This window comes from Equus caballus, chromosome 16 (assembly GCF_041296265.1).
Source record: "Equus caballus isolate H_3958 breed thoroughbred chromosome 16, TB-T2T, whole genome shotgun sequence".
In the NCBI taxonomy this organism is placed as follows: domain Eukaryota; kingdom Metazoa; phylum Chordata; class Mammalia; order Perissodactyla; family Equidae; genus Equus; species Equus caballus.
In genome coordinates, this window is record NC_091699.1 from 73,594,342 (window position 1) to 73,738,520 (window position 144,179).

The window sequence follows — 144,179 nt, forward strand, 5'->3', positions numbered from 1 at the left end:
CATTGTTATTATCCAGTAATGCGTCTATGTGTTCTCTTCCCCATGACCCTGAGCTCCTCAAGCATGGAGAACTGCCATTGGCCTTTATGTCTGATGACTACTCCTGTAGGTGCTCCATATATGAACTGAACAGTTGACACAGCCGTCTTACAGTAAAGAAATTCTTCTCTTGCATTGTCAGCCTTCCCAAGATGGTCAATCTCCTAATTTCCTACAATCTTTACTGTTTCTTTGCATCTGCTTTAGACATGAATTAGGAAAACAAAATTATTCATTTCACTTCCCAAAAGGTATCTTCCTAGAATGCTTCTATTTACATATATGTATTTCTTAATTAATAAACTTAATTTTTTTAGCAGTTTTAGGATTACAGAAAAATTGAGCAAAGAGTACAGAGATTTCCCATATGCCCCCTCACTCCCTTCCCTCCATGTTATTACCATCTTGCATTAGTCTGGCACATTTGTTACAACTGATGAACCAATACGGATACATTATTATTAACTAAATCCAGAGTTTACATTCAAGTTTAGTCTTTGTGTTATAGATTCTGTAAGTTTTGACGTATGTATAATGACATGTATCCACCATTACAATATCATACAGAATATTTTACTGCTCTAAAAATCCCCTGTGCTCCACCCATTCACCCCTCGCTGCTCCCAACCTCTTGCAAACACTGACACTTTATTGTCTCCATGGTTTGGACTTTTCCAGAGTGTCATGGAGCTGGAATCATACAATATGCAGCCTTTTAGACTGGCATCTTTCACCTAGTAATATGCATTTAAGATTCATTCATATCTTTTCCTGGCTTGATAGCTCATTTCTTTTTATCACTGAACAATAGTCTGTTGTCTAGATGTACCGAGTTTACTTATCCATTCACTTACTCAAGGATGTCTTTGTGCTTCCAAGTTTTGGCAATTATGAATAAAGCTGCTGTAAACTTTCATGTGCAGTTTTTTCTGTGGGTGTCAGTTTTTGACTCATTTGGGTAAATAACAAGGGGCATAACTGCTGGATCATATAGCAAACATGCTTTCAACTTGGTAAGAAACTGCCGAACTGTCTTTCAAAGTGGCCGAACCATTTAAATTCTCACCAGTAAGGAATGAGAGTTCCTGCTGCTCTTCATCTCCAGCATTTGCTGTTGTCAGCGTTTTGCACTTTAGCTGTTCTAATAGTTTCGTAGTGGTATCTCGTTGTCTTAATTTGCAATTCTCTAATGATGTATGATATTGAGCATTGTTTCATATACTTATTTTTCATCTGTGTGTTTTCTTTGGTGAGTGTCTGTTCAGGTCTTAGGCCCATTTTTAAATTGGGTTGTTTGGGGTTTTTTTATTGTTGAGTTTTAAGAGTTCTTTGTATATTTTGAATACCAGTCGTTTGTCAGATATATGTTTTGCAAATATTTTCTCCAAAATTTGGCTTGTCTTTTCATTCTGTTAGTATCTTTTGCAGAGCAGAAATGTTTAGTTTTAATGAAGTTCAACTTATCAATCTTTCTTCCACGGATCATGCTTTTATAGATCAAAAGTCATTGCCAAACCCAAGGTCACCAGATTTTCTCCTATATTGGCTTTTAGGAGTTTTATAGTTTTGCATTTACATTTAGGTACTTGAACCATTTTGAGTTCATTTTTGTGAAAAGCGTAAGATCTATGTCTAGATTGTTTTTTCTTTTCTTTTCTTTTCTTTTCTTTTTGCATGAAGACGTTCAGTTGTTCTAGCTTCATTTGTTGAGAAGATCATCCTTTCTCCATTGAATCGCCTTTGCTCCTTGTCAAAGGTCAGTTGACTATATCTGTGTAGGGTGGTTTCTAGGCTCCCTCTTCTGCTCCACTGATCTATTTGTCCGTTCTCTCACCAGTACCACACTGTCTTAATCCCTGTAGCTCTGCGGTCAGTCTTGATGTTAGGTAGTGTCAGTCCTCCAACTTTGTTCTTCTCCTTCAATATTGTGTTGGCTACTTATATATTTTAAAGCAGCCTTATTGTTTTCAGAAAAATTATGTGTGCTTATAATGAAAAAACTCAGAAAACTAAAACATACATTAAAAGTTTAACTTACTGTGGAAGACGGGTTCCTAATCAATGAGGAAAAGCACCAGCAACGCAATTGGAAAAAAAAAAAGAAAAGCTATCTGAATCATCAGTTTCAGAGAAAAAGAAAACCTAATGCCCTACAAATATTTGCAAAAATATCAACTTCTCTTTTAGTTTAAAATGCAAAAGAAATAGCAGCAAACTCCCATTTTTCTTTTATGCCCATTATTAATCAGGATAAAGGAAATATAAAACTCAAAAATGGAGTAAATTGGTATAAAAAATATAGATGACTATTTGGCCATCCTTGGAACTTGTGCTCCTTGCAGGAAGGTATTTATTTTCTTCACATGGAATCTCTAGTGCTAAAAACAGTGCCTGGCATGTTCATACGTCTTCAATAAAATATTGTTGAATAAATTTGAAAAATTCAAAGTGCACTTAGTCACTGACAGAGGAATTCTCCTACGAGAAAGTTACCTTACGGATACACACACGAGGATTTTATTGCTGCAGCATTGTTTGTAAAAATCAAACACTATTAATGGGCTAAATGTCCATCAACAGAGAAAACATTGAGTAACTTTTTGTACACTCATACAATGGGATATTATGTAGTTATTGAAAAATAATAAGGCAGATCTATGTGAAGTAATATGGAACAGTGTTAACAATATTATTGTTAAGTGAAAAAGCAAATTATACAACAGTATCTATAAAATGAGAATAGGTAAAATATAATCAACTCATTTTCTGACCTATATTGGAAGGATTCACGTCATCCACTGAGTCTATCTTTGGGTGACGGATTGAGGAAGGAGGAAAAGAAAACTTTCACCTCAGAGCCCACTTACTTGCTTACTTTTTCCACGTTAATAAGAGGCAGGTACAATTTTCATGAATTTTTCTTTTAAATTGATTTATTTTTTAATAAAAATGTGTGAAAGTTTTCATGTGACTATATAAAAAGGGCATAGATTCATTTATTTGACAATGCATTAATTTGGGGGAAATAATGCATTCTTATTTAAAAATTTATATACAAAAGCAAAAAGAAGACAGTAAAAATCTCTTACAAGGATAAAACTCATATTAGTAGTTTGGTAAACATCGTTCTAGCTATTTCTTTATGCATCTATAGAATTTTACGTAAAAGTCCTCATCCTATTTATACTGCTCTGTCGTCTGCTTTTTTCATCAAACAATATTCAGTGGACTTCTTTCTAAATAAATCAGATGGTTTGTATAAGTTTTATGCCTGTATGCCTTTGTATTTGCAACTCATTTAGTAAACAAATCACTTATTTTTGAGCACTATAAACAATGCTGCATTCATTTTTAAAATAATGAATAGGCACAAAGTAGCATTTTAAGTGTACATGTAAGATATGATAGCAACACTATGAAGAGAATGTCTCCATCCTCCAGTCAGCCTTGAAGACCTCAATTCCATTTCTTTTCCTGGCCTTTCCGAGATAAGTGCTATTTTAGATTTTGGTTTATCATTACTTTGCTTGTCTTTATCATTTTATCATATATGTTTGAATGCTAAAAAATGCATTGTTTAGTTTGCAAGTTTATGCACTTTCCATGAATGGAATCTTCCTCTATAAACCATTTGCAATTGGCAGTTCTTTCCGTCAATATATACTTCCTGACATTCTTCCACGTTGTGGGTAGTTGGAGTGGTTCTTTCCATTGAGGTGTGATATTCCATTGTATGAATACGCCACGATTTATTTGTCCATTCTCCTTATGGTAACCACCCAAAATTGACCTCCAAAGATCACCACCTTCTGGTAGTCACACCTTTGTGAATTTGCCTCCCCTTGAGTGTGGGTGGGACCTGTGACTTGCTTCTCACCATTAGAATATGTCAAAGATGATGTGATGCCATTTCCATGATTATATTCCATAAAACCCAGTCTTGTTTGCATACTCTTTTCTCTGGCCAGCTTTAAAGAAATAAAGCAGTGTTGGGAGGCCCACATGACAAGGAGATGAGGCCAGCCTCTAGGACCTGAGGGTGTCCTCCAGTAAACAGCCAGCAAGAAGCCAGGGTCCTCAGTCCTAGAACGGCAAAGAAATGAACTCTGCCACCAACCTGAATGAACTTGTAAGTGTATCCTCCTCCAGATGAGCCTCCAGATGTCAACCCAGCCCTGACCAATAATATCTTATTGCAGCCTTGCAGAGGACCCACCTAAGCTGTGCCCGCACTCCTGACCCACAGAAATTGTGAGATAATAAACATATGTTGTTTTAAGTTACTGAGTTTGTGGTAGTTTACTATGCAGCAATAGATAACTAATATACTCTTGTTGATAGCTACTTGGGATGTTCCCAGTTTTTCGCGATTATCAGCCATACTAATATAACTGCTCTGACGCACATCTCCTTGTGCCTACACACAATAGTTTCTATAGAATAAATAACTCTAAAGGGACTTGCTAAGGCAAAGTGTAGGACAGAGGTTAGCAAATTCTTTCTGTAATGAGTCAGATAGTAAATGTTTTAAGCTCTGTGGGCCCTGTAATCTCTGTTGCAGCTATTCAATTCTGCTCTTGTATTACAAAAGCAGACACAGACAACACACACATGAATGAGCATGGTTGTGTTCCAATACAACTTTAGTTATGAACACTGATATGTAAATTTTGAATAATTTTCACGTCACGAAATACTATACTTCTGGTTTATTTCAACCAATTAAAAATGTAAAAACAATACTTAGCTTGCAGGCTATACAAAAACAAGTGGCAGGACATACTGGCCCACAGGCCATAGTTTTCAGACCCTTGGAATAGGTGCATCTTCAACTTACACGACAGGGCAATGTTGTTTTCTGAAGTGATGGTACCGATTTTTCCTTCCACCAGTAGTGTAGTGTATAATAGTTCTTCTCATGGCTCCACAGCCTCACCAATATTTGGGATGGTCAGACTGTAGTGCATTGTGCCAATATGGTGGATATGAAATATTAACTCATTGTGATTTAAATCTGCATCTTCTTGGTTATTACTGAGGTGGAGTAATTTTCATGTTTATTAATTAATCACATTTCCTCTTGTGAAATTTCTCTGAAGTCTTCTGCCTTTTGGGGAGAAGGGAATGTTGGCTTTTCCATTATTGATTTGTTTGAGTTATTTATATTTTTACACATTCTGGATTTAAATACTTTGCCAATTATATGTGTTGTAAATATCTTCCCCCTGTGGATGGTTTGCCTTCTTCTCTTTTAGGGTGACATCCACGCAATATCGAGTTTTTCAATCCAAAACCAAAATGTGTCTTTGCCTTTTATTCATATTTTCTTTTATGTTCTTGGTGGAGTTTTATAGTTTTTTCATATGAATGTTTTTCCTTATACTTTTTTTTGTTTATTCCCAGTTAAATTATTTTCTTGTTGTAGTATCTAATGGGTTCTTTTTTCTTCTGTATTCTCAAATTAGTTGTTGTACTTTAATTTTGTAATCTTCCACGTTACTAAGTTACCTTTTTCTTTCTTTATATTTGGGCGCATCTAGTTCAAGTTGTCACTTTAGCGGACATGTGATATTCTCAAGAATATGAAAGGCTTCAGACTCTGAAATAGCCTACATCATGTTTTCTCCTACTCTCTCTTTCAAGTTGCTTTTTCAACATGTGTGTATGTAAGCATATGTGTGTGTGTGCATACATATTTATATATGTGTGTGTGTATGGCTAAGGGTGATACAGAGCTAGGATGGTGAGGATAGACGTAGACATAAGGAGGGCCAAAAGTGAGCAGAAAGAGAGAGACAGATGAAAGCAGATTGGGGAAGAGAATTTAGTAGAAATATATTGCAAAAATGGTTGTGGAAAGTGGGGAATACTAAATAACATTACTAAGTTAATATTAATAACAATTATGTAGGGAGCATCTATCCTGTACACTGCGCTCAGTGTTTGACAGATGTTTCTCATTTCACACCAACCCAGCAAGGTTACTATTATTTTCTTGATTTCACAGCTGACAAAACCATGGCCCAAACTGGTTAGATAATCTAAAAGTGCCAGCAAGTCAGCAGCAAGCTGAGATTTGAGTCCAGTCTGCCCGTCCCCAAGCCCTTGCTCCTTCCACTCAGTCATTTAGACTTTCTGTGGTTTGGGCATCCAGCAAGCACCAGCATCTGCATGAAGAGGCCTGTACATGTTCATGTTCATTGAAATGTTGAGGATTATAGCAAAAAAAAAAATTCCATTATAGGTAGATGGTTAGGTAATCAATGTATCTTTACATTTACTATGGACTATAATACAATGGTTCAAAAGAATGGGGTAGTTTGATAGCTACTGAACTGAAAAATCCCCACCCCATACTAGTAAGTGACAGAAATCATTTACAGAATAATATTATGATTATGTTGCCAAGTTATTTTTAAAAATACAGAAAACAAGATTTAATGGAGTCTACAAGTGAATTCCTATGTAAAAATTTATCCAGCTGTACATTTAGAATTTGTGCAATTAACTGTATGCAAACTAAACCTACATTTAAAAATAGACTGTGTCTATGTTTTCGTGTATATATAAACGTACATAGAATCCAGTCTGGAACAGTACATACCCGATTTATGTCAGTGGTTACCTTGGGGAAAGGGAGACGTCTGCTTTCCGTCTACATACTTCTGTGTTGTTTAAATATTTTAAAAAGGAGAATGCATTAATTGGATATCTAATGAATAAAAGTGCAATATGTTTTTATTTAACTCAATAAAATAACACATATAAAATAATGAATCAATTAATATATGAAATTAGCAGACAACAAATACACTTTGGAAGAAAACGAGCTACTGAGAACCCATGTAGAGATACACCCATCTTCTCCCTTGGGAAGCATTTCAGGAATATATTTTCTCTATTTTTGCCTCTCTGGAAAGAAGCTAACATTAAGTCACCAATTAACTTCTGTAAGGGGATTTTCTTAGTACCCTAATCACCAGCCGGCCTGAGGGCTGCATGTGGAGGTGAGATATGAGATGATGGCTGCTCTGCAAGACGCCTGAGCCCGCGGCAGGGAGCGAGGGCCTGCAGGAAACTCAGTACTCACTTGAAGGAGTCGTCTCATTAACCTTCCCCTACTTCCGGTGGCATGGGGATGATGCAGCTGCTGGAAAAGAATACGCAATACCTGCATGCCTGGTGTGAATTAAAGAGCAATTGAATAGTAAGAAATTCAGATTGAACCAATCAAATGCCATTTCCTACCAAACTGGCAAAGATTTATTTAATGACTCTACATAGTCGGCATTGATGAGAGGTGAGGCCAGACAGTTATGGGAAGCCATGGGAGGCAGACACATTAAGGAGTTTGTCCCAAGAACAAGGGCAAGCCAGTGACAAGCTTTAGGCAGCTGGACCACCTCTGGCTGCTCCACGGGGAATACACTGAGAGACAACTAGGCTGGAAGTGGGTAGAGCAGCTAGGAGGCCGGTGTAGTAATCCAGGCATAATATTTTGGTACCCTAGAACAGTGTGGTAGCAGTGGGGAAGGCAACAAATGAATGAGTACAGGGATATTAAAGAGAGAGATCTGACAGGTCTTGGGAATCGATTGCATATATCCTGGAAAAGAGGATAGGGTGGTGGTGGCGGTGGTGGTGGTGCCGGTGTCACCCAGGGTTCGATCAGGAAAGCCAAACCCAAGGAGTTATGAAAAGAAGAATTCTTTGTTGAAATTAGACCTTACACAGTTTGTAGGAGGAGCTGGGCAATTGAACATCTGGGATGGGGAGTTGGAGGACCAGAGAAGTCCCCAGCCAGTCAGGCTGAGAAGGCAAGGATGTCCAGCCACCAAAGTAGGACCACAAAGGAAGGGCCGATGGAGAAGTCTAGAGGAAGCATTTGCCTTTGTGGGTCTATAGGCAGAAGCCTGCTGAAGGATCTGGGGCTGCTGTTGGTCAGTGGGGCCTGCAGTCTGGAGGAAACAGTGGGAGCAGAGTAGAGGAAGCAAGGACAAGCTGGAAGCTTCCAGGTACCTCTGCACCTGTAGGTCATCTCTCTGAACCATAAAGGCATTCAGATGTAGTGCTCCCAAATTCCTTTCTTGACCAACTCTAACCTGGAACCACACAGGGAAAGGGATTCTGGGAAACATAGTTTTCAGCCTAACCAGGTTAATGGTAGAAGAAGATTCTGGAGGAAAGGTGATGAGTTCCATTTTGGACATGTTGACTTTGAGTTGACTATGATACATGCCCATTGAGATGTCCAGTAAGCAGTTGGTTTTGTCCTTCAACGTGCAAACAAGCTGCTTTAGGACTTCAATTCTAATCCAGCCCGGGGTGAGAGAGTGGAATGCAGCTGTGAATTAAGAACCTAAGATATTGGCCAGAAGTGAAGGCAGGCTCAAGAATCAAAAAGACAGTCCAAACAAGGTCTATAACTTTCAAGCAGTGACTTGGGGCAGCAAGATGGAGTGGGCAGGCTCCACAGGGCTGGCTGGAGGGGGTGTCCTGGAAAGATGGCCTGAGACACATTACCACTGAGTGGGAAGGTAACTCATCTGTACATTAAGGATGGCCTCCTGGAATCACTATTTTGAAAGTGCCAGAACTTATAAGAAAAAAAACTTACTTGATAGTCACTCCTCTTTATTTATTTTTTTACCCTATTATACAGGCATAAGACAGTATATTTAATGAGCGATCCTTCTTTCAGAAATTTCAAAGACCAGTTTGCTACTTAATACAATTTGTGACATTATTACTTCACAGTGCTTCAGAATCATAAAGTGAGTTCTGACTGAAGTTCCAGGTGATGCAGTGAACATTCCACACAAAGAGGTCTTCCATCAGGTCAGTGGGACCCCCACCACTGCCATCACCACCATCGCCACCATCACCACCACCTCCACTACTGCCATCTCCATCTCTACCCAAGTTGCAGGAAAAGAGGCTGGGGAAAAGTGGTAAAGAGAAGGCAAAAGAAGGTAACAATCCCAAGGAAACATGGAAATTAATAGTGCTTTAAGGTAAATTTTCTTCATTTTTATTGGATTACAAATGTAGTCAATGAACAATTGTAATTGCAGTATTCTTTCCCCCCACTTTCTTGGTAACCAAATGAAATCACGGCTTCCTGTTGGACTATGTCCACTGAGGAGTGATGCATTCCTCTGAACACTGTATACCCGAGAGCGCCTCCGTCCCTCTCTGTACTCTGCTATATTTTTTGTGATAGTACTTCTCTCTATCAGATATTATATGTTGACATCTTTCCTTTATTTATGGTCTATTTTTCATATCACAATATGAATATCAGACCATGCCTGTTTTGTTCACTGCTTATGCCCAGCAAATAAACAGTACCTGGCATATTGCAGATGCTCAAGTATGTGTTGAATGAATGAATGAATGAATGGACATATGAATGATGCATTACATTCTAAGGATGGTTCCATATGAGAGAAAGCTGTATTTTGGCTTTCCCTTATATACAGAAAAATAAAGTTCTGACATAAGGGGTTCTACTCTAGGTCAAATCATAGTATTAGGGTGCCTTTTATATTGTTCCAACAGTTCATCAAGCCTCAGAAAAACTATATCTTTTACGTGAATATTACCAAATAATAACAATTAAAAATATTTGATATACATTTTGGTCAGAAGAGCTTAAAAGCTTCGCCAGTACCCCTTTTCTTTTCCAACTTCTCTGCTTGCCCATCCATTTCCTTTGCTGGGTCCACTTCCTCCTTCCGCCTGCTAACTGGTCATTCCCCTGGATTTTCCTTGGACCTCTTGCTGATATCTCTCAACTGTGAGTTTTTCTGGGTCAGCTTCTAAGGTCTCAGGATACCATTCCTAGCTAGGTGAAGGGTCAGGTCCCCAGCTGGATAGTGTGATGGGGCTCTGTCCTGGGCTCCCTTCTGACCTGTTTAACGCTTTGTATGAGCATATAGGTGGCACTGCAAACTCCTCCCCTCATAGTTTCAAAGGCAGGAAACAAACTTTATCTGTCTCTGCATCTTCAGCACCATGTACAGTAGCTGGCTTATTGTAGGTACCGAAGAAGTGAATAGATACTGATCAAATCTGTTGATGAGACTGAAGCATTTATGAGTGTAATTGATATAATTTGGGGATTTGCCTTAAAATACTCCAGCAAAAAATAAATAAAATAAAGTGGCTAAGCACACAGATGAAATGAAAGTGAAAAATGTTGATAATGGCTGTGGTGTAGTGGTTAAGTTCAGCATGCTCTGCTTTGGCTGCCTGGTTTGTGGGTTTGGATCCTGGGTGCAGACCCGCACCAAACAGCCATGCTGCGGTGGTGACCCATGTACAAAAAATAAAGGAAGATTGGCACAGATGTTAGCTTAGGGCAAATCTTCCTCAGCAAAAAATTAATTAATTAAAAAAAATGTTGATAATAGTTGAAGTTGATGATGGCTATATGGAGGCTCATTATACTCTTCTCTCTATTTTTGTGTAATTTTTAAATTTTCCATTAAAAAAAGAGAGACAAAAATTTGTTGGTGAGGCAAAACCAGGAAAGCTTGCTAACGTGCTAGTAGTTCTAGAAGCATTTAAGAGGTGGAAATTTGTAAATAAAACTTTACTGTATGGACAAGGAGCTATATCCAATACAATGTGTGCTTCAAGGAACTGAATACAAATAAGGAGAATGACAGAACACTTCAAACTTCTCAGAGCTTTACTTTTTTAATTTTTAATTACATCGCCATGTGTAAACCATATGTGCAGATTGCTAAAGCCCTTTTGCCTGTCACATAATACATCATTTCATTTATCATTTATCAGTCTTTCCTTTCTAGAAATAAGATTTTTGCATAGTTTATAGGATGAAAATTTTACTGACAAGAATCTTAAAGATATTTACCTATTTTCTAAAGCTGTTATATTATTTTACTTATACATTAATTTTTTGTTACTGTTTTCTAACCATTCATTCATTCTTTTTTTTTTTTTTTTTGAGGAAGATTAGCCCTGAGCTAACATCCACTGCCACTCCTCCTCTTTTTGCCTAGGAAGACTGGCCCTGAGCTAACATCCGTGACCATCTTTCTCTACTTTATATGTGGGATGCTTACCACAGCATGACTTGCCAAGCAGTGCCATGTCCGCCCCCGGGATCTGAACCGGTGAACCCTGGGCAGCCGAAGGGAAATGTGTGCACTTGATCGCTGCACCACTGGGCCGGTCCCCCATTCATTTTTAATTTACATACATTTCTCAAAGTTTGTTCTATTTTATTTGTCCAGTTTATTATTATTTGTTAACTGAGTAAGATAACCGTAACCAAGTGATAATATATACAATCACCACATTATATTAATAAATGCACGTTACATAATTCTGAAATACTCAGATTCAGGTTCTGCTGTTAAAAAAAACCCTCTGCCATTGGTTTACTGATGTTTTCCTAATTTAGTTTTATATGGAACACATTTCTCGGTAAGTGTTACAATTTCATGCCCTAATGTAACATGTTTTCATGTGATACAGTTTTCAGTGGCCTTTTCACTTAGGGTAGAAGGAGCAGGCATTTTTTGAGCTTCCCTGATTGCCAGTTGCTTCACCGTTTATCTCATTTGATGCTAAGAACAACCCTATTTGCTTTACAGATGAGAAAGCAAATGCTCAGAGAAATACTTGACTAAGGTCATACAGTTAGTAAGTGAAGGCAGCGTTTTTTTTAATCCAAAGTCTACATTGTTCACAGTATATTGTTTCATCTCTCAGAATTCAAACTTTTGATACTTGGACTTTCAATACTAAGCGGTGACATAGTATTGAGTGAAAATGGCAGATTCTGAGATATATGCAAAATATGACTCCACTTACATTTCAGAAAAGATTACATATACAAATATATTTATGAAATTAATATATTGATATATATTAATAATATATTTTTATTTTAAACTAATAATATTGCTATATTATATTGATTAATATAATTTATATGTATGGAAAAATAAGTAACAAGCTATTAATTACTACTGGGATTTGGCAGTTGGGAGTAGGATGGGGAGACAAGGAGAACATTCTTTCATTTCTACTGTGTATCCTTCTGTATGGAACTGCAAAGGAAATGATTACATATGACTTTTATGCTAAAAGGTATTATTACCATTTTGTCATTGTTACTAAATGGGCTCATTTCTTGTTTCAAAAATCATCAACATTCGTGAACATCTATTATTATGCCTGGATGTTTTCAGTGCCTGTAGGCTCCAGGAATTCTTATAGTTGTAGGCCCCACGGCTTATCACATCTAACACATTAAATGTACCCATATTAAATACAATTTATATATGAGTTGAGTTGAAGTTAACTGGTTTTCAAAATGTTACATTTCATAAGCATTTAAAGCTATTAACTTTGATTTTTCCAGTTTTAAAATATTTTATAAGCAAACCATTTTTTTTCAGGTCTCTAACATTTCCAAAGGCCCTTGCAAAAACCTCATGCCCTAGGAATTGTGCATAAAATGAATAAAAATGGACCCATGTGCTGAGTACTAGTCTAGATCCTTGTGATAGGAAGGAGTATAAGAAAGGCTCCCTGCTCTCCAGATATTTATCATCCAGCTCCACATCTTTCTTTCCTCAGCCCACACCTCTTTCCCATTGTAGTCCTAAAAAATTGTGACCTTACTATCAATTCTTTTCATTATTCTGCTTGGTTTTGGCATCTCCCATTCATTTTCTTGTTAACTCTTTAATTAGGACAAAAGTTGATATCGAACCTGAAGTGAGTTTGCTCACCCATTGCGCAGTAAGCCAATCTCACAGGGGGCAGTGGAAAAAAGTAGGAATTTTATTATTGCACAGCGCTCAGCAAGGAGAGAGGGCAGCTAATGCTGAAATCCCAAACTCCCTGAAAAGCTAAAAGGAAGGGTTTTTATTGGCGGGTTTAGATAGGAGAGGGGCAGCATATGGCCCTGCTGGTCGGAGCTTTCCCACCAGCCTGTCTTTGGCCTTGAGACTACTTGCAGAGAGAAGGGAGCCCATGACCTTGCTGGTCAGCAGCTTTCCCACAAGCCTATATCTCTCTGCAGGGAGGAGATAGTGAATCCAGGTGCTTGTCATTGGCAGTGTCTGTCTGCACGGATGATAGTGGATTCTGGAGCCAGGAAGCCAGGGAGTAAGCAGGGAATGAGTGTTTTGGTTTTAACCCCATATATGCCGGGTTTATTGTAGGGAAAATGATAGGGTTTGTATCAAAGTGTTTTAAACAGGATAAAATGGATTACAAAAATAATTATGCTCATATTTGAAATAAAATTCCTAGGTCTCAAGTATATACTTTCACTTGCCTGAGATAAAATATTGTGCTTATTTCTCTGAGTATTTGTTCTTAGATGTCTAGCTGACTTTAAGGAGATTTTTGCCTAATTTCATTCAGGCATGCACAGATCAATCACCAATTCATTGAGTATTTACTATGTGTTTTCTGAGGAATCACAGAAAGATGCATCAGAATATTCAATTCTGGGCTATATAAAATTGTGAGGAGCCAAAGCAAATTGCAAAGTTCAGGGCCTGCTTGAAGTGATTTTCATTGTATCATGCCTGGCGTGTAAATATCTTTCATCCCATTTGCAGAGTGTTTTGGAAATCAAGGGAATGGAATATGAGAAAAACAGCCATTCATTCAGACATAGACGTTCCACTTTCATGGAAAAGAAAGTCTTTTAGAAAGAAGACGAGACTATCCGGAGATTCTGAAGACCAGGATGAGCAGGTCTGTTTTGAAGCAATCACATTTCCCTGTTCCATATGCAAGCATGAAATTGAGCCATCTGGAACTTTCTTCCATAAAAAGCAACACATAGCTCTGGCCACTTTGGGTTTTCACTGGATGGGTAGAAAGAAACCAGGGCCTTCAGTAATTGCTATTCAGAGACAGTTTGTAATTACTAAAGTATTGTCATTTTCCTTATTCAGTGAAAGAGTCCTACAGAGCATTAATAATGCTTTTGAGCTACTTTGGAACAAAGAAATACCACAATACTATAAGATTGTTGATAACATTCATATGAGTTCCACATATTCTCAAAAAGTCTGCCATCTGTTAATTAAAGGAGTAGCCATTTGTGAAGACAGGAATTCTACATGGAAAGCTAACATGAACGATAAATTCACTGTAGTGAATCGTTTTGGCAATAAACCCAATGTGTGTTTTTTTGGTTTGTTTGATGGGCATCATGGTGCTTCAGCGGCAGACTTGTCTTCAGTGGAACTCCCAGTTTTACTTCTCCATCAACTTTCCAGACTTGATCCTTCCTACCAAATGACCCCTAAAGAGCAAAAAGTAATCGATTCCTTTCACACAGTGTTTAGGGAAGAATACACAGCTATAGAAGACTTTTTCTCTGCCATAAAGAAAAGAGCAAAAGTGTTGACGTGTGAGCATGAGAACATACACAGAGCCTTTGCAAAAGCATTTTGGAGAATGGATAGGCTTTTACGTCTCGGAAGGAAAGAAGTATCCAGGGTTCGATGGAGTGGCTGTTCTGCAGTTACTTGTATATTGGAAGGCAACACTGAAAATCCCCTTGCCAAGAACTGGAGAAGAACCAATGACTACGGTGGTTTGGCAGAGAAGTTCTCTTCCCCAATAATGCCACAAATAATTTCTGGAGTACTACATATTGCAAACACTGGTATGTACATTGAGTAGTGCCAGGTTATACCTTAACATGTTTTATTCCTGGCAGCAAAGCCTCTCATGCTTCCAGAATTATTTAGTGACCTATTATTTAGCGACGACTTAATGCCTAGAATTTCATTGACCAATTTAAGAAATGATCAATAATTACAGTTTAAATGCAGATTGTAGGTACAAAAATAATTGTAATTATTTTTCAAGGAAGCACATATATGAAATAATGTGACCAAAACATTAAATTTCTTTTCTTTTTTTTTGAGGAAGATTAGCCCTGAGCTAACATCTGTGCCATCTTCCTCTATTTTATATGCGGGACACCTGCTACAGGATGGCGTGATAAGCGATGCGTAGGTCTGTGCCCAGGATCTGAACCACTGAACCCATGGCCGCCAAAGCGGAGCACATGAACTTAACCTCTATGCCACTGGGCTGGCCCCCAAACCATTAAATTTTCTAAATGGAATAGCAAAACAGCTGTTGATAAAGGCCAAACAAATACATTACATTTGTTCAGATCTCAATGAAACAAAAAACATTTCCCACACTTCCCTTTTTCAGGAGAATGGAAAGTTCTTTGAGCATTGTTAGTATAGGTGTTCAAACTGGTCAGTTATTCTGATAACTAATCCATTTGCAATAGATTATGCTTGTGCTCACTTGCCAAGTAGCATCAGTTTCACCTTAGAGAAAACAATAGTTCATGCCTCAGTTTTATGGGCATATATTCTCTTCTCCACAAATTTGGCTGTGTTCTTTTCATTTTATTTCAGGAAGCAATTCTTTTGACCTTCAGTGCTAAAGTTCTAGCTTAGGACCTTGCCAATATGGAAAGCACAGAGGTAAAACAGTTTTAGCAAAGTTAATATGAGTTCCATGCTAAGTTCCATAAGATGGTTAACTAGGGTCCCAGTACCTCTTTCGTGGATAGAATTATTATTAATGATAGTGGTCACTTATTGACTATTGAATACAAAGTAATTTCTCATTTAGTCCTAGAAGAACCCTGATATCTAATGATATCTAAGCATCATTTTTAAAGTATACTTGGCATATAACAATGCATAAGCTTAAGGTGTACATGTTAATTTGATACATTTCTATCTTGTAATATGATTGCCACTGTAGCAATAATTAGCATCTCTGTCAGGTTACATAATTATCATTTTATTTTTGAGGAGGATTAGCCCTGAGCTAAGTGCTGCCAATCCTCTTCTTTTCGCTGGGGAAGATTGTCCCTGAGCTCACATCCATGCCCATGTTTCTCTATATGTGGGATGCCTACCACAGCATGGCGTACCAAGTGGTGCCATGCCCCCACCCGAGATCCTAACCAGTGAAACCCAGGCCGCCGAAGTGTAACATGCGTGCTTAACCGATACACCACTGGGCCGGCCCCTCATTTCTTTATAGTGGTTGGAATAATTAAGGTCTAGTCTCTCAGCAATTTTGACAATTATAATACAGTATTGTTCTCTATGTTCCCTATGCTGTGCGTTAGAACTCTAGGACTTATTTACTGATTGTTGCAAGTTTGGACGCTTAAAAATCATCTCTTCTATCCCTCCACCTCCTTCTATCTGCATTGTTAAGCCAGTTTTCCAGATGAGAAAATGGAGGCTCAGAGAGGGGAGATAATTTGTTCAAGGTCTCAGCGATCATAGGAATTGGAGCTGGAAACCCAGCTGACTGGGTCGTGCTGCCTAGGAGGGAGATTGCTTCTAGAGCCCAAGGAGGCTGGGCCTCGGGGGGTAGGACTGTAGCAGAGATGGCTCCAAACCAGGGCCAGATAATCACAAAGACCGTTCCAATGTCAAGGGCCCAGGAAGTCAGCCTGTTTCTGATCTAGCTCTGATTTTGAGCCCCAAATGATGAGAACTTCAGATGAAGCGATACCAAGAAGCCAAGCGCAATGCCAATTTCCTCGGAGTCTTTGACGTCGTTCAGGCTCTATGGGGAGGTTACGGAGTGCTTCAGAACAGGCCTACTTCATGGACGGACAGTGTTCAGATTTCAGACCAATCTGGGAACTGCCCCATATTCTTGGACTTGGAACCTTTATTAGAAAATATCATTAGGTATCACGATTCTTGTAAACTTAAAGGAGAAATTACGAGATATTCAATAAGTAGACATTATCATTAAATGTCTAATTTACCTGATTCTCTACTTCATAGCTCACTGCTGTTTGGTTGGTTCTAATCTCCAGATCAAACATTTGTTGGATCTAATTTCTAGGCTTACATAATTGTGTCAAACTGTTTTCATTTAAGCATCCTTCATTTTAATAGAAACAAATATGTAGGGAAAAAAAATCCAACTTGTGAAAGGGAGGTCATGATTTATGGTACGAAATTGCTCTTGAAAGAAAGCAATTTAAATGGGTTACAAAAAATAAATTTTCACACAGATTTATCAAGAGCATATTTTGTATTTTGTAAAACTAGACCAATGATAGCAAGAGAATTCATTTTTCTTGTCTGAAATTTATAAAATACCAGAGTCATCACAACTCTGGAATTTAAAACAAAAAACAAAACCCGCGTTTTATAATGAAACATGAGTGCAATGATGAAGTCCTTGAATGTTGAATTTGTGCATATGGAAAAAAATACTTCCAAGCTGACGTTCTTGACTTTTTATTCTTAGAACTTCTCATTTATATTGCATTTTATAACTTCTTTTCTTTTTTTTTTTTTTAAAGATTTTATCTTTTTCTTTTTCTCCCCAAAGCCCCCCCGGTACATAGTTGTATATTCTTCGTTGTGGGTCCTTCTAGTTGTGGCATGTGGGACGCTGCCTCAGCGTGGTTTGATGAGCAGCACCATGTCCGCGCCCAGGATTCGAACTGACGAAACACTGGGCCGCCTGCCGCAGAGCACGGGAACTTAACCACTCGGCCACGGGGCCAGCCCCTACATTTTATAATTTCTTTTGGTGCTCTCGTACTTCAATTAATCCTCACAGGATAAAACATTAACAAATGTATTTCTGTAGAATACGTAATTACACTTTTTCTCTAGCATCAAATAAACCACAAATTTTCCATTTCTAATTAACCACACTAGCTCCTTATAAATGTAAGGGATTCTTATTTGATTCCGTTAAACATATTCCCCAGTACTTTTATTTTTAATAGTTTTATTGAGATATAATTCACAAAGCACATAACTCACCGACGTAAAGTGTACAGCGGTTTTTAGTATATTCACTGATAGATGTAACCATCATCACAGTCCATTTCAGAACATTTTGTCATCTCAAAAAGAAACCCAGAACCTTTTAGCCATCAGCTTCCTATCCTCCTTTTTCTCCAGGTTTAAGTAAATGCTAATCTACATCTTGTAACTATACACTTCCCTATGCTGGACATTTCATATAAATAGAATCATCACATTCTTTTGTGACCAGCTTCTTTCACTTAGTATAATGTTTTGAAGATTCATCTATGTTGTAATATGCATTAGGACTTCCCTTTTTAGTGCTAAATAATATTCCCTTGTACGGATATACCACATATTGTTTATCCATTTTCCAGTTGACAGACATTTGAGTTGTTTTTACTTTTTGGCTATTATGAGGAATGCTGGCGTGAACATTTTGCACAAGTTTTTCTGTGGACCTATGTTTTCACCTCTCTTGAGTATATATCTAGGAGTGGAATTGCTGGATCATAAGGTAACTCTGTTTAACCACTTGAAGAACTGCCAAACTCTTTTCCAGAGTAGCTGCACCGTTTCACTGTCTTGCGCATAATGTATAATGGTTCTATTTTTTCCACATTTTCCCAACACTGTCTTTTTTAATTCTAGCAATCTTAGTGGGTATAAAGCAGTATCTCACTGTGATTTTGATTTGCATTTTTCTGATGATGAATGACATCAAATACCTCTTCGCATGCTTTTTAGTCATTTGAATATTTTCCTTTGAGCAATGTCTATTCAAATCTTTCGTCCAGTTTTTAATTGGGCTACTTGTCTATTGTTGAGTTGTAAAGGTTCTTTTTATATTCTGGATACGAATCCCTTATCAGATATATGATAAGGAGATGTTATATTTTCTTTAATTCCATGGGTTGTTTTTTCTCTTTCTTGATGTCTTTTGAAACAAAAGGATTTTAATTTTGATGAAGTCTAATGTATCAACTTGTTGTTGCTTGTACTTTTGGTGTCAAATCCAAGAGACCATTGTCAAATCTAAGGTCACACAAATTGACACCAGTGTTTTCTTCTATGAGATTTTTGGTTTTATCTCTTACATTCAGATCCATGATCTGTTTTGAGTTAATTTTGTATGTGTCATGGGGTAGAGGTCCAACTTCATTCTTTTGTATGTGGATATACAGTTCTTCTTTTCCCATTGAATTATCCTGTCATTCTCATTGAAAATCAATGAGCAGTGTAAACGTTTACAGCTGAGATCGTGATTCTATTCCATTGATCTTTATGTCTATCCTCATGCCAGTACCATACTGTCTTGATTGCTGGAGCTTTGTAGTAGGTTTTGAAATTGTGAAGTGTGAGCCTCTAACTTTGCTTTCTTTTTCAATTGTGTTTTGCCTGTTTTGGGTCCCTTGCTTTTCCATATGAATTTTAAGATCAGCATGTCAATTTCTCAAAAAGTTCCAGCTGATATTTTGATAGAGATTGTGTGGACTCTGTAGATCAATTTGGGGGAATATAGTCATCCTAACAATATTAAGTTGTGTGATTAAAGGGACCTATTTCCATTAATGTTTTCATTAATTCTTTCAGTGATTTGTAGTTTTCAGTGTACAAGTCTTGAATTTATTTTGTTAAATTTATCCTTAAGCATTTTATTCATATGATGTTATTTTAAATGGAATTGTTTTCTTAACTTCATTTTTGGATTGTTTATTGCTAGTGTACAGAAATACAATTGATTTTTGTGTATTGATCTTGTATCCTGAAACCTTGCTGATCTTGTTTAGTAGTTCTAACAGATTTTTTGTTGTTGTTGTTGGGGGAGGGTTCTGTAGGATTTTCTATGTACAAGATCACATCATCTACAAATAGACATAGTTCTAATTCTTCCTTTCTAAGTTGGACGGCTTTAATTTCTTTTTATTGCCTAATTTCCTAGGGTAAAATTTTCAGTATAATCTTAAATGGAAGTGTTGTGAGCAGACATCCTTGTTTTGTTCCTGATCTTAAGGGAAAATCATCTCGTCTTTCATCATTACCTATGATGCTGGTTTTGATTTTTTTGTAGATTGAGGAAGTTCCTTTTTATTTTTAGTTTGTTTAATGTTTTCATGAAGGGGTGTTGGATTTTGTCAAATATGCTGTCTGCATCTGTTAAGATGATCACGTAGATTTTTTTCCGTTTTTATATTAACCTAGTGTATTACATTGACTGATATTCATATATTAAATCAACCTTGCCCTTCTGGGATAAATCCCACTTGATCACAGTGTACAGTCCTTTTATATATTGCTAGATTTGGTTTGCTAGCATTTTGTTGAGGATTTTTGCATCTATTCATAAGTGATATTAGTCTGTGCTTTTCTGGTGAAATATTTGGTTTTGATATCGAGGAGATACTGGACTCACAGAATGAGTTAAAAAGTGTTCCCTCGTCTTCTATTTTTTGGAAAAATTTGTGAATAATTGGTATTAATTCTTCCTTAAATGTTAGGCAAGATTCACCAACAAAGCCATCTGGGCCTGAGGGATTTTTTGGGGTATGTTTTTGATTACTAAATCAACCTTTTTATCTGTAAGATGTCTATTCAGATCTTCTGTTTCTATGAGTCAGTGTCAATAGTTTTTGTCTTTTTTGGACTTTTTCCATTTCATCTAGGTTATCTAATTTGTTGGCATGCACTCATTCAGAGTATTACCTTATACTTTTCTGTAAGGTTGGTATTAATATCCCTTATTTCATTCTTGATTTTAGTAATTCCAGGATTCTTTTTTGTTGTTGTTGATCTTTTCAAAGAACCAGCTTGTGTTTTTGCTGATTTTCTCTATTGTTTTCCTTTTGTCTGCTTCATCTATTTCCACTCTAATTTTTATTATTCCTTTCCTTCTACTTGCTTTAGGTTTTCTGCTTATTCATTTTCTAGTATCTTAAGGTGAAAACTCAGATTATCAATTTGCGATCTTTTCTCTTTTTTAATAAAAACATTTATAGCTGTACATTTCCCTGTGACCACTGCTTTAGCCGTGTCCCATAAGTTTTTTTTATGTTGCCTTAATTTTCATTTATTTCAAAGCATTTTGATTTCCTCTTTGACCCATTGGTTGTTTATGAGTATGCTTAATTTTAAAATATCTGTGAATTTCCCAAATAGTCTTCTGTTATTGATTTCTAATTTCATTTCTTTTTGGTCAAGGAACATGCTTTGTATAATTCCAGACCTTTAAAATATATTGAGACTTGTTTAATGGCCTAATATGTGGTCTACCTTGGAGAAGGTTTCATGTACACTTAAGAAGAAAGTATATTATACTGTTGTTTAGGTAGAAGATTCTTTAGATATCTGTTAGGTCTACTTGTTTTATAGTGTTCAAGTTTTCTATTTCCTTATTGATCTTCTGCCTGGCTGTTCTATCCATTATTTTTATTTTTATTTTTTTTACTTCTTCTCCCCAAAGCCCCCCAGTACATAGTTGTATATTTTAGTTGTGGGTCCTTCTAGCTGTGGCATGTGGGACGCCACCTCAGCATGGCTTGATGAGTGGTGCTAGCTCTGTGCCCAGGATCTGAACCGGTGAAACCCTGGGCAGCTGAAGCAGAGTGAGTGAACTTAACCTCAGCCACAGGGCCAACCCTGTTCTATCCATTACTGAAAATGAGGTTTTATATCTACAACTATGATTGTTGAATTGTCTCTTTCTATCTTCAAGTCTGTCAGTTTTTGCTTTGTGCATTTTGAGACTTTGTTCTTGGGTGTTTATAATTATTATCTTTTCCTGCTGGGTTGACTCTTATTGTTATAAAATGCTCTTGATCTGTAGTATCATTTTCTGTATTAAAGTCTAATATTAGTATAGCTGTTCCAGCTCTCTTTTGCTTACTATTTGCATGGTATAGGCTTTTTCCTCTTTCCTTTTACTTTCAACTTATTTGTCTTTGAATCAAGAACGTATCTTCTTAAACAGCATATAGTTGGATCTTGTTATATAGTTGGATCTTGTTGTAAGACCTTGACTGGTCTTACAAATTTACCATAAATTTAGTGGCTTAAATAACAGAAATTGATTCTCTCACAGTTCAGGAAGTTCTAAATCAGCATAACCGGGCTGAAAGCAAGGTGTCACCAAGGCAGCACTCCCTCCAGAGGATCTAGGAGGTAATCTGTTACTTGCTTCTTCCAGCTTCTGTTGGCTGCCAGCATTCCTTAGGTTGTAGCCATTCACTCTAATCTCGCCGATCTCCACATCACTCCAATCTCAAAAGTGCTTCTGTAGGCACATTTCCTTTTCTCCTTCTGTGTGTATAGCCAAAGCTTCCTCTTATGATTGCATCAGGTTCATTAATCACATTTGCAAAGACTTTGCCATATAAGGTAACATTTACAGGCTCTAGGCATTAGGTCCTGTTATCTTTGGGGCCTTTATTCAGCATGCTACCATGTTTGTTTGTTTATTTGTTTTTCCATTCTGCCAATCTTTGCCTTTTGATTCAAGTATTTATTTCATTTACGTTTAATGTGGTTACTTATAGGGTAGGATTTATGTCAGACATTTTGCTGTTTGCATTCCACATGTCTTATATTTTCTTTTGTTTCTCTATTCCTCCATTACTGCTTCCTTTCATGTTAAATAGATATTTTCTGGTATACCATTTTAATTCCTGTGTTTCTCTCACTGTATATTTTTAGAATTTATTTTCTTACTGGTTGTCCTGAGGATTATAATAACATCTTAACTTAAAAATAATTTGGTTTGGATTAATGTCAACTTAATTTCAAAAAATATATTCAAAATCTTTGCTCCAAATTTCCTCCACTCTCTTCTATATCCATATAATCATACCATTACACATTACAAGCTTATAAAGTTTCATAAGTTGTTTCATAATTATTGTTTCATGCAGCTTTTTTTTTTTACTTTTTATTAAGATTATAATAGTTTACAACCCTGTGAAATTTCAGTTGTACATTATTCTTTGTCAGTCATGTTGTAGGTGCACCACTTCGCCCTTTGTGCCCACCCCCCACCCCCTCTTTCCCCTGGTAACTACTAATCTGTCCTCTTTGTCTACATGTTTAACTTCCACCTATGAGTGGAGTCATACAGAGATTGTCTTTCTCTATCTGGCTTATTTCACTTAACATAATATCCTCAAGGTCTATCCATGTTGTTGTGAATGGGATGATTTTATCCTTTTTTATGGCCGAGTAGTATTCCATTGTATATATATACCATATCTTCTTTATCCAATCATCAGATGATGGCACTAAGGTTGCTTCCACATCTTGGCTATTGTAAATAATGCTGCAAGGAGCATAGGGGTGCATGGGACTTTTGGAAGTGCTTATTTCAAGTTCTTTGGATAGATACCCAGTAGTGGGATGGCTGGGTCATAAGGTGTTTCTATTTTTAATTTTTTGAGAAATCTCCATACTGTTTTCCATAGTGGCTGAACCAGTTTGCATTCCCACCAGAAGTGTATGAGGGTTCCTTTTTCTATACAACCTCTCCAACATGTTACTTTTTGTTTTGGTTATTTTTTCCATTCTAACAGGTGTAAGGTGATAATCTTAGTGTAGTTTTGATTTGCATTTTCCTGATGATTAGTGATGATGAGCATCTTTTCATGTGTCTATTGGCCATCCATATATCTTCTTTGGAGAAATGTCTGTTCATGTCCCCTGCCCATTTTTCGATTGGGTTGTTCGATTTTTTTTGTTGTTGAGTTGTGGGAGTTCTTTATATAGTATAGAGATTAACCCTTTATCAGATATATGACTTGCAAATATTTTTTCCCAATTGGTGGGTTGATTCTTTGTTTCAATCCTGTTTTCCCTTGCCTTGAAGAAGCTCTTTAGTCTGATGAAGTCCCATTTGTTTATTCTTTCTACTGTTCCCCTTGTCTGAGAAGACATGGTGTCCAAAAACATCCTTTTGATACTGATGTCAAAGAGTGTACTGCCTATATTTTCTTCTAGAAGCCTTATGGTTTCAAGTCTTACCTTAGGTCTTTGATCCATTTTGAGTTTATTTTTGTGAATGGTGAAAAAGAATGGTCAATTTTCATTCTTTTACATGTGACTGTCCAGTTTTCCCAGCACCATTTGCTGAAGAGACTTTCTTTTCTCCATTGTGTGCCCTCAGCTCCTTTGTCCAAGATTAGCTGTCCATAGGTGTGTGGTTTTATTTCTGGGCTTTCAATTCTGTTCCATTGATCTGTGTGCCTGTTTTTGTACCAGTACCATGCTGTTTTGGTTACTGTAGCTTTGTAGTATGTTTTGAAGTCAGAGATTGTGATGCCTCCAGCTTTGTTCATTTTTCTCAGGATTGCTTTAGCGATTTGGGGTCTTTTGTTGCCCCATATGAATTTTAGGATTCTTTGCTCTAATTCTGTAAAGAACGTCTTTGGGATTCTTATTGGGATAGCGTTGAATCTGTAGATTGCTTTGGGTAGTATGGACATTTTAACTATGTCTATTCTTCCAGTCCATGTGCATGGAATGTCTTTCCATCTCTTTGTCATCATCAATTTCTTTCAGGAAAGTCTTGTAGTTTTCGTTCTATAGGTCTTTCACTGCATTAGTTAAATTTACCCAAAGGTATTTTATTCTTTTTGTTGTGATTGTGAATGGGTCATGCAGCTTTTTTCTAAATCAGACAGGAGAAGAAAAGCATTAAAAATGAAAATACATTTTTACTGTTTTATATTTACCTATATAAATTACCTTTCTTTCTTTGTATGGATTTGAGTTACAATCTAGTGTTTTCATGTTAGCCTCAAGGACTCTCTTTAGTATTTCTTGTATGGCAAGCCTGCTACTGATGAATTCTCTGAGTCTTTGTTTTCCTGGGAATGTCTAAATGTCTTCTTTATTTTTAAAAGGATAGTTCTGCACTTTGAATATGTCATCCTATTGCCATCCAGGCTCCATTGTTTCTGATGAGACATAAAAACTGTTAATCTTATTGAGTAGCCCTTATATGGTGAGTCATTTTGTCATGCTACTTCCAAGATTCTCTTTGTCTTTGTCTTTTGATATTTTGACTATGATGTGTTTAAGTACTGATCTCTTTTAGTTTATCCTACTTAGAGTTTGTTGAGCTTCTTTGATGTATAATGTTTTTCCTCAAATTTGGATAGTTTTTGGCTATTTCTTAAAGTATCCTTTTTGCTCACTTCTCTCTCTCCTCTCCTTCTTAGACTCCCATTATGTGTATGTTGGTATGCTTGGTGGTGTCCCACAGGTCTCTGAGACTTTGCTCATTTTTCTTTTCTATTTTTCAGACTGGATAATTTCAATTTATCAATCTTCAATTTTCTGATTCTTCTGCCAGTTCAAATTTGATGCTGAGCTTGTTATAGTGAATTTTTCATTTAAATTATTGTACTTTCCAACTCCAGAATTTCTATTTGCTTCTTTGTTATAATTTGTATCTCTTTATTGATGTTCTCTATTTGGTGAATTATTGTTCTCATGCTTTCCTTTAATTTTTAGGCACATTTCCCTTTAAATAAATGTATAAGTTTTAAAAAATTTTTGTTCAGTAAGTCCAATGCCTGAACTTCCTCAGGGATGCTTTCTATTGACTTATTTTTTCCTGTGCATGGGACTAACCTTCATGTTTCTTTGCCTGTCTCATAATTTCTTCTGTTGAAAATTGGACATTTAAAATAATATACATGCCCTCCCTTTCCAGGGTTTGTTGTTGCCCCTGTTTGTTTTGTGACTTTCATGGACTACTTCTGTAAAGTCTATCCTATGTCATGTGCAGACACAAAGTCTCTGATTGTTTGGGTATCTTAGTGGTCAGCTAATGACTAGGTGGATATTTCCTTAAATGCCTTGAACTAATCAGTTTTCTGATCTTTGTTGAGGTGCTCTGTGTCTTTGTTGAGGCGTAACTTGTAAGAAATGGCAGGCAATTACAAACTGCCTTAGCTTTTACTTTCTGCTTGGGTAGAGCCTCAAGATCAGTCACAGGTGAGAATTTAAGGCCTTTTCAGGTCCTGGGTTCATGTTGAGCCTGCACATGTGCATGTTCATCTTTTTTTCTAGGAATATGTCTGAGCTTTTCAAAACACCCTACAGATTCTCATTCCTCAGCTTTTTCCTATACATTTTTTTGGTCAGCCTCTTGTCAGCCCCAAACACTTTCACTGCCTCAGGCAGCTGTGATTTTGAACAATTGTTGATCATTGTTTTTGACGAACACCCTGAGGATAGTTTGTTTGCACTGAGAAAACTCTGAATTAAGTCAAATAATGACAAGGTTTGAGAATGAAGGTCATTTCAGGGAGTTTCAAGATAGTTTGAATAGTGACAATTCTCTGGGGGTGGATTCTTTTAGAGAGGTCCAAAACCACCCTGTCTCCTGTAGTAGCTACCAGACTGTTGGTTTTCATGGCTAGCATTGTTATGAAGCTTTTGGTTTTCAAGACTACTGCAGAGCTGAAGAGAAGTGGTTGGGAGTAGGTCAAGATACAAGACCACAAACTCTTCTTATTTTACCTAGTTTAAGTTGTTTTCCTTCAATAATGCTCAGATTTTTGCAAGCCTTTGGTTAATTTCCAGGATTCTGAAAATTTTGACTATAACAATTTTTGCCAGTGCTCTCACTGCTTTTATTGAGGAATAGATTGTCAGAGATCCTTACTCTGTTGTTCCACGATATGTTTTAAAAAAATCTGTGCACCCCCACTTACTCCCCAATTGCATTCTTGACTTATCACATTCTAAGGTTAACCATTATCTTTACCCTAATTCCAAGCAATACAAGGACTCTAAAAGACTTTACTTTGTCTCCTAACTTGTATTATATTGTGGTTTATTTTAATTCTATTTAAAAAAACTTTACAAGACATTATTATTGGTTTATACATTTAATATTTGTTTATCTTTAAGCATACATTCACTACTGTCTGTGTCCTTCCTTCTGTCATCTGGAATATTTTCCCTCCTGACTGAAATACAACCTTCATTATTTCTGTTAGTGAGTGTCTGTTGGTGGCAAATTCAGACCATGTGAAACGTTTTTATTTCACTCTTTTTCTTGAAAAACATTCTTCTTGAGCAAAGAACTCTAATTTGACAGGTATTTTCTCTCTTTCTAATCTTTTCTGTAGTCTATTGTTGCTGATAAAAAGATAAATCTTTTTGAAAGTACTCCTTTTTGTTTCTGGATGCATTTAATATCTCTTTGTCTTTAACTGCACAATTTCACTATGATGTGTCTGCAGGTGGATTTTTTTGAATCCTATTTGTGATTTTTTTTTTTTTTTTGGCTTCTTGACTTTGTCTGTTGGTATCAGCAACCACCTCTTCAAATGTTACCTGTGTCTCATTCTTTCTTCACATTCTGGAGTCCTGATTAAGCTTATATTTGACCTTCTCTAGCATTAATATCATTTAACATCCCTTATTTTCCCACTTTTGTGCTAAATTTTGGAAAATTTCTTCACATTGTTTTTCCAGTTCACTAATTCTCTCTTCATATGTGCAAGCCCTTCCATTTTCCTAATTTTTTTTTTGCTGGTTGTTAATTGAATACTTTTTTCCTACATCTTTTAGTCATTTTTCCCTTGCTCAATATATATATTTATGAGTTTGCTTTATTTAAAAAATATATTACACCTTTACTTAATATATTGTATGTCTGATGATTCTAGAATCTAATATCTTTGTAGGTTTGTTTCTGCTCTCTGATTTCTATTGGTTCTTGCTTATGGTGTTTGTTTCATTTTGTTAATTCATTTCCCCTAAAAGTTGACTTAATTATATTATAGTCAGAGAACATATGTTGTATGACTTCAACTCTTCTAAATTTAATGAGACTTGTTTTATGGTGTATCTTGCTAAATGTTCTGTGTGCACTTAGAAAAGAATATGTACTCTGCTATTTTGGGGAGGAGGGTTGTATTAATCTCAATTAGGCCAAATGTTGGCATTAGTGTTTGAGTCTTCAATGTCCTTACTGACTTCCTACTATGTCCTTACTGACTTCTTACTCTATCAATTATTGAGAGGGCTACTGAAGTCTTTGATTATACTTGTGGATTTTTCTATTTCCTCTTGAAGCTCTATTGGTTTTTGCTTCCAGTATTTTGAAGCTTTATCATCATGAAATATTCTTCTTTACCCCTGGAAATTTTTCTTGTTCTGATGTCTACTTTGTCTGATATACTATAGACACTCCAGCTGTTGATCACTGTTATCATGGTATGTCTTTTTTCCATTCATTTACTTTTAACCTATTTTTGTCTTCATATTTATAATGCCCTTATTGTAAGTAGCATAAATTTGGACTTTGCATTTTTATCCACTCTGATGGTCTCTGCCTTTTAATTGGGTATTTATTCCATTTATATTTAATATGATTATTGGTATGATTAGGTGTACATCTATCATCTTGGTTTTCTTCTTTTCCTATTTGTTCCATCTATTTGTTCTATTCTCCCCCCCCCCACCCACCTTTTACTATGTTCTTTAGATTTTTTTTATGGTTCCATTCTATCTCCTCTGTTGGATTATTAGTTATTACTCTTTGTTATATTATTTTAGGAGTTTATAGTATACATCTTTAACTACTCACAGTCTACCTTCAGGTGATATTATACCACTTTACATAGAGAATAAAATTCCTACAACAGTATACTTTTATTTCTTCCCTCCTAGAGTTTATACTATTTTGATCACATAATTTATATGTACACAATAAAGAAGTTTGTGTTTATATATATAAAACTTCTCTCTATGTATACAATATATAACATATATGTATAATACATATTTTTTAAACATTTGATTATCTTTTAAATAGATTTCAGTAAGAAAAAGTGATACATTTACCCATGTAGTTACCATTCTTGGTGCTTTTTATTCCTTTGTGTAGATCTATATTTGTCTAGTATCATTTTCCTTCTGCTTGAAAACTTCCTTTAATAGTTTTTGTAATGTGTCTTCTGGTGATAAATTCTTAAGACTTTATTTACACCTTTGTTTTGAAAGATATGTTCATTTGGTACAAAATTCTAGGTTGATAGATTCTTTTCCTTTCAGGTTGTTAAAAATATTGCTCCATTGTCTTCTGGCTTGCATCATTTATGATTAGAAATCTGTTGTCACCATTATCTGTGTTCCTTTGTCCATGTTATGGGTTTTCCCCTTTGGCTGGTTTAAAGATGTTATCATTAGTTTTAAGCAATTTGATGTGATTTACCTCAACTTTTTTTCTCCTCAACTTTTTCCTCTTCCTAAGGCATTTCAGTTATGTACTTTAGACCAACTTAAATTGTCTCGTGGCTCCTTAATGCTCTTTTCATGTTTTAAAACTTCTTTTTCTCTCTATGCTTTGTTTTAGACAGTTTCTATTGTTGTGTCTTCAAGATGACTAATCTTTTCTTCTGCAATGTGTCATCTGCCAAATTCACACCCATCATATTTTTTATTTCTAACGTATTTTTCATCTTCAAAAGTTTTATTTTTAAGGTTATCTTCCATGTGTATACTTAACTTTTTGAATATATGGAACGTAGTTATAACTTTTGATGTTCTTGCCTACTAATTCCAACATCTGTGTCAGTTTGGGGTTGGTTTCAGTTGATTGATTTTTCATTTTATTGTGGGTAGTATTTTCCTGCTTATTTGCATGCCTGGCATTCTAGTTTCCTAGGGCTGCCATAACAAATTATCACAAACTTGGCAGCTTAAATAACAAAAATCCATTTTCTCACAGTTCTGAAAGCCAGAGCCCCAAATCAAGGTGTTGGCAAGGTCCTCTGAAGTCTCTAGGGGAGAATCTTTTCTTGCTTCTTTCAGCTTCTACTGGCTCCATGCACTCCTTGGCCTGTGGCTGCAAAACTCCAATCTCTGCTTCCATCTTCACATGGCTTTCTACTCCTTTCTCTGTGTGTCTCTTCTCTGCCTTAGACTGCTCCTTGGATTTAGGACCAACTTTGATAATCCAGGATGATCTCATCTCTCAAGACCCTCAATTACATTTGCAAAGACCTTTTTTACAAATAAGATCATATTCACAGGTTACAGAGGTTAGCATGCAAACATTTTTTATTTTGAATTTATCTTCTTGAGCTTTATTCTTGAATGAAGTTACTTAGAAACAGTTTGATCCTTTCAGATCTTGCTTTTCTGATTTGTCAGGTATGTCAAGAACAGTGCCCAATTGGATTGCGATATCTCCCATTACTGAGGCAAGGCCTTCCTCCGTATGCTACCCAATGACCCATGAAATATATTTTTTCAGTCTGACTGGTTGGAACAAGCATTGATTTTTCCTCGTGTAAGCACTGGGCAATGTTCTCTCTAATCCTTTTCAAATAGTTCACCCACAATGTTGGGGGCTTTCCTCATAAAAACTCATTGATCAGTACCCTATTGAATACTTGAGGAAGCTTCTCTGCAGATCTCTGGGGTTCTCTATGCAGCTCTCTTCCTTCTGGTACTCTGTCCTAGGGGAACTCTAGCTGCCTTGGTCTCCTTGGACTCTCAGTCTGTCTCATCAACACAGATGAAAGGGTAAATCCAGTCAATGTTATTGCATCTTGGCTAGAAGCAGAAGAAATTCCCTAGAATTTATATTTTGGGGAATTATTTGAGGGCTGTGTCATCCAGAGTATGCGTTTACTACTGCCTGATGTTCTCCTGTTAACAGTATCAATCTGAATTAAATGACTAAGTTGAGGTTTTCCAGACTAAAAATACATGAAGGTTGGTGGTTCCAAACTCCTTGTGGTTCCCTTTCTTTCCTCTGCTGTTCAGCATCAGTTTGAAGTACTCCATTTTTTCTGGCAGTCTGGGTGTAAGGGGCATATGTTTATTTTGGGTTCACTGTTTCAGTGAGGGTACGGTCCTTTGGGGTCCTAGCTTTGTTGGGGAGAACCATTAGTCTTCTCCACTTTGGACAAGCCCTAGATTTGTTTCCTTTTCCACAACCCTGTGAAAATTCAAAGCTTATTTATTCAGCTCAATAAATGCTCTCAGGTAAAAGCTGGCTTTTGCTCTTGGCAAACTCTGGGATTCAGCCATTACTTTTTTGACCTGAGAATTCTTTACTTTCTTGCTAGCTCATAAATGCGTATGCCAAAGTATATATATTAATCTGGATGTTTTGTTCCCTGTGAGACAGTCAATCCAAGACCCAGATTGCCACATTACTGCTCCTTTGTAATATTTTTTACACCTAGATTGTACATATTCTTAATAATTCTTTTTAATGAGGACCCAGAAACTTCTGTTTCCTATTTCCTAGTGTCCTAGTTTTCTATCCCATGAGCTCACTCTAGATCCAGAGACCAAGCATGACTTTACTGTTTCTCTATTATTCACAATTTCATAATTGTTGGCCACTTCAAACTCTCTTCCTTCTCTTCTACTCAAGTTTATGAAGTGATTCTTTTATCAAAACCTCCCAACCTCTGAGGTATGGATAATCACATTCTAATACATGAGAAGATTGAGGCTCACCAGAGTATTATATAAGGTTGCGTACCTAGTGAGTGAGCCAGGACTCATATCCTTTAGACTCGAAGTTCCGCTAGTTCAAACGAACACCTATAGCTTTCTTCTGTTTTTATGGTGTTATCTTCATTCTTATGTAGTCTTCACTTTCTTCATTCATGATTGATGCTGTATTTGCAGATCTCATTTAACTTTTTGTGATTTTCCTGTCTCAATGCAATTGTCCTTATAGATGTGAATATTTCTGCTCACTCATAGTGGTCTTAATAAGTTGCTTTTAAAATTATTTCCAGCCCTATCCTTTTCCCCCAAAACTTAATTCAACTCCAAAAGCGCCTTACTTTGTACAGGAAAGAGACCATCTTAACATTGACATTTATATGCTTTACCTTCTTCCTCTCCCTTTTTTGGGGGGATGTTGGTGGTGGACTCACATTCATACAAACCTGATTCTGAGGATACATTCAACAAATATTTGACAACTAGTTGAGACCAATGTGTAAAGTATTGTTAGGCTCCAGATGTACAATGGTGAGCATGAATTTCATGCTCACACATCTTACAAAACAAAGGGATCTTTTGAACGTCCAATGAAAACAAGCTCCCCATTAGTAAGATTCTCATGCTAATCATCAGTAGGAAGAGTCATAAACCTGGTGTCCATGCACAGAAGCAAATTCAGTCTCTTTTGCCAAAACTAGAGTCCTGAAGAAAACTGGTTATGAGTTGTTTCCCTCATCTCATTTACATGCATTTCCATTATGCTTCCAATACTTCACTGTTTACATTTCCTTAATTTATTTCGGCTCCTTTGTAATTGCTCCTTTTTCTTGCCCTCACAGTTTCCTCATTTCCTAAGTTCTAAGTTACTACTCCCTACTCCCTTAAGCCTGTAATTCTACTTCATAAAGATTTTCTTACACTTCTTTTTATAAAGAGGTCTGAAATGCAACAGTTATAGCTTTGTCTCAATCTGTTTTGGATAGACTCTCTTCGCCTGCTTTCCTCTTCATGGAACACAAAGGAAAATATCCTTTATCAAGTGTCTACTTATTAAATTACCTTCTTAAATCTTCACAAGAACCTTGACAAAAAATAACATTGCAGGTAGAAAATTGTTACTCAGGGAAATAAAGTGACTTAATGAAGGTCACACAGACACAAAACTGGCATTGAAGTCCTAGTGTGTCAGGCTCCCAGTCGTTCTACTTCCTCATGCTCTTTCTTCTAAATCATGTCATCTTTTTATCCCAGGGCACTCATGCATCCTAAGTATATTTTCTTTTCTTTCTTTTTTTTGGAGGAAGATTAGCCCTCAGCTAACTACTGCCAGTCCTCCTCTTTTTGCTGAGGAAGCCTGCCTCTGAGCTAACATCCGTGCCCATCTTCCTCTAGTTTATACATGGGACTCCTACCACAGCATGGCTGCCAAGCAGTGCCATGTCCACACCCGGGATCCGAACCAGCGAACCCCGGGCCGCCGAGAAGCGGAACGTGCGAACTTAACCGCTGCGCCACTGGGCCGGCCCCGTATATTTTCTTTTCTTAACACCACATAAAGTTTCTCTTCTTCTTTCCTCCAGTCCTTTCTTAAAGCTTTCCTGTTAACTTCAACAGTAAGTGACTTTTCTGGCTTTATCTGAAAAGAAATCTTGAGCTTGCCCTTTCAGTTTTACAGGGATACTCTTTCTTTTCACAAGCTGGAGATAACCCAGCCATTGAAGGGGGCAGTTACATCACTGCCCTGTGCATAAGGATACTTTGCTTGACCATACACGTCACCTTAAAAAAGCTTGAGTATCATCTCAGTTTTCTTTAATCCCCATATGATTAATGTCCCTAAACATGTTGCTCTTGAAGTAACCCTGTTCCATTTTTGTTCTAACATTTTCTGAAGAGCACAATCTCTTCAGCTACTGAAAGCTCGTAACTTTATGTCTTTATGCTCAGATTCATTCACATTTTTGCGTAAGGGTCTTCATCAACAGTTCACTGCTTATTCTCATTTCCTCCAAACAGATGTTACTGGAGCCTTTCTTTAAAGCAAATCCATCCTCCCTCTTAAACTGTGATGACTTGCTCCTCTCTCTTCCTTCAGTTCTCCAAATAAATGGTCGTACAGTGTAATTTTTATATCTTCCTCCAAATTCCCATTTTCCTTGGGCTTTTTGTTCATTATTCTAGCTTTCAGGTGAATGTAGTCAACTGCTTTCAATAAACAACCCCATTTACAGTTAACAGCATGTGTAACCCTAAGTTCAGGAAACAAAACTATTAACTGTACATCCAATGTTTCTTCATGTCTGTTTCATTAATGATCTTCCATGGTCTGAATCTTTCTTATCCTCTACTTCCTGGGCTATGCATGAATAGTTGAGAAATGCTGAGCACCTCCCTTCACTTTCTCTTTCCTTCATGCACCATTCACACAGGTACGGATGTGAGTTATTCAGAAGGCACTATCTCTCTTTTTATTAGGATGAATAAACTGTCAAATAAATTAATTCACTTAAAGTCAGACAGTAAGTCAATGGTAGAGCAAAAACTGCAACCATCATTTAAGGTTCCTTTTTCCAGAATATTTTATTGTGCCGAGCCCAAGGGATGTTCACAATAGTAAAATCAGCCAAAATGGCCTTTTCTACTCTTTAGCCAGGCAATTAAAAAAAAGGCAAATAGTGCATAAGGCTATGTTTACCAAGCTCTCTGCAGAGACAACTAAAATCAAAATACCAGTTTTCCACCCTTCCATTGTAACGACATAATTGTATTAAATTCTTTTCAAATCACCCAGCAGAGAAACAAAGCTGTTTCTTTTTGCTGAGTGGGCTTTTGCTTGTTACATGCAAATAAACATTTAGGAAGTCAGTGGATTTGACTATTCTGAGCAAAATTGTCCCCTGTGTTTTCAGAGCTAGGATTGCACTATTTACATGTGAACGTACACACATACAAATTTTCTAATTTAAAAGAGGTATTGAATCATACGTCCCCCTAATAGAACAATTCAGTTTTACCCGCTTGGCACGTTCATTCAATACCAACCCATGCTGCTTTGCTCCTACAGTAATAATTTACAACTCAGCAAAAGTCAAGAATTATTTTACTGATTTATCTTCTGCAGAGTGTAAGTAGAGTCACCAACAGCAAAGACAATAAAAAAATACTAATAACCAAACCACAAATAAAAGAAGTCATGTAGTTTGAAGATCATCATTTATAGTCAAGTTTCCAAAGCATTTTCCACATACATCATCATCTTTTGATTCCATCCATTAGCTCAGATATTAACAATTCCCACTAAGTAAATCAGCCAATAGGCTCAGTCTACGCCTGACACTAACGCTTCACCAATTTATGCTCCTTCTGTCCAACAATACTAGTTGTGTGGACCTCAGAATTTTGAAACCTAAATTCCTTTACCTAAAAAATTGGAGGATTGGAATTGAACCCCGGCACCAACAAAATTTTGATTCCAGGTACAGCACGTTGTTTGAAAACAGAATATTCTAATGTTATTGTGCATGATTCCAGAAATTTTAATTCTCATAGGTATAATAATACTCAAACATCATTAACTCCATCTCAGAATAATTTAGATATCCTTTTGTAAATAAGTGATTCTACATCAAGAAAAACTATAGCCTATGCTTTAATATACAATTATGTCCCTAGAAACTTTGGGAAAATCCTTTTTTTCCTAACAAACTAAAAAAATTTTGAGTCTCTTCTTTATAAACCAAAGAAAGCCTTGGAAATACAACCATCCTTCAATCTGTTCAGAGGATTATATTTGGATTTCCCAGAGATTTCAATAAAGCACACATCACAAGTTCATCTGAACCAAGAGCAAAACACAATCAACTTTTAGGATTTCCATTTTCAAACAAAGGGTTTAACTTAATGTTGGCTAGCTATTACCCACTTAACACATTAATAATACATACTTTTTCTTCACAGGGCTAGTTGACTTAATTTCTTTTTAACCACATATACCATAAACCACCTAAGACCGACATTAACAGGGGCGATCTAATTTTTTCATTACCCAGACTTATATGTTCAGGTTTTAACTATGTAAGTTACATAATTATCAAACTCCACTTAAAAAAAAAATCAGTTTGTGCTTTTAATTGAAAAGGCATTTATTTAAACATTTTTAAAATGGTCTATGGAATATAGCTTAGTTATAAAGTGCAATTCTTGGCTCTACAAAATAATTCTTGGAAGGTGTTTCATAAAATATTTAATTATTTTTCATTATCTGCAGTTTTAGTTAGTTTAATATTAAATGAAGTATTTTAAAGACTAACTTGCTTAAAAATGAGGAAAAAACTGGCCTCTCAGTTCAAAATCTGAATTACTATAAATCTTCCAGTAATGCTATCAATATTACACATATTTTAAAAATATTTTTTAAATGGCCTGTTTATGCACTGAAACAGAAGTAATGAAGTTAACAGTATACTTTGATACAAATGGTTTTCATTAAATCTCTAGGTTTTTTAAAATAATCTTTTAGGCAGTGTGCAAGCAGTCTTATGCAGAAATGGGAAAAGCTTTTGCCTAACCAAAGAACACACTACGCGAAACATAAGTGAAAGAAGAAGAGTACTTCAGAGGGGAGCAATGATTAGTTCAAGTGAACCATACGGGCTCCTGGAAGGGCAAACAAGAGTCACACGAGGACTTGGATTTCATGGGAGTCTCAAACTGAAAAAATTCATTATTCCAGCACCTCAAACTCTATCTGTCCCTATAGATGACTTATGTCAATTCCTTATCTTGGCTACTAATGGACTCTGGGAAGTTCTGGATAAAAAGGAAGTCACTGCACTGGCAATTACAATGTTTCAAGCGTATCAAGAAACATACTGTTCTAGCTCACAAAACACACCTTCACCATCCCCAGGGCCTTCGTTTTGCCCAATCAATGAACCAAGTGTTTCTAAGTCAGAAAGTAATATTCACATACTGTTTCAGTACAAACCTGAATCTGAAGAATGTATGTCAAATATAAATTCAAAAGAAAATCTGACTGATTCAAAATATTCTAAATATTGCACTTTTAACCCTAAAAATGAACAAACATTTCCACCAGAAATGACTAACCATGATCCTTGCAGTGAGAAAGAAAGTGATGGACCAACCAGTGTAGATGGTGTGCCAAAAGAGTCAAGTGAAAAAGAAAAAGAGACATGTGCCAAGAGTTTCTATGAAAGTGCAGCTGAGTATATTAGCCATGAACTTGTAAATGCTGCTTTAGCTGCTGGCTCCAGAGACAACATTACAGTTATGGTAATTCTCCTCAGTGGAAGTGAATATGTTTCTGACATAAAAGGTAAAGTTCCCATTATCCAGAGTACAAAAATATAAAGATAATTCTTCAATGAACCAGGTATTAGGATAATATATCAATACCATGCAAATCATATTTTAAGAATGGAGTAAAGAAAATATAAAAGCAGATTTTAGGTTACATAATACCATTCATATATGTTCACTCTTCCACGCCAAAAAAGAGAGAAAAACCAGTACTTGCTTTTTATACCACTTTATTCCAACCTGAGCACCTCAATATAAAACTAAACACTGGTGAACTGTTTTCCTTACTAATTCTGAATTACTGTAAATGTACAAGTTCTGCTAGCAGTTCAACACTTAAATAGATTAAATCATCTCTGACACATGGTAGATTTCATATAATGAAAATACCTAAAACAATTAGTGCAATATACTGATCAGAATAAAATGAACTTTGGAAAACAAGGCTGCAAGATTGTTACTAACATATTGCAATACTTAAGTTACAAATTACTGGTACATTGTTTATTATGGTTCTAGCCAGGTAGGAACAACTGAAGCCCCTTCCTTTCAAAGGAGGAGAGAAGGAAAAAATTAGCTGTTTTTAGTAACTGTACATTTTGTATACTTTAAGCAACTCTTAAATATTACAGAAAAGTAATAAACATATATGGAGACTACAATGCAGTACCCTATTTACAGTACAGCCGAAGATCGAATTTAAAATAATCAAGTTTGAATGTACATAATTGTTAGTGCATTGACTATATTACGTCCAAAGGGAACAAAAGCCCCCTCCCTGCCCCCAAACAACAAAACCTATGTAATGGCCAGCAGTGATTAAACGGAATCACAGACACCTGGTTCGTTTCAGTTTTGTTGAAGACCTCACATGTTTGAAGGGAACACTATCCATTAAGATGCATTTATCAGTTTTCATATTCTTAAAACAAGGTGGGTTTACATCTGATTTTTTTTACCCCATTTAAAAAATAACAGGACTGGCTATAATTTAGATGCCACTATTATTCATTTCTTCCCCCTGAATATGTGGGACTGTTTTCCTGTGGCTCATTTGTTAAAATATGGAATGTACACTTTAAATATGGATACTAAGAGAAATTACCAGTTGCCTGAATACTATAGCTAAGCACAAGTATCTTTAGAATTCCCTTCTAAAAAAAGAATCTTTGAAAAGCCCAAACGAGTAAGTTCCAAATCTTTCTCATATTATTGGCTGGTTAACTGTGGGTTCAAATAGTCATTTGTCGACATCCCTGGTGATGAGAAATGATTCCCCCTAACCTTCCAAGGAAAAACAAGCGTACACACAGCTCTCATTTTCCCCTTCTACTGCTGAAACATTATTCAGAGGGTCACATGCATGTTATTAAAAATTAAGTTCAAAACACTTAAAATAATTCTGTATTAGAAACTTGACTCTATCATAAGTCTCTTCTTTTTGGAAGTCATACTGGGCTGGTTAAATGCTCCAATTCCACTGTTATTAACATTTAGGAAGCAGAAGAATATTCCAGCTAGTTCAAACTGGAGGTTTAGTTACTACAACACTGACTCCTGGTTGGCTGTGTGGGTTCAGTAAGGTCTACTCCTCTTCCTCTGGCAGAATTTGCTCCGGGATTCTGTGGTTCATTCTTTGGCAACTTTTTAGCTGAGAGATACATTATCAAAATAAACACAATTAGAATATTCATATTAGAATAACTTTCATCTGCTTACTTATAATCTTTCTTTCCAGTTGAATTGAAGGAATGGTAAAATAGGGACCAAGTGCAGACACAATTAAAACTTAACTTCACTCGAGTTAGATTTAATTCTTTAGACAGATTAACTTAATAACCATAGTAGTACTTTATTTCATAATTATTAATACTTCTATTATTCAAAGAAAATCGAAGTTAATAAAGATGATGGCCAGACACTCTGGTTAAGAAGTTCGGCTCATATCAATGTTCTTTGGACAGTCACAACACTTTTTGGAACAAGTCAGGATATAAACAAATACCACCACCATCACCCCAGCAACTTGTCCTGCAGGGTGCAACCTAATTATTACCCTAAATTATGATGGACCGCAGCTTCTATTTAATTCCTAGTTTACACAGACTTCACCCTTCCAACATCTACCATTTTTCTCTCAAATGGCTAATTAAGATCTCTAATCTGATTCACCAGTAGCTCTGCCTAATATAAGGAGACTTAATCCTGAATGTTCTCTCTCAAAAATCTATTTCCCAATTTTGAGTCAGATGAGCATGACTTGCCACATGCAGACAAAGCTCCTCAACCATCAGCTATGACTTTAACTTTGCTAAGCACTAAGCTCTATACAGCTAATAGCTGTTCTCTGGAGCGTGACTCCCCCAAGTAAAAAATTTACCTGCTAGATGTAGTCTGCTTGGATCCCTAAAATCCTTGATGTGGTGGATTCATTAAACATCTCTAAAAGTGCTGATTTTAAGGATGGCTAGACACACTGGTTTCTATCATCCATCCAGTCTATGGTAAGACTCTAGCTTTACCTTAGTGCTTTGGCTACATAAAAGCTGAACATGCTCTACTTCAAAATCTAAAGGGCTAGCTGAGTTTTGATCTTTTATCTTTTATCTATTCTATTATTCCACATCAGCGTTAATCATCTTTAGAATCCTAGAAGCTGGGCTGACAATGGATCTGAGAGCCAGGAGCACTGAAGTTTGGGAAGAAAAGCCTTCACCTTGGGTCATTGCTCTAGGAATGGCTCTAGGAATGGTAGTATAAATGGTAATACAATGGTAAATTTCCAGTCAAATGTATTTACAAACAAAGCCCTGTAGGGACAAAGAGTAGGCTAGCATTATAAACTTTATTATAATTTACAATAAGGTTTTGGACTGAGTGATCATTTCTCCCTTTAGCACACTTCTCAAAGGGTTGGTTTTCTGTTAATTAGATCTGAGTGAAATTAGGAGGCTGAAGGAAATAACCTGAAATTAGGAACTTTTAGCTTCTATTGGTTAATTTTTACTGTGTGGGGATAAACTAAAACATATGTTAGGGGTCAAAAGAAGAGGTCTCCTGTTTTATATCTTATTGAATGTTATCCAAGTGAAGCTGGTACCCATGTTTTGTATATGGTATATGGTAATTGCAGCTTATCAATTTGTCCTTGAATTAATTAGAATTGCTGAGAAGCCAAAAATCCTGGATCAAGTTAATGAAGATGTGCAATAACAGAAGCCACTCAAGATCTTATCAAATTAAAAGCAGATAAATAAATTTATTATGCTCTCACTACTCCCTTTGGAAAGTCATCAATAGTGAAAATAAGAGTGCACTGGGTGATTTACTTAAGTTACTAATCTGGTAAAATAAATAGAAAGGCCACAATTCAATTTACACTTGCGATTTCTTTCAAGGAAAGACATTCTAATTTCAGACAAAAGCTCTAATACGTAGGCTACTGTCTGACTGGAAAAATGACTTTATTAGCACATCTGAATAAAACGTACAAATGAAATGAAGCTCATATGGGGACTCTTCATACCATTGGAAAGGTTTAAAGTTCATTCTGATTTGAGGGACTTATTATCTCCTGTTTCCTGTTATTAATTTTTCACATGTGGTTCTGGGTTTAATCTGTCCCATTTATAAAAAGAACATATTGTTGCATAATCCTTCACAACTGTGCTAGTATTTCCCTAATAAATTGCAAGCTTGAGGTACTCAGGAAAATATTTCACACAAACAGGCAAGTTTTTTCCTAAATGAGCCACCATTATCTCTCTCACCTAGTGAAAGACATTCTAACAGTATCTGCAGGTTTAACTGGGTTTTCTTTAGCCTCTGAATCAGTTGTTAATTGGTTACTTTGTATGACTTCAATATAAAAGAGTATTTCTTATTTGGGGATAGAAAGGTGGAGACCCTAGTTAATAATCACTGCTGTATAATAAAAGATGTTATAGGACGAGAAGAGTGCTTGGCACATGAACAACAGTGTGGAGGCAGTAAACTGTGAGAGCCACCAAAGACGACCTTCCCATAGAATCTGCATCTTAAAACTATTGGAAAGAGGTTAGTCAATAGAAATACTTTTATTTTTGTCATAGAAAAAAGGAAGCTTCCTTATTACTACTACATCTATATTATCTACAATCAACAACTGTGGAAGAGCAATGATCATCAGTTAAAAGCACCTTAAAGGAAAGGTCAAGAGCACTGTGCAGTGTCAAATGACCACTGAAGTCATCTAAAGCATGGAGGTCGCTCTGCTTTCCCTCCTTCTCTCTGTGCCTCAATGCTTTGAAACTTTTCCCATTACAATATTTGCAGTAAAATAATTTGTGAATCTGTATACTTATGTATCATGTACTTTATGTTATATTTGTCAATAATCAATGATTTAAAACTTGAGAAACAAAAACAGTGTTCTGTTCATGCCAAAGAAGAGATGAAGACAGCTACTCATCAGTGAAGAGAAAAAAATCTCATTATGCCTACATGCTGCATTCAAAAATACTGCTCTGAGTTTATCATCCTTTTATATAAAAAGTACAATCTAATAGGAAAACATATTTATCCAAATTTCTAAGTGAAATCTTTAGAAAATCTATCTGCCTAAACTATCACCTCAAAGTTCAGGCTTTCAACTCACCTAGAACAAACTTAACTAAACTGAAAGTGTTACAAACTAATAGGTAATAATCTTTCAAATTTAATAATATTCCTAACAAAGTAATGTTTGGTAGAAGGGATCTAGAATAGTAATATAATCATTAAAAAAGGGAGAAAACCCAAGAGTTTTTTAAAGGAAGACAGTATGTAAAAGAAAACCAAGTATGTCCCAGTATAACTTGTTTTGCCTACATTTATTGTTTGGGAAAAAAACGTTAATCTTACCTATTGCCATGAATATTTCATTCACATTCATTGATGTTTTAGCTGATGTCTCCATGAATAATAAACTGTTGTCATCTGCATAGGACTGTGCTTCCTGTTTATAGAAGAAAAAAAATAATACATATCTTTTGCACATCCTATACCTGCCTTATGTTTGTTAGAAAAAAAAGAGGCTCCTTTATTACTACTCCAATTTGATTACTTATACCCAATAAATGTGTAATAAGCAATTATTTCTAGTCAAAAGTAAAACAAAGGGAAGTGCACTATGTAGGATATCTTTATAATTTTCTTTTTCCTTTACCTTCTTGAACTGTCCCATCCTGATTAATCTGGTCTCACATTAAATCTGCTTTCAAATGAGGAGGTCGGGGGTTAGGGGGGTGGTGAATTATCCTATTCTAAACATAAAACCCTCTTTGATCTCTATGGCAAATTTTACTTATGTTCATTATCTGCAATGAAGACAAATGGAAATCAAATATCCAACACTGGCTTCAACCACTAAATGGTACCTTTATATTCAATTCTGAATGACTTCTACGAGCAACATTTTGATTTTGAATATATCATGAATCATTCCTTTGAAAATTATATTACTACTCTACATTTTTGTCATGCTTTACAGTTTACACGTATTATGCCTTTAATCCTCACAGCTGTTGTGAAGAGCAACCAATTATCTTTCCCATTTGACAAAAGAAGAAAATGAGATTCCTTTGAACTGTATGTGACAGGGCTACTTTTGACTATAATTTAAGTGCTCTATCTACCATTCTATGCTGGGGAGGTAACTACTTTAGAAAGAGTAATAGATACTATACCTCACATGGCTGTCACTAGAATTAAATAAAACCGCATGTGCAACATGCTCAGCGTACTACCTAATGGTGCAAGAAATATCAGTTCCCTTTCTCTCAGTACATGTACTCTACATCTAGAGCCATTATCCAGAAAGAAAATTATCCTATCACTGAAATTATTTATATAACAGCCACAAACAAACTTCTCTGGTAGAGAAGCTGAAGAGCAAGAGAACAGGAGAAGTTTAAAAATGTCTAACTAGAGACATTTCCTTTGTTTTAAATGATTGCACTTGCTCTGTTTTGCAGCAGGGAACATTCTTTGTTAGCTAGCTTTTCTGAGTCTTTTATTTTTGAAGGCCCTTTAAGAACAAACACATGAGTCTAAATGTATATGTACATATGGGTATGTGTATATGTTGATATATATATTGGTAGATAAACAGGAAACGGTTAGGAAGAATGCTAATGTATGTGTGTCGGGGGGATTAGGGTAGGAGGCAATCACTTTTGCTTTCTATTATTTCTGCGCTGTTTGTGAACAATAACTTCTTTTGTAACTGTTTCAGGTCAACAAAATCTTTGAATCAATTTATACATTACAATTATGTAAAGATGTTTAAAAATTCAGGTTTATAATGAGAAGCATTTCACTGCATACAGTACATAACATTTGTTAAAAAAATTTGTATTTTCTATTTTTGCATGGTTTTAAAATTATAACTGTAATTCAAGTGTGGATACAGAAAAACAATTTACAATAAATATGTGCCTTCAAGTGAAAGTTAAATTCAACATACCTGGAAATCGACAGCTCTTTTATTTGCAAGGTCAGCCTTGTTTCCTGATAAAGCTATTACAATGTTAGGACTGGCTTGCCTCTGAAGTTCTTTAACCCAGTTTTTGGCTCTGGCAAAGGACTCCTGGGAAACAAAGAAATGACTATTTGGCACAGGCTGAAAAAATGGTTAGGGAGCATCTTTGTGAGACAAGCCTTTAAAGACTATCCAATGTGACTCTTGGAAAGAAATTCTTAGGACTATTGTATTATTTGAGACACTTTCAAATCAGCTTTTGTAACTCATAAAAGCTTTGGCAGAAATGTCATGCTTGACTATCAAAAAGATTTTAAAAAATCTTTTCTCTAATTGAAATTCTGAATACCAAAAATGGATATTCAAACTAGTTTCACTGTAGAATGCATTTCTACTTACCTCATTTGTGATATCATAAACAACTATGGCAGCTTGTGCTCCTCTGTAGTACATTGGTGCTAGGCTATGGTATCGTTCTTGACCAGCTGTATCCCATATTTCAAACTTTACTGTTGTGTCATCAAGACACACAGTTTGGGTTAGAAAAGCAGCTGCAAGAAGAAGATGTCTGCAATAAGTTTATCGTTTCCCCCCTAAAATTTTCATAATATAGAAAACACCTGGAAACCTGATATATTGCACACCCGTAGTTAACAGTGGCTTTAAATACTAAAAGATCTGTGCTTCAAAGCTAGATAATATATATACGGCTTACCTATAAGATCTTCATATTTAAATCACAGATTGCAAGTTTCTTCTACTTTCTTAAAGCTTGATGCAATATTAAATATTTACTATTTCTTAAATTGTTTTACAAAGTGTAATTTAAAAATTTAAAATTGTAAACCAATTTAAGAATTATACAGATATTCTGGAAAAATAGCGGGAGAATCAGCATATCTATAACTGCCATCTACACTGCCAACACCATGATTTCTGCTCCATTTTCCTGGTTTTTATTGGCGTACTCTGCGGATTTAGTCCATTACCACTAAATTAATATTTCTGTTATGATATTATTCCTTCAAAACATTATGACACTTTAATTTCTGTAATCATTCTCTCAACCTAGACTTAATTTGTCAAACATAGGTTCAACATTAACTCCTAGCTCTTTCATTCCCTGCCATAAAAATTTTCTGGATTTGTACTTTTTCATCTATTCTTTTCTCAGATTTTAACTTTAACAATAAGAAAATATCATTTTACAATATTTTTGCTTTTAAAATTAAGAGGTTGTCAAATCTTGCAAAGAATTACTCTATCACATTTTCTGAATTGCTTCATGAGCGCGGTAAAAAGTAAAATCTCTATTATAAATCTAATTCTTCTCCAGGAATAAACATCGGGAAAGACACCACAATGTATACTTAAGAAAAATGAAAAACAAGAAATTGGTTCATAAAAAGTAGGTTATAATCAAGTGAACTGAACTTCAAAATACCAACTAATAGATGGGGCTGGCCCCATGGCTGAGTGGTTAAGTTCGCCCACTCCACTGCAGGCAGCCCAGTGTTTCGTTGGTTTGAATCCTGGGCGTGGACGTCGCACTGCTCATCAAACCACGCTGAGGCAGCATCCCACCTGCCACAACTAGAAGGACCCACAACGAAGAATATACAACTATGTACCAGGGGGCAAAAAAATCAACTAATAGAGTAAGTTTCTAATCGTAGCTAGCTGCACTAAAAATACTTATGAACAAGACCTACAACACAGCCATTTCTAGCAGAATGCTGGCCAACAGTAACGAGACCTCACAGTTTCTTTTGTTCATTGGCTTTGGTAGTTAAACCCCTACGGCTCTATCACTCATCATTAATTGGTATGCTCTTCCCTTTTCCTTTCAGCTCAGGCTGTGGTATGCAACTCCTTCTCCCAAATTGGCACAGAATTAAGTTATAAAATTTTCCAGAACTCTGTCCTATGATGCAAAAGAATTAGGATCTATTTCTGCAAATAGTAGCAGTTTATCTAGTGACGTCAATATTTCATAAGAGATTCACTAGTTAACATGACATGTGCAGAATAAGCCAAGTCTAATTAAATATTATATCTCTTCTATATTAGATATAATATTTTTCATGCCATTGTTATTAGGCCAACTGGTTGCTGGCTTTAATATTAGCAACTATAATCTCAATTTTGCAAAAATCACAAGTGGAAATGTTTTTCTTTTGAGCTAAATTCTAATTAATAGTTCTGTGAATTCTCTGAATTCTCACAAGGGGCTAGTCACTTCTTTTACTATACATCATTAGCAGAAATACCCATTTTCTAAAATCCTATATTTATGGTAAAGAATACCAAGAAAGCATTATGTCACTTTTTCCCTCTTTTCATGAAAAGTTCTCCTGTAGAATCAAAAAATATTTTTAAACAAATAAAATTAAGCCTCTAAGACAGTACTCCTTTTTCAATAAAAGGGAAAACAGTAAAGGAATGGATCACAAAACATAAGCCTGTCTTCTCAAGTATATTTTGATGCAACTTGAAAAAATGTGTATTATAATTTGCATTTAGTGTTTGCTTTATCTCTTCTACGGTCACAAAGTACACCGCTAGTAAAACCAATCATTTACACTTCCACAGATCATCTAGGCTCAGGGAAGTAACTATTAGTTATGCTGCCTTAAAATAAATACAATCTAATTCTCAAACCAGTTCAAGATACTGCAAAAGGCCATCAATCTTTTTAATAAATGCATGTACAAAAATGATAAATACAGGTAAAGAAATCCCAACAAATATATTAAAAAAACAACAGCCCATGTCAAGTAGAGATTCTCTCAGAAATACAAAGCTATTACACCAGTAGGCTAAAAAAGAAAAATCAAGTATTATTTAAATAAATTACAAAAGGGCATTTGAGTCAATATCCATTCCTAATATACACATAGGATTCCTCCTTAAAATTTATCAAGTGTCCGTTCCATCCTTAAGTCTAAAATCAGCATTTTGCTTATTAATAGCAAAGCTCTTAGGCAGTCTCTCTAAATCTAGAAACCAAATAAGAACATCCACTATCACCATAATTTAGTATCATTTCAGATATCCTTAAAATAAAAGTAATAAAATATTGGAAAAAGCCATATTTGGAAACAAAGACTGACATGAAAATCCAAAGGCATCAGCTAAAATAAAGCAGATAATAATGAGTTCTTTAAATTGGCTGGAACAGATCAAAGTCAACAGCCTTACAATACACTGGCAATAACCAGGTTTTCAGCCTTATGATGGGGGAGAATGGATTCCAATCATATCAACAAAAAACAAGAACAATCAATTCACTCCTCAACCTCTCTTAGAAACCATCCTCCATCATACTCTATTTAGTAGCTCCTACCTCTCTGCTCCCGGAGTTTCCTGTGCAATAACATGTTTCACACTGTACAATCACTGGCTTATATTATCTTTTTATTCTCCTAGAGTGGGAGTTCCTCGAAAAATTACTATTATCTATTCTTCTCCACACCCAACATCTAATATAAACCCAAGTTCATAAAAATGTTCAAAATGTTTGCTAAAAGAAATTCATAAAAGATAAGTGTATTGGACTACTTTAGACAATATTTGAAAAGACAGACAGTTCCCAAATGGAAAAAAATAGGTATCTCAAAAGGCCTCTACTCAAGTTATTATATAACTAACAAAATCTCAAACAAAATACCATCAAGATTTTTTTAACTTGATAACATTGTACTGTTGTTCATCTGGTATGATAAACAGAGCATAATTTTGGAAGAGGAGAAAAAGACCAATATTAGAGACCAGGGGAACGAATTTAAGGCTACATCAATAACACACTAAAACAATTAAAAGTGTTGTAATGCCACAAGGACAGAAACATTATGGGAATAGGATAACTATTGTTATAAACATTATATACCAAAAGACCTTCGTGATTCCCCAAAGTTCTCAAGTTCTCAAATACTACTACAGCTTTTAACTTCCCCCATAAAATTCAGTGAAGTATAGCTGACACCTTCAAATCCTTAGTGCTTCTAAAAATACATTATTAGTTATTAATAAAGTTATAAAAATAAATTGTGGCACTCAAAATATAAACTACCACATCAATACAACATTAACCAACCACAAACTTACCTGAATCTGCAAAACCACTTTAATTTATCCAAAACGTCTATTTTCTGGCTAAGAACCATCACTTTCTTAGACCTCTTCATTTTCTCTTCACTTCCATCACCAGCACTAGCAGTTGGTTTTCTTTTCGGGCCCATATTTCACAAAGAAACAGCTTTTATCACTTCGAGAGTTACTGTGTACGCGACGACAAGTAGAGAAAAACAAAGCTGCGTTGAGATGCGGGTGCTGGCCTGTCTAATAGGCTCCCTCTTTGAGCTACATGATCAATTCCTATTTGCAAGCCTGGCAGCAAGCAAGTAACATTTCAGTCTCAGCAAGACTGCAAATTACTGAATCACAGACCTTGGGGTCAGCTGAGAAGAGCTGAAACTGTAAATGTTAAATCTGCACATCCGAAGGCCTACAATGTTTAAGACCTTAATAATAATAAGCAAGGAGAAGACACTGCAATACACTAGGCAAGGGCAAGAATATCCAAGTCAACAGCATTAACCAAAGGTTAACAACTGAGAAAAAAAAAAAGGTTAAACTATCAACTAAAATGATTCTACATGAATTAAACAGAAGGGTGAAAAAGAGAAAAACCAAGGAAGCAATACCACCCCAACCCTCAACTTATTTATCAAATTTGATAGGAAAGAATTACTTTATTAGAACTGACCAAAAACCCTACATAAGACAACTAGGTTTGATTACACAAAAATTTGAGACTTTAAGTCTGCAAAACGTGTACCATATACTCAAAACACAGGGGTGAACACATTTAAGAAAATTTCTACAGTGGATGTTAAGAGATTAATTTTTAGCATGTAGAAAGTTCATATAAATCTTAAGAAAACTACAAAAGCATCAAGGATAAATGTATAAAGAAAATTCACAAAAGGAATATAACATTAAAAAAAAGTCAACATCACAAGGAATCAACAAAATCATCCTCAGAGCAAAAATAGTCGTTTTATCTTCTAACTTAGCAAAATGAAAAAATAAAAAAGAGAGTGTGGCAAACACTCACTCACTGCTGGTGATATTTTATAACTGTTTTGGAAATAATTTTGCCAACGTGGCAAAGCCATGAAAATGCTGATACCTGTTAACGTAATACCTCAGAGAATCTCCAAAAGATGGAAGGGGGGGTGGGGGCAGGAAAATGGGGAGAACAAATCTTCATGCTCAAAGAATTTTTGTATTTAACAATTAGAAACAACCTACATGTATAAATGAAAAGGTACTGGTGGCTTGGCAAGTTATTAATTAACAATTAAATTAAAAATGGTTATAAAATGACCTATTTAACTGCCAAAAAGTAAAAAAAGTATATAAATTCAGGGTGGGGAAAAGGTACATCTATGTAAAAACGTGAATAGAAAAGACAGAAGAAACTAAAACAACAGTAGTGTCCCCACAGTAGGATCATGACTGAGTATTCTCCCTTACATAAAACTCCCAGAAGTAGTGGATTTGAGGCCCTATTAAAACTGAAAAGTAAAGGATATAGTTGCTAGAGAAGGAAAGGGCCTTGTTCAAGATCTCAGAAGTAGATCAGGGTCACTTATGATCATAAAATCCAAATCAGAGATTGTTTGGAAGTGATGTGTACGGTAAGCAAGTTTTTAGAGCCAGAATTCAATGAATGAGTTCAGTGAATCTTGATTAAACTTCAAGATGAATATCCAATCAGGGAAAAGGACAGCAGGAATCAACCAAGTAGCATCAAGAACCAGGTACCAAAGCTATCAGTGAAGCTAGACATTTGTTTGCTGGAAAAATGAGTATCAACAGCAGTAATCCAACATAACAGATTTTCTCAGACAGATGAGCACTGACTTCAAATGATAAAACTGTAGACAGAGAAGAATATATGGATGGTCTAGAGCTGACAACAGGCAAAATAAAAACTGAGGCCATTTTCATTTCTCATTAAAATTGTGTATGTGTACGGGGGGAGTACCCAGTAGACTATGGCAGCAAAAAACACCAGACATACAGGGAAGAGTTATATTTCAATTAATACAAGGAAGAAGAGAAAAAAGGGGATAAAAATAGATTAGGGCAGAGAGGAAAGCATACACAGTGTCTAAACCCAAACAGAAAATATTCCAAAAGCCTGGCAACAAGGTAAAAAAATTTACTATATAGCTAACATCTAAAAAGATGGCAATATTCCCAAAAGTAAATCCATCATGACATGATCTATAAACATTAATCATATAGTATTTATTCTTAAAAAGCTATGTGCATCTCATAAAGGATTGATATCCAGAATCTACAAAGAACTCCAAATTAGCTACACCAAAAAACCAAACAACCCAATTAAAAAATGGGCAAAGGATTTTAATAGATATTTCTCCAGAGAAAATATACAAATGGCCAAGAAGCACATGAAAAGATGTTCAACATAACTAATCATTAGGAAAATGTAAATCAATTACACAATGAGATACCACTTCACACCCATTAAGATAGCTATTATTAAAACAACAGAAAATAACAAGAGTTGGCAAAGATGTGGAGGAATTGGAACCCTTGTGCATTGATGGTGGGAATGTAAAATGGTGCAGTTGCTGTGGAAAACGGTATAGAGACTTCAAAGTTATTAAACACAGAATTACTATATGATCCAGCAATTCCATTTCTGATATATACCTAAAAGATTTGAAAGCAGAAACTTGAACAGATTATTTGTAAATCACTGTTCACAGCAGAATCACAATAGCCAAAAGACGGAAGAAACCCAGGAGTCTAATGAAGGAAAAATAGATAAGCAAAATGTGGTACATATAGATGATGGAATATTATTCTGCCTTAAAAAAGAATGAATGACATGTTACAATATGGATGAACCTTGGTGACATAATAAGTGAAATAAGCCAGTCACAAAAGGACAAATATTGTATAATTTCTCTTTTATGAGGTTCCTAGAGTAGTCAAATTCATAGAGACAAAAAGTACAATAGTATTTACCATAGGTGGTGGTGGTGGGGGGAAATAGGGAGTGACTGTTTAATGAGCAGAGTTTCAGCCGGAAAAGATGAAAAAGTTCTGAAGACAGACAGTGGTAATAGTTGCACAACAATGTGAGTGTATTTAATGCCACAGAACTGTACACTTAAAAATGGTTAAAACCGTAAATTTTATATTATGCATATTTTACCACAACAAAAAACATTCAGCAACATCTAAAGGTAATTATTGTCAAACGAACTACAATCTTGCAAAATACTAATGATACAAAGGGAATAGTCTGCATGAAGTCAAGCAAAATGAAGCAAAGAATAAAAATCAGTATTTCTCCAACATTGTCTAGGGGAAAGGTATTATTTTAAAAAGACTAATTCATGTAATTTGTTCAGAAATAATCCAAGGCTAAGGTAAGTCAATATGCTTTTTTTACTATCATAGCTTGACCGTTACTCATAAAGGACATCAACTCTCCTTAAGGGAATCCACTGCTAGGACATAAGCTAGTCACATGTCACCAGCTGATCATACTACTATTTCTGATAATACACTAATGCATTGTTTTAAAATTAGTCTTAGGAATTTGGTTAGTATTAAGTTGGTACCCCAAACCTGATCACCCTAGAATGAACTAATAAAACCAGTATTTGAACCTTCAAGGCTAACAGTCTGTGGTTACTCCATCAAGGGCACAATCCTTATAAAGTCTTTACTCACTACACTAGATTTATACAACATAGATGTATCAAATACTGAATTGGGAAGCAGAATGAAGGCACACAGTACAGGAAAGGTAAAGAAATGGGAGAGAGGGGAGAGTTTGTTACAAGTTATTAACTAGTACCAGACAAATCTCCCAAACAAATATCAGAGAAAAGGTTAATGAAATTAATTTGGCTTTAAGTGATATATGTCTATGAAAGACATTTTATCTATGGACAAGAGATACTTTATTAAATAGTTTAAATAGCACTTTATTAAATTTCTATACTGTGCCAAGAAAAGATGACTTCCAGTTTCTAGTTCTGCATGTAAGGAGCTTAGAAGTCACCACTCCATCCTGACAAGTAAAAAGCTGAACAAACTGAAAAATTAACAACCATTCTTAGATCTGTAAGAGAAGTGAGGTCACAAGACAATCTGCTGCCCCAAAATTGGAGAGACAGACAGATACAGAAAAATCACATCTCAGAGCAGAAACCTGAAGAAACTAGTGCCAGAGTAGGAAAATCCAAACTGTAAGAGACAAATTGCTGGAGATTAGGTGTGGACAAGTCTGAGTTAAAAACTCCAAGGGAACCCAGTGATAGGTAGGTCATCATGCTTTTGTTGAGTCTTACCTCCAGGAACTTGATCAGGTTCTCACAGTAAATACCACAGAAAAATGCCCTTGTGCTTCCAGCAGGGTGAGGCAAAAAGAAACCATTTTGAAATAACCCAGACCACTCTCTTCTTAATAAGGCCTGCCCTCAGAAGCAACTAGTTAATCTGAGCATAACCTACTGGGATTATCAGAGTCTAAATGACCTGGGGGAAGGACTATCCAACTCCAACCAGCTGTAGCCTTCCATATGGGAGAAGGGAAATATCGAACTCCAGTCACTCTAGCCTCCCTCTCTCATCTAAGGGGGTTGAAAAAATCTGACAAGCACTTTTGAAGCTCACTGTCCACACAGGCTCACTCAAAGTCAGACCTAAGCATAGAACTACAGAATGCTTCCTCTCATCCTACAACTCTCCACCACATTACTAAAGGCCTATTTATTGCAGCCGCACTAGCAAGAAAAATTACAAGGCATACTAAAAAGAAAAAAGCAGTGTGAAAACAAAGAGCAAGCAAGAGAACCAGACACGGCAGGGATGTTGGAATTATCAGACTGGGATTTTAAAACAACTGGGATTAATGTGCTAAGGGCCTTAATGGATAAAGAAAACAATGTGCAAAAATAGATGGGCAACGTCAGCAGAGATGAAAATCCTAAGGAAGAACCAAAAAGAAATGCCAGAGATCAAAAACACTGTAAGATAAATGAAGAATGCCTTTGATGGGCTTATTAGAAGACTGGACATGGCTGAGGAAAGAATCTCAAACCTTGAGGATGTATCAATAGAAACCTCCAAAACTGAAATATGAAGAGAACAAAGATAAAAAAAGAAAAAAAAAACAGAACAGAATATCAAGACTGTGGGCCAACAACAAAAGCTGTAATATATTCATAATGGGAATACCAGAAGGAGAGGAAAGGAGACAAAAGAAATATCTGAAACAATAGTGACTGAGAATATCCCCAAATTAATGCCAGACATCAAACTACAGATCCAGGAAGCTCAGAGAACACCAGTAAGATAAATGCTGAAAAATCTACACCTAAGCATATCATTTTCAAACTACAGGAAAGCAAAGATAATGTGCAAGGATAGTGCCTAGGCTATTTTGCAAAGAAGTTGCTTCCCTCTTCTCATTAGTGATACCCCTTTCTCCTTCTGGTTCAAGAACCCAGAACTTAATGCTTCCCAGGCCTCAAGGGAATCTCCCAGACCTTTAAAACATTACAGGCCTTGAAAGTGACTCTTTAATGCTTAGCAATAAGCCTATCCACTAAGTGAACTTAAAAGTTCTAATATCTGAGAATTTTACGATGCAGGAATAGAAAAGGGCAAGTCAAAACAAAAAGAAGTGACAGGGAAGACTCTAACCCGCAGAGTATCAGTTACGGGAAACCCGTAATCCCAGAATATATTTATCTATGCCAAGCAATGCCCAAAGATATTAGCAGCAACTCTAAAGGAGGAAAAAAGTGATGAAAAGACTGGAATCCTTTTAATCCCATAATCATTAGATAAAATTACTTTCAGTTTAATAACCACATCTAGAAACTGAACTTACAGAAATAAGTCCAGAGGGAAAAAAGTTCCAAGAAAATATCCACCATTACACGTTAACCTAAAACAGCATACAAAACTGCAAACATTAAATGTCCAACAATAAGGGTATGATTGAAAAATAAGACGAGATTACCAATTACTAAAATAAACATGAATACAATACAGAGGTATTGAGAATGATTATCATTAATAAATGAAACGGAACACAATAGTTTGACCATTATAAATGCATCTATATAAAAATATTATGAAGTTATAGTTTGCAGAGAAAGTAAACAATAAGAAAAGATGCTTGACTTTGCTCATAATATGAGAAAAAACAAAAAACGCAAGGAACCATTCATATAAGAATGGCAAAGATCTACAAGTATGCTAACACCTTGAGTGCAGGGTAACAGGTTTTCTATGCATTGCTGGTTGGAGGAAGTCTGGAAAAATTTATCAGATTTACAAAACTATATACCCTTTGAACTAGCAATCAAGTTAAGGAATTTATACTACACAAATACTTAAAATATGTGAGAAATGACTATGAATTAAATTATTCACTGCAGCACTGTTAACAGTCAAAAATACAATGTGCAAATCCAAAACTAGAGAACTGATTAAAATATATATCGATGTGTTCCATGTATGGAATACTGATAAAACCAAGAAAAATGACGATGCTCTTCATAACATGATATAGACAAAACTTCAGCAGATTGTATTTTCCAAGATGGCTGCAATAAGATCTCCCACACCACATTCTTCTTACAATATGACATTGACACTTCTCCCTCAAATCTGTGCGAGCCTGTGACTAGATTGTAATCGATGCTACTTATATGACTTCTGAGGCGAGGTCATCAAAGGCCACCCAGCTTCCACCAGGTACTTTTGGGACACTCATCCTTGAACCCAGTCATCATGCTGTGAGGAAACCCAAGCCAGGTAGCAAGGCCACATGTAGGTGTCGTGGCTGACAGCCCTAGGTGAAGTCCCAACCAAGAGCCAGCATCAGCTGCCAGATATACTGAGATGATTCTAGCCCCATGCTGACTGCAACTCATGAGAGATCAGAAAACCACCTACTAAGCCTACTCAACTCCCAGAACCATGACAGATCATAAAATGATTTTGTTTTAAATCATTACGTATTAGGGTCACTTGTTTCTGAGCAACAGATAACTGGAACAGTATTAAAGTAAAAAATATAAGACATATTACAGTAGGTCTGATATGCTTCAACTTGCATAAAAAGGGGGAGAGAACCATATAGATTTGAATGTAATAGTAACTTTGCAAGGATATACAACAAAATAACATTGTCTCTGGGGAAAAGAACTGAGTGGGGTCGGAGAAGATGGGAGGGAGACTTTTCAATGTAAATCTTTTCAATTTGAATTTTGACACACAAGAACAAATTAATGAAATAATAAAAATTTTAAAAGTACACCTGTATATGGCATAACAATGAACACAGTGGTGGTAATTTTGGCATACGGGTGATCTGAATGTTTATTTCAAAATACTTTCATATTCTTTTCCTTGTAATCTCTATGGGGGTCCATATCTATCAAGTACTACACATTTTATAACAGAATGCTTCTGTCATGCATACATTAACTCTAACTTTGAACCAGATTTTCTAGTCTGATAGTCTCTCTAGCAATTTGGGAAAAAAATCTATATATATACACATTCACACACACAAAATCAATTCCAGAATACAAGAGGCATCGAAGAAAGATCTCTTTAATCCCAGCTGCCATTTAGTTGCAAAACCTCAGGCAAATCACTTTTCTTGCCTTAGTTTCCTCATCTGTAAAATCAGTATTTCCTCATATAGCCATGGTAAGGTCCAGATGAAACTTGTAAAAATGCCATATAAGTTCTAAGACTGCACCACATAACATGCAACCATTTAAAAATTATCTTACAAACTGCCTTAAAATTACCCTGTATGTCCTAGAAGTCATATTTTTCTAAAATTACAAATTATTTATGAATGCAATAGATGAGAAAGTTAGGATTTGTTAAATTCAAGCCCTCTAATATTAAAGTCACTTACATGTCCAAGATACATTTACATTGCACCTCAAATAGAACTGATAACAACTAAGTGGAACACCTTCTGGCTCCAGTTTTATGCAAAGACGAACTATTTTTTTTACTGAGAAACGCTGAAGGTGTCCAATAATTACATAGTGACTAGAGTCCCATATCATCAGATTATTATTATTATTTTTTTTGGTGAGGAAGACTGGCCATGAGCTAACATCTGTTGCCAATCTTCCTCTTTTTGCTTGAGGAAGATTGTGCCTGAGCTAACATCTGTGCCAATCTTCCTCCATATGTGGGACACCACCACAGCATGGCTTGATAAGCAATGTGTAGGTCAGCTCCTGGGATCCAAACCTGTGAACCCCGGGCCGCCAAAGCGAAGAGTGCAAACTTAACCACTACACCATTGGGCCAGCCCCTACTCTCTTCTTTTTGAGTCCAAAGAGCACTTGCTATCTTCAATTGTGGAAACAAGAGGCTAAAAATACATGAATGACTGGTTCCTCTTCTTACTTGTACCATTCCTCACCTATATTACGTTGAAAAGAGAGTGAATGCTCTTCATCAACACTTACTTCAAATACTGTTTCGCAACACTTGTAAAACACTAAAGATTATTTCTTATTTTCAAAACTCAATATGCAACTTCAGTAACATTCAGTCTCATCTTGAGGAATTTAGCAATTTGGTAGCTAGAGTTCACGTTTACATCAAGATAGCCAATGACGAAAACTCAAAAACCTCTGGAATTACTCCTATTGCTTTTCTCACTCTTATGTATTCCCATTCTCTTCTGCCAAGAGGCTTGCTAACAAAAGGTTCTCTCAATGATGAATCCAAAAGATGTTATCCTATGATAAATTAATTCAGCATGCATCATAAGCAAGATCACGTATAAGAAACATCAAACTACTATGGCATAAGACCCAAAAGGGGAGAAGAAACATTTTTCAAAAACATAGCTCCTTATATTTTTATCGTCAGAATTCTTACTCTATTAAAAGCAAATTTTAAAAAAGCTTCCCACCCCACTATACTCCCCAAATATCCTTCAAAACCAAGTGTCTTTTATGTGCCTCTCACTGTGTCTATGAAAAGGTCAATTATCCGGAAACCTTAAATATTCAGAACAGAGCGAAGAACAGGAAGGCAGCCAAAACAGATGTCATAAGGTCCATGTACCAAAACTTATGTGAACTTACAGATTTCTTCAGTATGTAATTGAGAATACACTTCTTTTTTCTGTATATCCTCTTTTGGGATATATATAATAAACAAAAACAGTAAGATCAGTTGGAAAATTTAGGATTAATTTAAAAAGTGGTATATTATCACCTTTCATACTTTATGTGTACTCAGTCTGTCTCCGATCCTAAACCATGAGATCATCTTTGGTTTCTAGTACTCAGTACAGTGTTAGGAGCTTGGTAAATTTGTTGATTAAATGAATTTTAGAGAAGCTTGATAATCTTATTTCCCAGCATATAAAAGAATAAAAGCACATTAGTGAATTGATAGAGGCAGTTTGTTATACTTAGAGCTAACCGGCAAAATCATTCTACTCAACAGCTCTGAACATTTTGGCAGCACCAGAGGGCATCAATGAATTAAGTTAGATAGAGCAAAAACTGATGCTCATGATCCCAAATTGTGAAAAAATTTTAAGAGGCAAAAAGTTAAATTGTATTGACTGCACTGTTTAACGTGGAGGCGAGCACACACTTTAAAAGAAAGTCTGCTCTAGAAGAATCCTTACTTAGCTCAATCCTCTCATTTTACAAATGTGTAAACAGGGCTCTCATAAGTGTTTATAAAAGGGTGCCAGGATTAGGACTTAACTTAGTGACTCCTAATTCACAGCAATGCTTAAGTAGCCACAAATAACATTTTAAACTAGCACATTGGAGAATAATTGATGTGAAGATTATTAGAGAATTTTTTAGGTCATAACTGGTATAAACTGACATAAAATATCAAATCTCTACCAACTTCTCTGAGTAATATAACCTATCTCAACACTGAGAAGGAACTACTATCTATCTCAACTACTTTTTACATGGAAATATTATTATGCATAAAGATAATATTCTTTCGCTTTGCCTCTAGGTCTTCTGTCCTTTCTCAAAAGTATTTTTAACTGAAAACAATGTGCAGATGCAAAAAGATAAAGGCATGTAAACAAATGCACAGATTACAATTATACAAATAAGTCTTTATAAAGGCTAACAAGGGGCAACAGTAGAAAGTTTACTACTAGAGGAAGAACTTTCGACTTAAATTTTAACTTCAAGTTAACTTTTAACTTCAGATGTAAATTTTCTGGCTGCCTTTATGCTTTGAAATTTAGGAAGCAACTTTAATATCTACATACAGGTAGTATTCTATTTAACTGTTTAATTTCTCCCTCTGAGAAAACTTCCACAAATAACTTAGTTGATGTTGGTGGCATGCATTTAATGTAATATACATGACTAACCACTTTTGTGAAAACCAATAAATGGGGGGAAATTAGTAAGAATTTGTCATAAAGAATTTTAAGAAAGTTGTAAATGCACATGCTATCTACTTGAATGAATCACAAAAACTTTTTAGAAAGACTCAATTTTAGGAAGTATTTGCTTATAAATTTTTTTGAATACTATTTCTTTCTATAATTTTTAATGAGAAATTTTACCTTCTAAGAGAAGAAAATTGGACATAAAATTCTTTAACATTGTCAAATCCTAAATCAAATACTATACCCTAGGTAGAATAGTCATGATTCCAAAATAACGCAATGTCATGACAATACAATAAAAATATCAACAGTGATAAAAATGACTCAGCAAAAAAATGATGATGGTGATGGTAGTGGCAATAGCTAACATTTAATAAGCATTTTACCCTGTGTTGGCATTGTGTTAAGAAATTTATATACACTTTTACTTAATCCTTACCAAAACACCTTTCAAGTTAGGTACTATTATTTCCATTTCATATAAGAGGAAAATAAAGCTGGGTATGACTTGCCCAAATCATGTAGCTGGTATGTGCTGGACCTAGAATTTAAAATCAAACAATGTAGACATACAGCCCCCTTTCTTAACACAATGCTTAACTCTTGAGAAAGGCCTGGCCACAAATTGGTAAGGTAAAAGACAGTGTTAATATAACTTTGAAACCAGTCTTCCTTTCCTTAACTTTAACAATAATTTTTCCCCCATCAGGTGTTTTTGAGTCTGAATAGAAAAACAAGTCCTGCTAGCCCCCTGAAAGGAAACTGGATGGACGTTAAACGTAGTAGAATGAACTTTGCTGTTTTGGTAAAAACATCCCTGAAATAATTACTTTAGGCACTCTACTTAGGGTTAATAATTGCTGAAAGTAGCTTAAAAAACAAGGCACTTATTTCTTTAATTAATTTAGTATATAGTCAGCGCTTCATTACTTGGGGTGATAAAGGGGAGCAGCACTGGTACAGACTAATGAAAACAACAGATAATCCCTTAGTAAAGATAAGGCAGAGGAGAGATGGGACAAAGAAGGGGCCATCTTCTCTCAGAGGCCTAGAAGGTTAACAGATTCGTAGGAAGGTAATATACAATGTAAGCAGTACATAATATCTGTAATTCTCAAACTGGAGCAGTTGGATGAATATATTTTTCAAAATCCTAAAAAGTAATCATACTATTTATGGGAGAACAACTTTAGTGTAAATGTAATATTGACTACTTAGAACACACAAAGCAGTGGTTCTCAAATTTGAGCATGCCTCAGAATCACCTTGAAGACTTGTTAAAACTTAAGATTACTGGCCCTACCCAGTGTTTTTGTTTCAATATAGAAATCTGCATTTTTTTTTTGCAGGAGAAGATTCACCCTAAGCTAACATCTGCTGCCAATCTTCCTCCTTTTTTCCCCCCTACCAAAGCCCCATCACACAGTTGTATATAATTCTAAGTTCTTCTATGTGAGACACTGCCACGGCATGGTTACTGACAGATGAGTGGTGTGGTTCCACTCCTGGGAATTGAACCCAGGCCACGGAAGGGGAGCGCATTGAACTTTAACAACCAGGCCACGAAGGCTGGTTCAGGAATTTGCATTTTTAACAAGTTCCCAGGTAATGCAGATGCTTCTGGAAGAGGGAACCCTTTGAAAACCATTCCTCTAAACTAAAGCTCAAAAGTTACAGTACCAGCAAGGGGAATGTTGTTAATATTCTCCTATATAGCTCCATAACCTAAATTTGAGAGTATGTAGTACATTTCTTTGATGACCAGTACATACAAAATTAAACTGTGGTGTCAAACATTTATTTCTCAAAAGAAAAAAAAGGGTTGAATGATTGCATGCTATTTTCATTGTACATTCTAATTTTGCTCTGACTTACACTGAGGATCTATTTGTTTATAAATATCATGTAAATGTCTTAAAAAACAAACATTGTTTTTCTTGACAACAGGAACTCACTGGAAATCTTTAGGTATTCAAGGTGCTAAGTGAAAGATGGCCAGCCCTATTACCCAACATTTACTGAAGACCTACTGAACCTCCACATGTAATAGCAAATAAAGAAGACTATGCTCTGAGCCTAATGCTCCTTGCTAACCTTCTGGGCTAGTCTTAAAGAACAGGAACAAAAATGTCATGCAGACTTTAAACCCCTACAAATAAACTAGAAGTCCCCAAAGTGCTCAACCCACCACCTACCTACCTAATCTCATTATGAGTGCTATAGGATCAAGGAGCAAGGTGCCCTGTACAATGAGACAACACAGATTCTTAAATGAAACTATCAAGTAGTATAGGAAGAACCACACAAACTAAAGAAGAAACTGTGATATTCATGATGAATATAAGGTTCTAGAAAACACAAACTCAAGAGTGCAGCATACGATATCCATCTTAAAACACAATCAAACAGAAATGAAAATTTTAAGTGAGATCTTCAGACCATAACCAATATTACTAGATATAAATAGTCAAATAAAAAATAAAGAATAGATGAAATACAAAACATTTGGCCAGGTTCATTTGTTAGGTAACTCTTACCACACATCAGCCGAAACAAAAATACATATTACTTACAAGTTATAGACCTTTGGTGCTGATCATTAAATAGCTCAAACCTTGAAATCCTTGAATGATTAGACTCTATTATAGTCCCTAAGGGTGAAGAGCTGTTAGCAAAGAGCATAAAAGAATAGTGCTCACTATATAAACATATCAAATCAACATGTCTACTCCTTAAACTTACACAATGTTATGTCAATTATATCTCTAAGAAAACCCCCAAAAAAGTGCTTATAGCTGTAATTATAATGGCACTGTCATACCTCCTAAAGATAGTAATATGTGGTCAACATGGTAAAAGTGCCGAATAAGCATTAACTCAGAAATGTGGATGTAAATTCTTTTTAAAGTTGGTTTTAAAAGCTAGACTTGATCTGTACAAGTAAAAAATATTAAGGAAGCTTTACACGTAGGAAAGAAAACCTTTTGAAAAATTCATTAATGAAACGTAGACAATCTAACTGATATTAAATGGAAATGGAGATTATACGTATCCATACACAGATATCAGAGGATATGTATATTTATGATGCACTAATATGGGGTTAAATTTTTCTTTCAAGTATCCTTCTAATTGAGTATTATTAAGAAAATATTAAGAAGCTTAGAAGACGATCAACATATCCAAAACAAAAACAAAAATTCTAGTCTTAGGCTCCTGAGGCTCTGACAAAGTTTCCCAAGAATTAAGTTCTTTACTACAATACTTCAGTGTTTTCACTACTTTAATATGTACTGTGAATGGGGAGCAGGGTGAGGATAGCATACAGCAAGCCCTAAACCCATTTGGCCCAGGTATTTAGCCTAGAATGTACATGTACTTTGGGAAATGCTGCCACTGACAATCATTTGTCAAGAAGTAGTTACAACAACTAACTTTTTGCTCCAGTTTAATGTGGGTGGAAATGACCTACCAGTCTTTAAAACTCTTCCTACCACGTGGGCCAGTTAGCTCTGACCTAATTTGCTTTCTGGAGGCTAAACCCTGAGAGGTAGTATTTCATTACTAAACCAGATATATATGTAAATGTATCAAGAGAAAAACCACAAAGAATGTGTAATATATTGTTCATTAAAATTTTTTAAAACATCAAGATTTCTGACTCAAAATAAAAGCTCCATGATATGGACCACATTTTTGATGCTCATCCATTATAAAAAACATAAAGCACTGAAACAGTAACGCTGTAACACAATACACAAATGTTAGCAGTTGACAATCAGCATTATACTGAAGTGGAGACACCACTTAACATGCACTAAATGCACTGCATGAAGTTATGCTTCTGAAAGATGGATTCTAATCAGCTACTACATGCCAGTGGGTATCTGTCTTACGAATTTCAAAAGTTTGACTTTTTAAATGTATGAGATTAAAATATATTCATATATACGTAAAAAAATATAGTACTGCTTTAACTACACACCCCTTGCAAAATACTGTGAATCTTAAAGCTGTGTGTTTCTCCTGATATTATCTAATTCAAAAGCTTCATCTGACACATGAAACTGAGGCCCAGAGAAGGGCTGGTGTGCCCCACTATATAATTATATAGCGATATAGTTGTGGATTTCCTTGTCTAAATTCAATCACCTAATTTCCCATCTCCTATCCCCAACACTGCACCGTTGGCTGTGTCCTCTCTTACGTCTTGCCTTCCCCTCACCTCAGTCCTACCACAAGCACTGTGTGCAGTGCTTACTTTACTTCTTCCCCCTCTTATTTCACCTTTCTCTCTAGGTCCCATTTTCCTTTCATGTCCTTCTCCACTAATCACTAACCTTTTCTCTTTCCTTATCCTAGGAGCATTCTTAAACAAGTTTAATACAATTTAGTTAATTCTGCAAATCAGTATAATTTACTAATAGTCCAGTTATTTAGAATTAGAATTTTAAGGTTAACTCTTTTACTATTTTTACTATTCATTCTAAAGTCAATGCAATTCAGGACAAATATGTATTAATTTGAAGAAGCTTCTAATCATTATCAAGAAATAGACACCAGATCAAATCCTATCACTTGGGACATTGATTCTACTCATGTTTGCATCTGTATTTTCCTTTCATACAACCATCCTGGGGATAACTAGGAAATCAAAATGCAAAAAGATGTTATCTTAACAAAAATCAAGAAAAATTTTAAAGCTTGAGGTCGGCTGAACAGCTCTTTTCTTCACTTTGTGACCTATTTAAATATTCATCATCACACAATGGGAACTGTAAAATCTTTTTTACCAATGTATGATCGAATTAAATGAAAAAGGGGAAAAAAAAATATCTCACCCCCGATGGTACTCTCTTGAAATTCATGAAACTGGCCCTTCACAAAACGAAGCACTAGGCTTGATTTGCCAACAGCAGACTCTCCCAGAAGTACTAGTTTGAACTGGCATATTTTATTTCCAGTATTTGGCCCGTTGGGTCTTGTTGCTCCTCGATTAGCCATGTCCAAATTTGAAAGAAGTCCCTAATTTCAGTCTCTTAAATGAACTTCCAGGATGCAAGGTGTCAAATGTTTTTCTCTCTAGAGGGAAAAAAACCTGTAAAGAAACAAATATGAACTAATTAAATATGCAAATCAGTAAAACAAAAATCTAATATTAATCGCCTTAGTAAATTTTGCCTATAACATTACTGTATGACAATTATAACCTTTACTGGACACTGAATGCCATTTAGTTTAATTCACTACCTTTGTAACGAAATAATGTAAAGGGATGAGATTTAAGCCTAAAATCATGCTGTAATTTTTAGGGCTTTTTTTTTATTTTTTAAAGCTAACATTTACTAAGGATTCAACTTTGTGCCAGGTAGTTTTAAATACTTAACACAGCCACTGAACAAAAGTCTATGAAGTTAGATTATTACAATCCTAAAAATAAGGAAACAGGCACAGAGAGGTTAAACAACTTGATTGAGGTCATATAGTTACTGTGACAGAACTACAACAGAGCTGAGTTTTAAACCCAGGCAACCTGAGAGGTGACTCAGGAGTTCAGGTTTTGGAGCCAGATGACTTGGGTTAAAATAGTTTTGAGGAAAATTAAGTTAATAAATGGAAAGCTCTTAGAACAGATCCTAGAATATAGTAAAAACTCAATAAATGTTGCCTATTATTATTTGAAGGCCTCTGTTAAATGCTACATGTTTTTGTTTAATTAATGGTAATTTTGGAGCAACAAATATTTTAGGCCTCCAAGTTTGTGTGTCTAGGGGTTAAAAAAATTCAAACTGTTTCCTTATGTGCTCAAGTACATTTTACACGTAAGTGTTAACATGGTTCTCTATGTGGTGAGCTTATTAGTGTCACACTTTTCTGCAGTTTGGGGGCTAACAACTATGTCATTATTTTCTATTTAACACATTCAGGAAAAACTAGCCTGAATGGCAACTTCTATGTCTTCTCTTATCATTACCTAACAACGCTAATTTTCAATCTCAAAGAAATTAGTTAACATTTAAAGAACTCTTTTCAAATCTATTTACAAATCAATCACAATAGTTTTTGCCCATCTTTAATCAAAACCTGATCATAGGCTTCCTAATATTAAATCTGATGATTCCCTCCCTAATATCACTGTCATGTTTCATTTAGGTACCTCATACAAGAAATTTGCCTTCCCCATGAAATGAGTTTATACAAGAATCCCTCTTGACAATGAATTCATTGATAAACATATCCATGAGATCTTACATTCTCCCAGACAATAAAATCACCTCTGCCTTATCTACATAGCAGCTTTGAAGAGTCCTTATCTTTTAGTAATACACAGTGAAATATTTACGGATGCAGTAAGTCTGAGTTGCTTCCAAACAATGGGGATATAAATAAAACAAGACTGGCCATAAGATAATTAAAGTCAGGTGATAGGTTAATTATACTATCCTCCCTACCTCTGAATATTTAAAAAATTCTCTGTAATGAAAAAATGCTACAATCCTCATATCTATCCTGCCACCTCCTTAAAAACATACCAGATTTAGGGATATAATCCTGGCTGGCTATACCAATTTCTGTTGGAGCAAATTCTTTAATTTCCAAGTCTCTATTTCTGGAATACCTAACTTACATAGCTGCTGTAAGAATTAAATGAGAGAACATATGTAAAAGATCTCTAATACAGTGGCCAACACATAGTAGGTCTTGAAAATTGGCAATTAAATGGACCTTTGATGAGATAATGAGCAAATACCAATAGAATATCATGTAGACTGAAAATGCACCAACACACCTTTAGAACACAAACAGCAATTGAAATACTTCCCAATTGTCTGGTTACCAACAAAACCGTTGTAAACTGAATTACTCATCAAGGACAATATACTCCGAATTTCCATGGTACTTCCAAAATTCCAGGGAAAAGATGAGATTCCCATTAAAAAATTACAATGTAGCTTTGCCTTTTATATTTAATTACAAATATACAGTTAGCATACCATTGAGATTAAAAAACATTTATTTTGTATTCACTACTAAAACTTGAAGAAAAAGATTTCTCATAAATATGCAGTTTTAATCTTTTGAAAATAACTGGTATTCCACAGTTAAAGTCCTTTTGGGTGCTCTTTGATCACAATTGTATTAATAACAGCAGAAGCTAACATTTCTTGGGCACTTTTGTGCCAAGCACCATTCTACGAATTTTGCCTACAGCAACCCTATGAGCTTCTATGATTATCCCCATTTTACGTGAGGAATAGTTTCTGAGCTGTCCTAAATTATCACAGTGGCGTACACATGTTTGTTTCCTAATAGTTATGTGAAAGGCAACTGATTCAACACTGTGACTCCACTTAAGCAAAAGACAAAAACCAAATATGTGAATTATGACGTTCAGAGCTTAAAAAACCTGCAAGTCTCAGAGGGGCAAGCAGCTTCCAGGAAACAGAACGGCAGTGCAGGTTAATGGTCTCTGCCCACGGAGGGCGTTCAGCGGCCTAGCTGTCCCGAGTTCTTTAAAGCTGCGGTTCACCACCTTCCAGAGATGAGACAAGAGTCTCTAGACAGCTATTTCGACCGGCCGCCTCCTCCCCCCATTACCAGTCTCTGGAAGTCGAAGGTAGGCGGAGCTCCCCAAATGCACACCTGCCGTAGGCCCCGCTTCCTCCTCGGAGAGCACCTGAGCACCTGACAGCCGACGCCGACCGCCTGAACAAGCAGCACCCGCCAGGCCCCCGCCCATCCTTCCCGTCCTCCGCCCTCAACCTGGCCTGGTCTTGGCTGGGACCCCCCAGGACTGCCAGGATAGGGGCCAGGCGGGACCGCGGCCTCCAGTGCTCTCTCACGGCGCCATCTTGAGAAGGGAAGAGGGTGACACCCGTCGTTCCCTCAGCCAGTCCCCAAATCCTGGTCTCCAGAGCCCCTGGGAGGATGAGTCACCAGGCCGGCGGGACGAGACGCCGGGTTCCACAGCTCTCCACTCCCGGGCACTGGCGCGCGCGACAGAGAAGGGCGGGGGGCTCCAGGCCGCACACAGAGACCCCTGGGGTCCCGGCCCGCTCTGGGCTGGGGAGGGACGCTTTGCTAACCTGGGGCCGCAACGCACGGAGCCGCGGGCCTGAAGATTCCCAGCAGTAGGTCCCAGGCGTGTCCGAGAGGAGTCTGAGGCTGGGGCTTTGACGGCGGCGGCGGCGCGTCTCCTCCTCGCGCTGCTCCCCTCAGTCTGGACGGTGCGGGGCTCCTGCCGTGGTGCCGCCCCCGTCGGGCTCCGTCTCCGCCTCTCGCCGCTCCGCCTTCCTCTTTCTTTTCTCCTCCTCCGCCGCCGCCGGCGCTCGAGTTCCGACTGATTCTTCCTCCTCCTCCCTCCTCCGCCTCCTCCCCTCAGGCCGGCCGCCGGCTCCCTCGCGAACCAAAACACAAACACTCAAGTCCCAGCGCCGGAGCCACTTCCGCCGCCCGGCGCCGGCCTCGCCGCCACGTCGCTGCACGTAGCCAGCTACGCCTCTTCGTCACTTCCGTTCGTCGCCGGTCCGACCGCTCCATCCGCTCCCCCGCCCCTTCCCGAAGCCTTCCCACCCTGGGCGAGTTCGCGGGGCGGGGCAGGGAGTGTCACGTGACTCCCGAGCGGTGGGCTCGGGTCCCGCCGCCTTACCCTCCCTTCTTCCCTCCCCGAGGCGCGGGCCCCGCCCCCATCGGCGCCATTGTTATCTGGGCGGCGGTCACGGGCTTCTGGAGGGAGGGGTGGTGGGAAACTCTATTGCCGCCCAGCTCTCGGGGAAGCCCCGCACATCTTGGGTTTGTTCCTAGCCCCCTGTGTGGGGCGGCGAAGTTCCCTCTGTGCGTATGAGCTCACAGTTCCCCTTACCCCACCTGCTAGCGCCCCAACCGTGGCTACTCGCTAAGGGGCTTTTTTGAGGGAACTTTTCTACCGTAGGAGAGCCCCCCAACATGTCCCTGGGGATGGTTGGGTCGGTAAAGGCGACCTGGTGCAATTTACTGCAGGGAAGAGGATGAGACCCTCCGCATCCCTAAAGTTGTCTTTAGGCGGGGAAATTTTCAAATAACAACTTGCTTTTATTGAGCGTTTACCTCTTTCTGGTGGGGAGGGGCAAATCCTAAAATAATAGCTAGGTTTATTCAGTGTCCCTTTTAATTTTACAGGAATTATTCCATTTTATTCTTACACTAAAGCTTTCGCTCTGAAACTAACTTCATCGTCTGCCTCCCTGTATTAGAATATTAACTCCCCAAAGTGGCCCTCATCGCCGTCGGTTTAGCAGAGTGCCTGGCAGCCAGGAGTCTTAAGTCATGGTTGTGCAATTAATGAGTTTGGCCTGCCTGTTTTACAGGTAAAGAATATGAGGCACAGAGATTGAGTAACTTGTGCAAAATCACCGTGGAGTTGGTCGTGAAATTATATTCTAACCTGCAGGCTGGCTCCAGAATGAGTGCTTAAGCAGGAGCGCAGTGAAAGACAAGCCAAGACTTTAATTATCTTCCACTGCAGACCTACATAAGACAGTCTTCTTTGGTTAAATCTCACACAATAGACAGTCTCTGGCCAGGCATCTGAAACAAAACAAAACAAAAATTCCTTCTGTAATTTGGTAGAATGTTAAATTGATTTTCCCACAGGATAAGAGCTACTTTTCAGTTTGCAGTGTACCATTTATAGCCCCGTTCTGAGAACGTCAATAATGATTGCCTACTATGTGTACTTGGGGTAAGGTATCCTGTGGGTGCTCAGTCAGTATTGTGTAACGAAGATGATTTGAACCCTTGAGTAGGCAGTCTTTCCAATCAACTCCCCATTTACTAAGCAGAAGAGCATGATGTGTCATACGTAAATGGTATCTGTGGCACTTTATCCCCAAGGGATGGTTCCAATATGATATGTTAGTCATGGTGATACCTCTTGGACAATCCCAGGAAGAATCAGGAAATAGGATATGTTGCATCAGTTTTGGCATGTCAACAGTATGCCCAAAACCAAACCTATTCCACCCCAAACCTGCTCCTGCTTGGTGACTGGTATTAATAGCCTCCCAGTCACCTGGACTTGAAAGAGCAAAATCTTCAACTCCTTTCTCTCATAAACAATTGTCCATTCTATGGCCCCAAATTCTCTAATCCCTAAATCTGAGATGTAATCCCAAAGCCTGGGCCCTGGTAGTACTCATATAAACTGGAGTTAATACACACTTCCTGCCTTTTCAATCCTTTCTTTACACTTTAGCCAGTCACTCTGCTACTCGAAAATGTTCAGTGGTATCTCCTTACTTGCTAAATAGAGTCCAAAGTTCTTCAGCTCTAGTCCCAGCCCACATTTCTTTCATTCTATTTCTATAGCCTCCGTGTATCCCAAACTCTTGCTTTGTGCCCTAATCATACCAATGTACTCTGTGTTCCCAGAATGTTACCTGCCTGTTCTCATTTTGACGTCTTTGTTCCCTTTTTTTCTCCACCTGTAACACCATTACTGCCTGTCTGGACTGCATTTGAGGGTACTTCTACTGGCTTTAGTTAACTTTTTCCTTTAGTTTCATGATACTTTGCTTTACCGTCTATAATAGTTCTAATAGCTGCCTTATTTTAAGGTTAGAGAGTGCCTAGACTTTCTACTCAGACTTTTATTCCCATCAGGATTTTGAAGTTCTTAAGGGCTTGGACCATAATTTAATCATCATTTCCTCACAGAGGACCGTTGATTGATAAATAGGACCCCAAAAATATTTGTGAACTTAATTACATGTAGAAGGTGAACGTATGACTTAAGAAGATCTCACAGATAACACATGGATGCTGAAATTTATAAATTGCTGGGAACTCCCCATTTCGTCATTCTAGGATTTTGCTTCCCCGTTTATTTATTTCTACGAATTGTGTCTTTTAATTCACCTCCTCCGTGAATACATTCCACAATATTTTATAATTTAGTCATAATGTTTGCCTGGGAGAGTGCTGCTCCGGTGGCCAGCACTTCTAAAATCCAGTGGTAATTTTGGAGAGATTGAAATGCCACAGTAAGCTTTGCTCTCATATTGTCAGTCACAATATGCCTGTGTTTGTTCCTAACTCCAGATAACTGAGGAGGACTGATAATTCTATACATTTTAGTGTCAAATGTAGGATCCTACTAGTTGATAGAATAGCTATAAAATGGGTGGGCCCTAAATAAAGTCATAAAGACTTGAACACTGTTCTTAGTGCTTCCTTTGCCTTCAAATCTCTAAACACCCACCCAGGAATTCCCAGCACTTTGCGTCTCTCCATCACCCATTAGCACACCATATCTCCTACTTTCCCTTCCAGGAACTCTTTCCTCCGTTGTGTAGTTGAAGAATGAATCTTTGCATAGGTGGTAATGATGGTAACATTTTAACTGGCACTGTCTGGAGACCACCCAAAAGGTAATTCTAACATAAAGAATTGTAGGCATGATGACAAGGCAGTGAGAAAAAGGCTATGGAAACTTAAGCTAGTCATGTTTAAAAAGCTCGTGTCTCTGCAGGGCATCATGCAAGCCTCAGCTCAAATGTCACCCACCTAAGGAACTTCTAAGCCCACTAATTCTAAAGTGGCTTCCCTCCACATCAAAGCATTCTTTTCTTCATAACACTTATCACCATGTGAAATGATCTTATTTATTGGTTTACTTGATGGTTATTTATACCCACTAGAATATAAATTCCATGAGATAGGGATTGGCTTATATTCCATTGTATTCCCAGCACTGACACAAAGTAGGGATTCAATACATATTCGTAAAATGAAAGAATTGAATGAACCCTTATACAAACATACCTTGATTTATACACTATCAAGTCATTTAAAGTGCTTAAGATGAGAACAATATATTAACTATCTAGAAAACTACAGTACACAGTCTTTACAAATATGAAATAGTATCCCCTATCACTTTTAAAAAAATATTTGGATTTTACAAGTTTTTCACAGAGTTCTTAAAGATTGAAATCCTATAAATTCCATTCAACTTCTAAGTTACATGTTCTATATCCTTTATATGTATAGAACATGACAAATATTCACCAAATACACTTTCATTGAAACCGGCCAGAGGGCCAGCCCCAGTGGCCTAGTGGTTAAGTTCCATGCGCTCCACTTCTACGGCTAGGGTTCGGTTCCCCAGTGCAGACCTACACCACACATCTGTCAGTGGCCATGCTGTTGCAGCGACTCACATACAAAAAAGAGGAAGATTAGGAACAGACGTTAGCTCAGGGCAATCTTCCTCAGCAAAAACACAACAAAACAAAAGAAAATAAACCTGACAGAGGTTAAAGAAAATGTCAGGGGCTGGCCCCGTGGCTGAGTGGTTAAGTTCACACGCTGTGCTTCAGCAGCCCAGGGTTTCACAGGTTCGGATCCTGGGCACAGACCTAGTACTGCTCATCAAGCCATGCTGAGGCGGCATCCCATATGACACAACTAGACGGACCCACAACTAAAAATATATACAACTATGTACTGGGGAGCTTTGGAGAGAGGAAGGAAAAATGGAACCTTAAAAAAAATAAATCTCACACTTAGAAACAGTTTTAATTTGCCACAATATTTTAAAAATTCAGTATGCATTATTATTATGTAACACATCTCATTTTTTTTTTTTTTTTTTTTTTTGAGGAAGACTGGCCCTGAGCTAACATCTGTGCCCATCTTCATCCACTTTCTATGTGGGACGCCTGCCACTGCATGGCTTGCAGAGCAGTGCCATGTCCGGACCCTGGATCCGAACTGCCTGAACCCCAGTCACTGAAGCAGAACGGGCACGATTAATGCTACGCCACCGGCCTGGCCCCTCAAACTTTAATGTATTTACTTTAAATGCTATTTACAGCCTGGTTATTAAAGTAGTGTTCTGAAAGACTTGAAAATGTTTCTATACCGCAGCTGCCAAATATAACTTTACAGAATTTAAAGTAGTTCTTTAGCGCTAAAAGAACTACATGCAGTGTGCACGTGCTTGCCCAAAGAAAGACCTAAAGTTTGTGGTCACCACCAGAAGAAGGGTTATTTACTCCCTAATCACCAGTAAAATTAATAGGCCGCTAGCCAGGAGGAGGTCCATGGATGAACCCATCCTAAGACGTCATTGCTTGGGAAACTGGAGAGAAGTTGGGGAGCCTTTGCTCTAGTGCCCAAAAGCACATCCTTCAAGTTTTCTTGTCCTCCAAATCTAGTAAAGAAGTGGGAAAAAAGTGAGAGAATGAGAGAGAGGGAGATGAAGAAAGTAGGGAAAGGGAGAGGAAGAGAAACGGACCCAGGAGAAAGAGGGAGAGACGGGCGGAGACCAGCTCGGGAAAGAATTGCGCGCCAAACCACGCCCATGTTTCCTAGGTAACCGGGTAAACAGACCTCCATCTCCTTTTCCCCTGTGAACTCCGCTAGGTGTTAGGTGGTGGGCAGGATATCAGAGTGGAGTCTCCCAAACGGTTGGGCCCCCCCAAGGAATTGGGAACTTCCCTCGAGCCAGGTACAGCTTTGCCCTTAGAGATGAATGCCGTTGGAGGAATGAGGGTGTCTGAAAGGAAATCTCCCCTGAGCATGAAGGGCGGACTCACCTACGAAGGAAAGGATGATTTAGGAGAGAGGAGGGGCTTCATGGGAACAAAATCTCCCACGGAGTTGGGGCTCAGAGTGGGATTAAGAAAAGAAGATTCCGCATGGAATGAGAGCCCCTTGGGTAGTAATAAATATGAAGAGAGGATGGCATCCCGAGAAACAAAATCTCCATTGAGCAAAGGGCTTGAAATGAGATTCAAAAGACAGAATATTTCTAGAACCCTCACGGAGAATAATAATTTAGAAGTCAACAGGGTCTCAGCCTCACAGGAAAGAAAACCTTCTCTGGGTACGTTGCCGGGAAGAGTGGGTTTAGAAAATGAGCGTCTTCTGGCGGATTGTTCTGGAAGGATAACACGGTCTTCTTTGGGCATGGTGTGTGAAGGTTCACAGGCTCTGGGGGGCAGGAGAGGTCCTGTGGCTGGTGCCTCTGAAGGGTTAGAGGCTTCAATATGGAAGCAGCCTGCTTTGGGTATGGAACCTGGAGAGGAGCTGGAAAAAGAGTCGACCTGTGTGGTGATGAAGCCCAGTGCAGAGATGAAGCCTCCTGTGGAGGTGGACATTGGGCTACCCCAAGCAGAGGAGCCAGATGAAACTAAGAATACAGAGCCCCAAATGGGCTTGGTGATAGAACCTTCTGACTGCCAGTTTGCCCAACAACCTGAAGAGAAAACGGAGGCTGAAAACACTGAACCAGGAGTAGAACCTCCAGATCGCATCAGACCCATATACTCTGGGAAATTTTTTGATCGGATGCCTTGCTGGCCAAGTGTAAGTTTTTTTGTAGTATTTTCCCTAGGAATTATGTATAGCCATATTGAGATGATAAACTAATGAGACTTGTTTGGATTTGTGGAGTCAAATTGCAAAGACTTCTTTGGAATTCTGATATCCCTTGTCCCATTGGACTCTTTCCAGCTGCTTTTTTGTCTCATCTCCTTTGATTCTCTGCTGCCTTTCTAGATGTCAGCTTTGTTTTCTGTGTGCACCAGTGGGTTCTTCCTGATTTCTCCCTCCTTTCTCCTTTGACCTTATTTCATTCCTCAACCTGCATTTTCTCTGCCCTCTCACTGAGATATGTGTTGTATCCTAATATTATTTATGCTATGAGTTACTCATTCCTTCAGCAAAGACTTGTGGTGGCCATTATGCTGGGTACAGGATGATATAAAATGAAAAGTACATGATCCCTACCCTCTGGGTTTAGGCGCTCACCCCAATGTTGGAGAGAGATAACTAAACAAATATTAAATAGGTGTCTAAATAGAAAACAGACGTGATTCTTCTGTCATAGAAGTACATTCTAAGCACTGAACTCAGTGGAAAGATTGGACAACTCTGTTTGGAGATGGGAAAGGCTTTTCAGAGCAAGTAATATTGGAGCTAATTTAGAAAGGTGTCAGTGTTTGGCAGATGGAAAAAAGAGAGCATCTTGGGCAAAGAAAGACATAGAGCATGACTAAAACTTCTTGTGTTTGGGAGATATGTGTTGGAACAAATAATCAATAACCAATCTATAGATAAGGAAGACAGAGAGACATTTAATGAGCTTAATGTGAGTACTAGTCTGGAAGCAGTCCCTTCCACAGGGAAGAAAGCACTCCGGGGTGGCATGGTTTACAGCGTGGTTGTATACCGCTTCAGAACAAAGAACATACCTGACAGGAACACAGCTCCCCCCCAACCCCTCACCAAATCACAAGGAGATGTTTTGCTGCAGTTTTACAGCAGGTCAACTTGACCTTAATTCTCTGAGAAGAAAAGCTTGTCTTCGCGGACATACTGGTATTGGCATCAGAGAAAGGGAGACCATACATTCCTATCTTTAAAGGGTGCATTCTTTGTTTTGAGAAAATGTTTGAAGCAGATGTACAATGTGTATTTGGTGGGCCGTAAGTCAGGCTGCTCTGGGAAAAACAAGTTTTAGGCCAAATCAGATTTAAAAGAGTGGCTTCCCCATATACCTCAATATGTGAAAACTTCTTATTATTCTTATTATTTTCATCACATATATAAGCAATTCTGTTTACTCATCATGGTGTTAAAAGATAAAGCTGAAGAAGAAATATGTGGAAGAAATCTAAAGGTCCAGAATTCAGGGGTAAAACATATAGATACAGGAAAAATGGTGGATCTTAACGAAAGAAGGAATACATACATTTGACTTTTAGAAATAATTCTGATATCAGAAGTAATGATGGACTGGAAGGGGGAGATATTGGATCACAGGAAAAAGTTAGAAGGCTATTCCAAAGTAATGACAGCCTGAAATGAATGTAGAGTTAGAAGGAATAGACAGCAAAGTGCCATTATGAGAGCTTTTTAGGAGATGATATTGTTAAGAATTGCCATCCAGTTGTGGATCTATGTGGTGTAAGAGAGGGAGATTGGTGGATGACTTAGGAGTTTCTAAGTTCATAATGATCTCTTCTGGTTTGGTAGCAAATGAATACCTGGTGTTGGCCATCTTGAGTTTGAGATATCTACAAGATATCAAAAGAAGCCAGGGAGATAGTTGGTAATGTGAGACCATTAGAGCCTCGGGTGGGGATGGTAGAAGGTCTAAGCAAGAACCTGGGGAAACACATTTATAAGATGGTCACAGAAAGAAATGTCAATTAGGTGAATTCTTGAAGACAAAGACTTTATCTTATTTATTGTGTAGTTTCATGGCAGATCACAATACCTGGCATACAGTGGTCATTCAGTAAATATATCTGAAAATGGAAAGAAGGCTGGATGATTAAATGGGAGAAAGAACAGTCAGAGAAGAAAGAGGTGAGTCTGAGAGGGTAGTATTGAGGAACATAAAGGAGGCATCCTTAAGGCGTTCTGGAAATAAAGATTCCACACACTGAGATTTGAGAACAGAATTCAGCTGAAGTGCTCACAGGAATTCTGCAGAATTTTATCTGGGTCTTTAGACTTTTGTTCCCCTTGGGACTCAGGGTGTACTTTTGTCTTTGACCCACTTTGCTTTCTGGTTCCCTTATTGAATTTCCCCAGCCACTTTCTTCTCACTTGACCACTCCTGCTTCTTCTTTCTGGATTGGTTCTGCAGTCTATGGATTCAGACCTGATCTCACACACAAGCAGATAGCAGCTTCCGGTTTCTAACACAGGCAATTCTAAACCCTCTGCTTCCTCCTACCTCTCACATCCTCCTTTCTAAATGTGACAGAACAGGGGAGGGAGTTTCAAGGAGAAAGTGAATAGCAGTGTTAAAACTTCTCTGATAGGGTAAGTAGAAGAAAGATTAATTAGCTTTGGCAATGAAGTAAATTAGCTGCATTGTTAGAGTGGCATAATGGATGGAGAATTCCAATTGCAATATGCTGAAGAGCAAATGGGAAATTAGAATTGGAGAAAGTTACTGTGAATCTGTTTTTCCTTAAGAAGTGTGACACTGAATAGAAGGGAGTAAAGATTCTGTTTAGGAATCTTTTTATTTAGTCAGTCTGTAGAGGAGTTTGAGATAACACAAAGGAGATAATGGGTGGAACCAGCTCCTAGATAAGCAAGAGGGAGTGGAATTAGGACCATAGGTGAGAAGAGAGGTTAGCCTTGCCTAGAAACAAGACTCCTTTTAAAAAAGTGGGGTTTTTTTTGTATATTAAAATATCTATTGTTACTATAAAACAAAAATAATAGCATTATAGAAAATAGAAATGAAAATACTCACAATCTTACCACCCTAATACAATGCCTACAAGCAATATGCTGCATTCACATTAACATTTATTGGAGGCTAACTGTATCAACACCACTGTTCATGGAGCTTCGCAGATATTAGCTCATTGGCTCTCATAACAAACCTATGAGGCAGCTTCTACTAGCAAATTCCATTTTACAGGTGAGAATACTGAGGCAAATCAGATAAATTGGCCAAGGTCATACAGCTAGGCAGTGATAGCCCAGAGTTTGGTGTCACAACTTCTGGCTCAAGAGTCTGAGTTCTTGATTACAGTTATCCCTCAGTATCCACAGGAGGATTGGTTCCAGGACCCCCCATGGATACCGAAATCTGAAGATGCTCAAGTCCTTCATATAAAGTGGCATACTATTTGCATATAACCTATGCGTATCCTCCCATATACTTTAAATCGTCTCTAGATTACTTATAATACGTAATACAATGTAAATGCTACATAAATAGTTGTTATACTGTGTTGTTTAGGGAATAATGACATGGAAAAAAAAGTCTGTACATGTTCAGTACAGATGTAACTATCGTAGGCCTTTCCATCCAAGGTTGACTGACCCACGGATGCAAAACCCACTGATACAGAGGGCCGACTGTGTACTAGACTTCCTGTGACACTTTTCTCCAAATGCATTTTTATGTAGTTGTAACATCAAGTATAAAAATGTGTCTTGTTTTTCACATATTATTTACTAAGCACTTACTACAGAGACTTTAAGAGATCTTTTAATGATAAAAAACAATATTTCTGTAAGTTATATGATTCTTTAGTTAACTCATTCCCCCTCTTTTTGGGAATTAAATTTTTTTCCAGATTTTTCTATAAAAGTCATCTGTGAACATCTTTATGCATATGTCTTTTTATATGTCTTGGAATATTTCCTTAGGATAGAGTTTCAGCAGAAGTCAAAGGATTGATCTTTTTCTAGTTCCTGTTGCCAAGTTCTTTCCTAACACATTGTATCACTAAATTTAAAACATTGATAATGATTTGTTAGGCATTGTTTTAATTCATGTTTATTTGATTTACAGTGAAATTGAGAAATTGCATCATATGTTTGTTTTCATTGTTTTTCTTATTTTTATATCTGGTCACCTTGATGAACTCTTATTAGTCTTAATTATTTATCATTATTTCTTTTGAAAGTAAGGTCTTTTTTCTGACTTTAATGGGAATAATTCTAGTGCTTCACTGTTAAGCAGTATTTTTGCTGAAGATTTCTGATATATCAAGTTAAGGACAGCTGTATCCATTCCCAGTTTTCTAAGAATGTTTAAAAATTAAGAATAGGCCTTGAACTATGAAAAGCTTTCTTCACATTTGTTGAAACATATCTTTTCCAAATTAAAGTGGTTAATTTTCTAATAGTGGATCATCTTCATATTTTTGAGCTAAGCCCTACTTGGTTGTGATATATTATTATTATTATAATATATTCCTGGACTTGAATTGCCAGTATTTTACTGGGATTTTTGCATCTATGATCCTATGTAAGATTAGACAGTAGTTTTGCTTTTCGTGCTATCTTTCTCTGAGTTTGGTATTAGGATAATGCTAGTATATAAAAAGAATTGGGAAGCCTTTCATTTTTCTTTATGCTTGTCACAGTATATATATTATGTATATTTTCTACACATGATATATAATTTGGTAGATAAGCTGAAAGCGGAAGGACAAGAGATACGCCATATCCTGACCAAGGGATGGGATGGTAAAGTATTTGATGCTCCGAGTTCATCCACTTTTAGAGGGGGAAAGAAATGCATTTGAGTGACATCAAAACCCAGATTCGAACTTGGCTGTGAGGAGAGTTTAGAGGGAAATTCCTATTGTGAAAAGCCTGCGAAGATCAGTCCCTGAGGACAGTTGCTTTGTTCAGGGTGCATTCAGGGAACTGGGGGAGCTCATCTCAGTGAGAGGCCTTTCTAGTGTTGGAGGAAGAGGGGCAGATACATCTCACTGTGTGGACACTCGTCCTGTGGTTTGAAGTTGCTGCCCGGAGTTGGGGTTGAGCTGCAAGTGAAGGTGTACTCTAAGGGATTTGTGAGACCCCCTCAGGCCTTCTAGTCCTTCTGGCAAAACAGTTTTTGGTATGACAGCAAGGACCTGTATTCAGGAAAAATTTCCAAGAAAAAGTGGCTTGAGGAGAGATTTTTAGAGTATCCGTCAAAATCCAAAATGATTCAGGGAAAAATAGGTCCTTTCCATGTGAAGGCCTAGTGGCCCTTGAAAGGTTCTTGGTTCCTGGAAAGCATTTTGGTTGAGATGAAAATTGCTATAATGGTCATTTCTCCAAGACATCCTGAGCCTGGCCCCTGACGGCCATTAGTGCACTGACTATGGCAGAAACCCTGGTGTTATTACAGCAAAACAACTGAACCATATAAAGGGCATTGGTAAACAGTATTGAGCCGTGAAGTACAAAGAGAATGAAGGAAGGAAAGGTTCAAAAAAAGGATAAGAAAAAAATGATAGTATCTACAATGACTAGACAGTATGTTAGGCACTGGGGCTACGAAGATGAAAAATGATACACTACCTACTTTCAAGAAACTTAGAGTCTAGAGGCTTGAGACCAATAGACAAATAATTTTATAATATGGTAAATGTCATGCAGAGGGATGCCTTATTTTTTCCCCTATTCTATGCTAAGAGAACCTGATAGCTATTGGGGGAATGGGGAGAGGCAAAGGGGTCACCCATTTGTAAATCTTGTGAGAACTTGCTACTTATGCAAGCTCTAGTACTGAAAAAAAAAGTACAAAGACTCATTTTGTCTTAATTTGCAAAAAGCCAATCTTTGCAGAATTCTGAGAAGTGGGTGGTTTCATTTGCATAATGGGTTCAGAGCCTTCTGGGCAGAAAGGAATTGATGCTATCACATTTAACTTGTCTTCTGAGATATTCAGATTTAAGGATATAAATGGGTAAAACAGAGTGATCTTGACCAAGGCCCAGTGGGAGATACAGGACCGTTATGCTAGCCCACACTGAGTTTGGAGAGTGGAAGGCAGCATGATGATTATGGGTCTCTGAGCTAAAAATGATCTTGTATCAACTTTCCTGAGTTGATCTGAATCTTGGAAACCAATTGTGTGAGAAATGAAAACGGTACTTGGTCACAGAAAGCTGTAATATTGGGGACTGATTGAGGAGCTGGCCAAGTGAGGTGGCACTGGTATGGTTAGGAACCAAGTAAGGAGGTGGCTGAGTGAGGAGGTAATCAGTGCAGCTGGGATTTTGGTTACATAAAGAGGGCCTGAGCAGATAAGTAAGTTTATTGAGGACAATAGAAGCCAGAATTCTCACTAATGGAGAAAAGAGTTACAAATATGGAAAGGAGAAGGATAGAACGAATTCTGTTGTGTTGGACTATAATTGGAGGTATCAGTGGCATATCTATATTTATATCTATATCTGGTCTATGTCCGTGTCAAAATTCATATCTGTGTATTTATACACATTTAACTAAATAGAAAGTTGTAAAATTGATGTAGATGCTAGTGTATCAGGTGTGTATACATACACACACTTCCTAACTCTATCCTCTAAGAGGACCTAGAAGTGATGTTTATCTAGTAGCAATGAGTACACCAAAACCAAGATCTTGATTTCCAAATACCATTCTCTATTAAAAGGAATCAGGACTCTTTGGAGGAATGGCTGACTGTAGGGCTGATGCAGTACGATATGAACTTGGAACACCTTTGAGAGCCAAAAAGTAAGAAAATTTTCAAAGAATGGTGCAGATATGTCTAAGAGGCACAGAAACAAACTCGAAGGGGCTCCTAATAGCCCAACTGTTATATTTTGAGCATTGAATAAAATTATCATTGAATAAAATAGAAATCCATGAGCACATACTGAATAACTACATGAATGATTGAATAAATAGCAAGAAAAGAAAGCTTCCTTGCAGTATAACGCCAATTAATAAATGTAGGTGGAATGATGGAATTAGGTCATCATTTGGCAACCATCACAGTACTAATGATTTAGGCAAGAGTCATCAATGGCTATTAAAACAGTAGTTGAAAGTTTAATGAGGAAGTGGATATTTATGTAGAATAATTATTAATTACAAAGGAAAAATAACTTTATGGTGGAGAAAGCTAGCAGACATTACTTTGATTACCTTCATTAGTGATCAAAGTTAACACTGCTAGTAACAGGACAAGTTGACAGTGTATGTTCCCTGACAGAACACAGCATTGTGTCTGTGATATCTCTGACAAAAATGTATAACTTTAATCATAAGAAAACACTAGTCAAACCTAAATTGAGAGACATTTTACAAAATAACTGGCCTCTGCTCAAAAAATGTTAAGGTCGTGAAAGACAAGGAAACATTAGGAACTGTTCCTGACAGAAGGAGACAAAGAGACATGACAACTAAATTCTGTGCATGTGCGGTGGCTGTGGTGGTGCCTTGCTCATATGTCCCTTCAGGAGGACCTGCTATGAGGAGTGTAGGTGATTGACAGCGTCTACCTGCTGCCCCATAGATATACTACAGTGTTCACCAGGCCATGCTCCCAATGCCTGAGCATGGCAGGGCTACCACAACTGGACCCTTTTTGCCCAACAACATGGGATTCCTTTAATAGGAAACTTAGTCTCAGAGACCACACATTGGCCTGGCCAAAATTTTCTCAAAACTGTGCTGTAGTCTGAAGTTCTTCCTTCTTAATACTTCCTTCTCTCTCACCTTTCACAGGTGTTATGGTCTGAGAGCTCTCCCTGCTTACTTTTCCCCCTTTATCTTTCATGGGTGTTTTCCGGAGTAAATCTCTTACATGTCTAATCATAGTGTCTGCTGAGGAACCAAACAATCACACCGTGATCTTGGATTTGCTCCTTTTCCTATAAAAGATAGTATTGGGGCAACTGCTGATATTTTAATGGGGTCCTTATATTAGATATTAGTATTAGATTAATGTTAATTTCCTGATTTTTGAGACCTGTAATAGTTTTTTTTTAAGATAATAAACCACGAGGAAAAAGAAAATAGAAGAGGACATGCAGTTAAGAAATTTCAATGGACTTTAGAAAATAGGAAGACAGAGATATGGCAACCGATTTTGCAGAGCAAGGAAAAATGATATTTGAGGGAAATCAGACAGTGATTGCCACCAGAAATGCTTCAATTTGTCTGAAATAATCCTTGAGAAGCTCAGCCCTTGGAAGATGTGTTAAAGCTTGGATCTGAAAATCAAAGGATTGGTTGAAAGCCCATATTCAGCATAGTTGGGTTTCCAGTACCTTCTCCATCCTATGCTAGCCTGACTCCCTACTTCTCTGTACCAATTCCCCCTCCCTTCCACCAAAACTGTAGATTTATTTTCCTTAAGTGGTTTTTGGAGTCAAAGACACCAAGTTGAAGATAAGGCGGTGGGGGAGGAGTGGGAAGAGGTGCGAGGTAGGGGGGCGAGGAAGCTCCATGGGGCATTAACAAGTAAAGAGTACCCTCCTTTTTTGGGCAGAGATTGGGCGTCCCTGTAATGTACAGAGGCAAAGGGAAAGGGCTCCAGCCACCTGGGCGTCATGTCTTCAGTGCCACCAGCTTCCAGTCCGCTGGTTCTATCATCAAGCGCCGGGATATGAGAAAAAGTGAAAAATAAGTAAAAACGTACTTTCTGTAAAGCAGTTTCCCTAGCTTCCTCTCCCAAGGGGCCCCTGAGAGCCAGCAGCCAGGAGTAAAGCCAGCCCTCTCCAGTAGGCAGTGCATAGAGAGGCAGTAGTGCATGATGAGTAAGAGTAGAGATTTGAAAGCCAGCCTGCTTGGGTTCAGATATCTGCCAATATATAAGCAGGGTAACCTTGTTACTCAGTGAAGATGGTGATGGTAATAGTACCTACCTCATAGAAATAATTATGAGTATTAAATGAATTAATACACATCAAACGCTTAGAACTGTGTTCAGTACATGCTGTGTGCTTTGTAATTGTCAACTATTATTATTATTCTCTGGAAAGTCTGAGTAGTCTAGAGGAAAAATATTCTTACTTGGGACTCTACCAAAATAAAGACTGCCTCATCATCTCATCAGCTTATAGGGAAGCCCAAGGGCCAACAAACCCTGCAATATACACAGAACTACTAATCATCTTTGTAGGGCCTACCTTTTTAATAAGATGATCAGACTCCAGCTTGAAAGGGAAAGGTCAAAACAAGCTAAGAGAAAATATAGATACAAACATAGAAGGAACAGAGAGAAATGTGAACAAACCAAAAAGATTATCTGAGAGAGAAAAGATGTTGCATCCATAAAACAAGGTTGAAACTTTGAGCTAACGTCTGTTGCCAGTCTACCACTTTTTTTTCTCCCCAAAGCCCCAGTACGTAGTTGCATATCCTAGTTGTAAGTTCTTCCAGTTCTTCTATGTGGGATGCCACCACAGCATGGCTTGATGAGTGATGTATAGGTCTGCACCCAGGATCAGAACTGGAGAACCCGAGGCTGCTGAAGTGGAGCCTGTGAACTTAACCACTGTGCCGCCAGGCCAGCCCAAGGTTAAAAGTTTTAAGAGAAAAACCAGAGAAGAAGGAAGAATCTTTTAGAACTTAAATATGATAATTTAAATAAAAATTCAATAGAAGACTGGAGGATGAAGTCAAAGACATTTTTCAGGCATTGAAACAAAAAGAAAAAGATTAGAAAACATTTGATTAATGGTAGTTCCAGAAAGAGAGAATAGATAAAGCAGAAAAATGTTATCCAAGAAATATGGCAAAATTTCCTTGAAGGATACAAATCAAGAATCCAAGGAGTTAACTGAGGATCGAGTCAAGTGAAAGAAAGTAGACCCATTACATGGAACATTACTGTGAAATTCTGAAAACTAGGAATACAGAGATGATTCTAAATACTTCCATAGGGGGGAAAAAAGTCACATACAGTGGAGCAAAATTCAGAACTGCATCAGACTTGTCCATAGCAAGTCCGTCTTTTAAAGGACAGTGGCATAATGCCTTCAATTCAGAAACAAAATTATTTGCTACCTTGTATTCTATACCTAGCCAAACTATTAACCAAAGGTAAGAGTGGAATAAAGACATTTTCAAGGATGTAAGGAAACAGAAGTTGGCTTTTTATGCATAAAGCCATAAAGTCTTAGGAAATGACTAAAGAATTTATTTCAGTGAAATGGGAGCATAGACCCAAAAGGAGGAATAGATGGAATCCAGGGAATGGGCAATCCAGTAGTAAAGTATGGCAAAGGAACCATTCTGAGGACAAGGACTCTGCACCAGACCTAAAGAGCAACCAGCTGGGGTTGAAGCAGGAAGAGGAAGCGTTGTAGGAGGGAGTTTATAATAAAAAGAATACACCCTTAAAGTTAAACAGATCAGATGGATCACTTGGAAAAATATAGAGATAGGCACATCAAAAAAAAAGCGGGGGCCAGCCCCATGGCTGAATGGTTAAGTTCGAGCGCTCTGCTTTAGCAGCCGGGGGTTTCGCCAGTTCAGATCCTGGGCGCGGACATGGCATCGCTCATCAGGTGATGCTGAGGCAGCATACCACATGCCACAACTAGAAGGACCCACAACTAAAAATATACAACTATGTACCGAGGGTGCTTTGGGGAGAAAAAGGAAAAATAAAATCTTTTAAAAAAAAGCAAACCAAAGGTGATGATTATGAAAAAATAACATACACATTCTTGGTTCAGCAGGGAACAGTAATCTAATTATGATAATGGCAACACTATTGGCTTTATACAAAATTGTGATGTAGCCTTATTGAGAGGATGGGAGAGCAGAAGTAGTGATGGTATGAGAGAGCTCTAGCCTTCTAGACCATAAAAGGGAGTCAGTGGATGATGTCTGAAACTAATTAATCAATGCATAGCACTGTAAGGAGATTGTATAGAAATGTCAAGATAAATACCAGAAAAAATAGCTGCAAGTGAAGAAGGCAGTTATCTCTAGAAAGCGGGACTACGTATGAATGGGGCAGAGAAATGCTGTTTTTTATTACAACTCTGATTTTTAAATGGAGTACACATGTTGCTTAGACAAAAATTAATTTTGAAAGATAGAGAAAACAAAGAAAGAAAGAAAATAACGACAGGCATTCGTTCTTTTAACACTTGAATGCGGCGGCCATATGGCCTCCTTGCCTTATCTGTCCTGTATAAATGACTTGAACTTGGAGGAGCATAGGCTTGTCCTTCTGGGGGATGGGTGCTAAAACAATACTGCGTGGAGGTGAGTGACGAATTGGGTAGGGAGTCCTTGCTGCGGGAGCCGCAAAGATGTAGATGCATATACCTTGTAAAATAGATTATTTGGTTTCATTTTTCCTCCTTGGATTTGAGACTTTATCTTCTTCTCCCTCTCTCCTTTGAAATAATCTGCTGGCCATTATTAAAGTGTTTTTTCCAGGCTGGGCTTAGTTGTGTTGTGGGGAATTAATGTAAGTTTGAGCCTGAGAATTAAGGGGGCAGCACTTCTTTCTCTAAAACCAATCTGTGGTTGAGAATGGTAACTGGAAAGAAGTCTTTAAGAGAAAGGAGAAAAGATTTATGTTATTAAAAACTCACTGTCTTACCTATATGGAAATTTTCCTTTGATTGCCGACCTTGGAAAATAGGACTTTTATTTTATAAATGAAGTCAGTAGTAGAAACAGAGAAATGAAACTTCTGGCTAGGTTTTCCTATAGGGCTTTACATGCAAGGCTAGTCTAGTGTCACAAAAAACAAACAAAGCCTTCAAGGCTGAATTAATGGGAAATCACTAAACGATCCTCCCTTTTGAGATTCAAAATGTACATTGGTGTGTTAAAGATCCAGCATTTCCCAAGTTTTTGCCAGCAGAATTTTTTTTTTTTTTTTTTTTTTTTTTTACTATATCTATTAACTGTAAGTGATCGTGGGACTAAAGTTTGGGGAACAGCGCTAAGGAGCTCCACCCAGGCCTGGTGGTGGAGGAAGGGGTCCCTGCTAGGAGTTCAGAGTACTGCCAGAGTGTTTTAGGGCCTGTTGGAGGATGGGTTACACCTAATGTTTGTCTATGTTTCTTGGCCGGATTCTAACACCAAAGCCCCTGAGGCAAAAGGAAGTCTCAGGGAACGTCACTTTTCTCTTTCTCAGGTTAGGGAGGTCATTGGATCACCCTAGGCCACCTTTTAGAGTTCAGGACCGTTAAAGCTGCTTTTAAATTCTGTCATGGGTCTGCAGATGCTTGATTATTATTCCTAGTTTCTAGTGCTCTTGCTTTTCCTTCTGTTTGATGTTGTTTACAGACTTTTTGATACCTGTTGCTTTCTTTTGCTTAATAAAGCAATGCATAGTAGAAAATATTAAGATGGATAGGACAAAGAAGAAAATAAAAGTCACTTGTAATCTTGCCACTCAGAAATAGATTCACAACTAACAACTTTTTGTCTGTGTTCTGTGTGTACTGCGTATAGAGATGTGATTCTGTGTATTTGTCTGATGCAAATGTACGTCTTTGTTTTAATTCACATTATCTCATGAAAATTTCCCTATACCATTAAAAATTATTTGTATACATCATTTAAAATGATTCCACAGTAGCATATCATTGGACAGCACCATAGTTCATTTAGCCATTTGCCCATTGCTGCATATTTAGTGTGTTTAATTTATATCTATATAATAAAACACAATTTCATTTGGTTTGTCTCTTACTGAGCCGCATGAAAAGTGACACAATAGATTTTCACCAAACTTGGAGAGTATGTTTGGGATAGCCAGATTCAAAGTGTAGGCTATGAAGAAAAGAGTGTATTTAATGTTGTGGGAATTGGTGGAAAAACTGTAGGGGAGGAAAAATAATTTTCCCTCTACCCTTCTGAGTTCTTGGCTAAGACTCCCTATCATAAAAGACAGATTAGCAAGAGGAAAACAAACAGAAATTTATTAGCATGTACGCCTCATTTATAAGTGGGAGATATGCAGGAAAACTGAGTAACTCCCCTGTATGGCCCAAGCCATCACCTTAAATACTATCATTAGCCAAAGACAAAAGAAAGATGTTGGGGCAAGGACAAGGCCAGTTATGGGAGGTTACCAGGGAAAGCATGATAAACAAGGGTAAGATTTGTTATGCAGATTTAATTCAGTGCCTTCTCCATTGATAAGAGTTTCTGGAGTTTTGGAGTCATCCTTCTTTTCCTGGTACAGAGAGGGAGACATCTTTACAAGTGATTTCCTTTGTAAAATATAAATGTCCCTTACAAAAGGATAGCTTATACTCTGTTTTCAGAACTTCTCTCACATCTGCTGTTTCTTAAAATATCAGCCCTAGATAATCCTTATGCCAAAGAGGCATATTTTGGGGTGGCATATTCTGCTACCCTTCACACCTCAGATTGATGAACGGGCATCCTTGAGAACAACTGAAATAAAAAGAGAGCTCCATGACTGGCGTGGGGTAGGGGAGACTTTCAAATATATTATGAGACTATAGATAGAAATCCAACATAATGGCTTTCATTTTTGTGTCTCCAATCAAATGGCATGAGGACATCAAAACCTAATCACAGCTACTGATTTGCAATCAAATTGCTTTTACTCTGGGCAACTCTATGAGGAATACCAAGGGTATTTCTGTCCAATAGACTATTTACAATGCTGGAAAACTAGAATATCTGCTGTCAGGCACTTGGAAAGGAAGCAGATGAGAGACAAGTAGAATTATCTGTCCAGCCATGGACTGATTGATCCAACTATCAATCCATTCTTCCTTCTATCTCTCTAACCACCTATGACACAGAGAGTAGCTGCCTTGGTATCTCTGTGTTCTTCAGCCTCATGAGGTCATCTTTCCTCTGACTATTTAAAAGAATGACTGGAGCTCCTATAACATGTATAGCAAAAAAGATTATGTTCCCTGATATCTATAAGATTCTTATAATTTCCAGCTGAATTACAAATCACTTGTATCTCTCCTCCCTTTCCTCCACCCTGCCTTCACCCCAAGCTGGAACACAGCCTTTTCTTTTTTCCACAAGGTTCTCCTCACATAACGTAGCTGTGTGAGTAGAAGTTACTTAAGATTTGGCATTAAGGCTGGGCTGCTGCTTCATGGCCAGTTTCTCATCTTGGCCCTGCTCATCTTCTTGCTAGATCTTGCCTTCCTTTCACTTTCTTCTCAATCTATCTATCATCTCCTTTAATTCTTCCTTCCTTAGTCTATCCTGTCAATAGTTCACATTTTCTCCCATTTTTTAGCAAAGCAATTAACTTTTCTGTCTGGCCATGTCTGTGGGCTTCTCAATTTTTAAAATTTTTTTGAGGAAGATTAGCCCTGAGCTAACATCTGCTGCCAATTCTCCTCTTTTTGCTTAGGAAGACTGGCCCTGAGCCAACATCCATGCCTATCTTCCTCTACGTTTTATACATGGGACGCATGCCACAGCATGGCTTGACAAGCGGTGCGTAGTTCTGCACCTGGGATCCAAACTGGTAAACCCCGGGCTGCTGAAGTGGAATGTGTGAACTTAACCACTGTGCCACTGGGCCCGCTCTGGGCTTCTTTTTTTATACACAGAGATGTCATCAAGATACTCTCTTAAACCTTGTTGGTTCTCCTCCAAAGAGGAATTCTGCACTCGATATTTGACATAATAAAAACCCTTCACCTATCCGTCTATATCTGTCTGTCTATATTTTCATCCAGCCGTCCCTATATTTATCTAATGTAGCCATCCCTCCTCCAGCATCTACCATTCATCCATCCACCCAACTCTCAATCTCTCTGCTTTTCTGTGTCCTAACTGATTCCCGCCATGGCCCTCCAGAGGCCCAGAACACTCTTTATGGGCAGTTTCTTTCTCTCAGGTTTTTTTTTTTTTTTTAAAGTTTTTCTTTCTTTCTTTATTTTGGTGAGGAAGATTGGCCCTAAGCTAATATCTGGTGCCAATATTCCTTTTTTTGCTTGAGGAGGATTGTCCCTGAGCTAACATCTGTGCCAAGCTTCCTCTATTTTGTATGTGGGATACTGCCACAGCACGGCTTGATGAATGGTGTGTAGGTCCATGCCTAGGATCCTAACCCATGAATCCCGGGCTGCTGAAGTGGAGTGTGGGAACTTAACCACTACGTGACTGGGCCGGCCCCTCTCTCAGTTTTTTTAAAGAAAAACTTATACTTTGCAGAAATAACTCTCAGCTGTCTTGAAATGATAAAGGGGAAATAGATAAGAGGCACATTGCTGGGAATGAACAGTTATAATCTTTGCTTTGGGCAAAGAAAGGACAGATCAGACCCAAGTTAGAATTAAGTGAACAAAGGCAAGTGAGATTTGGGCCATTCACTGAAGGCACTTGGCAAGACGTGACATGTTTGCACATGTCAAAAGTTAGGGTGTTGATGGAAATACACCCACACACAAACACACTCATACTTACACAGAAACACCTAACACTTTATCTTGAGTTTAGCTTGAGTGCAGCCATACTCCTATAATTAGCCTGTGAACTATGACAAGATTATTTCTGAAAGTTGAATCGCTCAGCATGTGACAGAGGTCCTGGAATCGGGTAGATCACTGACAATGCTAGCAGAGTAAAAAGGTATACGTATATATATTTAGCATTTAGTGTTTATGTTTTATCACAATTGCTTTAGATTTGCTATTTGTCCTTACTTTTGTTCTTAATTGTGTTAAGTAGTAGAAAGTAACCTTGTAGCATTAAGACTGTACGTCAAATTTGAAATAAATTCCATTCTTCATAATGCTCCCCCTCTACTCTGACAATGCTAACTACTGCGTTTTTTTCTTAGGCAGGGAAAGTTTTTCCTGTTGGATACAGAGTTGCAGCCTGCTTGACTGAAAAACTTCCCAGGGTGAGCATTTTCCATATGCATTTGTGTGAACATGCAATAGACGACTCTCAACATTCCTCCTGAAACTTGTATAAATTGAACGTGGTCAATCGGATTCTTTACTGTGTTTTGACGTCTTCTATTGAGTTTGTCCAAGGAAGTGAAAATTCCAGGCTTAGAATTTGCAACTCTCCAAAACTACTGGAGATTCCATTTATTTCAATAGGAAATTGTCATTTATGGTATGCTTTCTAATTTGGATACTTCCTGATTGTTTTCTAAACATAACTTTTAAAATATGTTGTTTATTTCCATTAAAAAAACATAAATTTTGGGAAGTTTCATGATTTGGGGCTGTAGCTCACCATGTACTTACTGCATGCATGCAATGAAGGGTGTTCATTGATTGGTATAGATCAGTCCTGCTAATATTTAAAAAACTATACTTAATAATTCTATTTTCTTGTCTCACTGTTTGTAGCTACTTACTCCACCTGAGGCAAAAAAATTTTTCAACTTCAGATATCCACCTGCTGGAGCCGAAAGGGTGTTTTACGGCAGAGCGAATGACCCTCAAATTGCACCTTATTTGACACATGGAATAAGATCTGAAATTTCAATACCGGTAACTTCTTTTCTTTTTTTACCTGTACATTATTAATTTACTGAGGTGAAATGCACAAATGAGGCATTAGTGAAATCATCAGTTCCAATCTCCTTCCCACTCTTCATCTTGAGCAGTGAAAAAAATCCCTAAGCAGCAGCCGAGAGAGTATTGTGAAAATTAATGGTTTGAGCCACAAACTATATATTCTCCTCTTAGATAATAAAAGCTGAATTGTGCTCCATTTTCTTGCAGTAAAGAGAAATACTGTCTGGCTTTGTTAGGAACAGAGAGGACAAAGACTGGGCGATATTGTCTAGAGGCACTGCAGAGTGCTTTTATGTACATTGAGTGGAGGCGGGGCCTGACTCTTACCTGCTATTGATCGAATGGCCAGTCTAGATTCAGAAGACCTGATCTATATACCTAGAGAGAGCTTGTGGAAATCACATGGTTCTTATGCTTGACATTCTCACTTTTCTGGAATATTTGAGTTGAGTAACTGGGGAGCTCCCCTCATAAAACTTTTTAGCCACATGGAAACATTTTGACTCCATTGAAAATTAATGTTTAAGCTTCATAGCCCCAATTCTGACAGTTCATCTGAAGATGAGCAAAGGCAATGCTAATGAAATGTTTTTCCAAAATCATATTCTCTTCTCCCCAGGTATTGATTAGAATTTCAGTTTTCAGATTTTTACTTTTTCTGTTGTTATATCTGTGCTTTGTTTGATTTCTTTAGGCAAAGGTGTTGCTAAACCCACAGCCTATTACAGCATTTCAACAGAAAATTAAAGACAAAAAGGAATCAGTATATTTTAGCCATCAACGGGCACCATTAGGAAAATCTCATGATCAGACACCAGGATTACCCAAAGGCCTGGATATACTCAATACGACATTTGGGACAGCAGTCGTCAGAGGTAGTAAAAAAATAATGGGTGGTAAGATAAGTTTTCTTAGAAAATAGGACTGAATATCCCGTTGGTGTGGTCTTTAGTGGTGGTATAAATGATGATTCAAGATGAAAGATGGGATCATAGCAAGAAAGTTACTCTCAGACTCAGAATCCTTAGAGTTTATGTGTGCCAAGGCAGTAAAACTTCAGGTTTTGGAGTGGAGACTCAGTGAGCGTAGAAGAGATAGTATAAAGACAGGGAAGAGATTCAGGAAAGTTGACGTGAGGGCCAGCTGTTAAGGCTGCAGTGCTTTTCCCTGGATGTCCATGTGTGTGTTCTATTTCCATCAGTGCCTCTAATGTGTTCATAACTCTTAAGTCTTTACGAAACTCTGTTTCATAAAGTAGACCATGGAGCAAATGAGTTTGGTAAATGCTGTGTACTGCTCCATTCATGCGGATCCACCATGTCTACTTGCGTATTAACCAAACACAGGCGGTATGTAGAGCAGACTTTCATTCTCGTTTTGAGTGGGAGTGGAACACATCTTTCAACAAACAACAACTTATAACAGAATTGGTCACAAGCCATTGTTTCTTATGAAACCGTAGCCTCCGGCATGTTGTTGGGTGACTTTCTTTATAGTGTTCTCACATTTATCTCCTACTGCCCTTTTCAGTCTCTTACCTCCTTTCTCCGGGGGTCTTAACATAGGAAACCTCAAAATCTATCTTTCTTTACCCTGCAGAGAAATTCTGTTCTCTCTTTGTCTTTCTGCACCCGTTAAGTCTCTGCTCCAGGAACTTTATCTTTTTTTCACCAGAAGGCCCATTAGATTATTTTCCTTAACATAGTAACATCCACTCTGGAGATAAATTATGCCTCTCTTGGAATGCAAAATCTGCAGTTGTACTATTTTGTATCAGATCTAAAGTTAAAATTTGTTAAAATTTGAAACATGAAAAAATGTTTCAGAACAGATAAAATATCTTTTTCTCTTTTTCATAGGATTAAAAAATTGTATTTATGTAGACATGGCATTATAGCATTACAGTAATTATATCATAACTGATCTCTGGGATTAGTCCATTTATTGTGGAAAGTACTGTCTAAGTGTGCCTCAGTTAAATATGTAATAGACAGAATGCTCCAAAACATGTATATTTGTATTAATAGGTGTAATGCTTCATGTATCAAAAGATGTGCTGCTTTACAGGGTTGTTTTGAATAGGACCACCTTCTGGTAGCTTAACTGCTTGTTTACAGTTCCCAATTCTTGGCAGAAAGTCCAAAAGGAAGGAAACATCTTCATCTATGTTGTTAGGTTGAAAGGGAAGCGTGAAATTGTAAATGGAATTATATTTAAAAATTATTACATAAGACAATAAAAACAAACTAATTCACTGTATACAAAACTGGGGACCACCAGTCATGGGAAAGTAGCTGTTAAGCGAACATCCTAAAGCTCTAGATTTGGGACCAGTTGGAAGAATTTCTTCCTGATTCCAGTGATTTCCCTGCACTTTGGCTGCTTTGAAGATGGATATTCAGATCAAAACAGACTCAGGATGTGCGCTCCAGTCTACAGCTGTGAAAATTTGCACCAAGGCACCACAGGGCATCAGGTTTCTGAAACGGATTGTGATTCAAATTTGCTTAGATCATTTTGGGAAGTTTGGAGCAAGCTAAAATCAAAATTGTCCTGAGATTCTCAGAATCAGGATTTTAACCAGGCTTGGAATACGGCTCAGGACAACCTGAACCGTTAACCAATACAGAGTTCTGGTATTCTTCAGAATTCTGGGAGTGAGCCCAGTCAAGTAGGGGTCCCTAGATCAGTGGTCCCTAGGCTCTAGCCTCTCTCTTGATAAATCTTCATTTATGTCAGCTTTGTGTTCTTCTGGGGTGCCCACGTAACTTATGCAATCAGCATTTGTCATTTGTTTTAGGTGATTTAAGTATGTTATAAATAGGTGAAAAATACCTTAAAACTGATTTAACTAATTCTTCCTTCAGAGTTGTCTGCTAGAGACGTGGTGAATCCTCCAAAACCCTTTGAAGAAGTGTTTAAAGAAGGAAAGGAAGGACATGATCTGTATATTGTTTCTCACAATGATTATTATGTGGGTAAGTGTCCTCCCGTATAAAATTGGCCTGAGGATATAGGATTTTCAGATTTGTGAAGAGGAATAGAGGAGATAATGTGCATTAAGTTAAATGCCTGGCCTATAATAGGTGATCAATAGATAATAACTTACTATTCGTAAGGTCATAAACCCTGAGAGCTGGGAAAACATACCATTACACATTTTGTAAAGTGTAGAAATATATGTATCAGTAAAGTGAAAAAATTAAGAAATAGCTAAGAAAGATTGTGTTAGACAGTCTTATCTCATTTTAGTGGTTTTAAGCTTAAAAAAGGCTGCTCATTTAGTCGGGTAATGGTCAAATGCACAAATTTTTGAGTCAGATAGATCAGGTTCAAATCCTAGCTCGTCCATTTACTAATTTTTGTACATTGGATATTTTACTTATCCTATAGTCATCTAATCTAATCTCTTCACTGGGGATAATAACATTCTGAGGATTAACTGAGTGCCTGCAAAATACTTAGCATAGTGCCTGGTACATAGTAAAGGCTCAATAACTATTAGCTATTGTTAGTAGTAGTAGTAGTAAGTGATTTTGTCTAATGGTAGCCTATTACTAGAATTATTCTATAGCACAACTAAAAGGCATTAGATGTTTATGGTGCTGTAAAATACAACTTAATTGTTGACAAGTCGATGCTCAGTAGTGTCTTGATACAATCAAGGATTGAAAATTAGCCTGTCATAAGTGTCCTGAGAAAGCCAATGGATTGTGCAGACTCATGAACTCAGTCTTCATTAGCTAGAAGCAAGACTTGTCCTTCACTGCAGTGCAAGGCCCCTCTCTCCCCCACTCCCTCTTTATTTCTTTACTCTCTCTTCTCAACCACCCTCTCGCACCATGCTCCCTCTCTATGCTCTTCCTCCTAGACTTCTTCTCACAGCTGGGGCTTGTCTCCTATGCCCATTGCTCCACTGTCTGGAATCTGCCATTCTCTTCTTTCATGACCAGTCTCTGCTGGTTCCATACACTTTCTAACATGATCCCAGTCCTGAGATTGTCTCTACCCTCTCATTTGACTGCCACTACTTCCACCCACTTGGTCACCGGTCACCATCTTCTTTCTCACAACCTTGACTTCTTTCCTTATTTCCACCTTCTCTTCTTCTCTGGCTCTCTCCTTTCCTTTCTTCCTTTTCTCTCTCTGGTCCTCCCTTCCTTTAGTCTTCCTTCCCTTTCTTGGGAAAATATTTTATTCGTTTTTTGGAAAAGTTTAGCACCTATCACACAATCTAATCCAATGTCTTTTAATTGTTTTAAAAAGGAACTATAGCAATGAATATATATATATGTATATATATATACAACCTATAATGAAATATCTTACATGCATTTATTAATTGGAGGAAAATGAGTGTAGTTTTTTTTTATGTTTACAAGAGTTCTAATGGGCTATAGAATTACTGAAATTACCTTCATTTGCTGATTTGTACAGAAGTTTCGTTGGCTTCTTGGAAAGTCATAGAATCTGATCTTTTTAATATTGTCCTTATTTTTTTCTCAATTAAAGTAGCTTTATTTTTTGTTATAAAAATATATAATAATTGTAAAGAATTTAAATATTATGAAAAAATGAAGAAAAAGTAAATGTAATCTTGAAATCGCATTAGCCAGAGATAACTACAGTTGATATATTGAGCATCTTTCTCACCTCCATCCACTGAGCCCTCTCTCTTTAGTTAAATGGCAGAATACTCTCCATGCTTTTGGGGAATCTGCCATATACATGTAGAATTTTTTATTTAAAATAATACATCAAGGACGCTATTCAGTAACAATAAATATATATCTACATCTTTTAAATATACTTAATTTAATCATTGCTAAAGTAATAGGTATTTCTTTTATAAAATGCAAGTCACAAAGAAATATATAAAGTACAATGAAAATCTCCCACAATTCCCAATCTTCCACAGATGATACTTTCGTAGATGTTTTTCTTTGCACACTCATGTATAAGTACATGTGTCTGCTTTGTTCCCTACTCTATAAACTTTTTTTATTTGCTTTTCTCTCCCATTTTATGAAATATCTTGGTTGTGTTTTCACATCAGCATCTGTATTGTACTTTTCAGTATTACAGAAATATATTGTTTATATATCTTTGTCAATGTGATCTATTTCCTTAGGATGTATTCCTAGATTTATGAGCATTTGAAATATTCACTCTTAGAGCCAAACTGTCACTTGAATAGCTGCCCCAATTTGCCCTCACACCTGCAGTGTATGAGAATTTCCATTTTCCTTCATTCTCCCCAGTAGTGAACTTTGCCAGTCTTCTTTATTTTGACTTAACTGAGAGACAAATTACAATTTCACATTATTGTTTTTATTTACATTATTTGGGTTGCTAGTGAGGCTGAAAATCTTTTCTCCATCATTTCTTAACCTTTTAGCTGATCTCTAGTTTTAGCCTTGCTTTCTTGTCTAGAAATAGAAAACTAGCACCACATCATGACTTGAAAAAAGTACAGTATTAGATCTTATTTATAAAGACACTCTGTTGGGTTCTCAGTCCTCAATCACCTTTTGAATGTTTCTAATATGAGATAAGTGATGATAAGGAAATGCAAGGGTTGCAATGTTCTGCTGATATCGCCAAATCTCAGTGAGAGCAAGTACAAAACACCAACCTCTCAAATCTGAGCACAGTGGAAATGACTGCTGGGCTCCCAAAGCATTGCAGTGCCTCCCTTGAGCTTCAGGATTTCTGTAAAATTAATGGGGCCTACACTTTTCATCATTTATATCTGTCTTTTCTCCTACATCATTTCCCTAAGTACTTTCCAAGTATTAACGCGAGGCACTCTTGTCCCACCAGGCTCCCAGCTCAGGTGGGAGAATGCTTCTGTCATCTGTAGCCAAATCTGTGCAATGCCCGTACTGTTACAATTTCATTCTTTTTCCCACTCTCATTTTCATTGTCAATGAGAACATAATGTGCTTCTTGCAAGATAAGGTTATTTGTGTTGCTTAAGTCAGAAGTCTTCCTTTGTTCCCACAGGAGAAGCAAAGAACCGAAAGTATAACCCTTCAAGTTTCCATAGGTTTAACTTGTTTGGGGTTCCAACATCACATTCTAATGATGGACGAGCCATGGCAAAAACTTTATATTGGCTCCATGAACTACAAATGTAAGTTTGATTAATTCTGTTCTGCAACCAGTGTTAGATATATGGCCTATGGACTTAAAAGAAAAGTTTATTTATTAAATTTATTTTTTGAAGAGATAATGCATCGGCATGGTTCAAACTTAAAATTAATAGAAAAAGATATACAGTGATATGTATTCCAAACTGTCTAGTTCCCCCAGAGATAACCATGATACTGTGTGTGTGTGTGTGTGTGTGTGTGTGTGTGTGTGTATCATTCTAAAGTTACTTCATGTACAAGCAGATCTGAAGATATATATGCATGTTTTAAATCTATGAGATCAACCCTATGTATGTTTCTTCAAGATAACGGGCTTTCAAATCTTTACAAAGACAATCATGTCACATATAATTGACCTGTCATTTATCTTTCAGCTTTGTTTAATAGTTGTTTGGGCACCTGAGCATCTTGGCTTAACTCTTGCAAACTGTGACCTTTTTACATCTTCATTCTATATATGACAACTAACCTAGAAAATTAAAATAAGATTCTTTAGTTTTTCATTTCAATAATGTTATAACAATATTGTTATATATTACATATGTAAACCAACACTTAAATGCTGGGAAATTACTCATAAAAATCCGTATTTCCTACTATGCTTATAAAACCAGAAGATTGGAAATACTGGTGTTGTGGATTGAATGATGGCCCCCCCAAAAGATATGTCCATGTTCTAATTCCAAGAATTTATGAATGTGACCTTATGTGGGAAAGTGGTCTTTGTAAATGTAATTAAGAATCTTGAGATGAAGAAATCATTCTGGATTACAGAGTGGGCCCTAAATTCAAAGACACGTGTCCTTATAAGGGAAAGGCAGAGGGAGATTTGAGACAGAAGAGGAGAAGACACAGAGGAGAAGGTGATATGAAGATGGAGGAGATTGGAGTGATGCGGTCTCAAGCCAAGGAAGGCCAAAGAATGCCAACAGCCTCTAGATGTTGGAAGAAGCAGTGAATAGTTTCTCCCCTAGAGCCTTTGGAAGGAATGTGGCTTTGCTGATACCTTGATTTCAGACTCTAGCCTCCAGAACTGTGGGATAATACATTTCTGTTGTTTTAAGCTGCCGGTTTGTGGTAATTTGTGGTAACCACAGGAAACTAATATAACGGGCCTGCATTTCTACACATCAGTGGTGGGAGTGGATTTGCTTTACCCTCTGCCCTCTTTAATGGAGACACTGGTCCTCCAAGTTTCCATAGGCCCGAGCGTGCACACAGTTGCACTCCACAGACACCCAACCCGCCTCACTCATTTGCCTGTTTGGTCCCTGTTAACAGCTCCCAACTGTAGAGGCAAAGTGCCAAGTGCTTTATATATTATTAATTTAATTCTACCAACAATTCCATGAGGTAGGTATACTGTAATTTTTATTCTTTACATTTTACAGGTGAAGAGACTGAGGTACAGAGAAGTTAAGTCATTTGCCTAAAATCGTGCAGCTAAGAAGTAGTAGGAATAGGGATGAAACCCAGGCAGTGTGGCTCTGGAGGCCGCCCTTAAGCCCCATACCAGATTTATAGGTGCTTGACTCTGTGATTGTGATTACAGGCCTGAAATACTGATTTCCATTCCACTTCCACTCCTTTTTATGTGAGTTTCTGATACTTGAATTATTCAAAACAGTAATGGTAAAACACAAACACAAAAGAAATTCTTACAATATTATAGTAAACCCACATGAGACAGTTTTCTTTAGGGTATAGAAGAAGAGCTCATACAACAAATATTCATGCATTTGTCATTTTTAAAGTATTACATAAAAGACAACATGAAGAAATGATTCAAATATTTAAGAACTATAGATATTTATAATTAAATATGGAAATTGATAAAAGGAGATGACAAATATGGTTTATCCATTTTTGAAAGCTTAAAAGTATAAACATGCTGTTAATTTATAAAAGCCATGAAATAAAAACATTAACAGAGCCTTTGGGTCGTTAACAAGGATATATTTACCAATGATTTGAGATAGTTATAGAAACATACACTGAGTACACCTAAAACTAATACAGTGTTATATGTCAATTATATCTCAATTGAAAAAACCCTACTGAATTTATAAAAGCAGGCAATATGCAGGGGTACATGTCCCTCCACTTGTCTCCATCCTCAAGGACATCTTTTATGAACCAATCATGGTACTTTTCCTATTTCGAAACTTAATTGGAAAATTTTTGCTGAAACAATAGAGGATTCTTTCTTCCTTTGGTTTGTCGGATTTTAAAAAGAACTCACCCCTTCATTCTTTAGGGTGGTTTCTGTTATAAACTTGGAGTTAAGCAAGTTTTTCACATTTTAAGGCATCTCAAAGTTATATGCACTATTTTAGCATAAGTTTGGTTTACTCTTAACTTTTAAGGGGTATATTTCCTGTGTAAAACTACCTCTATCTATATTCTGTTTATAACGTTTTGTTTGAAGAATCAGTTCAAACCAACTGATTCTTGGTTGCTTTGCACGCGCACGTGTGCATATATGCATGTGTGTGTGTCTGTGTCTGAATAAAAAAATTCACTGGTACACAAAAAACTTTATTCTGAGTTGGTTAGTGAATGCCTTAGGTCGCGTAATGACATTGCAGTAATCTACATTCTGATATACATGGCTACTTACAGGTATTTCCTGATTCTCTCAGAAACATAATCCAGGCACTTTTAGACTGAAAAGAGTAGGCTCCATAATTTATAATCCTTACCCTTATCATCCCTGCATATTCCTAATTATGTTCCTTGGAGCTGTTTTTCAGATTGTCAATTTTCTTTGTTCAAATTATGGCCCTTAAACTGCCACTGATTTATTCTGACTTTACTCATATTATTCTATTTTTTTCCTTTTTGAACTAATGGAAGTAATGAAGAAGTAAGAGATGAATTACTTTCTATTTCATCTATTGTTTCTCCACAGAGTGTCACTCTTCTCCAGAAATTTACTCAGCTCAATATTTCTATAGTACAGGAAATAGTTTTAAAAGCAAATGGAGTTTAAGAATTTAATGTTCATTGTTTTTAGTCTTAGCAAAACAATAGAAAATTTATTAATTTTAATGTTATTAAACAGTAGTATTGTAATTTTACAGTTCTCAAAAGGAATCTTATTCATTTAATCATAATGATAGAAGTAATGAAATTATATTACAGAAAATTGGCAAAATAAAATCGCTCATAATCCTGTCACCTTAAATCAACCATTCTTATCTTTTTAATGCATTTCTTTCTAGTGTGGCTTCCTGTTTAGATTTTTACATAGCTTTAAGCAGAGTGCAATCCCATTTTATATCCTGATTTTTCACTTAACATAAAATAACTTTATATTGCTGTGTTTTCTTAATAGCCAACATTTAAAATGCAGGCAGAGTGTATTCTTGTTAATGTGACATAATTAAATCACCCTCCATGATTGAGCATTTAGATTCTTTTTTCCATTATAGTCAATGAGGCAACAAACATTTTTATAAATATAACTTTTCCACATTTTTAATTATGTGGATTATCTCCTTATGATTGGTTCCCAGATGTAGATAAAAGGGAATGAACGTTTTTATGCTTTTTAAGTAGTATTACCAAATTATTTCCAAAACGATTATAACAATTTGCACTAGCAATCCACAAGTGTTTTGCTATACTTTTTGCCAGTGTTGGATATTGTGTCTCTCTCTCTGTGTATATTTGCTTATGTGCTATGTTAAAAGTGGCACTTTGTTGTTCTCTTTTATTTTACATTTCTTTTATTACTAGAGAGTGTTGTAATTTCTCCATATATTTGCTTACTAGATGTGAATTATCTGTTTATATCCTTTGGTTATTTATTTATTAGATGCTTAATTTTCTTTTATCAATTTTAGGAGTTACACATAATAGTGATATTAACACTTTGATTTTGTTTACTGAAAAAAATTTTGCACCTGTTTCTCTTAAACTTTAATCAAAATTTTGTATTCTATTATAAACTTACCTTTATAGTAGAATATAAATGATAGAAGAATGAACACATAAAGCTTTCTTTTTAGTGTAGAATTTCTTTGAAACTGGACTTATTTGTTTATTTATTTTTTAAAGATTGGCACCTGAGCTAAGAACTGTGGCCAATCTTTTTTTTTTTCCTGCTATATCTCCCCAAATTCCCCCAGTACATAGTTGTATATCTTAGTTGCAGGTCCTTCTGGTTGTGGCATGTGGGACGCCGCCTCAACGTGGCCTGATGAGTGGTGCCATGTCCGCGCCCAGGATCTGAAACAGCGAAAGCCTGGGCCCCCGCAGCAGAGCCCGCGAACTTAACCACTCGACCACGGAGCTGGCCCCTGGGATTTATTTTTTGATGGCCCGAATGACCCTATAGTTTTCCTCACCATAAGTATATTTGGCAGCCAAGAACACTTTAGGTAATATAGATACCTGACAATTTTCTAATTTTTTAGGAAAAGAGGAGCTAAGATTGTATCCAAGAGAGTTGATGATTTCAAAGAAAAGTTTCAACATAAACTTGGAAGAGTTTTAGATCCGTAAGTTAATGATTAACTTCAAATTGATAGTGTCTTTGGGTCTAACTAAAAGAGTACTCTTCTGGTCAATGTTGGTTTGTATTCTGTTAAATTCTCTCTCTTAAATAAGAAACGTCCTTTTGTGTTAATCAGGAAATTCTATTAGCTTCTATAGATCTTAGGATTCCAGGAAAGTGCTAAGTTCTCCAAGAAGGAGAGGGCATTTGGAGAAGAGGGAGGGAGAATTTTGTGTAAAGCTTTATTTCTGGGATATCCAAAATTTAACTTATTCTGTTAGATTTTTCTCTCTCTTCTCTGTCTTTCTCTATATATACTTCCATAATTCTGCTTTGAATATGTTCTGTTTTTTCTTTTTAAATCTGGGCTACTGAAAGCCAGTGAAAACATTCAACCACTGTTAATGCAAGTGGAAGATTAGACAAAAGATCTGTTGGAGAACTTCTGTTTGATCTTCATAGTTTGGTTTTAGGAGAAAATATAGGCTATTAAAAACATATGGCAAACATATTTGAAATTCCAGGGATGCTGTGTGGTGGGTATTTTAACTAAAGGATTTGTTTTCTTTGATAGCATTGCAGAAACTATGAATGTTCCCCCAGACCACACATTTGGAGCTTGTCTCCGTCCTGAGGAGTATGGTAAATATACAAACTTTCTTCTTAAAAAACAAACAGAAACAAAATCCCCACAAAGTTATGCAGTTAAGTTCACTATCTCCTCTCCAGGCTTCTAATTTTAAAGGCTTAATATTATATTAACATTAATGAGAACAATTTGTAGCACAAGAGAGAAAAAATTTCTCATATTATGTTTGAAATAGGTACAGTTTAAAGCCTTTGTAATGAATACCTTAAGTGTAATTAAAGCTCGGAATTTTGTTTAGAAAATAAATATGGCCTGTATTAAACAAGCAAAAGTGAAGTGAGGCAGCTTTTTAATGAATTTGAATATTGTCCTAGGCCCTTGTTACTCAAACTGTGGTGTGCAGACTGGCAGTGTTGACATGCCCTGCTGGCTTCCTGGAAGTACTGAATCTTGGGCTTCACCCTAGACCTGCTGAATCAGAAACCACATTTTAACAATATTCCCAGATGAACTGGAGGCACGTTCAAGTCTGAGAAAGCTGTACTCTACAATCGTGTCATTAAGAACCACTCTCTTCCCACCACCCAATCAATCAATCCATCAGTCCATGAAGTGGCAGAAAAATCTTACCAGGATTTCATCTTTATTTCTAAGCGATCTAAACAGCAGCCATCCAAAGGGAAAGCTATGCTAAAGTTTATTGGGATTGGGTTGTATATCAGTGGTTTTCAAAATATAGTCTCTAGTCTACCGGCATTACAATCACCCAGGGAGTTTGTTAAAGACACAGGTTCCTGGGACCCATGCCCAGATATTGTGATTCCTTAGGATCTTATACACACTAAAGTTTAAGTGTGAAACTTAACTACTGAAAATGTTTTAGCTGAAGTCTACTCACTGACAAATAAAATAAATATTTATTGAGCTTATGCAACAGTGTTTTGGAGCATCAGAAATCGCCACATTAGAAGATTATATGTTGGCTCTGTTTTTATGTGAACTGTTATCTTAATGGATGCCTGTTCATCTTAAAGGCCCTTCATACCTGTAGAAGGGGGAAAGGGATGATTTAGGAAACCCATCAATTAGCCTGAAAAACAAGTAGGTCAGCATGGTAAACTCTGCCTACTTGAGGGCTGGCTTCGTGCTGGTGGGTGCTCTGCCTTACTGTCTGTTGGATCCTTGGGGTCTAGCACACAGGACATTTTTCACCAAAATTTATTGCATGAATTGATGGATCCAACACATAGTTTATCATTTTGACAATTTGACAACGTTGACAAATTTCCTAATAGTTGATCGACATTATTCTTATAAATTGAATGATAAGATAGTGTTATAAAATGAAAAGGAAGAACACTGACATCAATAATTTAAAAAATATGTAAGTATCGGTACCAGCCTGGGTGGTGCATAGTGTAACTGTGAAAGGAGAGTGTAAGTCCTCTCTGGACTTTTTCTGGAGTTCATGGATGGACACAGATTAACTCTAAGTTCTCACCTTTGGGACTATTATTGGAGTTACTAGTAGCATCTATTCTGTGGAAAGCTTCAGGTTATGCCTGCTTCCAGGGACATCAGTTTCTTTACTGGGCCTGGATTTCTCCCTTACCCTTACTTAGGGAAATGAAGGCAGCTGCACAAGAAAATGCCTCCTCTCTGGGGCCCAGAGTTACTGCTTATCTTAATATGCCTCCAGGAAGGGTGCAAGGGCTGTGCTCAGCTCCAGAATGCACAAGGGTGGAGGCAGTCTGAAGGCAAATCCAGGGCAAGTGGACAGTGGTGCATTGTGGGAATTGGTTGCAGGCAGAGTACAACTTAGGAGCTCACTTAGCTTTTCTCACGGTCATGGTGTGGTAGCTAGGTCATGGGTCTCTTTCAGAGGGCCAGAGCTTGTCTTCCTGATTACAGCTCTTTAGAGCTCTCGAGTAATTACGAGTGATTTGACACGAGGTTTGTAAATATTCTTTCAGGGCCAGGCAGAAGAAGGTATCAGCATACGTCACACTCACTAGGCAGTTACACCTGCGGTGGGGAAGCCAGGTGGAATCGGAAAAACAACATTCAAATGGTTATTTTTGGATGTTAATGGAGAGGGAAGACCTCTGAAGATAAAAAACTCAACGAGAGCCATTTTGTGGAAGAGGGAGGACCTCCGTTATACAGAACAGCCACCCAAAGGGTTTCCCTCAGGGAAGGAATGTGGAGGAGGAAAGGAGGCCATGCTTACTTGTGAAAAATCGCCCCTAACCGTCTTGATTTCCTCTCACAGAGCCTTGTGTTTTGCTCATTTTAGGCTGGTTTGACAGCAGCTGACCCCATTTCAGGGGACCTTGGTCTAAGTACTTGCCCAGTTCCTGGAACCAGCAATAGTTGTGGGCTTCTCACTCATGTGCAGGGTTTACCATTAGAAACAAAGTTTTTATCAGAGTGTGTGAGATTAGCTCCTGATTTTATAATAAGTAAGAAACTTACAGGTGATATGAGTATGTATTAAAAGAGACCCTTGACAGAGTCTAGTGGAGGACCTTATACAGGCTAGGTGTAAATATCAGTTGCCTTGAACTGCAACCTATGTTGTAATTTAAATTAATCCATCCAGGATATCACAGCCAACTGCCAGCATGACCCTGCCCCAAGAAAGCAGGAGGGGAAGGGGTATAGGCCAGGTGAAAATGAACAGAGGCAGAAGGTTTTTTCTGGTGACATCCACCAAGCCATCACATCTGAAGCAACGTGGTCAACTCTAGCCTGATTCCTGTCACCATTAACATCCAAACAATGGTTCCCAAAAGGGAATGGCAAAGAGTGGGGTTTACAGGCAACGTATGTGTGTGCACTTTCTTTGTGTCATAATTCAGGGAAGTTCCTTTAAGTCATGAAGGATAAATGAAAGAGAGGGCCAGGTCTAGGCGGATGTAGCAGGTGGACTGGAGAGTTCATTACTTCCAGATAATGGAGGGGGTTGTGGGTCAGGACTCAGTTGATGGAGCTGTGGATGGGGTCAGGTCACCTGTGCTCGTGGTGGTGTAGGGGCAAACAGGGCTGAGAAATGAGAACTTGACATGCAGACCAAGGAAGACTGGAAACTCATATTAGGAGGGAGTAGGGAGTTTCAGTCCAATTTTTACAAGGGCTCCCAGAGGTTTAGTTAGCTCTGAGGCACACAGAGGGTCCCCCACATGGAATCAACCCCAGCTTTAAGATCCTCAGCATTGTAGACAAATGTCTGCCTCTTAGCAAGGGCTCCACTGTCTTAGGAAAGGATTTGACAGTTGAGTGGGGCTGGATTTCCCTACAAAATTCCTTTGTTCAGATTTTTTTCATTAAGCAAAGAAAGTCACATAAAACAGAAATACTAATTTTTTTTTCTTTTGGTGAGGAAGATTAGCCTTGAGCTAAGTCTGTTGCCAATCTTCCTCTTTTTGTTTGAGGAAGACTCACCCCAAGCTAAAGCCCTGATCTGTGCCAATCAGCCTCCATTTTATATGTGGGATGCCACTACAGCATGGTCTGAGAGCCGTGTGTAGGTCTGCATCTGGGATCCAAACCTGCGAACCCCAGGCGCCAAAGTGGAGCATGCGAACCTAACCACAATGGCACTGGGCTGGCCCCAGAAATATTAATTTTAACAATTACTTTATGTACTTTTTTATGCACAAGGATTTTCTGTCATGCTGTATAATAGCGTTGGAGTTAGGTGTGAGGTTTTTTCCATTCACAGAAGTTGCTCGATCTCTCTCTGTCTCTCTTTTTTAGGAGGGGAATAATATTGACAGACTTTAAATTCAGATAAAAGACTTTCTTCCCCCCTCTTCAATAGGAGCGGATGATCTCATCTATAACAGACTTCCGGGTGAATACCTTCGAGGCAAGGATAGACAGCGAAGCATGGTTGCAGCAGTTCGGCATCACTTGAAGAAAGTTAACTACCAAAACTTTGACACTTTGCTGGCAGCCTTCAGGCATTATGACAAGGCCAGTACTAGAGCAGAGCTTTCTGTGGGCTTACGGATCCCGGCAGGTTGAGGTAGACCAGGGGTCAGCAGACGATGGCCTGTGGGTCAAATCTGGTCCACCACTGGTTTTTGTAAATAGTTTTACATGCCCATTTGTTTTAAGTATTGTCTGTGGCTGTGTTTTGCACTACAATTGCAGAGTGGTGCATCAGAGATTGAATGGCCTGCAAACCTGAAATATTTACTTCTTGGCCCTTAATAGAAAAAGTTTGCCGACCCCTGGGGCAGATCAGTGGTTGTCACAGTGTGGTTCTTTTGCCATCATCAGCATCACTTGGCAACGTGTAGAAATGCACATTCTAAGGCCCGCCCCAGACCTACTGAATTAGCAACTTGGGGTTGCGGCTTAGCAATTGTGTTTTAATAAGCCCTTCAGGTGATTCTGATGCAGATTCAAGTCCGAGACCCACTGTTGTAGATGCTTAAACTGTGGTGTGCTGGGAGCAAGGGGAGGGACAGCGCTGTGGATTCCTGGAAAGACTCCTGGAGTATAGACGATCTATACTTGAACCTGAATATGGACACATGGTACTGTCAGTCTAGGTCCAAGTCAAGCTTAGAACATCTCTCCCCTGGGGGAGCAGGGTATAGTTTCAGTTTTGAGAGAGGAAGATCATTCAGTTTTCAAGCTACTCTAAATTTTATCCTTTGATATAGTCAGATCAGTCTTTGTTGTTAGTGACGTCGAGTCAATTCCAACTCCAGTGACCCAGCGTACAGCAGTCGGAACCCTGCCCAGTCTTTTTGCACCATCCTCTCACTTTTTTTTTTTTTTGAGGAAGATTAGCCCTAAGCTAACTTCTGCCACCAATCCTCTTCTTTTTGCTGAGGAAGACCGGCCCTGAGCTAACACCCATGGCCATCTTCCTCTACTTTATATGTGGGAGGCCTGCTGCAGCATGGCCTGACAAACAGTGATAGGTCTGTACCTGGGATCTGAACCAGTGAACCCTGGGCTGCCGAAGTGGAATATGCAAACTTAGCCGCTGCGCCACCAGGCTGGCCCCCATCCTCTCACTTCTAGCGCTTCATCAGACAATGCTCTACTGCTATTCATAGGGTTTTCATGGCCAGTTTTTTTGGAAGTGGGTGGCCAGGTCCTTCTTCCTACAGATCAATTTGTGGCTGCATAATTACCCCTCATCATTTTAGGCCATCACAAGGTTGCTTTTACCAAGGTGCACTGCCTTTAGCTTACACTAAGGAGCACTGTTATACCAATTGCTTGTGAAATGGCATATTTTTGTTAGTATGCCCATGAGGCTGTTATTTATTTTTGTCATATGCATCCTCTTTATAAGGAAACCCAGTATCCGTAAAGGAAATAACTGTGCTTCATCTAAGTATCTGGTTTGTTTTTACCTCATGAACAGAATGAACTTTGTACTGATTATGCATACCTTTTTGACTTGGCTGCCAGGAAGCTCAGAGCTAATTCCATGAAACACATCTAGTTTGTGAACATGATCTTACAGAATACATTTTGTGTGCTCTTGTTATTCCAAGTTTCATCTTGTTTTATTCCATCTTTGTTTTCTCTTTGCTCTGGTTTCTTCACTTTTTGGGCTCTGTTTAATTGTCCTTATTTTTCTAGGCAGCCTCAATACCATTTTAGAATGAGTCTAATATAAACAAATAAAAGCTCATGAATCTGTGATGATGCAGTGTATCGTAATCTTGACATGAGAAGAATAAAAGGAGCAGAATAATTTTGGTTTATCTCCAAAGGAAAAGATAATATTTCTATCTCCCTTCCAGTGTTGAGTACAGTTTTGGAAAAGTTACATTTCACACTTGTTATCTTAAAAAAATCTTGATCACTCATTGCCTAATTCATTTTGAGCCCATTCATTTTATTTGTTTATAGGTTAGGGGCTTGTGTGCCTGTGTCATACTGATGAATAAAAAGTGGGTTAAATATCTCATTTAAGTTTGTACTAATTATGTGGGGACAAGCACCAATCAGTCATCAACTACATTTCTCACAAAGTTGTGTTTAAAGAAAATGTAAGTATTCAACTTTTTCTCTGGTTTTTAATAGAGACTGATTACTATTTACAGGTAATTTAAAAATGATTCTTCAGAATTAAAATATGTAAGCTAAAACAAGTACATTTTAAACTTTGCTCACATCCAAGTATCTTACAAAGATGATATTGGGGGAAATTTATGTCGTAGTGACATGAATAAGAGAACTTATCGCAATGCGTAGTGCTCTGCTTTTTAAAAATTTTTCATCTTAAATGTAATTATAGGCAAGATGATCATCTTAATAGCTGTTGATTATCTTAGTGAACCACCAGGCACATTCTTTATGACAAAATTAAATTAACCAGGGAGAACATTACTGACAATTATTTAATGCTGATATACCTTTTAAATAGTTAACTTTTAATGTGCACGATGTAGCGCTCAGTGTCCTTGAGGAGCTTTTTTCTGAGAGGGTAATAAGATGTGGGTCTTCCTAAGTACAGCTGTAGGATAATTTTTGATTGTTCAAATCTTACACTGTTGAATGCCCAGATTTAATTTAATGGAAAAACAAAACAAAACAGAACAAATAAAGTGTGATTTCCTAAATGAATCTTCTCGGCTTAAAGGATTAATTCTGCTATTTATTGAACACTCACAATACATCAAACATTATTCTGGATAATGTGTAGACTTTCTATTAAGGGAACTTAAAATCTCGAAGGGGAAAAAAAAAGACATGTCATGTCCAGGATTGGTCATAGCAGAGTCCCAAATTTTCAAAATAGGTCTATATAATTCCCACTCCTTTTATTCTAATTATTATCCAGAAAGCTGCTGAGATGGGATGACTCCTTTTTTGGGGACAGCCACATTCAGCGACAAAACTGCTCTACTCAGATGTGTGAACAGGAGCCGGTAGGAAGGGAGACAGAGCTCAGGAATACCAGATGGCTGTGGATGGTTGGGAGTAGGAAAGCTTCCTTGACAACCTTGACTGCCAGTTCATTGTTGAGTAGTTTTTGAGCTAGAAGGCACTCCATGGTTAGACTGAAAATGGTCCAAAAAAGCAAAACACACGACCCAGATTAATTTCTTGGGCTATACTGTTGTGACTGGAGCTGGTTGATTGGTCTGGAATAGCAATTCCATAACTTGAAAATGTGTCAATAGTGGTGAGGCCCCACCAATAGCTCTGCAAGGGGACAAAGGTTAGATGCAGTCAATCTGCCAGGAGCACGGGGGCAATTCCTTGTTTGTGATATGTCTTCTCTCACCATGAGATAAATGAGTCAACTTTTGGCAGGAGTCACAAGTTTGGCATGAGGTGGTAGCCTCTGCATCAGAAATGTAGAGTGCTTTATTTTGTGCCCTGTCTGGAATGGTGGGTGTGTTGCCATGTCTGGCACAAAGATGGATCCAGGCAGCAATGGTGGCAATCTGGATGGTTCAGCCTTAGTCAGAAGCTTGATTCCAGTCATTCTTATCAGAGAATGGACCCTCATCATGGGCATCTATATGATTTACCCAGGTGGTTCAATCAGCAGCCGTGATTTGTTTCCATAGTTTCCAGACTCAAAAAGTGGTGGCTTTAATCCTCCAGTCTGTAGCATTCCAAGTGGCAAACCAAATGGGGAGTTCATTGGCAACAGTACAAAAGTCAGTAAAAATATAACAGGTTCATCAAGGGGAGTATTGGTTGGAGCCGTGAGAATAGCCTTGAGTTCCGCTCACTGAGTAGAGTGACGAAGTCCATTTTTGGTCCTTCATAGCTCTCATTGAGGTTGAAAGTCACTGCAGCCCAGTGAAGACCACTGGGTTTCAGGTTAGTGAACCAGGCCCAGGCACTTAGGGAAGCCTCTGTGAATTGAGGGTCCAGTTGAACCAGTGGCTTTGCTTTAGGTGGCAAAGAGGTAAATAAAGTTTTTCCCAAAAGTTTTTTATGTAAAGCTGAGATGTTACTGGGGCCAGGCTGGCTGCCTTCTTGAATATACCTATTTCACATTGAAGCTTGCTGGGCCCTTTCCACCTTGTTAGTCATTGAATCCAAGTTGGCTCACCTCAAAATGACTATCAGACTGGAGAGTCACAAGGCCTCCAAGGGTCAAACATTCAGTTTCATAAAGAGCTCAGGAAGTGGCTACTAGCTACTTTTCAAAAGGTATCCACTTGGTACCGGGTTAGGAGGCAATGAATCCTAAACCCCAAGGGGCATCTCCAAGTGGAGGTTGCCTCTCTTTTCCAGAGGCTTTAAGTGTCAAAATCATTGGTCATGGAGATTTGTAGCTCAAAGGGGTCATTAGGATTGAGGGGCCCCAAAGGTACCAGCAATTCTCTACATGTGGCTCTTCTTGAGAGTAAGTGGCCTCTGGCACTTAACGAACATTCACAATACGGGCATGTAAAGTATCAATACCAATTCTATATTCAGCAGTGGAAGCCACAGAAATACTATGTTGTTAGCCTTCCTTCTCCACTTCAGACAAACCCTGCCCAAATCCCGCTAGCTGAGTCCGGATCTTTTCTCCCCCTACAGATTGAGTAGGATGATGACTTTGGCACCCATATCCAAAGAAGCCATGAAAGTTGGAATCTCTGCCCCCCTGAAGCTCCACAGCATACTTGAGCAGATGCATGTGCCTTTTGATCCTCCTTGGGGACTGGGAGACCTTGGTCCTGCATCTAGTCATCTTTCTCCTTAGAGCAGCTGAGGCAGGGGTCTGAGGAAGGGAGAGATCAAGGGTACAGAAGGAGAGAGTAGCTTGGTACCTGGGCAGTAAGAAACATTTCCTTTGAGTTTTGAGGGGTATGGTGCTGGCATGCAGCTTGATGAAACAAATCACCAATTTGTGTTTGCAGTCCACACAAAGCCCTATTTGGGGCAGCAAAGTCGTCGTTATTGACACTATCTATTTCAGTTTCAGAGACCTCTTGATTCAACAGCCACATCCCACATAGCTTTTCATCTAGGGCTGAGGGGTTTGCATTTTTGGTTGATTTGGGCTTGCGGCAGAGACTTTTATAAAGGAGTCTACTTTAATCCAGGGCGTTTGTAGCTCTCTTGTCAAGATAATCTGTTTTAAATTCTCATTCTGTTTTACATAAGGGTAGGGATATTTTTCAGGGTCTGACTGCAGGAATTTGTCTAGAATTCATTGGGTCAGTTTCTCGTTCTCCAGAGGATTACCTTCATCGGCATTGTAAATCCAATCCTGGTCATAAGAGCTAAATACTAGTCAATTAGTCATTTGTAGTTTCCCTTGGGAGTTTGTCTGTCTCAGAGAAATCTGAGATGGCCAAAGCTCCCTTGTAGCAGCTAGGACACACTGCAAAAATCCTCTTTCACTGTCATCCCTGAATGGATTTCAGATTGGCTTGATAGACTGCAGGAGGGGCTGAGCAGTAAGATGTCCCAGCTCTTGCCATTCTTCATTAACGAGAATTGTGTGCTCCACTCCCTCATCTCCCAAGTGAACCAGCCAGTTCCGCTCAGAGCCTTCATAAATTTCCCTCCTTGCACACTCAGCGTAGGCAGTCCTGTCTTTAACTATTGTCTGAAAGGGGGTGGAAACTTGCCCTCCTCCCCCTATCAGGATGAATCTTAGTGCTGATTGTTACAGTGGGGGCTGAATGCTGGGTGGTGGCATGTCCCTCTTGCCCCTAGGGGTGTCAGCAGGAAGCAGGCAACAGTCTTTGAATCCACCTCCCTGCACTTGGCCAGCAACTACCTCCCCGGTTTCTTCTCATTACCAGGCAATGGAGTGGAGGACTATTTACTGTCCAAGTGGAACACCACAGGGGTTAGAAACTTTGAAAGTATGAAAAATTGTAGAGAGCCGTCAAGAGTACACCACATTGATCAAATGAGATGTGAAGCACAGCACAAACCATGGTTATACCTGCTCTACCACAGTGTAAGCAGCATGATTTAAAGAAAACATATTAAAATAGAATGAACAAAGATTCTAAGCCATACCCACTCCAACCAGGGTTCAAATTACTGTGCATGTATCACGTCAATGCAATGAGGACCAATCTCGCTTAATATATGATTTCTCTTATGTGAAAATTGAGACAAATTATTTGAGTTTATGTGATAGAGCTCTTTTTTCTTAAATAAAATAATAGATGTTGCATACTTTGCTCTTAAAGGCAATGCTCACTTCATCTTGTTTTGCTTTGTGTCTAACAGAAGGGAGATGGGGTGATAGATAAAGCCGAGCTTTGGGAAGCTTGTGAAGAGGTCAACTTGCACTTAGATGAGAAGCTCCTGGACCAGCTATTTGACTACTGTGATGTGGATAATGATGGACTGATTAACTACCTAGAATTTGCAAATTTTCTTAACTGGAAAGATAAAGTGCCTCTTAAAGAATATGAAAAGAGGGTTATTATTAAAGGTATTTACATTTCGAAGGTTTGCTTAAGTCTTAAATGGACTTTTATATTTTCATTTTTCTAGGAGCTCAACTCTTGTCAACTTTAATATTATATATTTAAAAATATGCATATATACATATTTATTTATTTGTTTGTTTTTGCATAGAATATCTGTGGAAGGATAAGAAAGAATTTGATAACATTTATTATTTCCGCGGGGGGGGGGGTGGGGGGCTGGGGAACTGGGCAGCTGAGGGACAGGGTGGCAGCAACACTCACTTTTTAATCTATCTTTTTGTATCTTTTGAATTTGGAACCACGTATTACTCATTCAAAAGGAAAAAAATAAAAAAACAATTCACAGAGAAGCCCAAAATATGAAAGACAGTTCCTCAGAAAGTTCTTGAAAACCATTGTCTTAGAGTAGTTAGCTCCCCTCCCCCAGGAAAGTCAATATTCAGATAGAATTTGACATAGGAAAATTTGATCTTTTAAATTTTGTAAGAAAAGGAAAACCATAATCTTTACCTTTATTCAAATACTTTCGTGTTCACATACTCTCCTCCTGCCTCACTAACCACATATAGACAGATGCACATCCATACCTATGTGTGTGCATTGGCACATATTTTAAATGTAGCTCAAATCACGAGTGTCCCATTTTTATTTGGCGTTTTAAAATGTAGCTTTCCACTTTCTATGGAATGAAGAGATACTTTTATGGTTTCTGTAAATTTCATTTTCAGTTCCCTTATGGTGATGTATTATGAATTACTAAACCATTTCCTCACTTTTTGAAATTTAGGTTATTTCCAGATATTTTTAAAGTAATATGGGTAACATTATAATGATTATCATCTCTCAAAAAGCTTCCTGTTTCTAATTATATCTCATTTCTTATGAATGTTATTATCATCCCAGAAGTAACTCTATATATTTTCATTTTCCTTTTCTAAATGATTGTACCAATTTGCAACTTTATCAGCCAAGGCTGTGAGAAGATTTTATTCCAACCTTGCTACCATTGAGTGTTATTTCAAACATTCTTGTAATTTAGTTGGCACATAATGATACATCGTTTGCTTTAATTTTCAGATCTTGATTATTGGAAAGGATTAACTTTTTAGAAAGGTTATTTACATTTTTATTTCCTCTTCGAATATCTCTCTTCTAAAAAGTGAAGATACTACTGTTTTCTCTTTTATTCCTGGGTCATGCCGTTCTGCAAGGCCATAACCAAATTTTGGACTTTATTGATGATACGAGCCCTTAGAAGTTTGTGGGATGGCCTTTCTATCTATCTACTAGGAAAGCAGGAGAATCTTCTCTACCTAAAGAAGCTTTTTATAGAAGACAACTCTACCTCAATCCTTTCAGAAATGGAGAGGGAATGTTTTTTCTTCTTGGCACAACTCATGAAGTAGGGGAAGCAGAAGCCTGGTTTCAAACCAGATAGTTCCTCATATGGTTCCTGGTTTTGGGCTCCTGACTTCATCAGCCCTTTTCAGTGTTCTCGAGGTTTTTCTTCCTCTAAGATAGTGGCCAGCAGATCAGAAGGGGTTGAGGATTGTTTTACCAGGAATTTTCTTACATCAGATTCTATCTTACTGTTGACTTTTGGAGGAAAGTGGGGTAAGTACTCTAAGACGGTGTCTTTCAGTTTTCTGAGGAACTGGTTTTCATTCTTTCGACAGATTTCCGCTTTTTTGGTGGGTGCGGAGGGGATTAGAGAATCTGAAATACTGGGCCTGAACACTTTCATGGCAACGATTCGCAAGAGCCGAATAGAGGGTGCAGACTTTAGAGAGGCGGGTCTTTCCGGTTTCCGCAGTTCCCACCCCTTTCCGATGCTGGGGCACCATTTGCCTTTGCCACCCTTGCTTGGGCTTTCCAGACCTTGCGTTCTTCTGGAGGTTAAAAGACCACAGCGCCCTCTAGCTGTGGAATTACCAGCTCTGTGAAAAAAATGGCTCAATTTCAGAATTGCCTCAGCAAAGCAAATCTGCAAAAGAGGATAAAGTCTTCCAATTTCAGTTCTACCTCGGCGTTTTCTTTTATATAGTGATTTGAAGGGAGACATTTGTATAATGGGTTCCTGATCTCACAGTGAGTTTTCATTGCCTCTTCAAATGTTGCAATACGCGAGGCTCCTCCTGTGATCAGGTCTGTGCGGAATTTACAACTCCAAATATGTCTTCTCCTGTCTCTGGCTAGGGCACAGTGCTAGGAACGACTCTGGTAAACCTGTAGTTCCAGTTAAATATGAAAAAAAGCTCTAGTTTAAAAAAAGAGGGAAGAAAAATAATAGGTTCTAAGTTTGCAGTTGGTCTTTCAGATTTAAAAGCTTTATTCTAAAGTGAGTGGAGTCGTAAAAAGAAACATTAGACCACGTTCAAATTTCCTGGTATTTGACACTGGCCTGAACTTGCTTTTCCACAGTGGGGTGCTGGCATCAGTGGAGCGTTTACACCAGCCAGTCTCACTTCCCACTAGCAAGAAGAGACTAAATGGAAAACCAAGTTTGTTGCAGAGCAGCAAGCACCAAGTAGTAATTTCTTCCTGTACTTCCCCCCCCCCCCATTTCCCTCTTTCCTTAAAGATAGAAAACCAGATTGTGCAAACCCTGCTGAAGCTAATGTTGATGAATCTGAACCAACTCTCCTGATAAAGCCTGAAGATACTGTCTTAAAAGAACCAGGGAGCTCAGAAAACACTCTCCGGACACTTCTGAGGCCAAGTGATAAAGTTTCTAATCACTATAAGACAACTTCTTCTGAGATCTGTGCAGTTGTAGGAGCCGTTCCTTCTACTTGTGAGTATGTCATGTTATTTGTTGTTGTTGTTTTCAGTTAAGTCAACAGAAGAGATGATTTATTGTACACATGATATATTCAGCCACAACTGAAAACAGAGCCAGTCCAGAATGTCATAGGTCCATGGCAAAGGACCAAAAGGGCCTGTTTTGGTATGAGCAAGGTGGATCTCTTAAAGGTGGTGACGGTGATCATGTGATGATGAATGTTCTAGATCCATTGAGACAAGTTCTAGACAGAGGGCACGCAGTCCAACAATTTGTGCCAGTGTCTCTGGACACTGGCTTTCCTTATTTCTGCTCCTGTGGCTTCCATGGGTGCACAAGCTACCGGTTTACTTGGATCTCTGTCTCATCTTTCTTCTTTTGCGCTTCAGCCTGCGTATTCATTTCTTCCTCCACTTGGATCTCATGGCACGGAGGTTTCTAGGAAGATGGGGCTAAGGCCAGGAGAACTGTTGAGTTTTAAAAGGATCAGCAAATGTAGAAGCGAAGTGTCCTTTGTCTGTCCTTGCATTGTCCCCAGCCTTTATCTCCATTAGACTAAGTTTCTGAAAACCTACGACCTTCTATTCAATTCTGTGTTATAAACACCCAACAGGTCGCAGGATATGTAGGCTGAACTGAACTATTGTTTGTAATGACCCAAGTAAAATGATTCTCTCTGTATTAATGAAATTGAAACCATCATAGTTAAGCACACTGAATATTATACATTGTAGTAATTCAGACTTCTCCAAGTGTTAGGGGACTTTTAAACCAGAGGATTCTTAGCTACAAACAGACTTGCCTTCGAATGTTTGAAGAGCTCTTACAAACAATTCTTTATATCTTTGTCCACCATCTATTACTTTGCTAAGGCTGCCACAACAAGTACCACAAACTGGGGGGCTTAAACAACAGAAAATTATCGTCTCACAGTTCTGGAGGCTGAACGTCTGAGATCAAGGTGTTGGCTGGGTTGGTTCCTTCTGAGAGCCGTGAGGGAGAATCTATTCCAAGCCCCTCTCCTAGCTTCTAGTGGTTTCCTGGCAATCTTTGGGGCTGTTTGACTTCTGCTGCATCACCCCGATCTCTGCCTTTATCTTCACATGGTGTTCTCCTGTGTGAGTGTCTATATTCAAATGTTCCCTTTTTATAAGGACTCCAGTCATATTGGGGGCCCACTCTACTCCAGTATGATCTCATCTTAACTAATTACATCTGCAATGATCTTAATTCCAAATAAGTTCACCTTATTTGGGAGGATACAGTTCAGTCCATAACAACCCATTTCTCAATATCGAGCATGACGAATATTGGTTATTTAGAAAGTCTATTTTATGTTGGTCAAGATAATTTTCTTGGACTAAGGACATGATTAAGGATTTCCATGTTTTTCTTAACTGGATTTTATAGACATTCTGGTATAATGAGATCTTGCTACTCCCTTAGAATAGTGTGTCCAATAGAAATATAATTGGAGTTATATGTATTTTTAAATTTTTAGTAGCCACATTATGAAAAAGAAAGAGGTGAAATTAATTTTAATAATATTTATATTTTAGATATAATATATATCTCCAAAATATTATCATTTCAACAAATAACCAATGATTAATTAAATATTCACCTTCTTTTTATGGCACTCAATCTTTGAAATTCAGTATGTATTTTATACTTACAGTACATCTCAGTTCAGAGTAGGCACATTTCAAGTGCTCAATAGGCACATGCGGCTGGTGGCTACTGTACTGTACAGCTCAGTTTTAGAATGTCTGTTTTCTTTCCTCATTGATGGCCTCACAGGTTATCCCATCTATGGTGTTCCAACCATTCGATCTGATCTTCCTGCCCCCCGAATTCGTCGCGTCAGTGATAGAACTAATTATGGCGAAGAGGGCAATGCCTATTCTCTACTACATCCTAGCATCTTTGCCCAGAAAGGAGTGTTTGAAAGAGACTTCTTCAAGACCAGATCAAAAAAAGAGGTACAGCATATTATTTCAAAAGGGTTGAAAGAAATGTCAACTTTATAAACACGCAAAGATGAAAATGCTTATTTATCAACAGCTACTATTTCAGACTTTTTAAAACTTGAGCTTTTATATTACAGAAGTCATCAGGGTCCCCAAATAGAGGATTCTTGAGAGTCCTCTATTGTTCAATTTGGTTGTAACATTTTGGTACAAGTCTTGAAGTAGAATTTACTTTATGATAGGAAGCATTACATTCATGTCATGTAGTCACTATGACCTATGTATAGAAAGAAAAATGTTTTCCTAAGACATTCAACACTATTATTAGTTGAGAAAAAGCAGAAAAGATCCTTGTGTAAGTATCCTTATGGTCTTGGGTCTCCAAAACCAAAGAGTAAGTATGAGGAGGGCCACTCTGCCACCTTCCTTATGTACTGCTGTCACATGTCTCAGGGTATCTGCAACAAGCACTGATTTAAACTGTTCTGTCCTGTTGCCAAACCATATGTCAGCTATGTTCTTGTTTTATTTTTGACTCAGAAAATATGGTCCTCACATCCCAGGTGATTTTCTTCCTAGGTGGAAGCAACCTGCTAGGTTAGAATAGCCACTGGGGTTCTGAGGGCCAAGGATTAATAGCAGTGCTTGGTCAGACCAGCCTGTCTCCCTCTCTACTCGTGGAAAGCAGGGTGTGATCTAGGGAGCAAGTGCTTCCGAACTTTCATATCCAGAACTAGAAATGATGTGAATCGATATATGATGCCTTCTGGGACTTCAGATGAAGGGTCGATGGCTTGAAAACTTACTGAATACCAACTTAATTAATAACAGATTCATTCTAATGATTCATTCCTGCTGAGGTAGAGGAGAAAGGAAGGGAGAAACTCAGAGGATAATGCCTGCTGGCTTGTCCCCAAGAAGGAACCCAGGATCCTCCCCAGGACATCAGAGAAGAGACGTTTCCAGACTGTGTTTTCACTTCCCTCAGTTGCTCCAAAGGGCCTATGAAATACAAGCTCAGTGTTGCCAAAAGAAACAAAACTCTCCTTGTTTCATGATGCCTAAAATTCTTTTAACTAGGAAGTCATCCTTTATCTCACAATTCTAGATTAAAAGTAAGTACCCAAAGGCCTGGTTGGAGTGATAGTGTTAAGTTGAGAATAGATGGGTTTCTGTAAAAGTGTTAGCTAATCAATACACTACCATGGCATGCTGAACTAGGGGAGGAATGCCTCCTGAGGAGTGGGAAGGAAGCAGAAGAGGAGGCCTGGGATGCCCAAGACTGACTTGGATCCCTTCATGAGTTCACTCTTTGGGGACATTCTTGACCTGCCACTGGGTGGGGGAAAAATAGCAGCTATGCCTGGGGGCATTGAGGTGTTTTTCTGTACAGCTGCGGCTGCCGGCAGCACAGCTCTTCTGAATTTCAAGTTTACTTGATTATACTGTTAATTTCCCGCAAGAGCCCGCCATTTCTAGGGTATCTATTAATTGTATTCTGCAACTATTCTATTTCTTTGGCTTTTCTATTCACTGTCTACCCTTTCTTTCCATTTCCCTCTTGGCTTTCTCTCTGTATGCTTCATAGTAAATGTTTTTCCTCTTTTAAATTTAGTTTCATTTCCCCCCCCACATTTTTTCTTCCCTCTACTCATTCTAACATTTCTTCCCATTACTAGTTCTTATCTTTCCTTTCTTATATTTTCCCTGGGACATAAGAAGCGTATTTTCCCTCTTCATCTCTTTTAATAATTATCATTTCAGAGAGATTGTTAATAACACCGTTTTCTGGGTTTCAGTGTACTCAGATTTTAGTCTGCTTAGTTGCTTGTGCTTGCGCCATCTCTCTGGCATTTGCACGCCCACAACTCTAGTTAAAGTTTACGAGGCCAAGTAGAGACATTTTATAAATGTTCATATTTTAGAGAGGAGAAACTAATATTCAGGGGGTTTACATGACATCCATAAGGTCATAGTGACCACGAAGTAACTGAGAAGGAACACAAGTCCAGCAGGTCTTCTATCTTTAGCTCTTTTACTCTTTCTACTTGAATTTTGCTACCTCTCTTTAAAAGAACCAGAAACACTTAGAGTTGGAAGGAATATTATGTATTGGCTAATATAGGTGAACACCTTCATATTCATATTAGCAAAATTATTCCTGGACTGAAAACACTGGAATTGTGGTATTTGCTCCGTTATATGCAATGAGCACATACGCACATGCAAACATCCTCCCTCCCTCTACACAGACTGTTTTTAGGATAAATATCTGTAGTCTTAGATGTTATAAAGATATTTTTAAAATACAAATTTACAAGCATATCAATCTTGGTCTGAGTGCCAATGTTGTTTTCTAGATTGCAGAGATTTTATGTAACATTGGTGTCAAACTTTCCGATGAAGAATTTGAGCATGTTTGGAATCTTGCATCAAAAAAACATCACAGAGGAGAAGTCTGTGTCGAGAACATCAGAAATGTTCTAGATGAGCTACAGCACGCAGACCGGATCAAGTGTAAAACAACCATGTGATATTTTGAGAGTTCATTCATTTAAACAAAAGAATTGTTAAAACTATGTTCATCTGAAAAATGTTCAGTCCATTCTGGTTTTAAATATTCTGTTACAATTCAGCAGTCACTGTGGTGGGACTCATATACCTGTATGTGTTGCTAATAAATTAGATTTTGGATTTTAAAATTTTATTGTTTTCTAGAAAGCATCAAAGAACTTGACAAACACTTGGAGTTAACCTTTAACCTCATCAAAGACATAGTTCAGAATGACATTAGAAGTTTGTGATGTTTAGTAGTATGCCTAAGAATTCTACCCATTTTAGTTGGTTGTCTGAAATTCAAAGTCTGGTTTGTGATGCCAGGTTCAGAAAATTTTGCTTTTGACATTTTGTTTTTTTTCTCTTTAGGTGTCACTATGACACGAGTCAGCCTTAGTGGACTTTTAGTTTCTAATAGCGTCTAAAGAAGACAAATTTAATCACAAGGAGCAGAATTTAGAGAGCAAACACTTGAGTTCCAACAATGACATAATGGCCATTAGTTTTTAATATCTTTCTCTGACCAGAAAAGCATATTGTCCTTGAAGTATCTGAAGAGGACAAAGCTGACCCACAGTTAGATGTAACTTTAGAGAGTTATTAGTAGCAAATTGTGCTGAGTCATTCCCTCCCTCAGCCCTTGGCTCTTGGATAAACAAATGTGATGGCCTGGCCTGGATCTGATAGGGACGGTGCGGGTGAGTGTTTCCAATACAGTGTGCTCTTTCTGTATCAAAAGAGTACCGGTGTCGGTTGAATCCACGACTGAAGCTTTATCAGTAATATAACTTGATTAATGGAAAGATCAATAATGTGCATTCTATCAGTATTTCTTGGTGATAGACCTTGACCTTTTGTTGTTTGTTTGTTGTCTGTTAGTATAAAAATTTCTGTTTAATTTACATATTGTGGTTATACTGTAGTATACCATGTAGTCTACCATTACTTAAAAAAAAAAGAGAGAGACTAAGATTTAAAAAATTGCTTTACCCAGTCTCTAGAAAAAATAATTTTATGATACATTTCTTATATAGATAATTTATGTTAAAGATTTTAACTTTTTATTTTCAAATAATTTCACACTTACAGAAGATTTGCAAAAGTAGTACAAAGAATTATGCAGTGGTGTGTTGGAACCTGGTTTTAATGGTTCTTTCAAGTCAATTGTGAGTATTTCTTCCCAGCGCTGTGTCCAGTGACCCCACACTGGTATCTTGAAACCAGCTATGGTGGGAATATTTACACTAAGGAAACCAACAAATGCTACAGATCAGGGATTTTTCCTCCCAAAGAGCCAATTGTTAAACATTTACAAGAACATCTATACCTATCCATCTATCTATCTATCTATCTATCTATCTTTCTATCTATCTACCTACCTACCTATCTGTGTAATAGCTATCCATCCATTTATTGACAAAGACAGACTCTTGACCAAACTTTGGTCAGGCTCCTCTGAGCCCTTTTCTCAACTAGGCCTTGACTTTGGGTTTCTGTGTTTGTCCCTACTGGAGCTGCATTGCCCAGTTTTAGCAAGAATTCTACTAAGTCAGTTTAGGGCAAATCCTCTCACCCTTGATATCTGATTACCCTTCATATCTGATCAAATTCTTCATCCGCCATATTTGATGCATAAAACCTTGGCCTGCCTTTAACAAGAACTCCTATTAAGTCAGTTTAGCAAGAATTCCCCCTACCCTTGATGTCTCTTCTTAATAATTTTCCATCCACCAACCTCCCACAACCTGCTCTGTGGCTATAAATCCCCACGTTTCCTTGTTGTATTTGGAATTGAGTCCAGTTCTATACTGAGGTCTCTTTTCCCCTATTGCAATAGTTCCTCAATAATGTCTGTCTTTTACTGCTATAACTACTGTCCAGCTCTGTTTTCTTTAACTCTATCTATCCATCCTCCATCCATCCATCCATCCATCCATCCATTCATCCGTCCATCTATACATCCACCCATCCATACATATGCACATGCACACTTCACTTCTAAATACTTTGGTATGTATTTTCTGAAAACAAGGACATTCTATTACCCAACCATAGTGCAATATTCAAAATCAGGAAATTAGTGTTGTTATGGCATTATTATCTAACCTACAGACTTTATTCAAATTTCTCCAATAATCCTTTATAGTAATAATATCCTTTATAGCACATAGAAAAAGTATAAATTTTTTCTTGGTTTAGGTTGGATCCAGTCTACAATGACATGCTACATTTAGTTGTCATGTCTCTTTAGTTTCCATTAATCTGAAACAATTCTTCTATCTTTGAGCTTCATGGCCCTTGATGTTATCCAAGGCTCTAAGGACCGAACTGAGTGTAGGTGCTGCATCACAGCCTACTGTCAATATTCTCTTGTGAGTAGGCCCCTTCAATCCTGTGCCCAGGAACTGTGTCCACTGCTTCTTGCTTTGGAATTGCTTAGGATTCAGAAACCTACCTCTTATGAAAGTTTCTTTCTCCTATGATTTAAACCATCTAGAGTCAAAGTGCGGCATGTCGTGGGGTGATCCTTGAGCCACATAAATCCAGGTTAAGCTGATAGATAGATTGCTCCTTGCCCTGAAAGTGGGATGGCTTTGGGGTGATGGATCTAGTGATGCCTATTTGGGTAAGCCCTGTTTAAAAGCTAGAGTCTCACTAACAAGCTCTGTAGCATAAAGGCATCTGAATTGACTTACTGTTTAAAAGTTTCATATCCTAATATCTAAAAGATTCAGGTACATGGAAAGACATTTTCTTCTAGAATTGAATTCTTGCCTTACCTACTTCTTTTTTTTCTGAGGAATAATAGCCCTGAGCTAACTACTGCCAATCCTCCTCTTTTTACTGAGGAAGACTGGCCCTGAGCTAACATCCATGCCCATCTTCCTCCTCTTTATACTTGGGACGCCTACCACAGCATGGCTTTTGCCAAGCGGTGCCATGTCTGCACCCGGGATCCGAACTGACGAACCCTGGGCCGCCAAGAAGCGGAACATGAGAACTTAACCGCTACTCCACTGGGCCTTTCCCCCTTAGCTACTTCTTACTGGGTCTTGGCCATCCGCTATCAGCCAAGGTCACTGCTCCCTACAACTATACCGAGTGTTCTAACTGGCATGTACAGTCAAGTTGCATCAGGCTGCACCCTGAAGCCACCTCTGCCTATTATAAGCCTGCTGGCTGGTGTTGGCCTGCCAGAAATCTGGCTGCGAACACCTCCGTGGTCTGTGGTGTCACCAAGACCCCCTCATAGCTTTATAAAGGTGGTTTTCCCTAACATTTGAGCAGTTGGAGACTTTCCAGTTTATCTTTAGTTAAGGTCAGCATCTCTGCCATTTGCTTGATGTCATTTCCGTATGTAGACCTGTCACTCGAGAAGCAGCCTTTAACCTGTGCACCAAGCTGCCATAAGCTGCAGTCATCTCTGACCAGGGCTCCAAAAAGCGGTGGCCCAACCATGAAACCAGCTGCATTTTACCACATAGAAATCAGACAGTTGTATGGCTGTTCCTCGTGCTCAGGCTGCTGTAAGATACATGATATTAGAAATTTTCTTTTCATGTAGCATATGAACATCTTGTGATTTATATTTCTTACCTTTGGCTGTATTAATAGAGGATGAAGAACTGTAATCTCAATCAAGTTTCATGCCTTCACTGATTTCTAATTCATCATTTAGTTTTTTCCTACTTTTTCTACAATGACACCCTTTTCCCCAAATTGTGTGACATCAGCTACATAGTGCTGGTTTCTTGATTCTCACTTGCAGGAATCGTAGCCCGTAGCATGACACAGTCTTCAGGCCTTCATGCTTCACTAAGTCTGACTGTGAAGTGTTATAAAGCTTAGCAATTTTGGTTCATTAGTCACACCCCTCCTGAGGAGCAAACTGGGAGCAATAGATGTGCATAATAAATCTGTCATTCACTGGATTTGTGACCTTGGGAAAGACACCTAGCCTTACAAAGCTGTGGCTTTCTTATTTACAAAATGGAAATAACAGTGGCTTCTTATCAACTTGTAATGGTGGTTTTGATAGTTATGGAGATAATGGATATACGAGCACCTCGCACAGTACATATTAACCAAAAGGCCTAGTTTAGGTTGTAGCTCATGCTTTGTTCCCCATCTGTTAATATAATCAGTATGTTGACTTTTCTTGGTTTTGCCCTTATCCTTGAGATTCTTGATTTTCTTTAACTACATGTCCATTGTTGATTTTGGCAGATTTGACAATTCCCTCTGGCCACTCCTCTAGGTAATTCAGAGTACCTATCATGGCATGTCTATCACTTTTCTATGCTTTGAGCAGAGCTCCTCATTCTATTATTTTTTTTTGAAACGTGCACACACATGATCTGCTGGCAGTTTTATTGTGATTGCATTGACTCTGAAGATCAATTGGGGGAAATGACATTTTTATAATGTTTTGACTTCCAAACAATAAACCTGGTACATCCATGCGTTTATTTAGCTTTTCTTTATCTCAGGAATGCTCTTTTGTTTTCCATGTTGCGATATTGTACATCTTCTGTTAGATTCATTCTTAGGCATTTGTTGTTTTTAATGTCATGATAAATTGTACCAATTTTTAAATAGGTTTATTGAAGTATCATTTACATACAGTGACATCCACTCTTTTTAGTGTGCAATTCTATGAGTGTTGACAAATGTGTACTGGTTGTGTAACCACCATCACAAACAAAATATAGAACTGTTCTATCACTTCCCAAAATTCCCTTGTGCCCTTTGTAGTGAACATCTCCCCCTCCCCACTCCAGCCCCTCACAACCACTGATCTGTTTTCTGTCCCTATAGTTTTATCTTTTTCAAAATATCATATAAATGGAATCATGGAGTACGTACCTAGCCTTTTGAGACTGGCTTCTTTCACTTAGTACAATGCTTTGAGATCCATCCACGTCATTGCATGGATCAGCAGTACGTTCTTCTTATTGCTGAGTAGTATTTCACTGTATGACTATACCACGATTTGTTCATCCATTCACCAGTTAAAACCATTTGCATTGTTTCCAGTCTTTGGCAATTCTGAATAAAGCTGCTCTGAACATTCATGTATAGGTTTTGTGTAAACATAAGTTTTCATTTCTCTTGGGAAAATACCTATGGGTAAGATTGCTGGGCTATACAGCAAGTATATGTTTAACTTTATAAGAAACTGAAAATCTGCTTTCCAAAAAAACTCTATTGTTTTGCATTGTCACTAGCAATTTATGAGAGTTTAGTGCATCTTGGTGTTATCAGGTTTTTTTTGTTTTAAGTTTCAGCCATTCTAATAGGTCTGCAGTAATAGCTCATTGTGGTTTTAATGTGCATTTCTGTAATGACCAATGATGTTGAGCATCCTTCGTGGGCTCGTTGACCATGCATATATCTTTTTGAAGTGTCTATTCTAATATGTTGCCTATTTTTTTTATTGATTTGTTTGTTTTCTTATTGTTGAGTTTTGAGAGTTCTTCATATATTTTAGATATTAGTCCTTTATCAGATATGTGTTTTGCAGACATTTTCTCCTTGTCTTTGGCTTGTCTTTTTTTTTCTTAACAGTCTAGTCTTTCAAAGAAGAGACATTTAAAATTTTGATGAAGTCCAGTTTATCAATAATATAGTAAAATTGCCAGCCCTCTTGAATTTGGTGATTATAAATTTAAAGTGAGACTGATCACTTGGTTTTGTGTCTTTCTTCAGTTAATTTCTTCGTATGTAGCTGCTGGACTTTAGATCTGGACTAAGTGGAGATCTGGGTTGAGCTAGGGTTGGAATTTCACGTGGTGAATAAGTTGGTGGGAGGAAGGGACAAAGGAGTTGAGTGCACGCAAGGGAGTGATTCTAGTGATATACTTGGAAACTAAGATGAGAAATGAAATGCTGGTGCAAAATGGCAGGGTCAATGGATTGCGCCATCCCAGTGGGTCAAAGTATTGTGGAGAAAGAATTCTTCTTTTTTTTCCTTAGCTTCTTTTTTCTTTTTGGGAAAGATTAGCCCTAAGCTAACATCTGCCACCAATTCTCCTCTTTTTTGCTGAGGAAGACTGGCCCTGAGCTAACATCCGTGCCCATCTTTCTCTACTTTATATGTGGGATGACTGCCACAGCATGGTTTGACAAGCAGTGTGGAGGTCTGCACCTGGGATCTGAACCAGCAAACCCTGGGCCTCTGAAGCAGAATCTGCAAACTTTACTGCTGTGCCACCGGGCTGGCCCCTGGAGAAAGAATTCTATGAAAAAATTGTTAGAAAAAGAGGAGTTGGTGATCAGAGTCGAATACTTGCAAGTAAGATTCTGGAGGTGGTAGAGTTGTTGGGAATAACAATGTTTAGGATGTGACAGTGGGCCTGAGTGCCTGAAGGAGGTGGAGAACAAGATCATTGAAGGAGAGGAGTTCAAAAAGTGAGAAGTCTGGTGTTAAGTAGAAGGATCACCTACATGGATGTTGATATCAAGAAAGATGACAGGGGAGGTAACAGAGAGAGAGTGACCTTGGTTATACATCCCTTTGAAATCATGATGAAAGCTACACACTATCATTTTTAAAAAGTGCAAATATACATATATTTTTAAGGTTATATAATACTCACCTCCCCCTGCCCCATGATCTCTAGACCAGGTGAGCATTAACTCTGCTCCAAAATTTTAAATTTATCATCAATTAGGTTTACTTATCTGTCCCATTTTCCATCCATCCATGCAACTAACCGTTGCTTATCTGAACTTTCGCTAAGTGTCCTTTTCGGAAGAATCCTGTTCTCTGAATGACAGCCGAGAAACGCGCTTCCCCATTTGGAACGGTAGGGGGCATCCTAGCATTTCCAAACTTAGCCATGAGCACAGTGCAGAATAGCTACAGCCTGCTCAGTAACACTTTGAGAAAAAAAGAGATGGTTAAACTGGAGGCAGGAGACTGTTTACCACCGTACTTTCCGAAATCCAGGGCGATCCATGCAGTTTCTTCTTTTATAATTTAGTGGCAGTAATTAGGCTGGAAGGGGACATTTAAAATAGTAAGCTAGAGGGGAGGTTTGTTTGGATTATGAAGTGTCATCTCTCAGTGAAACAAGTAGAGCGGTATGAAATATTCAGGTGAGATATAAATAAGTATCCAAATACATCAGCATGTTCTCACCTAAATTATGTTTCTATAGCATTCAGGATAGTCTTGTTAATAGTAAATATATTAAACCCATAAAAACTTTAAAAAGCCCTTGTTTCCTAGCCCAGGCTAATAAACTTAATACATTTGCTTCACTACATAGCTTACAAACCGAGAAACTTGTTGGAAATATGTGGACCAATAAAAGGAAATTTTATTTTATGTAATAACCACTTATGAAAACTCACTGTGGCTTGATGTGAAGAGCTAGTTAGAGGCTAACACCCCAGCCATAAACCGACAATGAGAATAGACTTGAAGGGCATTTCTTCTATTATGAAACATTTACAGTAATAACCTTGTAAAAAATAATGGGATCTATTTAAAGCTCATTTATTTCCCAGCTAAGTGGCAATTTCCCATCACTCAAAATGCTAATACTTCCTCCTGAAACCCTAGAGATAATCCAATTCATGAGTGTTCGTTAAAAAAATCTGGTTAAAATAAGCAGGTGATTCTGTTTTAATAATATCTGTCCTGCCAGCAATAAGACAGTCTCAGGTGCAAATAAATATATCAACAAACAGATTTTCTTTAAAGCACACGGGGTCTCATATCATTTCCAAATTAGCCAATTAGCATGATGCTGTTGGAAGAGCTAATTAAAAAGTGCATTTAGACTCAGAAATGTTTCCTGAGAGTAATCTGGAGCATACAGTCCTTATTTCACCTGTAATTACTCTGTCGGATTTTCCGCTCCGAAGATAGAGGTGAACACACCTTCGCCTGGGCGGCGGGAAAGCCTTTTTCTTTTTCTCTTGGAGTGAGCTCCTGTATATGAATACCTTGAACTGATCAATACACACTTATCTTTTTTGGCACTCCCCATCCCAACTCTCTAAATTGTGAGAGGAGAGGTTAACTAGTACAGAATTTGGATTAAGACTAAGAATGTCTTTGTCCAGACATCCAGCCTGCAGTTTGTCCAGTTAGAAATATTTTCACAAGTAGAATTCTTGGTAAGTTCATTAACTTTTGCAGTAAATACATCTATCAGAAAAGCTGAATTCTTGAGATTTACAGGTAGAAGAATTTTGCTGGGGCAAGGTGAGCGTTGGGGAGACAGAGGATAAATACGCAATTTACATTTGATAGTCACTAAGCTAGTACCTTTTAAACTTTAAATCACCCTCTAGATCTGGCTAAAATGCAGATTCTTATTCAGTAGGTCCGGGTGGCTGAGATTCTGCATTTCTAAAGCTTCCAGGTGATGCAATGCTGCTGGTTAGGGATCACACTTGGAATGACAAAGCTTTGTATTTTCTGGCAGTTCTTTGTTTTATGCGGATCAGCTCTCAATTATTCACCTTCCTGGTTTATATAGATCTTTTACTATTTACACTCCTGCTCTTTGCTCACGCATGCACATGTTCTCTCTCTTTTGGTAACATTCACTTTATTTTTCAAAATAAACTAATAATTTTAGAACAGTTTTAGGTTTACCCAAAAGTTATAAAGCTAGTCCCCCACACCCAGTCTCCCCTGTTATTAACTTCTTACAGTAGTAAGATGCATTGGTTATAATGAATGAGCCAATACTGATGCATTATTATTAACTAAAGTCCGTACTTTATTCAGATTTACTTAGCTTTTACCTCACGTCCTTTTTCTGTCCCAAGATCCAACCTACATTACATTTACTTGTCCTGTCTCCTTAGGCGCCTCTTGGCTATTCTAGTTTCTCAGACATTACTGGTTTCTGATGACCTTGATGGTTTTGAGGAGTGCTGGTCAGGTATTCTGTAGAATGTCCTTCAATTGAGATTTGTCTGGTTTTTTTTCTCATGATTAGAGTGTGGTTATGTGTTTTGGGGGGAAGACCACGGAGATAAAGGCCATTCTCATCACATCATATCTAAGGAACATACTGTCAACATCATTTATCCCTGTTGATGTTAACCTTGATCGCCTGACTGAGGTGTGTTGGTCAAGTTTCTCCACTGTAAGTTATACTTTTCCCCCTTTCCATACTGTACTCAATGGAAGAAAGTCACTATGCACAGCCCAGACTTGAGAAGTGGGCATGGGAGATTTGTCTCTTTTTCCCCCTTTTATATGATTATTTAATCACTTATATCATAGATATCTATTTTATACTTTCAGTTATAATCCCATACTACATTATTTTGTTGCTCAAAGTTTTCTAGTGTTTTAGCACTTCACTTTCTGGCACAACAAGATGCTCAAGGCTCATTTTGTATATTTGCTGCCTCGGTCATAGAATTAGCCATTCCTCTAAGGAGCCCTAACCAGCCCTTGTAGTAGAGAACGGTATTGGAAACCAAGTTCTGGGCACTGTGTGCTAGTTACTACTGGGGTGACTGCTTCTGTGCCCGCTCAGCTGATAGACCAAGCAAATATACATGTGTATATTAACCTGAATATACACATATTTACAAATATTTTTTTTCTTTTTTCAATTATTTTACTGAGGTCATAATGGTTTATAACATTGTGTAATTTCAGATGTACATTATTATTTATCAGTTTCTGTATAGACTGCATTGTGCTTACCACCAATAGTCTAATTTTTATCTGTCACTATACATATGTGCCCCTTTACCCCTTTCACCCGCCCACCAATCCCCTTCCCTTCTGGTAACCACTAATCTGTTCTCTTTATCCATGTGTTTGTTTATCTTCCACGTATGAGTGAAATCATGTGGTGTTTGTCTTTCTCTGTCTGGCTTATTTCACTTAATGTAATACCCTCAAGGTCCATCCATGTTGTTGCAAATGGGACGATTTTGTCTTTTTTTATGGCTGAGTAGTATTCCATTGTGTATGCATGTACCACATCTTCTTTATCCATTCATCACTTGATGGGCGTTTGGGTTGCTTCCACATCTTTGCTATTTTAAGTAATGCTGCAATGAACATAGCAGTGCATAAGTCTCTTGGAATTCCTGATTGCAAGTTCTTTGGATAACTACCCAGTAGTGGGATAGCTGGATCGTATGGTATTTCTATTTTTAATTTTTTGAGAAATCTCCATAGAGTTTTCCATAGTGGCTGCACCAGTTTGCATTCCCACCAGCAGTGTATGAGCATTCCCCTTTTTCCACATCCTCTCCAACATTGTTATTTTTTGTCTTGGTAATTATAGCCATTCTAACAGATGTAAGGTGATATCTCATTGTAGTTTTGATTTGCATTTCCCTAATAATTAGTGATGTTGAACATCTTTTCATTTGCTTGTTGGCCATTGGTATATCTTTGGAATAATGTCTGTTCAGATCCTCTGCCCAGTTTTTGATTGGGTTGTTTGTTTCTTGTTGTTGTGTTGTATATGTTCTTTGTATGTTTTGGAAATTAACCCCTTGTCAGATATATGCTTTGCAAATATTTTCTCCTAATTGGTGGGTTGCCTTTTTGTTTTGTTCATGGCTTCCTTTGCCTTGCAGAAGCTCTTTACTCTGATGTTGTCCCATTTATTTATTTTTTCTTTTGTTTCCCCTGCCTGAGTAGACATGGTATTCGAAAAGATGCTGCTAAGACCCATATCAAAGAGTGAACTGCCTATATTTTCTTCTAGTAGTTTTATGGTTTCAGATCTTACATCCAAGTCTCTAATCTATTTTGACTTAATTTTTGCATATGGTGTAAGATAATGGTCTACTTTCATTCTTTTGCATGTGCCTGTCCAGTTTTCCCAACGCTATTTATTGAAGAGACTTTCCTTTCTCCACTGTATGTTCTTGGCTCCCTTTTATGTCTTAGCTGTCCAAAGATGTGTGGTTTTATTTCTGGGCTTTTGATTCTGTTCCATTGATCTGTGCGTCTGTTTTTGTGTCAGCACCACACAGTATTTGTTTGAGAGTTTAGTTTGCATGTTAACTATTTGTATGTTTTTATTGTCATAATTAATAGAGATGCCTAATGATGCACAGTTACAGGATCTTGTGGTTACCTCTGTAAAAATCAGCACTTATATGAACCATCACCTAGTAGATCAGATAAAATATCAAGAGGTATATATCAGGAATGTGTTTGGGCCATTCTTCTTTTTAGTTTGTACCTTAATGACTTGAAAGAACTTCTGAATGAATTGATTTATGCCCCATCTGTTTACAGTTTCTATGCTTATCATTGCTTCTTACAACTCACTTCCTTCTTCTGGATTTAATTTCCTTTTTAGTGAAGTATACCCTTCAGTACTTCTTTCTGCAATGGCTTGTGATTGATAATTCAATCTGTCTGCAGTTGTGATTGCATTTTAATTTTCAATCACATGTTTTAGGTGAGTATGGAGTTTTGATTGATAATTATTGTTGCTCAGCATGTTGATAATATTCATCATAGTTTTGTTCATATCATTACTTTTGAAATAACTGCTTTCTGACTAATAGTTGTTTCTTTGTAGGTAATATGTCTTTTCTCTCTGCATGCTTTCAGACATTGTCATATTTTTTTATGTTCTGTAATTCCACTACGCTATAGATGTGACTCTGTTTTGCTTATTTTGCTCAAGACTCATTGTACTCCTTATATCTTGGTTCACCTTTGGAAAGGGAACTAAAAAGAAAAGCTAAAGAGTTTCCTGTGCTTTATTCTCTCAAGTTAAAACTTGAGAATAAGCTGACTCAAACTTGGTGGAGATTTTTGCCAAATAGGACTGAAGTTTCAGAGACAAGCAATAGAGTCAAAAATCCAGTTTTGGACATGTAGACTGGGCTAACGCTATTTCTCCTACTACTAACACGTGGTCCTGATGGACAAAATACAAGAACATCAACAAAACCAAATCATATTCCCCAAAAAAGAGATTAAAATCCTTAGGTGCTCGAAACAAAGAGGTAATGTGAAGTCAGAGAAACATGTTTGCAGCATGATGTCACGATAACCTGGACCTAAGCAAGGTACACATTAGAACTGGGGCTCCTGGATCAAGCCAGGGTCCTATAAGGGCTGTTGTGGTATTGGATTTTCCAAAGATGGCCAAAAGAATATTTCTCAGTCCACGTGTTCTTGTAGAAACTTACCCCTCCTTCACTAAAAGGTGGAGTCTAATTCTTCGTATCTTGAATCTCTTATGTCTCACTTGTAACCAACAGAATGTGGATGTGGAAGTGAGGTTGCAGGACTTCTGGGTCCAGGTCAGAAAAGGTGATGCATCTTCCACCTTGCTTGTTGTAACACTCATGCTGGAGGCCTGTGCTCCATGTAAGCAGTCCACCCGCTCTGAGACCACCATGCTCTGAAGAAGCCTGAATTATTCCACGTGCAAAGACCACATGAGAAGCCCTGAAACTATACATAGAGAGAGATGTTGAAACTATACATAGAGAGAGATGTCTGGCCAGCTGCCATCTGCTTCTGCTGACCCCACCCCACCCCACCCCACTTCCACCTCCAGTCCCTATATGACTGTAACCACTTGAGAGATCTTGAGCCAGAACTGCCCAGCAGAGCCAGTCTCAAATCTCTGACCCACAGAAACCATGAAATAATAAAATTATTTTATGTTCACTTATGTTATTTTAAGCCACTTACGTTTTGTAGCAATTTGTTATGCAGCAGTAACTATTGGAACCACTGTTTTTTTAGTGAAAAAGGGACTAAACAGGTCCTTTCCACTGACCCATTGATGTGGTAAGAAATCTCTGTCTGAGGACTCTGGCAAATAGTCTCTTTTGGGAAATCAAAGCCATAAGAGGGCTCTCTCCTTCTGAAATTGTGAGCTATGAAGACCGTTTAAATATAGATTGTTGGTGATCTTTTTTTTTTTAATCACATGGTGATTGCCTTTTAGAAAATAAAGCTAACACAGAATCGAATAGAGCCAAGAGATGGCGAGAGAGTCCCAATTATAAGATTTGTGCACCCAGATCCAACTATGCCTGAATTTACAATTGCATGAGTCAATATATTTTGTTTTTGCTTTAGTTTGTCTGAGTTGAGTTTTTGTTACTTCTAACTAAAAAGATCCTGACAGTTACAACTTTGCTCTTTCAGATCAGTTCATACTTGAAGAGATAAGAAGTGAAAACAACTAATGAGGTAGACTCTTAGACCACTGGCTTAAATAACCCATGCTTCCTGGATTCATGCTCTCTGTAGCCCCCTCCTACACTGAGTCTGGGTTTGACTGTATGATTACCTGATACGTGTTTGCATTTTGTGGCTGGTCCTTTCAGAATGCTCCTTCCTAAAACCCAGCTGCCATGCTGAATGGAAGTCCAGGATACCCTGCTACAGAAAGAGGCCATGTGGAGAATGTCTAGAAGATGAGATATAGCATAGAGAGATAAACCATGTCAGGAACACTGAGGCACCCCAGCCTAGCTCCCAGCTGAATGCAGCCACATGAGTGATCCCGCCAACACCACGTGGAACAGGAACACTGCCCAGCTGAGCTCAGTCAACTCATAGAATCACGAGAAATAATAAATTGTTATTATTTTAACCAAGTTTTGCGGTAACTTGTTAGGCAGCAGAAGATAACCAAAATAGCCAAGGATCAAAACACCCAGTCAGAGTAGATCTTAAACAGTTGCCCAAGACAGAGGGTCAGTGACATTCATTTATTCATCAATCCATTCAATGCAGCCTTTAATGAATGTATACTATGTACTCCTCAATAAAAAATTGTGTACAGCCAAGGAAAAAAAGTGGCAAGAAAGTGTGCACAATTACTATGTAAATAAGGGACTTCACTTTAGAATTCAATGTTTATCTCTTTCAGAAGATTTAAAATGGTCTTGACTATAAAGGAAATGACATCTGACTAATCAATACTGACAACTAAATTTTCCAGCATATAAATGGAACTAGAAGCTGTGTTTTAAGGCCACATCCATCTAAGGTATATTACAATCACGTACGTCTATGGGTAGATGGGTTATTTCAAGGTTTAGCGGGAATATATTTTCATTGCAGTGAGGAACCAGTCATCATTTTCTGTTTTGAAATCTGTTCCTTCACTAGAGCGTCTGACTACAAATTTTATTCCACCACTTTGTGGATTTATGACCTTGGGTGCAGGCATTAACCATTCCAAGCTATGATTTCCTCATTTATTAAAAGGTGTAATAGTAGCACATATCTTATGTAATGAGACCCAAACACATAACTATTACTATTATTATTCTAGATGATTTCGGGATCACCAACTCCGTCTTAGGAAATCCTTTTGCTTTTCTTTATTTGAAGGGAAATAGTGGTCGTCTTTACTTCCTAAGAGGGAAAAACCAGTGAATAAACCCTTCTTAATTTTAACTAATGAAGTTTAACTAATGATGAATCCTTTCACTCCATGATTTGGGAAATGAAATATTTTAGCAAATAATGTTAACTGTGGGAAAATGTATTAATGTATTAAATGATTTTTATACCCATAAGTGTTACTTTGTTATATGATATCTGAAGGACTCAGTGCAATATCTGGATATGCTTAGTTTTATAATAGAATGGGGAAGCATCTTTTTGGAAGAATGCATAAAGACATGGAAACTGACAAAGGAGAGAACTCTGTTTTCCAGGGATTCAGGTTTGAGGAATGAACAGTAAATTTTAGCTGAGCTAGGAAACCTTGCGAGGCTCTAACCTGCAGAAAGTAGAAAGTTTCTGTGTACCAAGAACATGGACATCATGGCCCCAGCTTGTTTTGATTTTGCCATCACTCTGATCTGCTTTAACTTCTTGTTCTGGTCAACTCATGTCCTCGTCTCTGGGCCTCTGAGGAGGATATGGCATTGTATTGCTCAGAAAGCTCTGTGATACCATGTGTATTCAAATTATACTCTTACTCTTTAGAATGACAAAATGATAATTCTAATCACAGAACTGTACAAAGCACAAAGGTTGTATGAGCTGCAAAAACGTTTAGGAAATTCTTTAAGATCGTATTCTTCTTCATCTGCTGGAATATTGAAAACTTTGCACAGGTCAGATACCCACAGGAGGCCTTAGGAGCTTTGAATTTGGGACCTCCTGCTGGGTTCTCTGCAGGGTCTCTCCACTTTAAGGTATAGATAATTGATGGAGACACACACATACACACCCACACACACACAAACACACACGTTATGACCCTGATGGCTTAATTCCTTCCTTACAACTTTCTTTGATTCCACTCACAGTAGCACTGATGAAAAACTTAGCTCTTAGCTGAGAGTAAAGCGAGGGGGATTGACTGACAGGATTCTTCCGTGAACTCTCCCAGAACATCCCTGAATATCCTTATAGCAATTCATGAAGTTTTGCCCTCAGGAGGATTCATTGGCTTTATTTGCTTGTGGCTGAGATTTGCTGATCTCGTGGGTATGCCTCACCCACAGTGCCTCCTTTCCTCACTTCTCTGGAGATGCAGCACCAAAGGTAAGGAGACATGGGACACTGCTGGTTGGCAAGTGGATTGTGGGAAGAGGAGGTGCTAACTGGGCAGATTGGACTTCAGAGGAAGGGATATTCCTTCCTCCCAACTTCTTTGGCTCCATTCTTTATTTCCCACACATTGACTTAGCACCTCTGTTTCTGGCACTGTGCTCAGGCTGGGGCTATAGTGATAAGATGCTGTAGTAGGGAAGGTGGATATTAAAAGAAGTAATTCCAATAAAGTGTGGTTGTCACTGTGATAGGGGAGGGGGAAGTGCTCCTCCTTCATGTGGTCAGAGCATTTGTGATTTCTCCTCTGATGGCATTTTCCACATTGTATAGGAAGCTTCAGTCTTCCTCACTGGACTGTGCTCCCTTAGAGGGCCCCATTTACTGTTATATCCCCAGCACCCAGCCCAATGCCTAGCACGTAAGAGCCGAATAAGAATTTATTGAATGAATAAATGCTCTGTGAATATTTTGGAACAAACATTTTATTCATCACTTTATATCCATAATATTGAGCATAGGGTTGGCATACAGTAAATATTAGCCTATGAAATGAACGAATAGCCATAGTGTTGTGAATAGCAGTTGTTGTGGAGAAAAAATACTGACCCAGGATGAAAGGGGAGATGAGGATCAAGACCTACTCTGCCACGTACCAGCTGCAGTTACTGGAGCCAGATACGACCTCTCTCTCACGTTCTGATTCCTCATTTGTAAGGTGAACACAGTAGCTCCTGTCCTGCTTCCTTCACAGATTGGTTCCTGGCTGAATCCTGGAAACAGTAAAATGGGGGACAAAGTGATGCTTATGAGTAGATAGCCTACCAGCCAGGCAGTTGGGATGTTAGAGAAGACAGTGGCAGGCTTCAAGTGAGAATCATGTTAGGGCATGAAGATTTAGTGAGCTGCGAGGGTGCTGGCAGATGGGAGTGTTTGAGAACTGGTCGTGCCTGATGCCAGGAAGGCAGACAAAGGTGTCAGGAGTGTCTGGCAGCAGGTAGCATTGTCTCCAGGCAGGTCCACAGTCCTAGAGTCCAGGGTACAAGGTGGACACTGGAACTCAGAACGTACTAAGTCAGAAACATAGTAAAGAAAACCAGGGGCTGAGCCGGGCCCAGTGGCACAGCGGTTAAGTGTGCATGTTCCGCTCCAGTGGCCTGGGGTTCACTGGTTCAGATCCCGGGTGCGGACATGGCACCACTTGGCAAGCCATGTTGTGGCAGGCATCCCACATATAAAGTAGAGGAAGATGGGCATGGATGTTAGCTCAGGGCCAGCCTTCCTCAACAAAAAGAGGAGGTTGGCAGCAGATGTTATCTCAGGGCTAATCTCCCTCAAAAAAAAAAAAAAAAAGAAAAAGACAAAGAAAAATAGGGGCTCCGAGTCAGAGGATGATGATCTCAAAGTTGATTTTATTGGGAGCCTGCTCTGCCCAACACTTTACACACCATGAGTTAGCTGTTACCCTTATTTTACTCACGTGGGCACTGTCACAGGAAGGTTAGGAATTTGTCCAAGACAAGCCAGTGGCAGAGCAAAAGTTCAAATGCAGTTTGTCTGACTCCAAATCCAGGGCTCTTAACCACGTGCCTTGTGTGTGGTCCCACAAAGAATGTAGAGTCTGGAGAAAAACATGCTCACAACTATGAAAAGTACAGTGGGATTGGACGGAACTGGGGACCCCAGGGACTAAGTAACTTGGCTTTCACTCTGGGTTTTCAAGGGTCAAAGGCTGCTGTTCACTCGGGCATTCAGCACAGAGTTCTTGGCTGCTCAACCCCTTCTCACTCCAGATAAAAATGGCATCTTGAGAGGGAAAACCAGAGGATGTGGCTGGGAAGCTGAGTGCGGTCAGATCAGCGCGCGTGCACCTCTGTTGTTCATGGCAGGGCAGAGGGGGCTTTCCAGTAAAGGATCGGGGGTGGAGATTCAGGGGAAGGGGAAAGGCAGGAACTTGTGCTGGAGGTGAAGAGGAGTGGAGTCGAAGTCTAGAAGATCAGGATGGGCTGGCAGGTGTGTGTTGCTACTCAGGCGTAGGTTTCCAGTTCTTGTGGTGCTAGATGTGGAAGATCACAGGTCTGGTTGATTCGGAGAGGTAGTGAGTCAAATGGGCCATGATCTTGACAGTATGTCTATGAATTATTGTGCAAAGGAGTTATCTCATTCATTCATCCATTCTCCCAACAACCCATTCATTCATTTATTCAGTTACTCAATTTGTGTTAAATGAGCACCTAATATTTATTTTTAATTTTTATTTTATTTTTTATTGCAGTAACATTGATTTATAACATTATATAAATTTCAGGTGTACATTGGTATTTTTTGATTTCTGTGTAGATTACACCATGTTCACCACCCAAAGACTAATTACAATCCATCACCTCACACATGTGCCCAGTCACTCCTTCACCCTTCTCCCTCCTCCCTTCCCCTCTGGTAACCACCAATCCAATATCTGTTTCTATGTATTTGTTTGTATTGTTTTTAAACACCTAATATTTGATCAAACTCTGTGCTGGGTTCTAAGATTGCAATGAAAAAAAATGAGGTCTCATGTCCCAGTCCTCATGGAGCTTATAGTCTAGTAAGGGAGGTAAATTTAATCAAAGAAGAGAAACAAATCTCTATTTGTTTCTATAGTATAAAAGCTACAACTCTGACAAGTGAGAAAATTGGAGCTGTACAGAATACTGGAAAAGCCTCTCAAGGGAATTTGAACTCCTGTATTTCATCAAAACATACAGGAGATTTTCATATGATGCATGGTTATTTCAGCTACCAGTAGGAAAAAAAATCATCCGTGATGGAAACCCTAAAAGGGAACTCCATGTTAAGCTGGGATGCCAGAGAGCTGTCCCCCTCAGTAAAAGGGCAAATGAGAAACAAACCATGTCACAGTAAGGGACAGCAAAGAAACTTGGCTTGTCTCAACTTTGTCACTGGGAGGAAGAAGGAAAAAAAATTCCCCTGAGAATTCCAATGTCAAGTCGGTACTTAAGGGTTTTCCGTTTGAATTCACATCAATAATGTATCCAAAAAAACTCAAGAAGAGAATTTAAAGTGATTTCAGGTTGGTAGATCCCTGAGATAACTGGCAGAGGCAAAGGCAAATCTTCCTGGAAGAATTTGACTTTAATCTAGGCCAACAGTGATGGTGAGATGCCATTTCCTTATAGGACACACTCTAATCTCTGAGATGCTAAAGTATAAAGAAACAGGCATCATTGACTTGATGAAACATGGCAGTCAGGAGGCGAGAAGGACTTTCCCAATACACTGATGCTTGGATTGAGGTTGAGATCTGAAAGATGCAAAGGCTTTACCTTGGTGAAGAGGGCTGGAAGAACATTCCAGGCAGAGGGATGAGGATGTGCAAAGGGACTGTGGAGAGAGAGACACAGAGAGTTCAGGGGACTGGAGGAGCCTGGTGTGGCTGGAGCAGAGAAGGGGCGGAGCATGCTTGTGGGTGAGGCTGGAGAGGTGAGCTCAGGTGAGACCTTGCAGGGTCTTGCAGGCCACATGAAGGAGTTTGGTCTAGATCTTAACAGAAATAGGGAGCCTAAAAGGTTTTTTGGAGGGAGAGGTTAAGAGTATCACATTTGAGTTTATAAGCAATGATTTTGACTGCAGTAAGAAAAATGGATTGAGGGTGGATGGAGGCTTATGGATGGTGCCTACAGTCTAACCTTTAGCCTTGACTCTCTTCTTTGAGGGAAGGATAACCCAGAAAGACTGAGGCCCACTCTGAACTTTACCATCTGAAAGGGAAAAGTCCTCAGACACGGCAAGTTCAGAGCTGGCACCACGCCAGGACATCTGTGGGGGTCCTGGGGAAGGATCCTAGGAGACTCTAAAGGTGGCAGTTTGGCTTTCTCATTTTATATCTTATACTACATTACTTGCCATGTTTTTCTTTTGTCCTCAAGTGAGCTGCCAAGAAGCTGTAGTTTTTTGAAGAGATTTCCACAGCGCAGAGGATAATGCTTTCCTTAAATTCTCACCTGTCTTATTTTTTAATAAAAATCTACTCAACTTCAATGGCTGGGACTGCTTCCACACTAAGAGAAAGGCAGGGTGTAGTCTCAGTGGCTGCATTTTCTGTGGTGGTTCTTTTTGCAGATGCCCTGTCTCTGGCTTTTTATTAGGAGTATTTTATCTTTAAACTCTAAACATAGTGTCAGAAAAGAGTGACTTCCAACACCTATATAAGATTTAAAATTTGCTCTTTTGTTTTTAGAATTTGCTTTATCAATAAGCATAAAACTATATAAACATGCCTTATCATGCATCATACATATTGGGATTTTATTTAGTGAAATTACTTTTTACTCATTTTCTGCTTAACTTACTTCTCTCCATCACCTAGCCTTCCCAGTCCGTGACTGTGTCCCAGTCCCCAGTAAATCATTAAATTTATTTTTATTTGTTTAATTAAAATTTTTGCTGTTGTCAGGGCTGTGGAGTTTATTCCAACTTCTAGTGACCCTGGGTACAGCAGAGCAGAGCCCTGCCTGGTCTGTTTGTGTCATCCTCTCACCTTTGGTGCTATATCAGACAATGTCCCGCTGCTATTCACAGGGATTTATGGCCAATGTTTTCAGAAGTGGGTGGCTAGGTCCTTCTTCCTAGTCGGTCTTAGTCTGGAAGCTCCATTGAGTTCTGTCCACCATGAGTGAGCCTACTGGTGTTTGAAATACTGGTGGCAGAGCTTTCAGCATCACAGCAACATGCAGCTCCCACAGTATGACAACCGACAGACAGGTGTGGTTCCCTGACTGAGAAACAAGCTCAGGCTGTGGCTGTGAGAGAGCCGAATCTTAACCACTAGACCACCAAATTGAAACTTATATGGTGCTAATATGAGCTCGGCATGTTCTAGACATTTGACAAACTTTAGGAAACTGGTGAACTCTGTGGATTTCTTTTCAGAATAATGTTTTTAAGTGCATAAAATAAAATGCATAGGATTATAAAGTAAACCAATTATTTTGAAACAAAGTTATCAAATCAAAAATATTGTGATCCATATGATATTTAATAACACATTAAATAAAAAGATCTAGCATTCAGCCAAATAACTGGCATATTTCAAAGTAATGATATTTTGAGTTATTTGCAACACCTCTGATGTGTTATGAAAATATCTTTCTATTTGTAACACGGTTAGGTACCGCAAATAATATTGCAGTTGGTTACCTACATTCATCATTGAAGGAAGTGCTAAGCTTCAGTTAGATATTGTGAAAATAAAGGTCTAATTTTTGTCTACTCAAGTTTGTGCACCAAGCCGAGGTTAAGATAACACCTTTTGATGGAGGAATTCCAGTTCTGCTAAACAAACAGAATGTGTTGTATTCTGTGTGTTCAAAGCTCATAAGAATGTAGTTTGATATTCAGGAAATGAGTTTTTGTTTCCCTTGTTGGTGGAGGAGCAAGCAGGTACAGGGAGGATGTACATTCCCATGGGGAACAAACTCTAATGGGACATGGTGGGGCTTCAGCATCATGCTAACTTGACTCTGGGTAGCAGGGGTGGTTTGAACTAATAAGAAATCCAAGAAGAAAAAAATTCCTGAAAAATATTGATTGAATTAATCTTAAGTACAGATAAGGGGACACGTTGAATTCTCATAGATAGTGAATATTTTTTCAGATACTTTGAAAAATCTGAAGATGTCAGTGCCTTTATGTCATGCACTTCTTTTAAAAATACCACTCTGGGAAGCTCAGATTCCAACCTTGATGAGGCAGATGGGTTTGTTTACTGTCAGACAAAAAGTCACTGATAGTGGTGGAAAGAGCAAAGATGTCTTCTTCATAGGGCATCTTAATTTTGTCACTGTTATGAAGAGTGAGACATTCATATCTCTCGATTGTATTGTAAAGAAGACTTGGCCTCAAATCTCTCGCTTGATGTTTTAGACATAGATCTTTTTGCTTAGCAACTGGAGAAGCACCACAATTATGTTTTAAGCAATGGCTTTCCAACTTTTGTGATTGCAAGGCCCGGTAAAAGATACATTTTATATTGAAAGCCAATACACACACACTGGTATAAATGACACAGATGTCTCCCAAAATACTGACCTTACTATGTAGAATGAGCTGATATTTTCTATTTCAGTGCATTTTATTCCATTACTTTTTTCTATTTATACCAGGTACTTTGTATAGTGAAAGTTCCCACTTGGTTCCAAAAGGCACTTAAGATCACAACTCTTGTTGAAATGTGGGGACTTTTAATGGGCTATTTGCCAGTTGAGGTCTTTTCTGGGGACTTTTTAGAGCAGTGATTTTCAAATCAAGCATTGGGATATTAAGAAAAATTAAAAATAGAAGTATACATACACATACATAAATGCGTATATTTATTATATATTACATATGTATAAATATGTGTATATATGCGTGTTTGCACACACACACACCCTTTCTTTTTACTATTGACTTCAGTCAAGAATTGAAAGCCACTGTCTGAGACCGTAATGACTGAGCTTCTCCAGTCATTTAGAAGTAAAAATAGTAAAATGTGGCTCTAGTCTTTTCCTCACATCTCTGGGGTGCTGACATTTTGGCCTCTACCCTCGAAGCCTGTCTGGGCCTGTGCTCCTTTGGACATCCCTTCTCTTTGTAACATTGCCAACCTCTTCTTGTCTCCTAGAAGGTATCACCTGTGCCAAGAGATCCTGTTTCCCTGCCGCCCATGTGACTGTGGCCGCACTCCTCCACAGCTCTTAGACTCAAGCCACAGCAGTGCTGTGTGGCCCGGCCCAGCCAGGAAACACATCATGACACTTTCTAACGTCAAGCCTGTGCTTTTGGTGACAGCATGGCAAGGTCAATATGAAGGGAGACTGGTGAGAGGGTTCTTGGTCTGTAGCTCTCAAAAACCAAGTTCAGAGAGTGCGCTGGAGATCTTGCTTAGCCTTCTTGCTGTTTACTTCTTTGTGACTAATTCTTTGTGAGAATCAGGGCTGAGCAGGATGGAGTTTTAAGTTTGTGGGCTAGGCATGCTTTTCTTTTATGTGTTGTCCCCGACAGTCTGATCTCTGTAGCTAAACAGCATCATTGCCTCTCTTCTCTCGGTCTAAAAATTTTTTCATGCTTATTTAATATTTAAGTGGATATTTTTTTCTCCATCCTGCATACCCTCATGACTTTTTTCTTAATTTGCCTCCTTTTTGACTTCTTCAAAGAGTTTAATTCAACTAAACATCCCTTCTTTCTTTAAATTGCCTCTTCCCTTAGCTTCTGAGCGTCTATTCTCCTGGAACTTTTCCTATATGTTGAGTTATTTCTTCTTAACTAGAAAATGGTGAAATGTCATTCTGGAGAGGTGCCTTTTCTTATGGAAATGTGCAGAATTAAAAAGCATGGATTACCCATGCTTCCCAGACCAAACTCTGGGAATAAAGGTTGGATCACCCTGAACAGGTACAGAAGGAGTTAGGAAAATAGAGAAGGTAGGGAGTTAGGAAGATAGAGACCAGTGTGGGCTGTTGGCACCTGAGAAGGCTATTTGCAGGAAAAGATCTTTCTCCTTATAAGTAAATAATTCTGTAAGTTTTGTGAAATTTCATAAAAGTATTTATTCCATTTGGTCACATCTAGTAAGGCTAAACAATGCCCACCTTATAAGCCAGTAATTACAGTCCTATATAACAGAGAAATTAGTACATGTGTCAACAAAAAGGCATATACAAGAATGATCATAGGAGATTAATTCAGAATTGCTAAAAACTTGAAACAGGCTAAATGTCTGTCAACAGGAAAATGGATGAACAAAATGTGCTATATTTATAAAGTGGAATTCTGCACAGCATAAAAAGAACTACTGATGAGTGCAACGGATGAATCATAGACACAGAGTCCATACTGTGTGATTCCATTTATAGGAATTTCAATAACAGACAAAATGAATCTGTGCTGTCGGAATTGCAGTTACCTCTGGTAGAGATAGTACTGACTCGGAAGGAGCAAGAGGGAGTTGACGTAGATGTTGAAATGTTTCCTATTTTGATCTGGGTGGTGGTTATACAAGTGTATTAATTTTGCCTGTTCTTTCATGTTGTTTAAATGGAATCACACAGTGTGTATTTTTTGGCCATAGAAGTCAGAACTTTATCTGGATGGTGGTTATACAGGTGGACACGTGTTAAAAATCACCAGTTTGTATACTTAAGATTTGTACACTTTATATATCTTATAATTTAAAATTTTTTAAAGGTTCCATTGTCTGGGAAGATTGTGGCTGGCAATTAACATTATAGTCACCCTCTTTGGACAAGGCTTCAGGCTCCAAGTTCCCCAGAGCAACTAGATAGTTTGTATCCTGAATCTTCTTTATGAATATATCTCATCTGACATGTTGATTCTTGGAAAATAGTGATCATTGGATTATAACGTCAAAATGGAGGAGTACAGTTAATGCTTAAAATAGGACTAAGGGTGATGCAAAGTGATTTGTAGTAAGCACTCAATACATATCCGAGAATGAGGAGGATTCCTGGGACCTTTGCAACAGTTGTCCTTTAGTAAGTGTGGGAGAGGCTGGAATTCATAAGTCCTGGCCATAGGTGGACCCATTGGTGTCACAGAACTGTTCGATTGGAAGTCTTGCCATTTCTGTTCATTTTCAAAGTCTTTTATGATGACCCCTTTGTGACATCTCATCTAGACTTTAACTGCCACCTTTAACAAGAGCCACAACTGCAGAGGCTGCAGACAGAACAGCAGATGGTCATTGCCCGCTTAATGGCATCCCAAAGGCAAACACTTTTTTCCCACCCCTGGAAGCCAGTTTCAGTGCTCAACCTCTATTTTTATTCTGCTATTCTCAGTCTCGTGGTATTATCATGTGGGGTTTTTCAATTATTTACACTTACAAACTGGCATTTGGATGAAATGTACCTGTCTCTTTGCACAGTAGACTCTCCTGTTACCTTGAAATGGCTGGTTTACAAAGTGACATCTTCTCACACGCACATGACAGAAAGGATGTTGCAAAAACACATCCTGAGTACTAGTCCAGGTATTCTGTTTGTTCAGCCTGTTATCTCGATAAGACAGTAGCTGCATTTATAGATTTAGGAAATGTAATTCTTCTCTTAGGGATCATGGGAATTCAACAACAACTCCCGCCCCACTCTCCACCTGCCTCGCTGCTGAATGGAGTCATTCATGTTTACGGAAACACTTGTCCTTCTTTCAAATTAGGTATTTAATTATATCTTTAACAAGTAATATGTGAATGTGGTTTGAAAAATTACACGGTGTGTCCAATGAAAAGTTAATTTCCTCCCTGCTCTTGACCTCTGTGCCTTTTTTCTTTGGGCCTCCATGGGGACTGGTTTCTTACACAGACTTCCACAGATGTGCTCAGCATATTCAAGCATCTATATAAACCTGTCTTTAGTCATGCTTACTTCTGTGGTCTACGTTTATTAACTTAATTGAAATATGTATGTAAAGATTTTATCAGTGAATTTAAGCCAGCATTTGAAAATCTGCCAAAGTATTTCTTAAACTTCAAATGTGTTGGCTTTTTCCATCTACTCTCATTCCTCTATTTGTCCCAATAAGTGTCTTTGAGTAGACAGGCAATTACCTGGAGATTTTTTTGCCAGACTTTGAATAATCCAAATCTCCATTGTAGGCCCTTCAGAGAGAGTATGCCCAGTGTGGAACTCAGTACAGTCTAGATTTTCTAGGGGCTAAATATTATGGCCTTAAGTAGACTTAAGTGGTAGCTGAGGATGGAAATGAATGGTCAGAAATGGAAGAATAATCCTAAGACATATTTTTATAAACTCTAGAACATCAGCTCTTTTTATTTATTTTTTTTAGGTGGTGGGGTTTTTTTTTGTTTGTTTGTTTGTTTTTTGCTGGGAAAGATTTATCCTGAGCTGGTGGCCTGGCAACTTCTGTTGCCAATCTTCCTCTCTCTCTCTCTGTTTTCTTTTCCTCCCCAAAGCGCCAGTACGTAGTTGTACGTTCTAGCTGTAGGTCCTTCTAGTTCTTCTATGTGAGCCACTGCCACAGCATGCCTACTGAGAGAGGAGTGGTGTGGTTCCACGCCTGGGAACCAAACCTGGAGCACTGAAGTGGAGTACGCTGAACTTTAACTACTAGGCTATCAGGGCTGGCTTTCAACTCTTTTTAAAGACTCTTTCATGTGACTGGGCAATCATTTATTGAGTGCTCTCTATGAACTAAGCAACTCTGTTAGATTCTCACAAACATCATATCTGATCTGCATAACAACCCTGCAAGGTATTTTTTACCATCTCCAATTTGCAGAAGAAATACTTTATAGAGAGATCATTTGCTCACTATCACAGAACTAAAATATAGTTTAAGCTGAATCAGAATCTAAATCCTATTTGTTTTATCCCAAAGCTCATTTTTTTCCCCTTAGTTTATGCTGACATTCATGCATAGCTTTACTAGTTTCTAAAACAGCTAAGGTCTAGCCAATTTCTTGTCAGAAAGTCAGTATGGGGGTCAAGAGTTAATGGATGATGTTTTAACTTTTAAAAACAGAATCGAACAGTGGAGGAGACATGAGAAATTGAGTAATGGCTGAATGAAGCGTTTGGTTCCTTCTTGCCACTCCATGCCATTCCTGCCCATTTCTACCTGACATCTCCATCTTAAGGCTACGTGGGGCAGGTTAAGGACATATTTTAGATCCCTGCTCCTGGTTGGAGCAATTTAGGTAACAAAGCTCTAGGTAACAAAGACTGGTGTACTTTTGGGTCACTTTGCACAGGACTATTAGATGAGGCACACTCCAACCTGGGAGAGTCTGTTAGAAAATCTGACTGTCCTGCTCCTGTGTCATCTCAGAGGTGACTTGACCTATTTTTATTATTTGTAAACATTTACAGGGTATAAGTTTGAAGTCCTAATTTGCTTAGAATATTTCTTAACTTTTTATTTTCAAATAATTTGAAACATCAAAGAAGTTACAATTATAGGTCAGAGAGCTCTCTCTACCCTTTGCTGAGGTTTTCCTAATGATAATATTACATAATAATAGTAATATAATTATCTAAACAAGGAAATTAACACACTTAACACAGTACTGTTAACTAACTTATAGACTTTATTTGAATTTGCCACTTGTTTCACTAGTGTCCTTTTTCTGGTCCAGTATCCAATCCAGGATCCCACATTGCATTTATTTTTGTTTCGCCTCCTTTGTCTCCAATCTGTGACAACTGCTGTTTCTTTGAATTTTATAACCTTGACACTTTTGAGGGTTCCTCAAAAGTGAGTTGTTTCATAGGATATCCCTCAGTTGATGTTTGTCTGATATTTTCTCATG

General features: G+C 38.0%; 3 protein-coding genes, 1 long non-coding RNA gene and 1 other non-coding gene across 8 annotated transcripts; 4 read left to right on the forward strand and 1 right to left on the reverse strand.

The window, feature by feature from the left end:
• Positions 1-8,792: 8,792 nt before the first annotated feature.
• PP2D1 (protein phosphatase 2C like domain containing 1) lies at positions 8,793-41,013 on the forward strand. 3 transcript variants are annotated; one of them, XM_070239060.1, is made up of 5 exons: positions 8,847-9,053; positions 13,653-13,791; positions 13,995-14,713; positions 35,875-36,693; positions 39,839-39,953. In XM_070239060.1, exons 2-5 carry the CDS (start codon positions 13,784-13,786, stop codon positions 39,928-39,930), a joined length of 1,638 nt encoding a protein of 545 aa, XP_070095161.1. In that variant the 5' UTR covers positions 8,847-9,053; positions 13,653-13,783; the 3' UTR covers positions 39,931-39,953. The 3 variants fall into 3 exon arrangements, with proteins under 3 accessions (XP_023476639.1, XP_070095160.1, XP_070095161.1); XM_023620871.2 differs by lacking the exon at positions 39,839-39,953 and adding an exon at positions 40,769-41,013 and having other exon boundaries at positions 8,793-9,053; positions 13,653-14,713; XM_070239059.1 differs by having other exon boundaries at positions 8,793-9,053; positions 13,653-14,713.
• RAB5A (RAB5A, member RAS oncogene family) lies at positions 36,891-66,472 on the reverse strand. Of its 2 annotated transcripts, none has more exons than XM_001495318.7 (6): positions 65,758-66,472; positions 62,512-62,768; positions 43,576-43,727; positions 43,162-43,284; positions 41,559-41,652; positions 36,891-38,328 (listed from the first exon to the last, which is right to left on the reverse strand). In XM_001495318.7, exons 2-6 carry the CDS (start codon positions 62,672-62,674, stop codon positions 38,213-38,215), a joined length of 648 nt encoding a protein of 215 aa, XP_001495368.1. In that variant the 5' UTR covers positions 62,675-62,768; positions 65,758-66,472; the 3' UTR covers positions 36,891-38,212. The 2 variants fall into 2 exon arrangements, with proteins under 2 accessions (XP_001495368.1, XP_070095162.1); XM_070239061.1 differs by having other exon boundaries at positions 65,315-66,094.
• Positions 66,473-71,024: 4,552 nt separating this feature from the next.
• EFHB (EF-hand domain family member B) lies at positions 71,025-117,497 on the forward strand. Its single transcript, XM_005600908.4, has 13 exons — positions 71,025-72,022; positions 87,717-87,779; positions 88,240-88,383; positions 89,105-89,285; positions 91,278-91,388; positions 94,417-94,546; positions 98,987-99,070; positions 99,641-99,708; positions 103,479-103,633; positions 109,838-110,045; positions 112,625-112,837; positions 114,626-114,807; positions 117,156-117,497. Exons 1-13 carry the CDS (start codon positions 71,183-71,185, stop codon positions 117,327-117,329), a joined length of 2,553 nt encoding a protein of 850 aa, XP_005600965.2. The 5' UTR covers positions 71,025-71,182; the 3' UTR covers positions 117,330-117,497.
• LOC111768521 (small nucleolar RNA SNORA57) lies at positions 80,422-80,559 on the forward strand. Its single transcript, XR_002800921.1, has one exon. It is a non-coding gene; the product is annotated as a small nucleolar RNA SNORA57 (small nucleolar RNA).
• An 11,134-nt stretch (positions 117,498-128,631) lies between the features above and the next one.
• LOC138918252 (uncharacterized) lies at positions 128,632-131,862 on the forward strand. Its single transcript, XR_011427350.1, has 2 exons — positions 128,632-128,762; positions 129,577-131,862. It is a non-coding gene; the product is annotated as an uncharacterized lncRNA (long non-coding RNA).
• Positions 131,863-144,179: the final 12,317 nt, after the last annotated feature.

Bases quoted from the DNA above. Each gene is read 5' to 3' on its own strand.
- PP2D1 (XM_023620871.2), top strand. From the start codon at position 9,031: ATGGAAATTAATAGTGCTTTAAG. The intron at 9,054-13,652 runs GTAAATTTTCTT...TCCCATTTGCAG, and splicing joins GAAATTAATAGTGCTTTAAG to AGTGTTTTGGAAATCAAGGG. The intron at 36,694-40,768 runs GTAAAGTTCCCA...TTTTTGTCATAG, and splicing joins ATATGTTTCTGACATAAAAG to AAAAAAGGAAGCTTCCTTAT.
- EFHB (XM_005600908.4), top strand. From the start codon at position 71,183: ATGAATGCCGTTGGAGGAATGAGGGTGTCTGAAAGGAAATCTCCCCTG. The intron at 89,286-91,277 runs GTAGTAAAAAAA...TTCTTCCTTCAG, and splicing joins TGGGACAGCAGTCGTCAGAG to AGTTGTCTGCTAGAGACGTG. The intron at 103,634-109,837 runs GCCAGTACTAGA...TGTGTCTAACAG, and splicing joins CCTTCAGGCATTATGACAAG to AAGGGAGATGGGGTGATAGA.
- RAB5A (XM_001495318.7), bottom strand. From the start codon at position 62,674: ATGGCTAATCGAGGAGCAACAAGACCCAACGGGCCAAATACTGGAAAT. The intron at 43,728-62,511 runs GTGAGATATTTT...TTCTTCTTGCAG, and splicing joins TCAAGAGAGTACCATCGGGG to CTGCTTTTCTAACCCAAACT. The intron at 38,329-41,558 runs GTAAGATTAACG...TGTATCTCTCAG, and splicing joins TGAAATATTCATGGCAATAG to CTAAAAAGTTGCCAAAGAAT.